Source organism: Heptranchias perlo, chromosome 14, assembly GCF_035084215.1.
Source record: "Heptranchias perlo isolate sHepPer1 chromosome 14, sHepPer1.hap1, whole genome shotgun sequence".
Taxonomy (NCBI): Eukaryota; Metazoa; Chordata; class Chondrichthyes; order Hexanchiformes; family Hexanchidae; genus Heptranchias; species Heptranchias perlo.
This window is the reverse complement of record NC_090338.1, coordinates 43,710,699-43,854,877: the sequence shown is the minus strand read 5'-3', so window position 1 is coordinate 43,854,877 and position 144,179 is coordinate 43,710,699. Positions and strand designations below refer to the sequence as shown.

General features: G+C 43.2%; 3 protein-coding genes across 9 annotated transcripts; 1 reads left to right on the top strand and 2 right to left on the bottom strand.

The window, feature by feature from the left end:
* Positions 1-39,688: 39,688 nt before the first annotated feature.
* On the bottom strand, positions 39,689-46,526 carry LOC137332211 (adipogenesis regulatory factor-like). The gene is made up of 3 exons (XM_067995906.1): positions 46,448-46,526; positions 46,284-46,346; positions 39,689-39,792 (listed from the first exon to the last, which is right to left on the bottom strand). Exons 1-3 carry the CDS (start codon positions 46,524-46,526, stop codon positions 39,689-39,691), a joined length of 246 nt encoding a protein of 81 aa, XP_067852007.1.
* A 10,992-nt stretch (positions 46,527-57,518) lies between these two features.
* sncb (synuclein, beta) lies at positions 57,519-130,617 on the bottom strand. 4 transcript variants are annotated; one of them, XM_067996356.1, is made up of 7 exons: positions 130,320-130,617; positions 130,067-130,225; positions 129,502-129,540; positions 127,156-127,307; positions 101,657-101,752; positions 66,731-66,820; positions 57,519-58,096 (listed from the first exon to the last, which is right to left on the bottom strand). In XM_067996356.1, the coding sequence occupies exons 2-6, from the start codon at positions 130,185-130,187 to the stop codon at positions 66,776-66,778; spliced, it is 453 nt and encodes a 150-aa protein (XP_067852457.1). In that variant the 5' UTR covers positions 130,188-130,225; positions 130,320-130,617; the 3' UTR covers positions 57,519-58,096; positions 66,731-66,775. The 4 variants fall into 4 exon arrangements, with proteins under 4 accessions (XP_067852457.1, XP_067852458.1, XP_067852456.1 ...); XM_067996357.1 differs by having other exon boundaries at positions 130,067-130,210; positions 130,446-130,617; XM_067996355.1 differs by having other exon boundaries at positions 130,067-130,210; positions 130,320-130,615.
* LOC137332475 (eukaryotic translation initiation factor 4E-1A-like) lies at positions 66,751-143,822 on the top strand. Of its 4 annotated transcripts, XM_067996351.1 has the most exons (8): positions 134,528-134,547; positions 135,745-135,842; positions 138,171-138,266; positions 140,271-140,334; positions 141,396-141,509; positions 142,004-142,143; positions 142,475-142,520; positions 143,067-143,821. In XM_067996351.1, the coding sequence occupies exons 1-8, from the start codon at positions 134,530-134,532 to the stop codon at positions 143,160-143,162; spliced, it is 672 nt and encodes a 223-aa protein (XP_067852452.1). In that variant the 5' UTR covers positions 134,528-134,529; the 3' UTR covers positions 143,163-143,821. The 4 variants fall into 4 exon arrangements, with proteins under 4 accessions (XP_067852451.1, XP_067852454.1, XP_067852452.1 ...); XM_067996350.1 differs by lacking the exons at positions 134,528-134,547; positions 135,745-135,842 and adding an exon at positions 66,751-67,168 and having other exon boundaries at positions 143,067-143,822; XM_067996354.1 differs by lacking the exon at positions 142,475-142,520 and having other exon boundaries at positions 143,067-143,818.
* The last annotated feature ends 357 nt before the right edge of the window (positions 143,823-144,179 follow it).

Here is a 144,179-nt window from a genome sequence, read left to right as displayed (position 1 = left end):
GGAGTGAGACTGACTTGGGTAGTTAGTGTCTCACCACTTGGAGTTACACTGGATGGAATATAACTCCACAATGTTGGGAAGCCTCATTTTAAAAGTAACCTTTAAAAGGACCCTTGGGATCTTTAGAAAGTTATTTTCAATATTTTTAATCTTATGATAGAAACACCACTTCTGCCCTCTCTTTACAATAATTAGCTGCCTAAGGTTTGGAGCTGTGTGAATGCTCCTTTGAATCCAGTATGAGGTGCAGTCTGCAGTTTAATTTATGTCTGTGACTGAACATCAGACTCTACTGATACCAGTCTAAGTGGAATCTGTGGTATAATTACACCCTTAAACTCTCAGAAATATATATGTACTTATTCATTCTTAATAGTATTTTGAGTAATAGACTTATGTGCTAATCTTTTCTCTTGATTACTGGCAGCAGTTAATGCCAACAACTTTAGGTGCTAAAATAGAAGGCAGTCTATGTATTAAATGCAGCCGCATTGGATTTCCCACCCTCCCAATGGCCGAGCTGTCTACAGGAAGCACGATTAGTGCTGACAGCTTGTCCTGAATATTAAAACAAGGCTCAGCCATTAAAATGCATCAGGCCTCAAGCCAATGCCGTTGGCTGGGCAGGGGGGAGGGCCTGCCCACGAGGCATCCGTTTGCACCATTGTTGAAAATCACCACCTTTACCTTTACATGTCAGTATATGTTGGTTTCATTAAACTGTAATGTACTTCAGCATCGAATTCCAAGATATTAATTGTAATCAGTTGCCACCTCATTATTGCTAAAATGTTAGGCATTAAAGTGCAATACATTGCTTTCTATTGGTTTCACTATTGGAATGATAAGCAGAATATTAAAGAATGATGAGCCTGAAGGTATTAAGAATTGGAGCAGAGAAAGATTCTACACTTATTGGAGACTTGTAAATGGCTTCAGTGACTCCCTTGAGAATGCAGTCTCGTGGCTTAATATTTGAACTGTCACAAGACTTTAAGCCATAAACTGTAATTATGGGAAAAGCTCCTCATTGCAAAGTCATGGAGAAAAAAGTGAGTTTAAAGAATATCTTGCTGCGAAATGCTGAATATTAATATTATGGGAGGTTAGCCTTAGGTTTTGGGAATAAGCCAGGTTTTTGCAATTAAACAAAATCTGTTTTATCTTTTTTGCCAACACGTATGTTTCAGCTCTGACTTTTGTATGCTGAAGTGAAAGTTCTTGTCCCAATGGTGACATGCAAATGGTGCTGAGTAATTGTTGGACCAGCTCTAATGAGAATCTAAGTTAATCTTCAGAGTACTAATTACATCTTGTGGTGTCATGGCAGTAGTGAACTTGCTAACCCATTAAGGCTTGAGGATGGACAGATGGCTCATTAACATAGACCAAAGATGGGCAGCAATGAAGATAAATAAAGCTACAAGCAGTATAGAAACAAAACTGGCCTTATTTAAAGAAGTTATGCTGCACTTTTTTTCTAGAATACCTTTTTTGGAAATTGTAGCTCTTCTCTTTATATCTTTACAAAGCTTTTATTGTTTCTTCTGTTGTAATTTGTCTGTCTGCTGCACAGTATACAGTCCTGGTCATGACCTTGCTGGACATGATTGTGTCCTTTTCACACTCACTGTATTGTTTCAAAAGAAGCATCAATGCTATGGATGTGCTCCTCTCTGGCTGGCCAAGCTCTGCATTACCTGTTTAAGCACAAAGCTTGGTGAGAGTTGGGTGATTCTACTAAACGGAGTGACTTGCTAAACAGAGTGATGACGGGAATTTGCTGAGAGTAGGGATTAGGTGCAGAGGGGGAAGGAGGTGCTAAGTAATTTAAACTAAGGGGCAACAGTACATAGTAAATAAGTAAACAGTAATTAATTAGATCAAGGGGGATAAAATTAAAATGAACTAAATAAAGGATACCAACATTAAAGGGATCCGAATTGCATTAAATAAAAATCTGGTAAAATAATAAGTAGGAGTTATGGCAATACTAAAATAACGAGGTTAATAAACAAAAAACAAGATTAATTAGTTACAAATTAATCTGAGATCAAGCTAAATGTAATCAAGATCTCAAGTAGTTGTACTATATCTAGAATTAAATTACTACTGATAAATAAATAAATATTTTTTTAAAAACTAGATATAGCAGTGCAGGCTATGTGTTAGGATTGTGATACATGGGGGGAGTTTATGCACTGTGAGATTATCCCGGATTGTCACATCCACAGGAAATGTCTCTGCCTTGAGACACTCCAGCTCAGAGTCCTTGAACTGGTGTGTGAGTTAGAGACACTCCAACACATTAGGGAGGGAGAGGGATTTTAAGGAACTACAGTCACACCTCAGAAGAAAGAACAGGAAGGGGAGAGTGTGACTGTTAGTCAGCAAGGTAAGGGGAACCAAGGGGAGGTAGAGAAGGAGGTCCCATAGACACTGGTCCTATCCAACATACAATGTACTTGCTACCTGTGAGGATAAGGATGTAGGCTGCAGGGTGGACAGCCAGAATGCTAACCATGGCACCGTGGAGCAGGATAAGGAGCAGAACAGAAAGGTTGTAGTCATAGGGAATTCAATAATTAGGGGGATAGATAGCATCCTCTGCAGTCACGACCGAGAGTCCAGAAGGGTGCCTACCTGGTGCAAGGGCAAAGGATTTCTGGAGCAACTAGAGAGGAACTTGGAAAGAGAGGGAGAAGATTCAGTTGGCGTGGTCCATGTTGGGACCAATGACATAGGGAAGAATAGAGAGGAAGTCCTGCTAAGAGAATATCAGAAGTTAGGAACTAAATTAAAAAACCAGGACCTCACAGGTAATAATCATAGAAAGTTACGTCAGAGAAGGAGGCCATTCAGCCCATTGTGTGCGTGCTGACCGATAAAGAGCTATTCCGTTTAATCCCACTTTCCAGCACTTGGTCTGTAGCCCTGTAAGTTATGGCACTTTAAGTGCACATCCAAGTACTTTTTAAATAAGTTGAGGGTTTCTGCCTCTACTACCCTTTCAGGCAGTGAGTTCCAGACCCCCACCATTCTCTGGGTGAAAAAATTTCTCCTCACCTCCCCTCTAACCCTTCTACCAATTACTTTAAATCTATGCCCCCTTGTCACTGACCCCTCTGCTAAGGGAAATAGGTCCTCCCTATCCACTCTATCTAGTCCCATCATAATTTTATACACCTCAATTAAATCTCCCCTCAGCCTCCTTTGTTCCAAAGAAAACAACCTCAGCCTATTCAATCTTTTCTCATAGCTAAAATTCTCTAGCCCTGGCAACATCCTTGTAAATCTCCTTTGTACCCTCTCAAGTGCAATCACATCTTTCCTGTAATATGGTGACAAGAACTGTACGCAGTACTCAAGCTGTGGCCTAACCAATGTTTTATACAGTTCGAGCATAACTTCCCTGCTCTTATATTCTATGCCTCGGCTAATAAAGGAATGTATCCCGTATGCCTTTTTAATCACCTTATCTACCTGTCCTGCTACGTTCAGGGATCTGTTGACGTGCACTCCAAGGTCCCTTTGTTCCTCCACACCTCTCAGTATCCTTCCATTTATTGTGTACTCCCTTGCCTTGTTTGCCCTCCCCAAATGCATTACCTCACACTTCTCTGGAAAAGGAGAAAAGGGAATGGAGTTTTTACAGTGTGTACATGACTACTTTCTTACCCAGTATGTGAGAAGCCCAACAAGAGAGGAATCACTGCTGGATCTAGTAATGGGAAATGAACCAGAGCAGATAAGAAAAGTAAGCGTAGGGGAACATCTAGGCAATAGCGATCATAACATAATAAGGTTTAAAATAATGATTGAGAAAGACATAAGTAAGACAAAGACCAAAGTAATGGAATGGAAAATAGCTAATTTTGAGTGGATGAGAATGGAATTAGGGAAGGTAAACTAGAAAAATAAATTGACAAAGAGATAGAACAATGGCAGGAACTATTTAAAATGTGATCAATAGAGTTCAGAAAAAATATGTTCCTCTAAAAAAAATCAAGAACAAACTAGCTAATAATGAACCACCATAGATGAATAAAGAGATAAGGGTAAAATTGAAACTAAAGAAAAAGGCATACTCTAAGTACATAGACAATAAAAGAAAGGATGACAAAAGGGAATACAAAGAGGTTAAGAAATAAGTCAAAAATACGATTAGGAACTATGAAATTAAATAATCAGGGAATATAAAAAGAAATAGGAAAGTATTCTACAGACACACAAATAACAAAAGAAAAATTAGGATAGGAATGGGGTCACTAATGGGATGTACAAGATAAACCCACAGGTAATGACAACAAAATATCAGAAATATTGAATAGTTACTTTGCCTCAGTATTTACCAGGAAGACTAACAAGGTGGGGATGAAATTAGAAGAGATGAACAAAGATATAAAGACATTTAAGATAGAAAGGGGGGAGGTAATTACTAAACTAATCAAACTTAGAGAGGATAAAACATCTGGTCCGGTTGGATTGTATCCGTGCATATTAAAAGAAGTTAGGGAAGAGATAGCAGAGGCACTATTACATATATATATAATTCATTAGAAAAGGGAATAGTGCCAGAGGACTGGTGGACAGCTAATGCTTGTCCCATATTTAAAAAGGGAGATAGAACAAGTTCAGGGAACTATAGACCAGTTAGCTTAACGCCAGTGATAGGAAAGATAATGGGCCGAAAATTGCTTTGAAAAGAATGGGGTGAGCTCAACCGTGCTCATTGTTGTTAGTGGCCCAATGAAAGAGCTACTTCCGGCGTCTGCACTTGCACAGTCAAACGTGAAAATCTGGAACTTGCTCATGCTGGTTCCCAACGATCGGACAGGTTTTCCTTGAAGGGATATCGCCGACTGCAATCAACAGAATCAACGGACCAGTGCCAACTTGCTCTTCTGCCCAGTTGGAATCTAACTAATATTGTCACAAAACAGATATGCTTAAATATACCAGGTCTAAACTAAGTTTTAACAGTACGGTAAATCTTAATGACTGCCAAACAACTAAAAATTAACTTTTAAAAATGTGGTGTCTCAATATTCCTTATTTTAATAGTTTTTGGTCATTATTTTTTTTTAAATTAAAAAATTAATTTTTAAAAAACTTTCTCCTTTAGTCTCTTATTTAGTTCGATATTTCTTACCCTCTCTTTTATTGCTCTGTTTTTACAAATGATTTTATTGTCGTAGCTTGCACTTCTGGTTTTTACATTGCAAGGTTTTGCCTCTCCGCGGCTTTTCAAGGATGCTACAATCTGATTGGTCGAGGGAAGAGTGATCCTCTTGCTTCTTCCACGGGTCTGAGCTTCGCTGGAGTTAATGCTGGGCTTTTCTCAGCTTCCTACTAGAGGAAGTGCACGCAGTAAAGACCACGGTAAGTTCGTGGGTGAGTATAAATCTATGATCAGCAAGCGCATTCATTTTGGTAGAAAGAATGAGGAGAGGCAACATAAACTGGAGGGCACAACTCTAAAAGGGGTACAGGAACAAAGAGATCTGGGGGTATATGTGCACAAATCAAAGGTGGCAGGGCAGGTTGAGAAAGCGATTAAAAAAGCATACGGGATCCTGGGCTTTATAAATAGAGGCATAGAGTGCAAAAGTATGGAAGTCATGATGAACCTTAATAAAACACTGGTTCGGTCACAACTGGAGTATTGTGTCCAGTTCTGGGCACCATACTTTAGGAAAGATGTGAAGACCTTAGAGAGGGTGCAGAAGAGATTTACGATAATGATTCCAGGGATGAGGGACTTTAGTTACATGGATAGACTGGAGAAGCTGGGGTTGTTCTCTTTGGAACAGAGACGGTTGCGAGGAGATTTGACAGAGGTATTCAAAATGATGAAGGGTCTAGACAGAGTAGATAGAGAGAAACTGTTCCCATTGGCGGAAGGGTCAAGAACCAGAGGACATAGATGTAAGGTGATTGGCAAAAGAACCAAAGGTGACATGAGGAGAAACTTTTTTACATGGCAAGTGGTTAGGTTCTGGAATGCACTGCCTGAGGGGGTGGTGGAGGCAGATTCAATCATGGCCTTCAAAAGGGAACTGGATAAGTACTTGAAAAGAAAACATTTGCAGGGCTGTGGGGCTAGCTGGATTGCTTGACTAACCTTATTGAATTCTTTGAAGAAGTAACAGAAAGAGTAGACAAGGGTAATGTAGTAGATGTAATATATTTGGATTTTCAAAAGGCCTTCGATCAGGTACCACATTGCAGACTCATGACTAAGGTCAGAGCATGTGGAGTCAGGGAACAGGTAGCAGAATGGATAGCAAGCTGGCTACAAAACAGAATTGTAAACAATTTTACAACACCAAGTTATAGTCCAACGATTTTTATTTGAAATCTACAAGCTTTCAAATAAAAATCATTGGACTATAACTTGGTGTTGTAAAATTGTTTACAATTGTCAACCCCAGTCCATCACCGGCATCTCCACATCATACAAAACAGAAAGCAGAGAGTAGGGGTTAAGGATACCTATTCAGACTGGCAAAAGGTGGGAAGTGGTGTTCCACAGGGATCGGTGTTGGGACCACTGTTGTTCTCCATTTACATTAATGATTTGGACTCGGGATATGGAGTACAATTTCAAAATTTGAGGACGACACCAAACTAGGGGGCATAGTGAATACAAAGCAAGAATGCGTCAAAATGTAAGAAGGCATTAATAAACTTGCAGAATGGGCATGTAATTGGAAAATGAATTTCAATATAGACAAGTGTGAGGTGGTGCATTTTGGTAGAAAGAATAGGAGGTCACATACTGCTTGGAGACTAAGAGTCTAAATAGGGTGGAGATATGCAAATCACTGAAGGTAACAACACAGGTTAATAAGGTCATAAACAAACACTGGGGTTCATTTCTAGAGGGATAGAATTGAAAAGCAGAGACGTTATGTTAAACTTATACCTAGTTAGACCACACTTGGAGTACTGTGCACAGTTCTGGTCTCCATGTTATAACAAGGATGTAGAGGCATTGAAGAAGGTGCAGAAAAGATTCACAAGGATGATATCAGAATTTTGAGGATATACTTATCAGGAAAGGCTGAACAGCTGGGGCTCTTTCCTCTAGAAAAGAGAAGGCTGAGGGGTGACCTGATAGAGTCTTTAAGATAATGATAGGACTTGATAGGGTGGATGTAGAGAAAATGTTTCCACTTGTGGGGGAGTCCAAAATTGGAGGTCATAAATATAAGACAGTCACTAATATATCCGAGAGAATTCAGGAGAAACTTCTTTACCCAAAGAGTGGTAAGAATGTGGAACGCGCCACCACAAGGAGTAGTTGACAAATAGCTTAGATGCATTTAAAGAGAAGCTAGATAAGCACATGAGGGAGAAAGGAATAGAAGGGAATCCTGATAGGGTTAGATGAAGTAAGGAGGGAGGAGGCTCGTGTGGAGCATTACCTTCAGCATAGACCAGTTGGGCTGAATGGCCTGTTTCTGTGAGGTAGATGTGATGTAACTCTATGTAACCATGGATGTGCTCCTCTCCGGCTGGCCAAGCTCTGCATTGTCTGTTTATTCTCTCATACACATTAAGGATTCAGTTTTCCCGAACTGGAACTGGCTTTATTTCTTTTATAAGTGTTTAGAGTGCACTTGCACTGATGCAAAGCAATTTCCACTTGGCATCAATACGAAGCTTGCAGGTGTTAACTTGGCCCAGTGGTAGCATTCTTTCCTTTGACTCAGATTTAGGCTGTCCTGAGGATTGAAAGGTGCCACATGAATGCAAGTTCTTTCTTTACAGTTCAAATCTGGAATCAGGATCAGAACTGACTCAACTGAAGTGGAGTGAGAATCTCTGGAGGACAGTCTTCCACCATTTCAATTTGACATTATATGGAGTGTAAATCCAATGTGATGTCAAACCTGGTTTGCAAACTGCTCAAGGGATCCGTTGGGCCCCGAGCACGTCCTAACCAACCTAACCTCTATTTAAAAGTGAGTGTGAATTCCCTCCTCTCTGCATTTTTTTTTATTCGTTCATGGGATGTGGGCGTCGCTGGCGAGGCTGGCATTTATTGCCCATCCCTAATTGCCCTTGAGAAGGTGGCGGTGAGCCGCCTTCTTGAACCGCTGAAGCCCGTGTGGTGCAGGTTCTCCCACAGTACTGTTAGGAAGGGAGTTCCAGGATTTTGATCCAGCAACGATGAAGGAACGGCGATATATTTCCAAGTCAGGATGGTGTATGACTTGGAGGGGAACGTGCAGGTGGTGTTGTTCCCATGTGCCTGCTGCCCTTGTCCTTCTAGGTGGTAGAGGTCGCGGGTTTGGGAGGTGCTGTCGAAGAAGTCTTGGCGAGTTGCTGCAGTGCATCCTGTGGATGCTACACACTGTAGCCACTGTGCGCCGGTGGTGAAGGGAGTGAATGTTTAGGGTGGTGGATGGGGTACCAATCAAGCAGGCTGTTTTGTCCTGGATGGTGTTGAGCTTCTTGAGTGTTGATGGAGCTGCACTCATCCAGGCAAGTGGAGAGTATTCCATCACACTCCTGACTTGTGCCTTGTAGATGCTTGCTAAACGTTAAGGGGGTAATTTTAACCTAAAGGCCCGGTGACAGTGGACCTGAGGCACCAATAAGAGGAGCGGGGAGAGCGGACCTGAGGGGCCAATAAAAGGGGCAGACCTGAGGGATCAATAAAAGGCGCAGTGAGAGCAGACCTGAGGGATCAATAAAAGGCGCAGTGAGAGCAGACCTGAGGGATCAATAAAAGGCGCAGTGAGAGCGGACCTGAGGGATCAATAAAAGGGACAGTGAGAGCAGACCTGAGGGATCAATAAAAGGTGCAGTGAGAGCGGACCTGAGGGATCAATAAGAGGCGCAGTGAGAGCGGACCTGAGGGATCAATAAAAGGTGCAGTGAGAGCAGACATGAGGGATCAATAAAAGGTGCAGTGAGAGCGGACCTGAGGGATCAATAAAAGGTGCAGTGAGAGCGGACATGAGGGATCAATAAAAGGTGCAGTGAGAGCGGACCTGAGGGATCAATAAAAGGTGCAGTGAGAGCGGACCTGAGGGATCAATAAAAGGGGCAGTGAGAGCGGACCTGAGGGATCAATAAAAGGCGCAGTGAGAGCAGACCTGAGGGATCAATAAAAGGTGCAGTGAGAGCAGACCTGAGGGATCAATAAAAGGGGCAGTGAGAGCAGACCTGAGGGATCAATAAAAGGGGCAGTGAGAGCGGACCTGAGGGATCAATAAAAGGGGCAGTGAGAGCAGACCTGAGGGATCAATAAAAGGGGCAGTGAGAATGGACCTGAGGGATCAATAAAAGGTGCAGTGAGAGCAGACCTGAGGGATCAATAAAAGGGGCAGTGAGAGCGGACCTGAGGGATCAATAAAAGGGGCAGTGAGAGCAGACCTGAGGGATCAATAAAAGGGGCAGTGAGAGCGGACCTGAGGGATCAATAAAAGGCGCAGTGAGAGCGGACCTGAGGGATCAATAAAAGGGGCAGTGAGAGCGGACCTGAATGGTGAAATCAAAAAATTGAAGAAAAGACAAAAAGTGACGTCACAGAGGAGCACCGAGAGTAAGTCAGTGTAAGTATTCAGTTTATTTTTTTTTTATTCGTTCACGGGATGTGGGCTTCGCTGGCGAGACCAGCATTTAATGCCCATCCATAATTGCCCTCGAGAAGGTGGTGGTGAGCCGCCTTCTTCAACCGCTGCAGTCCGTGTGGTGACGGTTCTCCCACAGTGCTGTTAGGAAGGGAGTTCCAGGATTTTGACCCAGCGACAATGAAGGAACGGCGATATATTTCCAAGTTGGGATGGTGTGTGACTTAGAGGGGAACGTGCAGGTGGCGTTGTTCCCATGCGCCTGCTGCCCTTGTCCTTCCAGGTGGTAGAGGTCGCGGGTTTGGGAGGTGCTGTCGAAGAAGCCTTGGCGAGTTGCTGCAGTGCATCCTGTGGATGGTACACACTGCAGCCACAGTGCACCGGTGGTGAAGGGAGTGAATGTTTAGGGTGGAGGATGGGGTGCCAATCAAGCGGCTGCTTTATCTTGGATGGTGTCGAGCTTCTTGAGTGTTGTTGGAGCTGCACTCATCCAAGCAAGTGGAGAGTATTCCATCACACTCCTGACTTGTGCCTTGTAGATGGTGGAAAGGCTTTGGGGAGTCAGGAGGTGAGTCACTCGCCGCAGAATACCCAGCCTCTGACCTGCTCTCGTAGCCACAGTATTTATATGGCTGGTCCAGTTAAGTTTCTGTTCAATGGTGACCCCCAGGATGTTGATGGTGGGGGATTCAGCGATGGTAATGCCATTGAATGTCAGGGGGAGGTGGTTAGACTCTCTCTTGTTGGAGATGGTCATTGCCTGGCACTTATCTGGCGTGAATGTTACTTGCCACTTATGAGCCCAAGCCTGGATGTTGTCCAGGTCTTGCTGCATGCGGGCTCGGACTGCTTCATTATTTGAGGGGTTGCGAATGGAACTGAACACTGTGCAGTCATCAGCGAACATCCCCATTTCTGACCTTATGATGGGGGGGAGGTCATTGATGAAGCAGCTGAAGATGGTTGGGCCTGGGACACTGCCCTGAGGAACTCCTGCAGCAATGTCCTGGGGCTGAGATGATTGGCCTCTAACAACCACTACCATCTTCCTTTGTGCAAGGTATGACTCCAGCCACTGGAGAGTTTTCCCCCTGATCCCCATTGACTTCAACTTTACTAGGGCTCCTTGGTGCCATACTCGGTCAAATGCTGCCTTGATGTCAAGGGCAGTCACTCTCACCTCACCTTTGGAATTCAGCTCTTTTGTCCATGTTTGGACCAAGGCTGTAATGAGGTCTGGAGCCGAGTGGTCCTGGCGGAACCCAAACTGAGCATCGGTGAGCAGGTTATTGGTGAGTAAGTGCCGCTTGATAGCACTGTCGACGACACCTTCCATCACTTTGCTGATGATTGAGAGTAGACTGATGGGGCGGTTATTGGATTTGTCCTGTTTTTTGTGGACAGGACATACCTGGGCAATTTTCCACATTGTCGGGTAGATGGCAGTGTTGTAGCTGTACTGGAACAGCTTGGCTAGAGGCGCAGCTAGTTCTGGAGCACAAGTCTTCAACACGACAGCTGGAATGTTGTCAGGGCCCATAGCCTTTGCTGTATCCAGTGCACTCAGCCATTTCTTGATATCACGTGGAGTGAATCGAATTGGCCGAAGACTGGCTTCCGTGAAGGTGGGGATATCGGGAGGAGGCCGAGATGGATCATCCACTCGGCACTTCTGGCTGAAGATGGTTGCAAACGCTTCAGCCTTGTCTTTTGCACTCACGTGCTGGACTCTGCCATCATTGAGGATGGGGATGTTTGCAGAGCCTCCTCCTCCCGTTAGTTGTTTAATTGTCCACCACCATTCACGACTGGATGTGGCAGGACTGCAGAGCTTTGATCTGATCCATTGGTTGTGGAATTGCTTAGCTCTGTCTATAGCATGTTGCTTCAGCTGTTTAGCATGCATGTAGTCCTGAGTTGTAGCTTCACCAGGTTGGCACCTCATTTTTAGGTACGCCTGGTGCTGCTCTTCTACACTCCTCATTGAACCAGGGTTGATCCCCTGGCTTGTTGGTAATGGTAGAGTGAGGAATATGCCGGGCCATGAGGTTACAGATTGTGCTGGAATACAATTCTGCTGCTGCTGATGGCCCACAGCGCCTCATGGATGCCCAGTTTTGAGCTGCTAGATCTGTTCTGAATCTATCCCATTTAGCACAGTGGTAGTGCCACACAACACGTTGGATGGTGTCCTCAGTGCGAAGACGGGACTTCATCTCCACGAGGACTGTACGGTGGTCACTCCTACCAATACTGTCATGGACAGATGCACCTGCCGCAGGCCCAGTCTCGCAGCTATGTCCTTCAGGACTCGGCCAGCTCGGTCAGTAGTGGTGCTACCGAGCCACTCTTGGCGATGGACATTGAAGTCTCCCACCCAGAGTACGTTTTGTGCTACCCTCAGTGTTTCCTCCAAGTGGTGCTCAACATGGAGGAGGACTGATTCATCAGCTGAGGGAGGACGGTAGGTGGTAATCAGCAGGAGGTTTCCTTGCCCATGTTTGACCTGATGCCATGAGATCCAGAGTCAATGTTGAGGACTCCCAGGGCCACTCCCTCCTGACTGTATATCACTGTACCGCCACCTCTGGTGGGTCTGTCCTGCCAGTGGGACAGGACATACCCAGGGATGGTGATGGAAGAGTCTGGGACGTTGGCTGAAAGGTATGATTCTGTGAGTATGGCTATGTCAGGCTGTTGCTTGACTAGTCTGTGGGACAGTTCTCCCAATTTTGGCACAAGTCCCCAGATGTTAGTAAGGAGGACCTTGCAGGGTCGACTGGGCTTGGTGTTTTGCCATTGTCGTGTCTGGTGCCTAGTGGTCCGTCCGGTTTTTTTCTTATTATGACTTTTCGTAGCGAGATTTTACAACTGAGTGGCTTGCTTGGCCATTTCAGAGGGCAATTAAGAATCAACCACATTGCTGTGAGTCTGGAGTCACGTGTCGGCCAGACCGGGTAAGGACGGCAGGTTTCCTTCTCTTAAGGACATTAGTGAACCAGATGGGTTTTTACGATACTAGTATTTTAATTTCAGGTTTTTATTTAATTAATTGAATTTTAATTAAATTTAAATTCACCAGCTACCGTGGCGGGATTTGAACTCATGACGCTGAGATTTTAGTCCAGGTCTGTGGATTACTAGTCCAGTAACATAACCACTATGCTACCATACGTAAGTGGTAAGTGCTTTTAGTGGTTATTGTGTTTAGTGGTTAGTGTCTTTAATGGTGGTTAGTGTTTTTAGTTGTTGGTCTGTTAGTGTTCGTTAAAAAGTTTTCAAACTAAACAGAGCGAGAAACTAGATAAATTAATTATTTTTTTAAAAAACCTAAAAATAAATCAAGTCAATTAATTGCATAAAAACTTTGATTAATTAAATATATAAAACAAGGTTAGATCGGGATGGTAGGGCAGGTGATGTGTCGTAACTGCAGCATGTGAGAGTTGGCGGAGACCAGTGAGATCCCGAGCAACCATATCTGCGGTAAGTGTCTGCGGCTCGAGGAACTTTGGCTCAGAGTTGTTGAGCTGGAGTCCAAGCTGCAGACATTGCGATGCATCAGGGAAGGGGAGAGTTATCTGGACACTTTGATCCAGGAGGCAGTCACACCCTAAGGTTAGGTAGTAGTTTAGATTTGGTCAGTGGTCAGAGACAGGAGGATGTGATTACGAGTCACACAGGTATTGGGACCCAGGATGTAGTGATGGAGGAGCCTCAGCCTTTGCCCTTGTCCAACAGGTACAAGGTACTTGCCACCTGTGTGAATGAGAACAAAGACTGCAGGGAGGATGGGCAATTTGACCACAGCACTGTGGTACAGGAGGCCACTCAAGTGGGGGAAGTGAAAAGGAATGTGGTAGAGTTAAGAAATAGTATAGTCAGGGGGACAGAGACTGTTCCCTGCAGTCACGACCGGGAGTCCCAAAGACTGTGTTGCCTGCCTGGTGCTAGGGTTAAGGATATCTCCTCGTGGTTGGAGAAGAACTTGGAGCATGAGGGGGAGGATCCAGATGTTGTGGTCCACGTAGGAAACAGTGACATAGGTAGAACTAGGAATGAGGTTCTGCTGAGGGAGTTTGAGGAGTTAGGGTCCAAATTAATAAGCAGAACCTCAAAGGTAATAATCTCTGGATTACTACCTGAGCCACGTGCAAATTGACAACGGGACATACAGATCAGAGAGTTAAATGAGTGGCTCAAAGAGTGGTGTGGGAGACAGGGGTTTCAATTCATGGGGCTCTGGAACCAGTACTGGGGAAAGAGGGAGCTGTTCTGTTGGGACGGGCCTCACTTAAACCGGGCTGGGACCAGTATCCTAGTGAATCGAATAATTAGGGTTATAGATAGGGTTTTAAACTAAAAAGGGGAGGGGGGGTTCAAGTAAGGGTAAATTTATAAATCTAAGGAGAAAAGTCAAGGCCATACGGCAGTATTTGGGTAAATATAAACAGACTGTGTCAGGAAGGGACAGAGAGTTTAACGGTAATCATACATCAGTGAACAAGGTCAAATCAGGGAAAAGTCATAAAAAGTTAAAATTAAAGGCGCTTTATCTGAATGCACAAAGCATTCATAACAAGATCGAGGAATTAATGGCACAAATAGAGATAAATGGGTTTGATCTAGTCGTCATTACTGAGACGTGGTTGCAGGGTGATGAAGGTTGGGAACTAAATATTCCAGGGTACTTGACTTTTCGAAAAGACAGACAAAATGGAAAATTGGTGGGGGGGCGGTGGTAACCCTAATAATAAAGGATGACATAAAGGTAATAGTGAGAAAGGATCTTGGCTCAGAAGATCAGGAAGTAGAATCAGTATGGGTGGAGATACAAAACAACAAAGGTCAGAAAACACTGGTGGGAGTAGTTTATAGGCCTCCTAACAGTAGTTATACTGTCGGACAGAGTATTAATCAAGAAATAATAGGAGCTTGTAACAAAGGAAATGCAATAATCGTGGGGGACTTTAAACTTCATATAGATTGGGCAAATGAAATTGGCAAAAGTAGTTTGGAGGACTAGTTCATGGAATGCATTTGAGACAGTTCCTAAAACAATACGCCATGGAACCAACCAGGAAGCAGGCTATTTTGGATCTTGTCTTGTGTAATGAGACAAGGTTAATTAGTAATCTCACAGTAAGGGATCCTCTGGAAGAGTGACCATAATATGACACAATTTCACATTGAGTTTGAGAGTGTCGTACTTAAGTCTGAAACTAGAGTCTCAAACTTAAATAAAGCCAATTACATAGGTATGAGGGGCGAGTTGGCTAAAATTGATTGGGAAATTAGATTAAAAGATATGAAGGTAGATAAGCAATGGCAAACATTTAAAGAAATATTTCATAATTCTCAACGAATATACATTCTCTTGAGGAATGAAAACTCCGCGGGAAAAGTGATCCACCCGTGTCTAACAAAAGAAGTTAAGGATAGTATTAGATTAAAATAAAAGACTTATAATATTGCCAAGAAGAGCAGTAAGCCTGAGGATTGGGAGGGTTTTAGAAATCAGCAAAGGATATCCAAGAAATTGAGAGATGGAGAAAATTGAATATGAGAGGAAACTAGCAAGAAATATAAAAACAGATTCTACAAGTATGTAAAAAGAAAGAGAGTAGCAAAAGTAAACATTGGTCCCTTAGGGGCTGAGACAGGAGAAATTATAATGGTGAATAAGGAAATGGCAGAGACGTTAAACAAATATTTTGTATCTGCCTTCACAGTAGAGGACACAAAAAACATACCAGAAATACTGGGGAACCAAGGTCTAACCAGAGTGAGGAACTTAAAGTAATTAATGTTAGTAAAGAAAAAATACTGGAGAAATTAATGGGACCAAAAGCCAACAAATCTCCTGGACCTGATGGCCTACATCCTAGAGTTTTAAAAGAGGTGGCTGCAGAGATAGTGGATGCATTGGTTGTGATCTTCCAAAATTCCCTAGATTCTAGAATTAGGTAGAAAATATAACATTGCTAGTCAAGAAAGGAGGGAGAGAGAAAACAGGGAACAGGCCAGTTAGCCTAACATCAGTAGTCAGGAAAATGCTGGAATCCATTATTAAGGACATCGTAATGGGGGTTTAGAAAATCATAACGTGATTAGACAGCGTCAACGTGGTTTTATGAAAGGGAAATCGTGCTTGACAAATCGACTGGAGTTTTTTGAGGATGTAACTAGCAGGGTGGATAAAGGGGAACCAGTAAATGTGGTATATGTGGATTTTCAAAAGGCATTCGATTAGGTGCCACATAAAAGGTTGATGCACAAGATAAGGGCTCATGGGGTTGGGGGTAATATATTAGCATGGATAGAGGATTGGTTAATGGACAGAAAACAGAGGGTAGGGATAAACGTGTCATTTTCAGGTTGGCAGACTGTAACTAGTGGGGTGCCACAAGAATCAGTGCTTGGGCCTCAGCTATTTACAATCTATATTAATGACTTAGATGAAGGGACCGAATGTAATGTATCCAAGTTTGCTGACGATGCAAAGATAGGTGGGAAAGTAAGCTGCGAGGAGGATACATAGAGTCTGCCAAGGGATATAGACAGGTTAAATGAGTTGGCAAGAAGGTGGCAGATGGAGTGTAATGTGGGGAAATGTGAGGTTATTCACTTTTGGTAGGAAGAATAGAAAAACAGAATATTTTTTAAATGGTGAGAAACTATTAAATGTTGATGTTCAGAGAAATTTGGGTGTCCTTGTACACGAAGCACAGAAAGTTAACATGCAGGTACAGCAAGCAATTAGGAAGGCAAATGATATGTTGGCCTTTATTGCAAGGGGGTTGGGATACAAGAGTAAGGAAGTCTTGCTGCAATTGTACAGGGCTTCGGTGAGACCATAGTTGGTGTACTGTATACAGTTTTGATCTTCTTACCTAAGGAAGGATATATTTGCCTTAAAGGCGGTGCAACAAATGTTCACTAGATTGATTCCTGGGATGAGAGGGTTGTCCTATGAGGAGAGATTGAGTAGAATGGGCCTATACTCTATGGAGTCTAGAAAAATGAGAGGTGATCTCATTGAAACATATAAGATGCTGAGAGACTGTTTCCCCTTGCTGGAGAGTCTAAAGCTAAGGGGCATAGTCTCAGCATAAGGGGTCGGCCATTTAGGAATGAGTTGAGATCGAAGATCAGCCATGATCTTATTGAATAGTGGAGCAGGCTCGAGGGACCTTATGGCCTACTACTGCTCCTATTTCTTATGTTCTAATGTAACCCCTCCGATGGGAAACGGGCAGGATCAGATTGGCTGTGGGTTTTATACCCCTCCCGCTTTTACTTTTCATTGAAGGTGACCTGCTTGATGCAACTGTGCACTGCAGATTGGGAGATGCAGGTAATGTTCCCTGCAACAGCCTGGAAGGAGCCTGAGCTTGAAGCAAAAATTTTAAGGGTGATGACTTTGACAGCCACTCATAAAGCATGACCACCTGGGCCAGCAGAAAGCTGCATAGATCAGCGACAGCCAACCTGCTGAAGCGCAACCTCTTGATGCAGTGCTCCTCGACCCCATTGTTTTGTCTATTCTGAACCTGAAGTAAGAAAGGGATTTACATCATATATGGTGCTTTCAAGGAACAAGATTAACTTCCTGCATCACCACTTTCCTGAATGCTCCATCTCTATATTCTTTCTTGTAGTCTTTTCCAACTCTTGTGCCATTTGGCTCTATATTTGTCTGGGCAGACAAATTGTAGAGTTATGTGGGACACATTCAGAAGTTCCTGGAGCTGCCACTCATTTCTTGATGCTGTACATTTTAGACAAGTCTCCTCTGACAGTGCCGCAAAGGACGACATTAGCTCTGGCATCGTTCCTGCCATCTGCTGCACAACTTTGGAGAGTCTACAAAGCTAGGTGGGAAAATAAGCTGCGAAGAGGACACAATGGGGGTGATTTTAAACCCCAAGAATGGGTGGGTGGGAGTTGAAAATAGTTGTTTTTTTGGGTCGCAGCTGCAAAATGTTCAGACTTTGCATTCCCAGTGGGAAGCCTGTACTTCTACCCACGACGTTAAACCCGGAAATAAAGCCGGGTTGTGGTCACGAGCCAAAAAACAACTATTTTCAACTCCCGTCTGCCCCCCAACCCACCCGTTCTTGGGGTTTAAAATCACCCCCAAAGAGTCTGCAAAGGGATAGAGACAGGTTAAGTGAGTGGGCAAGAGGTAGCAGATGAAGTATAATGTGGGGAATGTGAGGTTATTCACTTTGGTGGGAAGAATTGAAAAACAGAATACTTTTTAAATCGTGAGAAACTATTAAATGTTGGTGTCCAGAGAGACTTGGGTGTTCTGGTACAAGAAATACAAAAAGTTAGCATGGTACAGCAAGCAATTAGGAAGGCAAATGTTGGCCTTTATTGCAAGAAGGTTGGAGTACAAGAATAAGGAAGTCTTACTACAATTGTACAGGGCTTTGTTGAGATGTCACCTGGAGTACTGTGCACAGTTTTGGTCTCCTTATCTAAGGAAGGATATACTTGCCTTAGAAGTGGTGCAACAACGGTTCACTAGATTAATTCCTGGGATGAAGGGGTTGAGTAGAATGGGCCTATTCTCTCTGGAGTTTAGAAGAATGAGAGGTGATCTCATTCAAATATATAAGATTATGAGGGGAATTGACAGGGTAGATGCTGAGAGGTTGTTTCCCCTGGCTGGAGAATCTAGAACTAGAGGGCTTAGTCACAGGATAAGGGGTCGGCCATTTAAGACTGAGACAAGGAGGCATTTCTTCACGCAGAGGGTTGTGAATCTTTGGAATTCTCTATCCCAGAGGGCTGTGGATGCTGAGTTGTTGAGTATATTCAAAGCTGAGATAGATAAATTTTTGGACTCTAGGGCAATCAAAGGATATGAGGATCGGGCAGGAAAGTGGAGCTGAGGTTGAGGATCAGCCATGATTTGATTGAATGGTGGAGCAGGCTCGAGGGGCTGTATGGCCTACTCCTGCTCCTATTTCTTATGTTCTTATGTTCTAGTCTTTGCAGTACATTCATATGGTTCTGATATCCCTACAAACATTGGTCTTTTCACGACAGGACTCCTGATCTTATTGTCCGATGTCACTATAGATCATTTAGTGCAAAAGGTGGTACTCTTAGATTTGTAAATGAACTTTAGGTCCACTATCTGAAATGCAGCTTGCAGCCATAATACTTACCTTGGCTGACCTTGTGGTGTCATTAAATCTTGTCCTGCATTGGAAATGGGTCCTGGGGGCTTAGGAGTTGCCACTCACTATCTGTGCCACTTCCTTCCACATGGTTCTAGCCGCCATATCAGCAGGTCTCTTGCCCCTCAATTCCACTATTGCAACCCCCCCTCTCCCGTTCTTAATTTCAGTAAGAAGAATATTTATATCACTGCCTGAGAACTTTTCTATTTGCACCTGTTGCAGCCATGTCTTCACGATCATGCAGGATGTTTCTGTTTTAAAAGCAGTCCAGCTTTAAATGCTTTCATTGTACCATCAGAAGTACTCCCTCTGACCGCTCGCACCCAAAACATTTTGGCGGGACACCCACCTTTGTCCCACCCAGCAATATTCTAATGAGCTGACCCTGCGATTTTTGGCAGGGTCAGCATCTGAGCCATTAGACTGGAGGAAGTCCCTTCTGGCAGCAGATTGTGCGATTTGTAATTTTGGGAACTAGACATTTTTCTCCGGTTCACTCCCATTGATCAGTTCTAACTCCATATGACCCAGAGCGTACCCTTACCCACCTGATATCTCGGTCATTTGTTGTGAGCCCTGAGCTTCCTGCTCACAAATCTGGAAGGGAACCTGGTATAGTAGTGGTGGCCGGTATGCCAAGTGAGTGGAAGCATACCAGCCTCCACAAGGGTGTATGCAGGTCAGCTCACTGCAATGCAAATTGGACCAGACATGAAGTTCCTGAATATTAATCATTATAGGGTGTAAAAATTATGCATAAATTATTATTTCACAAACCTGAGGTGTTAGTCAAACAAGCTTGAACTGATTAGGTTCTGCTTACAGGCAATGACACAAACAGAGACGGGTCACCTTCCCTCAAAACGAATTGTTATCTCCAGAGAATATTGTGTGTTGCGTAAACTCATTACTGAGGACAAAGGAGCTTTTTTCAGAGTGCAGCAACAGAGATTCATTCGCAATTCATAATACTTGGCCTGGCTGAAAATTCATATGAAAAGATACAATACAGAAATGTTATAATTTGAAGTAAGACAGAACTTTGCTTCACAATGTCATCACAATGACATCTTTCAACTTGCCAGTACAAAAGCTCTTCTACATTTAAAATACATTTTACCACTTGCAGTAAACCTATAGCACTGCCTTGATAAAATTGCAGGTCAAAATGTTTAATTTCATGTAAATACTCAAAAATGTATTGCAACTTTAATTCAGTTCCCAGGACAGTACAGCATCAGAAGACTACTTTTGCAATTGAATATTGATGTATAAATCAAGAAGGGCCTGAATATACAAGATCAAGCAGGTCAGTGAATAGTTATAATTTTAAGTAGAGTAGCATTGAAGTTAGGAAAATTATAATGACAGGATCAAAAGTTTAGCCAGTGACATGTACGGCATATCTCGTATCTACATGATGTGGCATATCTCGTATCTACATGATGTGGCATATCTCGTATCTACAAACGACTCAGGAACAGTTCCTTTAGATTAGAAAATTGCACATGTCACTCCGCTATTTAAGAAAGATGAGAGAGGAAGAAAGACTAGAGAATTATAGACCAATTAGCCTAGCACCTGTTGTCGGGAAATTATTAGAGTCTATAATTAAGGATAGAGAGACTGGCACCTTGAAAATTTTCAGCTGCTCAGAGAGAGCCGGCATGGATTTGTAAAGGGTAGATCATGCCTGATGAACCTGGTTGAATTTTTTAAGAGGTGACTGAAGTAGTGGACAGGTGAATGTCTATGGATATTGTTTATATGGACTTCCAGAAGGCATTCGATGAAGTCGCTCATTAGAGATCGTTAGCTAAAGTTGAAGCTCATGCAATTGAGGGCAAATTATTGACTTGGTTAGGAAATTGGCTGAGCGGCAGGAGACTAAGGATAGGAGAGTAGGGATAATGGGCAGGTACTCAAATTGGCAGGATGTGACTAGTGGTGTCCCTCAGGGATCTGTGTTGGGGCCTCATCTGTTCTCTGTATTAATTAACGACTTAGATGATGGGATAGAGAGCTACATATCCAAGTTTGCTGATGGCACAAAGATAGGCAGCATTGTAAGCAGTTATTACTGGAAGCATAAAATTATAGAGAGATATTAATAGATAAAGTGAATGAGCAAAACTGGCAAATAGATTTCAATGTAGGCAAGTGTGAGGCTATCCATTTTGGATCAAAAAAGGATAGATCAGAGTAATTTATAAATGGTGAAAAGCTCAAAACAAAGGTCTGAAGAGACTTAGGAGTTTATGTACATAGATCATTAAAATGTCATGGGCATGTACAGAAAATAATCAAAAAGGCTAATGGAATGCTGGCCTTTATATCTAGTGGACTAGAATATAAGGGGGTAGAAGGTATGCTACAGATATACAAAGTCCTGGTTAGACCACACCTGGAGTACTGTGTTCAGTTCTGGGTACTGCACCTTAGGAAGGATATATTGGCCTTGAAGGGAGTGCAGCGTAGATTTACTAGAATGAGACCTAGACTCCAAGGGATTACACAAAGTAGGGTTGTATTCCCTGGAATTTAGAAGATTAAGGGTGATATGTTCGAAGTTTTTAAGATATTAAGGGGAACTGATAGGGTAGATAGAGAGAAACTATTTCCGCTGGTTGGGGAGTCTAGGATTAGGGGACATAGCCTAAAAATTAGAGCCAGGGCTTTCAGAAGTGAAGTTAGGAAGCACTTCTACACACAAAGAGTGGTAGAAGTTTGGAACCCTCTTCCGCAAACGGCAGTTGATGCTAGCTCAATTGTTAATTTTAAATCTGAGATTGATAGATTTTTGTTAATCACAGGTATTAAGGTTAATGGGGCTAAGGCGGGTATATGGAGTTAGGCCACAGATCAGCCATTAAATGGTGGAACAGGCTCAAGGGGCTAAATGACCTACTCCTGTTCCTATGTTCCTAAGTACATATGGCTCTAGTCTTTGGCATTGAACATAGGAGAAATAGCTGAGTAAAGCCTAAAAATGTAATAGTCATTTTATTATGCACTGAAGGGAATGAAAAATATGATTACATTACTTGCACTCTGTTATGTTTCATTGAGTGTGTGGTGAATAATCACACTTGGGGATACTATTCACTTTGTGCAATAGTGTAAAATGGATTTTACCATTTTACATCTCTCCCGATTTTTATTTCCATTGAAGTCCACTCTTTCCCCCCACCCCCACCCAATTTTCTCCTTTATGATCCTCAACGTGGTTCTATGACTGGCAGCCCTCTTGTACCATGTTCAAGTGGCTATTCTTGATGTGTTGACAAGCTATTTCGACAAAGGAAGACATGAAATCCAAGCACAATCCTCTTTTGGAGCAGAAACCCTGACGTACTATTTCTCTTCTTAATCCAGGGATGGTAAAGACAATTGTTGATCTGCCATCACTCCAACTGAGATCAGTACAGCTGAAGGATCAAACCTCTTCCAGGCCTCCATGGCTGAAGCCCACATCAAATGCAATTTTTACCCAATGAGCCATAGGGATCTCTGAGATCGATTCTTTAATACATCAAACATAGAGTTAAGTGTGAAATCCAGGTTGTACACATAAGTCAATCAACTGAGATAGTTTAGCAGGCTTTATGCCCAACCAGGTAATAAGAAATGTTAGGATCAGCTAATTTTGAAAGGCAGACACTAACACCAGATGGAGAGATTGAGGCACATCCAGCATTTCAAACCTCCTTGTCGAAGTAGTTAATAGAAAATATGGAGTACTTCACCATTACCCCAGAATTCGGGGCTGAGAACATTTTGTCTTAAAGATGGTATTGGGCAGATTCAGCATTTGTTCAAGTAAATATCTTAGTGGGAATTATTTTGGAAGCTAAGTTATGAGACAATTTGGAAAATGTCACTGATGGTATTGAGTATTTTAAATAATTTCAAGTAATTGTGTGTCGTAGGGAATGGTGCTATGAGGGGATGGAGAGAATGAATCCAATAATCATCGGTTTAGTGCAGGATTCAGCTTGTGCACCTGTCAACAGGATAACAATTAAATTCGCTGGGGTAGGCCCTTGTATTTAGCACAAGGAATACAGGTTTTTGTATATTCACGTTGAGATTTTCTGAACTTAACCAAAGAAAATGCATATCCTTTGTTCAATTATATATACTGTCTCTGTCTTAGATCCTTTTATGAACTTTTTTAAAATTTTGGGGGCAGAGAGAATACAGCATCTTGTATTCAAAGGTTCCTTCTGCTGCTTCGTTGCACAGATAACGAGCGGCACTAGTCGTAGCAACTCATCACTACCCTGCGGTTTCAGCACTGCCCTATACTGTACTCACTGCAAAAATATAACTTTAATGCTTATATGCAGATTAGGTGTTTTCATATATGAGCTTATTCTTGACCCTGGAATAAGTGTTTATTACCTAGAGCATTTTGATGGAATTTGTTATTACTTCACTGTGTGCTGAAATTAAGTGTTTTTTTACAATGCAATTGTATTGTAATAGGGTATTAATGAATTAAGTTTCATTACTGTTAATTCCTGGAAAGTAACTCTTTAAAATATATTCCTTCTCTTTAGGTTTCCTTGCACCATTATGTGAATGAAAGTAACTTGCTGCAGGTTCTTTGCCAATGCTCCTGTTGATCTGATGTGTGTGAGTGAGTGACTCTTCTCCAATTTTTCATCTCTTCTTGTGGACAGGCTTCTTGCTCAGCAATTCCCACTTGTCAGGATGTTGCTATTTGGGGAGTATAAGGAGCTCACTTGAATCCCTTGACTCTATGGTTGTTGCTGGACGGTTACAAAGTGTCACATTAATCTTGTTCTGAGAATTTGGGGGTGATTTTAAAATAGAGCCGGGAAGGGGGAGTGGGGTCAAATTGAGGTTGGGAAACCGATTAGTACGGGTTTCCCGGACGTCCTTACAATTTTGACATAGGGGTCTTTTATTTTTTTTTGTCGGTTTCCCGTCCGACTGACTGGCTGATTGATAGGCTGGTCTGAGTCGGACGGGAGACCAGCCAGGGAGAGGACGTCTTCAGGTAAGTTTGCAGGTAAGTCTTTGTTTGTATGGGATGGGGGGGCAAGGGGGGCATGGGTGGGCACAGGGAGCATGGGTGGACATGGGAGCATGGGTGGACATGGGAGCATGGGTGGCCAAGGGGCATTGGTGGGCACGGGTGGGCATAGGTTGGCATGGGGTCACGAGTCATAGTGGATGCTATCGGGGGTCAGTCATGGGGAGGGGGTGTCGAGATCAGGGGTCATCACAGGGGTCTGCGATCGTTGAGGGGGAGGTCGGAGTGGGGGGAGGATCAGGGTCGGGGCGGGAGGGTTGGAGTGGGGAGGAGGATGGGGGTCGGAGGGAGGGGATCGGGGCTGGGGGATCGGGGGTTGGGGCGAGGATCGGGGTCGGGGGTCGAGCCTGTTATTCTAGAGTGATAGTTGGAACCCAAGTCGGAATTAATCACTTTGGTAAGACAAGCCTCGCTCATGGCCACAAATGAATGAAGTTTCCTGAGATGTCTGCAGCTATTACTGCTGAGCTAGACCATTTCTGCACATATTTGCTCATATCTTGATAAATTAATGTTCTTGGATTGGTCGTATGGGAGAATTGTAGTTGATCTCCCAAAGCATGCATGGGAAGTCAAGACCAAATGCAGGTCAAGCAGAGTTAGAGGGCAGGTGATAATTAGACCAAGACATGGTAGGGGAGGAGGGTTGAGGAGAGGAGGCAGATGGAAGGAGAGATAAGGGGAGATTTAAATGGTGAAGGGGAATGATGTAGGGGGAGAAGAAGCATGGGGAAAGGGAAGAAGAGAGGGTGAGGGTGTTAGAGGAAAGGGATGGAGAGGGCAGGGGAGTGGAGGTTCTGGGGGAGAAGGGAGAAGAGGGAGTGGGGAGAGAATGGGGGTAAGGGATGAGGAGGAGAGGGAGAGGGGAAGGAGACACAGATAGCAAGAGGGGGATGGGATAGAGGAAGACGGGGGAAGGGCCAGTCTAGAAAACTCTCTCAGTGGGAGAAGGGTGCTGGGCTGGGAAAATGTCTTAAGGAGGGTGACGGCTCAGATGTTTGGGAGACGAGAGTTTGCATCCGAACTCTGGTTTTGCATGAGTGGGCTAGTCTTTGCATGAGTTGGTTAAAATGATAGGTTCAGAAGAAGGATGTAATGGTATTCAAGCTTTTGGTTTCTCAACTGGCTGAGTGGAACGATTACATGTGTCCATTGAAGCATGTGGTACACCTGTTCTGGTGAGAGAGGTGCTGTGCTGAGGAGGCCCCATTTGTAATTCTGGTACATTTTGGGTTCTGGAGCCCAGGACTAAAGTTACCCATTATTAAAAAGATATGGAAGGTTAATAATTTGAATATTGTCAATAAAATAATGAATTTTCACAACTGAATTTTAGTCTCATTTAAATCTATTGATCCTTCCAGGTTAATCTGAGCACTAGCTACGTGGACATTGAAAAGGCAGTGATTCCAACTGGAGTTATGGGGCTCGAATTTAGCAGGCCTGCGGGTTCCCAGCGGGTGGTCCTCCGGGAGCGTGGAAAACGCGGACGGCTAATTGCGGGATAATTGAACAGATTAAGCCCTGTTTCCGGGTTCTCCGCTCACCAGCTGCGTGCCAGCCGGCTGCGCATGCGCACTACCGTCGACGCGATGTAGGACTGCTCCCAAGTCCTTGGCTTTAATTGCCTGCAGGATTCCCACCAGCGGGGCTTGTGCGCGCAGCCCCGCACGTCAGCGCGGTACCCGGAAGTGGCCGGGATTTCGTCGCGATCCGGTCACGTGACCGGATATCGGGATTTTCGGGGCCCCCCCCGCTGGAAACCCGCCGGAAACCCGACGCGAAAATCGAGCCCATGTTAGCAAATTATATTGAAATCATCTATTATGGTGCCACCTATAGATGAACATGCATTGCTAAAAAATATAATGAAAAAAGTCTTTAGTGTCAGTTGACATAAGGATTTCACATGCATTTTGAAATTGAATCTCATAGCCCATCTTCAAATTTTTAATAAATTAGACTGAGCTATTCACATTCTTTCTTTAGCTAATCTTAATTAAGCAAAACATATCCTTACTGAACTAGTCATAAAGAATAGCTAGTACAGAGCTTTTACTTTTGCATGTAGTAAATGCTACAATTTATTTTACATTGTCTGATATTCATTTCACAAATAAAAACTTGCACAATTACGTATAAACCAGCAAGTTTGAAATTTACTTTTTTTCATTAATTTTTCACTCAGTAACTTGCCAACCAGTTAGATAATTTTCTTGACACTAAGAATATCCCAACACTGGACAAACAGGGGACTCTACGGGGGGAGGAGCTAAATACGATTAAAATCACTCAGGAGATGGTACTCAGTAAAATAATGGGACTCAAAGCGGATAAATCCCCTGGACCTGATGGCTTCCATCCTAGGGTCTTGAGGGAAGTGGCAGTAGGGATTGTGGATGCTTTGGTGATAGTTTTCCAAAATTCCCTGGACTCAGGAGAGGTCCCGGCAGATTGGAAAACTGCTAATGTAACACCGTTATTTAAAAAGGGTAGTAGGCAGAAGGCTGGAAATTATAGGCCAGTTAGCCTAACATCTGTGGTGGGTAAAATTTTGGAGTCTATTATTAAGGAGACAGTAACGGAACATTTAGATGAGCATAATTTAATAGGACAAAGTCAGCATGGCTTTATGAAGGGGAAGTCATGTCTGACAAATTTGCTTGAGTTCTTTGAGGATATAACGTTCGGGGTGGATAAAGGGGAACCAGTGGACGTAGTGTATTTAGACTTCCAGAAGGCATTCGACAAGGTGCCACATAAAAGATTATTGCTTAAGATTAAAAATCACGGGATTGGGGGTAATATTCTGGCATGGGTGGAGGATTGGTTATCGAACAGGAAGCAGAGAGTTGGGATAAATGGTCCATTTTCGGACTGGCAACCAGTAACCAGTGGTGTTCCACAGGGGTCGGTGCTGGGTCCCCAACTCTTTACAATCTATATTAATGATTTGGAGGAGGGGACCGAGTGCAACATATCAAAATTTGCAGATGATACAAAGATGGGAGGGAAAGTAGAGAGTGAGGAGGACATAAAAAACCTGCAAGGTGATATAGACAGGCTGGGTGAGTGGGCGGAGATTTGGCAGATGCAATATAATATTGGAAAATGTGAGGTTATGCACTTTGGCAGGAAAAATCAGAGAGCAAGTTATTATCTTAATGGCGAGAGACTGGAAAGTACTGCAGTACAAAGGGATCTGGGGGTCCTAGTGCAAGAAAATCAAAAAGTTGGTATGCAGGTGCAGCAGGTGATCAAGAAAGCCAACAGAATGTTGGCTTTTATTGCTAGAGGGATAGAATATAAAAACAGGGAGGTATTGCTGCAGTTATATAAGGTATTGGTGAGACCGCACCTGGAATACTGCATACAGTTTTGGTGTCCACACTTAAGAAAAGACATACTTGCTCTCGAAGCAGTACAAAGAAGGTTCACTCGGTTAATCCCGGGGATGAGGGGGTGGACATATGAGGAGAGGTTGAGTAGATTGGGACTCTACTCATTGGAGTTCAGAAGAATGAGAGCCGATCTTATTGAAACATATAAGATTGTGAAGGGGCTTGATCGGGTGGATGCGGTAAGGATGTTCCCAAAGATGGGTGAAACTAGAACTAGGGGGCATAATCTTAGAATAAGGGGCTGCTCTTTCAAAACTGAGATGAGGAGAAACTTCTTCACTCAGAGGGTAGTAGGTCTGTGGAATTTGCTGCCCCAGGAAGCTGTGGAAGCTACATCATTAGATAAATTTAAAACAGAAATAGACAGTTTTCTAGAAGTAAAGGGAATTAGGGGTTATGGGGAGCGGGCAGGAAATTGGACATGAAGCTGAGTTCGGATCGGTCAATGCCCTGTGGGTGGTGGAGAGGGCCCAGGGGCTGTGTGGCCGGGTCCTGTTCCTACTTCTTGTGTTCTTTAGATTTGTGGTTGGGATCAGATCAGCCATGATCTTATTGAATGGCGGAGCAGGCTCGAGGGGCCGATTGGCCTACTCCTGCTCCTATTTCTTATGTTCTTACGTTCTTAGTACTAATGATATTAAACATTTAGATAGTAAGTCTGGATTTCTTTACCAGGAAAACACATATTCTTTCATGTAACCAATTCAAATGGGATTCTCTACATTTTCAATGCTAAGTATTAGAATGTATGGGGTCAATTTTCAAAGGGCGGCGGGACGGCAGCAGTGGGGGGTGGGGGTGTGATTCGTTGGCGCCAAATCCAGAAGGCAAGTAGCCGGGTTACGATCCGATCGCAACCCTAATGGGGCCAATTGAAGCCTCTTCTGGGTCTGGATAAGAGCTGCAATGCCAAGGGGGAGGGGGGTGTGAAAAGGAGAGAGAGACACCTCATCGGCTGTTGCAAGAGAGAGTGGGGGGGGAGGAGAAGGAGACAAAGATAGGGGGGCGGGGAGAACTCGGAGAGACATCGGGCGGAGGGAAACATTGGAGAGACATTGGACATCGGAGCAGGGAGGTGCAGGTGATATCGTTTGAAAGGTAGGTTTATTTATTTTTTTACATTGTGAAATGTTATTTTGTTTCATTTATTTACTTTATTTTTGACTGATCCGGCCCTTAACACTTGGTTTCACCAGGCACGAATCGGAAGCCGTGGGAAAGCCACCCAGGTAAGTTGAAAATCATTTTAAGCTGTCAATATGTAAGAAATAAAGTACCTTAAGTACCTCAATGAGATACATTTGCTTGTTTAAATATCGTCCTGCCGGCTTTAATTGCCGGTGGGACTTCCAGGTAACGCGCGGGAATGGCACGCGCATGCAGATGTGTCTGTGTGAAACTCGGAAGTTGGCGGGTTGGAGCCGGGACTCGTCCCCACTCTGGATTTTTGCGATTTTCTTTGTCCCCCCTCCCCGCCCCCAATGCATCCGGACTTGCTTTTGAAAATTTTTTTTTATTCGTTCATGGGATGTGGCCGTCGCTGGCGAGGCCAGCATTTATTGCCCATCCCTAATTTCCCTTGAGAAGGTGGTGGTGAGCCGCCTTCTTGAACCGCTGCAGCCTGTGTGGTGAAGGTTCTCCCACAGTGCTGTTAGGAAGGGAGTTCCAGGAAATTTGACCCAGCGACGATGAAGGAACGGCGATATATTTCCAAGTTGGGATGGTGTGTGACTTGGAGGGGAACGTGCAGGTGGTGTTGTTCCCATGTGCCTACTGCCCTTGTCCTTCTAGGTGGTAGAGGTCGCGGGTTTGGGAGGTGCTGTCAAAGAAGCCTTGGCGAGTTGCTGCAGTGCACCCTGTGTATGATACACACTGCAGCCACAGTGCGCCGGTGGTGAAGGGAGTGAACGTTTAGGGTGGTGGATGGGGTGCCAATCAAGTGGGCTGCTTTGTCCTGGATGGTGTCGAGCTTCTTGAGTGTTGTTGGAACTGCACTCATCCAGGCAAGTGGAGAGTATTCCATCACACTCCTGACTTGTGCCTTGTATACGGTGGAAAGGCTTTGGGGAGTCAGGAGGTGAGTCACTCGCCGCAGAATACCCAGCCTCTGACCTGCAGTATTTATATAGCTGGTCCAGTTAAGTTTCTGGTCAAAGGTGACCCCCAGGATGTTGATGGTGGGGGATTCGGCGATGGTAATGCCGTTGAATGTCAAGGGGAGGTGGTCAGACTCTCTTGCTGGAGATGGTCATTGCCTGGCACTTGTCTGGCGCAAATTTTACTTGCCATTTATCAGCCCAAGCCTGGATGTTGTCCAGGTCTTGCTGCATGTGGGCACGGACAGCTTCATTATCTGAGGGGTTGTGAATGGAACTGAACACTGTGCAATCATCAGCGAACATCCCCATTTCTGACCTTATGATGGAGGGAAGGTCATTGATGAAGCAACTGAAGATGGTTGGACCAAGGATACTGCCCTGAGGAACTCCTGCAACAATGTCCTGGGGCTGAGATGATTGGCCTCCAACAATCACTACCATCTTCCTTTGTGCTAGGTATGACTCCAGCCACTGGAGAGTTTTCCCTCTGGTTCTCATTGACTTCAATTTTTGCAGGACATTGTTGCAGGAGTTCCTCAGGGCAGTGTCCTTGGTCCAACCATCTTCAGTTGCTTGTGAATTTAAAATAAAATTGCTGGACTATAACTTGGTGTTGTAAAATTGTTTACAATTGTCAACCCCAGTCCATCACCGGCATCGCCACATCAATTTTACTAGGGCTCCTTGGTGCCACACTTGGTCAAATGCTGCCTTAATGTCAAGGGCAGTCACTCTCACCTCATCTCTGGAATTCAGCTCTTTTGTCCATGTTTGGACCAAGGCTGTAATGAGGTCTGGAGCCGAGTGGTCCTGATGGAACCCAAACTGAGCATCGGTGAGCAAGTTATTGGTAAGAAAGTGCCGCTTGATAGCACTGTCGACGACACCTTCCATCACTTTGCTGATGATTGAGAGTAGACTGATGGGACGGTAATTGGCCGGATTGGATTTGTCCTGCTTTTTGTGGACAGGACATACCTGGGCAATTTTCCACATTGTCGGGTGGATGCTAGTGTTGTAGCTGTACTGGAACAGTTTGGCACAAGATGCAGCTAGTTCTGGAGCCAAGACTTCAGCACTACAGATGGGATGTTGTCGGGGCCCATAGCCTTTGCTGTATCCAGTGCGCTCAGCCGTTTCTTAATATCACATGGAGTGAATCGAATTGGCTGAAGACTGGCTTCAGTGATGGTGGGGATATTAGGAGGAGGCTGAGATGGATCATCCACTCTGCTCTTCTTGAGCCCTATAAGTCCAGACATGGACTTTAGCAAAATTACATAGCTTTACAAAATTCCATCTGGAATGTATACCCTCCAGTGGTCCTCATTTTTAAAGTGTTACATTGATTATGGAAAGGCAACATAATTTTATCACTATAAACACTTATTTGCTTATTAGTTTGCCACACCAACTGAGTCTCCTGGTGCAGATACGAATGCTCGTGAAAGGGAAACATCCTGGCTGCTGATACACATCAATGCATAAGATGAAATGAGGAAAATATGATGCTTAAATGCAGCTGTCAGGATTTAAAATGGGAAGATCCTGCTTGACCTGTCCTTGAATTCTTTGAGAATATTTATTTATTTTTACTAATTTTCTTCTCTCTCTTTCTCTTGTGAAAATTCTTTGCTGGGCCACAGTTCTAGAGATACCACATGCCCTTCACTGCCTTGATGGAGTGGCCATTCTTTGTATATGAGTCTTGACAGTGAGTGTTGTTTGGCTATTTGACATGCATGGGCATCACAACTGAGCTCAATTATGTCCTCACATGACATACATCCTTCTAACAGGGATCACTGAATAGCAGTCAGAAATAGTTATATTGGCTCAATTTTCTCCTCCCTAGCTAGTGTTGCCAAGGCAAATTGTAATCCCTAACAGTGGCCTGTTTGTGATCCCAGAGTGATAATAGATGCATTATTTTCAACGTCTAGATAATTAGGTGAAGCAATTTAAAGAAAGCAATAAAACGCTAAGCTATGCAGCAAAAAACATGGACACTTGCCCGCCAGGAAAGCATATTGGGAATTTTGCTGTGGAGATCACCAAGACTCATGGAATTTTTCATCTTTTGGAAGCACACTTGTCAAATCTATTCCTTGATGTTATGGAAAGGTTCTTTACTCAGTGATAAATATTTGGAATAATCTTTTCACACATGCTAAAAGAGGCATAAAATTGGAGTTATTCAAGGCACAATTGGATGGAATGATGGTGACTTAATGTACTAGAGGGTTGAGCTTCAATTGGTAAATTGGACTTTTCTTATCTCTGACTTCCCTTATGTTCTTATGGGCCACCATAGACAGAGATATACTGATAAGTCTGCCATTTTTATAAAATAGAGAGCTTATGAGATCAACACCATGACGGGTATTAAAACCTCGTACCCAGTCTTAAAGCACTTTTGGAGCAAAGAACTTAAAAAATGGGAAAATTACAGCTCAATCAACTTAAAAGATTGTCTCAGATCATTGTTTTAATTGGTGATTTTAAGTTAAGGAATGACAGTGACTAACTGTTGTGTTGGTGTAGCATTAATGTCATCATAAATTACAATTGCTGCCAAAATTACCATTTTCACCTTGGTTTAAGCAAGCAATAATATTGCCTCATATCCCAAAACATGAACGATGATGTCTTGGGTAATATAGGAAGTGTACCAATTGTTACATTTCAAAGAAAACAAAGACTTAATTTTTTCAGTCACATAGAATAGTCTTGTATCTTGTCTAAATAAAATGTTGATTGCATGCTTTATCCACTGTTCGAAAAAACTTAGACATACATCTGTCATAGAGTTTATGAAAAGAACTGTATATTTGCAGGATATAGCTCTTCCTATTGCCTAGAAGAAAAGCAGGAGTATCAATTAACATTCTCCTGCCTTTCACAGCCTGTGTTAACATATGGTGAACTGCAGGAGAGATAAAAATTATTTTCCAAGGGACACATTCATTCTGTCTGGAACAATACCAATAGGAAGCTCATTTAAGAGATGCACATTTTGAGGCTTTTGCTCAAAATGTGATCTCGTTTTGTGTCTTGTACGGGTCAAGAAAAAAGATAGAGGTTGGGGATAATTTTCACCTTCTGGTGGAGCAAATTTTCCGCCCTTTTGTAGAACCTGTCCAATTTTCATTCCAAAAGGTCTATACCTGAAACGTTAATTCATCTGATCTTTCCACAGATGCTGCCTGACTTGCTGAATGTTTCCAGCATATTCTGTTTTTCTTTTTGATTTCCAGCATTTGTAGTTTTTTGCCTACTATTTACCATAGTGAATCTATTTGTTATGGAGCTAGTTAAAATCTTTGACTCCATGACTTTTGAATATATGTAGAAACAAAATGAATTCATGTTAAAGACTCTGTACTCATAAATATTGCCAATATAGGTATCACTTACAGCCCTGCTCTGCAAGTCCATTCAACTCATTATGAAAAATGTGTCTGCGTATAAGTTATTTCATTGAACTGGATAAGAATGGTAAACAGTACAATAAGATTACACTCCCATGATCTCTTACATTAGTTGCACTTCTACTATTATTTAGAAGAACAACTGAGCTAGATATTTAAAGTAGCGCATGAAAAATAGATAAATTAAACTAAGACCTTTCACATCTGGGGTCCAGTTCAATTCAAGGCCAGAGTAAAAGTCTCCTCTCTCTACTTGCTGTAAAGCTCTATGTGAAATACATTTTTTCTCAGTCCATACAACTCCATGATGCAGAACTGCCCATAATTCTCCACTGGTCAGTCTTAGAACCACTTTAAGAAAGTTTGGTGTGGACAATGTGAAAGGATAACAATGGTGTAGGAGGGGCATCTAGGGTTGTTCATTGTTATGGTAAAGAGGGGAAAGGTTTATTTTGCATCTGACTTGTCTGAAAGTACTTCACTGAATACCAAAAATGGCAAACTGTTCCACTCTCCAGCATTGATGCCCTTCATCTTAACTGGCAAAACAAAGAGAAAAAAACAATGGGTTATGACTTTTCCTTTGAGAAACAAAACATGGGCAAATTGAAATAAATTATATCATGTAATGAACACTCACCTGTAGTCTTTTGCTCAGCAAAAACAAAATGTATCATTATCCTGTTGGTACACAAAAGATGGTAACCTCAAAAATAGTAGAATAAAATTAATGCAATAAATCTGGTAATTTGTGGGTCAACACCCAAAAAATAACCATGAAAGCTGCCACATTGTTTTAAAAATGCAATTGGTTCATTGATGTCCTTCGTGGAAGGGAATCTGCCACCCCTATCTGTTCTGGCCTATCCATGACTCCAGTCCCATACTACATGGTTGACTCAATGCCCTCAGGGCAACTAACGATGGACCATAAATACTGGTTTTCCAGTGTTGCTCGCATTCCAAGAATAAAAAATATATAAAGCTTCTGTAGAGAATTGATATGCTCTCTGATGTAGGATCGGTTGTCATGGTTTTGAAGCTCTGAATTGAACTCCATAACAAAAGAATTACTGCCACCCTTAAAACTAGTAAGACAACAGTGGCAGTGCTTTATTTTGAAGTCACCACCGTATTATTCCATTGTACAAGATGCAGCACTTTGAGAGAAAATCTACCTATACTTATAATATTAGTGTCTTGTTGAAAATCATTTCAGATGTATTATCAAATCATTTTGTTTCTATAATCTTCTCAGATTTTAAAAAAATTTCATGAACAACCCTGAAACCAATCAACATTAGAATGTGTTATATGAGCAATCCTAACAATATAATTATCCCTAGTGGGGATTAATGATTTGTGCAGACATTGATGTATCCACTACTCAAGCCAGTTAAAGTATAGCAATCTGCTACTCCTGTAATGGACTCATCTTTCCTGCATAAATAATTTTTGTACTATTAACATACTCACTTGTTTTTGAGTTGTTTTTTAAATTGTAAAATAATCTGAACATGCAAATGGATCAATGTTTTGGCGTTTCCAGAGTGATGCACAGAACAGATAGCTCTACACAGCCAAAGGCTGCATTATTGCATTACTTAGAATAAAAGTAGAGCGAGGTCAAGTAGAAAAGGAACAATAATTTCTATTACTTTTTCTGAGTTTTTGAAATAGTCTGTGCTCTAGAAAACATATAGAAGCGAGATATTGTCAGTTTAAAGGTAACTGTAGAACTCTGTTTCTGCTTTAAAAAATGCATTCTGTAGAACCATTATTAGTTATTTTCTATTTTGTTGCAATCTCAGAATTATCATGTAATTGTCTACAATATTGGTTCTAATTGGTATCTAGAGCTTTGGTTGTCTTGGTTTACACTCGACCTGTTACTTGTGTGTGAGTGTAGTCAAAATTTGTGGGTTATTTTGAACACAAATGAAATTGATCAAATGAGATTAAAGATTATAAAATTGACGGATGCAGTAGTTTTGAATTTGCCTTTTATTACGAAATCTTGTTACTGCTTCTAATGATCAATCCCATGAAATTGCACCTCGTACCAATTTTTGTCATTGGCACAGCTGCAAGCTGTGTGAACCCCAATGTGTGTTGATAGGTTAGGGTTTTCTCCTCTTATTTTTCCGCACCTTTATGAACTGTTGCTACCTACACCCGACTGTAGCCGGGGAGGGGGGATGTTGCACATTTCTCCATGACTGTTAGACTACAATAAACCATGATTCAAACAAGGTGCACAGATGATATCAGTTTATTTTGTTCTCCCTTGAGACAGAACACCATTCTGTAATTCAACGAAGAATGAATGAAACCCATTAAACTGAGATAAGCAAGATAAAATGACAGGTGGGACTGGTGTAAAGCACTCAACCAGTTGAGTTAGCAACTATGACTTTTTGGGTTTAAATTCAAACTGCAGCAAAACTATGAAATTATCTCTGACATTTTCTAAATTTAAAATTGACATGACTGACACTCTACTGTCAGGACTGTACAGTACACTGATCAAGAGCTGATTTTTTGACTCCCAGTGAAGGGATACTAAAGCCAATTTTAAACCCACCACACCAACAAAGGACATTGTTTTTACCCAATGAGCCATCAATTGAACCTTTTTATATTTGTGCTTTATTAATCATTACAGAATGGTATTTTTAGAAATTATATTTGAACCTAAAGATGTAATATTTGGAAAGTGGCTGCTTCAGATTTTCAGGCAATGGGTATACTGACTCATATGAACTAACATTTGCACATTTTTCCTGAGTAATAGGAGTGAATAACATTACAGCAATAGATTTCTGCTTGTGGAAAGGGTAAGTGACCTGATATTTAAACTGATTATATTCTACTAGATTGAACTGTGAACTCAGTTAAAATGGCAAAATTAGCAATCTACTTATGACACTTATGAATGGCAAGAGACTGAATTTACAAAACAACAAATTTTTGATGATTGGAGCCAATGATATAAATTATTTGATACTCCTTGCAATGTGACACAGTAATTGGATTGTCCAAAGCAGAATCATGTGATAGAACTATCTTTGAGATGGAGTATGATCTTTTAATTCCTGCAGTAGGAGAAAAAGCAGCAACTAAACTGAATGCTTTGTGGGCAAAGGTATAGCTGAACATTAATGTCATATTTACCCCATAGGACTATCTCAGGAGTTCATCTCAGGATGCTGCATTGTGCATAATGGGAATTTGCTTCATTCACAGTAACTTGATGGTGAAAGATAGTATATTCTAATTGTTAAGGAGGCAATTTAAGTACATTTCATCCATCCCATAGCATACTATTTGCATGATGGCCCAAGCTGCATTATAATGTCAAGGAGCAGTAAAGCATTGACCTCATCAACTAACTAGAATAAAAATTACAGCAACATTTGGGGGGGGGGGGTTGGTGGGAGAATGTCAACACTCTATCCTTTCATCTCTGGAGCCTGTGATTCAATCCAACCCAAACTGCAAGGTTGAAAGGCTCCTCTCTCTGCTGATAATAAGAAAAAAATGTAAAAGATTTTGCTTTCCAGAGGCCAATGTTTCAATATTAAAAATCACCTCAAAGTTTTCAACAGCTGTTGGCTCCATATTTTCAAATGTTGTTTTTCAAATTTTCAATACCTTTACCCCTCTAATACTTACAAACTTAATTCTACTGGTGCTCTTCTTCCAAGCAGATGGTCACAAACTTGTACGTGGTATGTTTCAACAGATTACTTTCCACTACCAGCATTTATAACATTGTGTGGCAGTCCTGGAAAGCCATCCACAATCAGCTGCTGTCAACGTGGGTAAAATGTGCTTTCAAACGATTCAATGTGATGTATTATAAAGGTTTAATATCATCTCAGCAGCAGTCTTCAACTAAAAATTGATACAAGGAAATTACATTTCAAATGATATAGTTTTCAAGTGCACAGAAATCAAATATATCCTGAATTATAGTGGTTGCTTTCAGTATAATAGTGATCACATGATTTTATAATTAAAAGTCTTATGTCAGCCTTGAACCTAAGAAAATTAGTCATTTTCTACCTGCAGCACTTATACAAGACTCTAATCCAAAACATAACAGTAAGTTCACCCTTTTATTAAGATCCACCTCTGGAAACAAAACAAAACCCAAATCTTCCTTATCATAGAACCAAAATATATTGTACAGTACTGAAAATCATTACACACTACCAGATTTAACATTTTTGTAAATTCAGTGCTTTTTTGCATTCCACTTCAGGTTTTCATGTTGTTTTCCAGTTTGTCTTGAACAGATGGATGTTCTGAAGAAGGTGTTTCCATGATTGATTGTTGGCACCATTAGTAACAGTATGTTAATGTGCACCCCGGGCTCAGTAACCTCTCCCCCACCCATCAAATCCACAAAAAGTATTATCAGCACTCAATGTTTATACAGAAATATATTTAAAAAAACAAGAAAAATACACAGAAAAGGCAAAATGATGCTAAAGTTAATCCTAAATCTTAACAGTTTTAAATGTAGCATTAAGGATGAGATGCCCTCCAATAAATATCCATTAGGATTCTTAAACTGTTTAGAAGCACACTCAGTGAAATGTTTTTGATTGAAAATCTATTACAAATAGTGGAATATATGGATCAGTAATTTACAAATAGATTTATTTAATGTCAGTGTTGAATTGTATTATGAGAAATAGACAAAAATATGAACTATCAATGATAAATTTGAAGTTACTATTTTAACAATTATTGATCAGAAGGAGGAAACTGTTCATCAAAGTACCCGAGGAAATAGCTGTTGGAAAATGAAGGATAAACATCAATGAAACACTATGATAAAATCCCAACTATATAAACTGGTGAACTTTGAGTAATGATTTCAGCAAGGAGTTCATCTGCAGACCTCCTTTTATTTTTCAGGTTTTAATTGTGAAAGTTTTAACTTTAGTGTTGGGGGTTCTCCCACAGGTACTAGCTTGTGCAATTATGGTTATAATGATAAACTAATGGTCAAATTAGCATCTCTTAATGTGGTTACTTTATGCATGGATGCTAGGATGGTGGATTAGTGGCAATGGTATTATGCAATTTCAGGGTACTCCTGTCCACATGTACATTTTTTAAAAATGGACTGGAATATCTTAGCCTGACGGAATCTAATTTGGGTCACCATCAAGTGTAGAATTCAATACTCCACTCAATGTACTGATATTTCAATCTATAACGTAGTGAGTGATATTGTATATAACATCCAGTTAGCACTTATTTATAAACAAAAAGTAGTTTGTTCAGGCTCAGTGGGTAGAAATCCACAGCACAAAACTGGCCTCAAAATTTAGTACAGTTAACTCTAATTGGGAAATTTCTCTGAGTGTCACTTTAAAAACAGAATCAAGGGATTGTACTCTGAAATTGGTCTTTAGCCAACTAGTCCATTCTATTCCCATTGTGTCAGCAGAAATATTTTTACCCTCATAGAATAATGGCTATGTGGAACAGATTCCTAGATAAAACTGATAATACTGGGGCAATTGACTCTGTCCAAAGGGAGTTGATAGATATTTGATTAGGAATAGTTTGAAGGGTATAAGGATATGTATAAACAGATAATCAAGTACTCCACGGAACATGGGGATTCCAAGGGAAGATCATCTGTTGGAACCAACCTTTTCAGGGTTAAACAATGGATATGTGAGGATTGATCAATATTTGGGAGTTTTGTTGATTATCCTTGCAGAATTGAGACATAATGCAAAACTTTCTTGTAGAAGATTAAATAAGTGAGATAAGTCCATGATAGGGTGGATTGTACACGGCCGTGGAAGGGGCGAGTTTCATGGATTGAATAGCCTTTTCTCATTCCATGTTTCCTTATATTACTATTATGAGATTAATTGATGTTCTGAGTGAAAGCATTGTTAAAAATGTTCCATTTCCCAACGCATTTACTCCTTATTTTGATCAGCAAAAGTACATTATTCAAAATGAGATAAAAGATTACCTTTCATATATGTGGAAAGGGCTAAAACCCATTTGAAGGCTGCAAGTCTTTTAGTTTCAAAGGAAGTAGTATTTTTCAGCACATATTTTTCTAAAATTCTATTTTGCCAAATCAGAACAAAAGGAAGTTATATGCAGAAATGATGAAATGTCTCTCTTTCTACTGTAAATGCTGATGATCTTACAAAATTTTGGTCTAGTGTTTTTGGACATAACTGAACACCTTTTGTGACCTTCAATACCTTAGCATGAAAGATTTTTTTGTATTTGATTACATTCTTTTATGACCATTTTTCTCTGACACTTTGGATAATTATACATGCAGCTAGGGTCAAGGGATGACTGTTCATGTAATTAAGAAAGTTTTCTGTTTGTCTAGAAGTTGGATTCATCTTTTAAATTCTGAAGTTCTACTGTTGTTTTTCATGCTCATGCTGTTTTGAAATTACTGCTTCTTTCAGACATTAGCTTTTTTATGGTTTACCTTAGTTTCATAAGTAAAGTGCTGCCTTTAAACTTAGGAATTTCTTTTGTTCTGCTGAATGGCAAATACTGTGAAGCTCCAAAAGTACTGCATTATTTTAGTACATAAAATCACTTGTGCCAGTAATGATCCAGAATAAGATGGAAGGCAAAGCTGTATTCACATTTTAACTGCCAATTGGCAAGGGAGGGGGATGAGTCCTGAATTCATTAGAAATTGTACTATATTTTATATTCATTTTTGTAGTTCTAAGTATTATATTTAATATAATTCATCACCACTGTGAATTTAGGAACCACAGCTATCAGCAGGCCCAAAAACTGTCACTGTACAATTGGTGCAGTGGTGGAGGTCCTTGTGCAGAATTGCATGGTAATAAGTATGAAAATTCTCAGATTTGCGTAAGGCAAGCAAAAGTTCATTTCTGCACAAGCTTCTGCCCAAGACCTTTGATGCTGTCCTGTGCTTTGGAAGCAACAGAGTTGATAGCAGTTTGTGTTTGTTTTGATGCTTCTTCAGCAGCTATGGACAGACATGAAAACAAAAAAATAGGTGAGTAGCATTCGGTACCTCTACACAGTTACTATAAGCCCCTGTCCTCCTATAATCAGCTTACACTTTAGAAACAGCTGTCAGGGCTTCCATAATGGCTCGGTAGGTTTATCCAGTGAGCAGCTGAGCCAAAAAGACTAAGCAAGATTCCCAGGTTTGATCCCTGGTATGTGCGAAGTTAGCTGATCTCAGCCAGAGTGGCAGCAGTGGTGCTACATTTGGCCTAAGAGCTCCTGGATTATGCAGAGGAAAATTGACCAGGCTTCCCACTGCTGATTACTATCCAGTGATCGCTGATGGAAGTCCATGTGATGTTGGGTGAGGACAGGATCGACCTTGGCTGTGATACCAGTCTACCATATCACTTGATCCAGGATCGGGAAATTGATAGACCATTTACATTGGAAAAATCTAATTTTATCTTTTATTTCCTTCTCTCAATACCCATACATTTGTCAGATGTAGCCAATAGTCCAAAAGATAGCAAAACTAGGGATTAACATGGGTTCAGAGAAAGTCTAATGACATTCTCAAAGGTATATAGAACAAGGATCTTTGCAAAAGCACAGAGGTTGGCAAAGACAGAGAGTGAATTGTTAACAGAGTGAGGGCTTTCAGCTAGGAATTTGGTGAGTGTGGGAATTGGTTGCAGAGGGAGAAGAAGGTATCAAGTGATTTCAACCAAGGAACTATAAGCTAATTTATTAACTTTTAAAACGTAAATTTAAAAAAAAATAACATTTTTTAAAGAACGGTAAGACTAAACGAAGCATAAAGAGAGCTGTGCGAGGAATCAAAAATCAAGCAAAAGTCAAAATGTGATGTTACAAGACAAGGAGGAACGCCGAGGGTAAGTCAGTAAGTATTTAGTTCATTAGTTAGTGTTATTAGTGGCTATTGTTCTTAGTGATTAGTGTCTTTAGTGTTGGTTAGTGTTTTTTAGTTGTTAGTGTTTTAGTGTTAGATAAATGGTAAATTGCCTTAAAGCTAAACAAACCGTTTAAATAAATAGTTAACATGGCAGGACAGTTGGGGCCTGTTGCATGCACATCCTGTGCCATGTGGGAACTCCAGAACACTTTGTGTGTCCTTGAAAACCACATGTGCAGGAAATGCCGCCAACTGTTCGAGCTCGAGCTCAGAGTTTCTGAGCTTGAGGGGCGGCTGGCGTCACTACAGTGCATACAGGAAGCTGAGAATTTTGTGGATAGCACGTTTCAGGAGGTGCTCACCTTTCAGCTACAGAGGGTTCAGGCAGAGAGGGAGTGGGTAACCACCAGACACACTAGGAAGAACAGGCAGGTAGTGCAGGAAGCCCCAGGGAGTGTTACACCGGTATCAGTGAGGGTGTTGACATCTCGGGGGAGTGCAGTCAGGAGCAAATCCACAGCACCTTGGGAGACTCGGATGCAAAGGGGGGCAAAAGAAATGCAGTTGTTATAGGGGATTCGATAGTAGGGGGATAGACAGGCATTTCTGCAATCACCGACGTGAGTCCCACATGGTGTATTGCCTCCCTGGTGCCAGGGTAAAGGACATCACTGAGAGGGTGCAGAACATTTTGAGGGGGGAAGGGGAACAGCCAGAAGCCGTGGTCCATGTGGGAACCAATGACATAGGAAGGAAAAGGGACAAGGTCCTGCAGTCAGAGATTCAGGAGCTAGGGAGGAAGTTAAAAAACAGAATCTCAAAGGTAGTAATCTCTGGATTACTCCTAGTGCTATATGCTAGTGAGTATAGGAATAGTAGGATAAGACATGTTAATGCATGGCTGAAGCAATGGTGTAGGAGGGAGGGGTTCATATTCCTGGGGCATTGGGACCAGTTCTGGGGCAGGAGGGATCTGTTCAAGATGGACGGGTTGCACCTCAACAGAGCTGGGACCAATGTCCTCGCAGGGAGGTTAACCAATGCTGTGAGGGAAGGTTCAAACTAATTTGGCAGAGGGATGGGCACCAGGATGAAACATTAGAGAGGGGAAACAAAGTGCACAGAGGACTGGGAGGGACAAGTAGCACTAGGGTAAAGAATAGTTCAGAAATAGGAGGGATCAGACAGGGGGAAAAGGCAAAGCAATCTAAGAGGAGTTTAGAGTGCATGTGTGTAAACGCATATAGCGTGGCAAATAAAGTTGGTGAGCTGCAGGCTCAAGTCGTCACATGGGACGATGATATTCTGGTACATAGGAACATAGGAACAGGAGTAGGCCATTCAGCCCCTCGTGCCTGCTCCGCCATTTGATAAGATCATGGCTGATCTGTGATCTAACTCCATATACCTGCCTTTGGCCCATATCTCTTAATACCTTTGGTTGCCAAAAAGCTATCCATCTCAGATTTAAATTTAGCAATTGAGCTAGTATCAGTTGCTGTTTGCGGAAGAGAGTTCCAAACTTCTACCACCCTTTGTGTGTAGAAATGTTTTCTAATCTCGCTCCTGAAAGGTCTGGCTCTAATTTTTAGACTGTGCCCCCTACTCCTACTTTTGCTTGATTTTTGATTCAAAAGTCAAAATGTGATGTTGCAAGACATGGGATTAAAGGGACAGTGGCAGCATGGATACAAAATTGGGTAAGGGACAAAAAGCAGAGAGTAGTGGTGAATGGTTGTTTTTCAGACTGGAGGGATGTATACAGTGGTGTTCCCCAGGGATTAGTATTAGGATCACAGCTCTTTTATTTGTGTATATATATGTATTAATGACCTGGACTTGGGTATAGAGGGTATAATTTCAAAGTTTGCAGATGACACAAAACTCGGAAATGTAGTAAACAATGTGGAGGATAGTAACAGACTTCAGGAGGTCATAGACAGACTGGTGAAATGGGAAGACACATGGCAGATGAAATGTAATGCAGAGAAGTGATGCATTTTGGTAGGAAGAATGAGGAGAGGCAATATAAACTAAATGGGGTGCAGGAACAGAGAGACCTGGGGGTGTATGTACAGAAATCTTTGAAGGTGGCAGGACAAGTTGAGAAGGCTGTTAAAAAGCAAATGGGATCCTGGGCTTTATTAATGGAGGCATAGGGCAGCATTTTAGCACCCGCTACCAGGTGCGTTCCTGGCGGGGGGGGCCCCGAAAATCGTGAAATCCCGGAGCGGGACCGGAGCCTGCCTCGAACCCGCGCACTTCCGGGTTCCCCGCTGACGCGCCAGCGTGCGCGCGCAGCCCCCGCTGGTGGGAATCCCGCAGGCAATTAAAGCCAGCGGGATGCCACTTGAAAGTATTTATTTGGCTTGTTCAGGTCATTAACTGACCTGATTAAGGGATTATGTGAGGAGGGGTGGGATTTTAGAGCAACCTGGGACTGTTTCCCACACTGGGGGAAACACTTCCAGTTCAAATGGACCTGTTGCAGCCATCAGCCTGTGGCAGCTGCAAAGGTCCATTTGACAGGTGGCGGGGGGAGACCCTCACTCATTGCAGGAGGCCGCTCTGTCACTTGGGACAAAGTTTGGCCTCCACCACCCTCCTCCTGACAATCAAAGTCACCAACTTGCACACTTACCCCGGTGTCCAGACACATGTACCTACCTTGCGGACCCCCTCAGATGTACATCTTCCGGATGGGGGCTGCCGTAGCTGCAGTCATGACCTCCTCGGAGGGCGAACAGCATCACCAGCCTCGCCATCCACGCCGTCCACCTCTGACACGTGGAGCTCCACAACACAGTGCTGTGACACATCCACCTGCACAGCAGGAGGGAGGGCTACCGCAGAGAGAGATGTGTCGCAGAGGGCACTACCCTCGCCACAGGGTCCACAGACCGAGGCTCAGCTTCCTGGACCTCTCTGAGCAGCAGTGCACACGGAGGCTCAAAGTCACTCGACATGTAGTCGTGGACATCTGCAGCCTCCTTCATGCCAAGCTGCTCCCGGCTGGCCCAAGCACCATCTTCTTACCTGTCGCTGTCAAAGTTACCACTGCCCTCAACAACTTCTCCTCCGCATCCTTCCAGGGTGCAACCGGGGACATCGCCGACGTCTCTCAGCCGTCTGCACAAAAGAGCCCTGCAAATACACCTACACCCACTCTGCAGTGACACAATGGGTGGCATCAGTTGTGGGTCTTCATTGTGATCCTCAGGAAAGGGCATTATTGCACAGACCAGACAAGATTCGCGAAGACATGGCAGTAGTGGTGCCAATATAATATGTGATGTGAGTTGGTCAGAAATTCAATATAAGTAACAACCATGACAAACCCTCAAACACCCTTGTGCATCCCCTTCATGCTCACGACACGTTTGCCTTACACCGCCTACTGCACATATATGATGCATGCCCTGTGGCTGCAGCACAGATAGTGGCAGGTTGAGTGCGGCTGGCCGTGAAAGAGATGCATGAGAGGGTGAGTACGAGATAGAGCCATGAGATTGTATGAGGATTGGGTTGAGTGGTAGTGGCGGGATGAGTACTGGCGAGGTGAGTAGGTGCAGGTACGCTGAGGATGAGGTTTGAGTGGGTATGAGGGGTGATGTGACAGAGTAGTGTTGGCAGTGCAGAAGGAGATGTGGGTTGGGGGCGGTGATGTGGCAGACGGAGTGTAGGGGAAAGAGTAAGTGTACTCACATTGGCTGACCTGCTGAGGTCATTGGAGCGCCTCCTGCACTGTATGCAGGTGGGCAATATGTTGGTGGTGCAGGTGACCTCCTCTGCCACCTCGAGCCAGGCCTTCCTGGTGGCAGAGGCAGGCCACTTCCTCCCGCCCGACGGGAGGAAAATCTCTGTCCTCCCCCTCCTCCTCACCCCATGTATTGATACCTGGAGTGAGGCATCATTAAACTGGGAGCAGCCTTCCCCCTGGGCTGCTCCATGCTGTGATTTTTTCTATTTGTTGCAGCATCTGTCAGTGGAGGACTGCCCCTTTAAATAGAGCTCCTCCAGCTGACAGATCTTACTGCGCATGTGCAGTCCGCCCGACGCGCACATCAGCAGTGGGGAACACGGAAGACCAGGTAAGTGGGTCCAATTAGTGGACTGTATGCTACAATTGCGCGGGGAGCTGACTAATTTCACCGGGCGCGTTACCCACGCGCCCGATAGCCCCCCCGCCGAGAACCCGCAGCCCTGCTAACATCGGGCCCATAGTGTTCAAAAGGAAGGAAGTTATCTAAACCTTTATAAAACTCTGGTTAGGCCTCAGCTGGAATATTGTGTCCAATTCTGAGCACCGCACTTTAGGAAGGATGTTAAAGCCCTCAGAGAGGGTGCAGAAGAAATTTACTAGAATGGTACCAGGGATGAGGGACTTCAGTTATGTGGAGAGATTAGAGAAGGATTGTTCTCCTTAAAGCAGCGAAGGTTAAGGGGTGATTTAATAGAAGTGTTCAAAATTATGAGGGGTTTTGATAGAGTACATAGGGAGAAACTGTTTCCACTGGCAGGAGGGTCGGTAACGAGAGGACACAGATTTAAGATAATTGGCAAAAAAGCCAGGGGGAGATGACAAGACATTTTTTTACACAGCGATTTGTTATGATCTGGAATCCCTGCCAATAGTAAGTTTCAAAAGGAATTAGAGCTATACTTGAAAAGGAAAAAAATTGCAGGGCTATGGGGAAAGAGCAGGGGAGTGGAACTAATTGGATAGCTCTTTCAAAGAGCTGGCACAGGCACAAAGGGCTGAATGGCACCCTCCTGTACATCATTTAAACTTGAAGATATATGGGAGAAGACAATATAAAAAGTATGGTCAGAAAAAGGCATTAAAAAATGAATGATTTGGGGGCTTGTATTTATATCGACCTTTCTCTTTCAGATGCTAATTGATCTGCCGTACATTTCTAGCACTTTCTATTTTTGTTCAAGTGACTAACATCATTCAAGAATATTACATCAAAAGTTGAGACATATTTCATGATCCAAAACATAACATAGGTCATTCAAGGAAATAATGGTGCCATGATTTCAATGACGAGGTTCAGGCTGATTTTAGGAGCACCTCCTCTCCCCATTCCACCTCCCATTTAAAATGATAACATTTCAGTTCTATATATAGAATTAAAAATTGTTCATATCGCTGAATTAGAAGCCAAAAAAACGAATATTAGGATTCTGTGAGGCAACTGGATTGTTATAGTTAACAGACCAGACAGAAAATTTAAAGCTAAATTGTTAGCAAAACATTCATTAGTAAGTTAAGCTATTCCATTATACTAAGTAATTCTACTATGAACTGGATTTAACATTTAAATAATACTTGAATGCAATAAAATATTTGTGTACTTTATGTTATAACAGAATGCTATGCTTCAAAAGCAGATGTATATTGCATAATTTTACTGTATTAAAATAGTGTTTCTGACCAATTTTCTGCCATTTAATTCCTTTCATATCTTATTACTTTTAATGGAGAAGTAGAATATTTCAAAGAACATTTCACCCTGCGATACTACTTTCAACGTTTGTGAAAGATTGACTTGTCATGCAGTGGAGAGCTCAGTTCACTTAGATACCTGTTTTAGTAGTGTCCTTGGATGATTCGGCCACCTGTTGAACTACTTCTTGGGCTGCCTCCACTAAAAGGTGAGGAAAAAGTTTAACTTTAAAAAGAAGTAACTTGACCATACCCTTCTGATGTTCCATATGAACCCCCCATCCCATTTGTCCAGTTACTAACCTGTCTTGTCTGCCATTCCCTTTGCAGCTGTGTTTGTTGTGCTCTTCAGCTCTTCGAATGATTTTTTCATCGATGCCATATTATTCTGCTCTTTCCTGCTCTATTGCAGTGAGTGAACTCGCTGCAACTTCACATGGGGGATCCGCTATGGTGAAAGCGGTTTAATAGTTTTGCTGTGAATGCCCCAAGGCACAAATTTGACACGGCTACACAAACCATGATTAGTGGTGCATTTTATTTTGAAAAGGATGAGATTAATAGAGTGTTCAGTAAAGGCAGCTTAGGCGTGTGTTTTGTTTATCTCCATTTGCAAACGGATGCATTTTTAAATGAAGTTGATGATTTAGCATTTTACGGCACAGTTTGAGCTCATGCAGTATAGCTCGGTGCCAATGAAAGTGGTATCATCTGATTCCTCAATGGCTCAGTTGGAAAACGATAGCTGCTGCAATTGCTGGATCTAGTTGAGCTCTACACTAGCTCGGTAACAGTGAGTACCATATGGGTTGGGCTAGTTGAGAACTGCACTAATTGGTAAGCCTGTTTGGAAAAGCAACTCAGGTTAATGGTTTGGCCTTTTTAAAAGGAATTTGGTTGTTTTTCTCAGAGCTGGTCTTTGATATCTCTATGCAATATTGGAAGCTAGCTATTAATATAAACTTTTATTCCAGAATAGTTGTACTATTGGGTGATCTGGTAGCATAGCAGCAAAATTGTTTACTTTTCAATGTTTTTTTTTCATTGATTCATGTTTCATCACTGGCTGGTGCTCAGTTTTTGCAGTCTGGATATCTAATGTGTTTTGTCAGGCTCTGATTGGGTTGCAAGCTGACTATTCCACCACAGAGAAAAAAAACTGACCCTGCTACCTTAGGCTGAGCTCCAAGGTGCAGAACCCTAGCCTATTGTTTAACCCTGAGCTCAGCTTCCTCCCCCATATTTGTCCCTGTTACCAAAACCAGTTTCTTCCACCTCTGCAATATTGCTTACCCCCATCCCTCCTTATCCTCTTCTGCTGACAAAATCTGAGGCCGTGCCTTCATCGCCTCAAGATTCGACTTTGTTAACACTTTCCCAGCTTCCCTGCCTCATTCCTCCTCAAGCTTCAGCTTATCCAAAATGTTGCAGCCCACATCCTCACCTGCACTGAGTCCTGCACTTCTATCACCTTATCCTCCCCAAGCTTCACTGGCTCCCAGTACCCGAAGGAATTGACTTCAAATTATGTCCTGGCTTTCAGACCTCTCCATCATTACAGCCCACTCTACCTTGAAGAATTGCTTTGCCTTAAATGCTTATACATGCCCTGTTTTCCTGTAACACCATGCTTCTCCTTGTTGGCTGCATCACCAGTGGTAATTGCTTATTCAGCCACTGTACCCCTACCCTGGTCACCTCTACCTTGTCATCTCCCTCCATGCTTTCAAAAATCTTTTCAAAATCCCTCTGTTTGACCATGCCTTTAGTTCCCCTTTATTAGCTGCCTTCATTTTTCCCTCCCCCCCCCCCCCCCCCCGCCCCTGCTCAGCATCCATTGTTTTGTCTCCTTAATGTAAAACCCTTTGTGACATCTTCCTGCACGTGATGAGTACTATAGGAATGCAGTTTGTTTTTGATTTTTGGGAACGCTGAGAAGAACCTGGAAAGTGGTGCTAGAGCACAAATGGGGAAATCGGATTCTTGCTGGATGCTTCAACAACCCTAGTTCTAAAGTGTTAGTTAGCTATGCATTTCAGCTTCTACGCAGAATGGAAAGGGTCCCAGGTGATGACACTGTGTGGGAGATACTTTCATAGGCAGGAGCAACACTTTACCTCTGGTATTCTTTGTATTTTTTGTATTGATACAAAATGTTGAGGTGCAGCTGGAGCAGCTCTTGTATTCCTGGCATAAACATGGAAGACTAGCTTAAGGACTAGCAACTTTTGTGGAGCTAATCTTGTCATGATATAATGGAGGACTGATGGGCCGGTAACAGCTCTCTGACATTGTAGAGTGTAGACTCCAGTCATGGAGTAATCCCCCTCAAATCAACTGGACTATGTGGTATTGGGCTTGTTGATAACCCAGTATGATTTTTCTAAGTCCCTTGTGCTCTTTCTCCAGTTCCATAGGTTCAATGACAGACATGTGTGCACACACACATTTACACATGCATGAGGTGGGCAGCATCACAGTCAGCCTTTCTTGATTGAGCTGGTTTTCTCACAGCTGAAGATATCATATCATTTGCCTACTGGATTTGGTTTGCTATTTTAGAAACCCAATGAATGGGTATTTAAAGTTAAAGGGTGCTGAATTGGGCCGTGTAGCGCCCGTTGTTTTGGCGCTATGTGGCCTCTTATGGTGCCAAGATGGTATCTTGGCTGCACACGCACGTTTCCACCATGACGTGCGCCTGACGCCATCTTGGTATAGGAGTTAGCGCATGCGCAAATACCGTACACCAGAAGCATGTAAAGTTGGGAGAAAATGCATGCAATCAGTGTGCAACGCTGATTTAAAAGTGAACGCTGAACTCAAGTCTTAACCACGCACACCTGAACGTGTCTTAGAGTGCCTGGAGGACACCCTACCAGTGCTATTTAAAGGGACCATGCAGGATTTACAGGTTATTTGCTGGATTATTGCTTCTGGCTGGTGGTGGAATAGGAAGTGTTATTTGAAGCTCCCTATACTTACTGAGAGTTCCTAGAATACATTTGAGAGTGGTTTGGCAGGTACTGCCTTATGGGTTGGAAAGGTAAAACTGTGGTTGAACAAGATTCCTGGCAACCATGGGTGGTCCGCTAGGGCTCCCGCTGGGCATTGAGCATGACTGGGAGCATGCGGAGAGGCCACACACAGCAGGTCAAACTGTGAGGAGAGGGAGGAGGAGGAGGCATAGGGCACTGAGCAGGAGGCCATATCCAATGAGGGTCTTCCGGGATCAATTCTCTTACCTCAACATGACCGAGGAGGATTGCATCCGATGCCTGAGGTTCACCAAGGAAGCCGTGACCGAGATCTGTCAACTGGTGCAGCCACAACTGCAGCCTCAGAGCAGGGCAAGGACAGCATTGCCTGCGGCTGTGAAAGTCACTGTGGTGCTGAATTTCTAAGGCTCAGGATCATTTCAGGTCTCTGCTGGCGACAATTGCAACATCTCGCAGTATCCAGGGCACTGCTGCATAAGGGAGGTCACAGACGCACTGTACCAGATGAGGAACGGGTTCATCACCTTCCCCCTTTACAGAGACAAGCAGAACGAGCAAGCACTGGGGTTCGCTTGCATTGTTGGCCTCTCCATGGTGCAGGGTGCCATTGACTTCACGCAAATCGCCCTGCGTGCCCTGCATATCAACTTGGCCGTCTCCGTCAACCGAAAGGGCTTCCACTCTCTGAATGTGCAGCTGAAGTGCGACCACACGCATTGAATCATGAAGGTCGATGCCCGCTACCTTGGGAGCAGTCACAACACCTTCGTCATGCGGCAGTCCAATGTGCCAGCTATCTTTAACCCACCTTGGCAAGTTAAAGGCTGGCTACTGGGTGACAAGGGCTATCCCCTCATGCCATGGCTCATGACTCTGATCAGGAACCCACGCAGAGCAGGCCTATAATGAGAGCCATGTGGACACATGCAACATCGTAAAGAATAACATAGGCCTCCTCAAACAACGCCTCCGCTGGAGGAGCCCTGCAGTACTCCACTGAGCGAGTGGGCAGATTCGTGATGGTGTGCTGCAAGCTGTACAACCTCGCCATGGCGAGGGACCAGCCTTTGCCTCCAATGGTTGGAGAAGACCCTGAGCCAGAGGTGGAGGAGGGGAAGGAGCCGGAAGAGGAAGTGGAGGAAGATGCAAGGGTGCAACAGGGACCACGCGCCTTGTCTGCAAGGGCTCTGCGTGCTCGCCTGATTCGTGCCCGCTGTCAATAATGTCAACTATATTCCCCAACTCACCAACAGTCCTTCACTCCCCACCTTTCTGCTCCCTCAAGACAATCAAATCGCCCTCCATCTGATTACACATTGGTTTCCCCCTCAGCTCATCGCACAAATAAAAAAGCCATCACCAAATGCAAATTCAAAGTCACATTTATCAATGAATAAATTAAATTATGGAAACAGAACTATTCACCCTTGTGCATTGCCTTAGTGCCTTTTGTTCATGTACCTTTACCTATTCTAGTGCTGCTACGAGGTGCTTCCCCAGTGGCTGGAGCATGGGTGGTGGGAGGCTGCTGGCCTTCAATGGAGGAACTTGCAGATGGCCCTGGAGGACGACCTCAAGCAACTGTGGGCTGGGAGGGCCCGGCTTCATACTGCACCATCTCAGCATGGGCTGCAGCAGTTTGGCCTGGCTGGCCGTTAGCCAACAACAAGGGCACTGGCGGAGTAGCAGGGGTGGGAGCAGGAATGCTGTCATCCTGAGAGAGGACAGCAGGTCCGATTGCCATGGTGCCACTGCCACTCTCCCAGGGCGGTGCCTCAGCAATCCTGGTGATCAGCTGGAGAACGGATTGCTGGAGTGCTGTGATGCCCTGGAAGCCCCGTTCCACAGTGGTCCCCAGAGCCACGACAGCAGCAGTCTGAGCTTCCATTGCAGCAGTCTGAGCAGCAACCGTAGCTTGCAGACCTTTGATGAAGTCGGCTTGTGCTGCAGTGGAAGCCCCGACATCAGCCACCAGATACTGCATTGTGGTGGGTTCCACAGGTGTGCCGATGGAGGTGACCACACGTTCCATGTTGGAAAGGATGGGCTCCAAGCTCTGCGCAAAGCCCTGTGCCACGTTCGAGGTGGACTCCTTCATGCCCCTTCTCATTGTGTGCAGGCTTTCTGGCAGGCTTTCCAGTGCCCCAAGCATTTGGCGGTGTACACCTATCACCTGTCTTCTGTGGACTGACCCAACAAAGTCCTCACCTGACTTCTCTGCTGCAGAACTAGTGAGCGACCTCGCCCTCCGGTGAGCTGGCACCTGTGGTATCCATCCCCGCCCGCCCCCCCCCACCCCCGCCCCAGCTCCTGTGCACTTGTGCTCGGTGTCTCACCACACGCAGATCCCTCCTCTAACCTAGCCTCTAAAAGACTCGCAGTTTCAGTCTCTGAGCTAGTGGAAGCAAGTGTCAGATTGAGTGACAGCGTGGCTTCAGTGTCTCCCCCTCCTTCTCCTCCTTGGACAATGCCGCCACATGTTCTAGGGTATCTGCAATGACGAAGGGAAACAGGTGAGTGTGGAGCAGGGAGAGGAGCAAGTAAGACGTGTGTGCTGACAGCATCTGCAGCACGAGTCAGAAAAGATTATGGGAGGAGGGAGATGTGGGATAGGAGAAGGAGCATTAGATATGCAGAGACCCCCTTCATCAGGACCTCCAGCGCAACATGTTGTCATGGCTGCAGCGACGGCCCGCCCAATGATCCGAAGCACTGACTCCTCTGGGGGGGGTGAGGACGTGTAAGGGTCCCCGTCCACCCTCAGGTCCCTCCTGCTGCTGGCTGTTATGCGCCACCTTCTCCTGCAAGGCAGGGGACAATGTGTCAGTGAGTATCCTGCAAGGTGTGTGGGTGATGTGCCTGTCTTAGTCGAATAGCTGCCAGCATGTGTGACCTGTGAGTGGTGGTTATGTGGTCTGCAAGTGTGGTACTATGTGTGGGTGAGATCCAGCATGCCAAGTGCAGCATTGTGTATGGATGGGCAGTGTTTGTTGGTGGGTGGGTGACAGGGGGCGTGATGCGTGGAGCAGTGGTGCAGTTAGTTGGATGTGCCACTTGACACTTGCATTCAATCACCTTGACCACTCGTGTCAAATCATTGAACTTCTTTCGGCACTGCACCCACGTACATGGCGCCATGCCCTGGCGTTCACTTCCTGCGCCACAGCCTGCCAATGCCTGCAGAGCTGCAGTCTGGAGGGTCTCCTGCCACCTTGTGGCTACATGTTGGCTCTCCTTTCATCCACCCCTTTCACCAGGGCCTCCGGTGTATCATCCGAGAAGCGTGGGGCCCTCTCTCGCACTGGTCCCGCCATCCTTGCTGCCATTTTCCCTTCTCCTAGTGGACTGCGCATGTCCCATTTAAAATGTGCACCTGCACCTTTAAGAGGTGCAGGTTGCCAATGGCATGCGCTGAGCACACCCTATTTCCAGCTTCCTCATTCTCCGTGCAGCTTCTCAGCAGTGCGGGTAACGCTGGCTGCAGGGAGATATCATGGTAAGTAGCAGGCAGCTCAAAATTCATGTGCTGCCTGCGTAAGGCCATTGGGCGCGGGGTAATTGCAGATCACGCTACCCGCACCCGAAAATGGGCCATATCGAATTTTCCCCCCAAAGAAATTAGTCTTTAATAACTCATTAAGCAACTAGTTTGTGTTAAGATTCTTGTCTTATTGACACTAATGTTCAACAAAAATATAAATGCAATTAATTGTTACCAGATTATAGTTTTGACTGCCAATAACAGAAACATTTAACCCCAAGGATGGGTGGGTTGGGGGGCGGGTGGGAAGGTAAAAATTGTAAAAAATTAAAACCCGATCCCAACCCACCTCCATACCTGCCCCTCCGGTTTTAATGGAGGCGGGCCTAGGGGTGGATGACCAACCTGCTCTCAGGAGGTGGGTTAGTCAGTAAAATTGCTTAAGGAGGCTGCATGCCTCCATTTTAATAGCATTTTTAACTCTTGGGGGCCGGGATTCCTGGGCCTTCTGCTTCACACCACGTAAGAGCAGGCGAGAAGGCCCAGATCAACAAGTGCCTTTATTGCACTGCTTATGGGTCAGGTGGAGCAGGAGTGTTTCCTCCAGGCCCAACAAGCCTACTTGCCCCTCCCCCGTTTGCGACCCCCCCCCCCCGATCTCCGTCCCTCCCCCCCGATCTCCGTCCCTCCCCCCCGATCTCCCCCCCTCCCCCCCCGATCTTCGTCCCTCCCCCCCCGATCTCCGGCCCTCCCCCCGATCTCTGACCCTCCCCCATTTGCAACCCCCACTATCTCTGTCCCTCCCCACGATCTCTATCCCTCCCCACGATCTCCATCCCTCCCCACGATCTCCGACCCGCCCCACGATCTCCGACCCGCCCCACGATCTCCGACCCGCCCCACGATCTCCGGCCCTCCCCACGATCTCCGGCCCTGCCCCCGATCTCCGGCCCTCCCCCATTTGCGACCCCCACGATCTCCGTCCCTCCCCACGATCTCCGTCACTCCCCCCGATCTCCGTCCCTCCCCCCCGATCTCCGTCCCTCCCCAACGATCTCCGTCCCTCCCCAACGATCTCCGACCCCTCCCCAACGATCTCCGACCCCTCCCCAACGATCTCCGACCCCTCCCCAACGATCTCCGACCCATCCTCAACGATCTATGACCCCCCCCCCCGTGAACTCCGATCCCCCCTCCACCACCTCCGAGACCAATCTCCGACCCCCCCCCGTGAACTCCGATCCCCCCTCCACCACCTCCGAGACCCCACGATCTCTGACACCCTGAGCTCCGACCCCCTCCTCCCACAAGCTCTGAACCCCCCATGAGTTCCAATCCGCCCACCTCGAGCTCCAATGCCCCCACCATGAGTTCCGACCTCCCCTCCCCCGCACGATTTTTGGCCCCCTGACAAGCTCCGACCCCTCCTGATGTCCGACCCCACCATGACTGAGCCCGATGACCAATTCTCCCCGATGAGTGCCGACCCCGTGTTCCCCCCCGCCCCACCCCCCCGATCTAAGACTTACCTGCTGGTATCCACTCTCTGGCTGCTCTCCTACCCGACTGACAGCCAGCCTGTCAATCTGGCTGGCTGTTGGGCAGGAAACCTACTGAAAAAAACTGAAAAATGTTCTTGCGTCAAAATCGGAAGGATGTCCGGGAAACCCATATTTCTGGGTTTCCCTTCCGGAAATCCTCCTCCTCCCCCGCTCTCATCCGGCCTCGATGTTAAAATTTACCCCATGGTGTCCACTTCAGTTGCTTTTCAGGCTGCTAGTTTTAAAGTATTGTTAAATTTGTAATGCCAGTGAGTGACAGAATTTTACACTTGAACTGTGATTACTGTGGCTCTGTATTGTCGAGCCATATATAGCGTATCGCCACTTCCCCACGTCCTCAAGTATTCTTCATTTTATCCATTTTTATAGCTATTTTATTTAAAGGATACAACCTTATAATATCCATATAATTATCAGCCAATTGTAAAATGGCTGGTTTTAAAGCATTTTATTCGTGTCATGCAGTTCCCTTCCAACTGTTTGTAATTAATTTTCTAAAGTTCAACCAGCCATGAAGTTTTTTCCAGGAATTTTCTAATAAACCTGTTTCCACACTGAACTTTGTAGTTTTAAAAAAAATTCTGAACATAGCTTTCTTTGACAATTTCTCACCCACAATATATTTTATATTTTACGTTTCACACAACTTAAATTTATTCAAAATTCTGAATAACAGAGCAGGAGTTAGCAAGTAGCTGTAGCAGATTTTAGATGTCTTGGGAATAAACAGTAACAAATGTATCAGTGATGTGATAAATTAGTACCGGCCAAGTGACACACTGGGTTAGTGTGCTCGTTGTGCCATTGAGCGGTACCACTTCTGTCTCATTCTCCAGCATAGTGAAAGTCTGGTCTCAACTGAAACCATCTGGAGTGTTCTGTACATTCTGAAACTTAAGCCCCGACATTTACGTGGAGGGAGCGGCGGGGGGTCGTAGCGGCCAGGGGGTCCTGCCAAATTTAACGGCAGGTCTCATTTGAATTTTTTTTTTCTCAGTCTCCTGGCTGGCAGCCCCGGCCAGATTGAAAGGCAGGCTAGCTGGCTGTCGGGCGGGAAGGCCTGCACTGGTAGGTAGCAGCCAGGGAGCAGAGCGGAGAGGAGGGAGGGAGGTCACTGGGGGGAGTGGGGGAAGAGATCATGGGTCGGGGAGAATTTCGGAGGGGGGTGATTGCAGGGAGATTGAAGTGGTTGCAGGTTGGTGGGGAGATTTTGGTTGGGGTGGGGGTTGAAGAGACTGCAGGTTGGGAGATCATCGTGGGGGAGCTGACGAAATTATGGTGAGGGTTGAAGAGATTGCGGGTTGGGAGGAGATGGTGAGGGGGGTTTGAAGAGATCATGGGGGGGGGTTGAAGAGATTGTGGGTGGGGGGGGGGGTTGAAGAGATCGCAGGTCAGGAAGAGATTGTGGGTCGGGGGAGATCTGGTGGGGGGGGGGTCATCGAATCGTGGGAGGGAAGCAGATTTGCTTGAGGGACGGAGGAAACAGTCCTGCTCCTCCTGGCCCACAAGCAGTACTGGAAAGACACTTACCTGCTGGATCCAGCCGTTGTTGCCTCCGATCAGCTGCCATGTTTCCCGAGCACTGGGAAACCCAGCCTGTCGCTACTAAATGTAAAAGTTTGTTAAAATTTGAGGCACGCAGCCTCATTAACATATTTAAATAACTAACCCACCTCTCGAGAGTAGGTTAGTCACCTGCCCCCCAATCCACCTGCGTTAAAACCGGAAGTGGCCGTGTTGGAGGCGGGTTGGTGTTGGGTTTCAGATCTTTGAAATTTTAACCTTACCCCCACTGCCCCTCGCCCGCCTGTCATGGGGGGTTAGAATTCCCCCTTGTTCTTAGAACATTAAAAAAGGAAATGAAAACTGAAAAGTATTAACTAAGTATAAACGTGATTGAGAAGCAACATGTGCACTAGAATATATGAATGTAACTGCGTGTAGTATTATTGCAGTGACGTTACGCTAATTATTGTACCACAGTAAGTTATTTCCTTCCGCAACCCTTGGTTATGCAGCATACTAAGGCTCCAGAATGGTGGGCCAGAAGTGCTCCAAACACCATATTAGGTAAGGACAAACACGAATCATCCTTTACCCATGCCTGAAGCAGGCGTTCAGCACTTTGCACATGTAACTAAGGGGCCTAACGCTTGCTTGAGGTCCCCGCTCCAACATTGGTTTGCTTTGAGGCAGCCATCGCGGACTGCATTCAGGGAAACCAGCCATACAGAACACCTGCCAACCAAGAAGGTAAGCAACTTACCTGATTGTGAAGCCGGGAGGAGCAGAAGCCATTTACAATTAATGTTAAAACAAGCAAAATATTTGTGGTGGAGACAGGAAAATAAAACAGATAGCCAACAATCAGTCTTTAAGACCAATTCCATTGAGACGTCCTAACTTCAAGGGGGTAGAATTTCTGCAGGGGTACCCTGATCTTCCTCCATCTACACTGTTTCTCTGGGGTTTGCGTCAATCTCCTGCTGAGGTTACAGTGGGGGATTGGGAGAAGCACCACAGAAATTACTGGTGAAGGAGTTTGCAAATCTGAATATTTGCTTATAAGTCTGAATATTTACACACAAACTTACCCCATTTTCCGTTTCAGTTCTTTTTGTCTCGTAGGAAGTGACACTTAGAAAGAAGAAAGACTTGCATTTATATAGTGCCTTTCACGACCTCAGGATGTCCCAAAATACTTTACAACCAATGAAGCACTTTTGAAGTGTAGTCATTGTTGTAATGTAGGAAACGTGACAACCAATTTGCACACAGCAAGGTCTCACAAACAGCAATGTGATAATGACTAAATAATCTTATTTTAGTGGTGTTGGTTGAGGGATAAATGTTGGCCAGGACAATGAAACAAACACCCTTTGCCAAAAATGATATTTTATGTTCCATATCAGTCAACAATAACACTAGTAAATTTCACAACTTGGTATATGTTAAGAATACAAGAAACGTGTGGGTTGAGAAAAGTCCATTCAGTCCTTTGAAGTTTCTCCCTCTGTACATTGATTCTCCTTTTGTAGCATCTAATTGTGTGAATGTTCCTTTTGCCAAAATCTTATTAGTGATTGGTGAGTAATTACTTTTGATGAACATTTTGTACAAGAAAATTACTATTAGCATAAAATTTGATTTGAGGGATCAATCAATGCTCACTGTTACTATGAAGAAGTTAAGCAAATGTTAAGCAATTTTTTAGACTCAGAATTGCAAAGTACAAAGGGACTTGAAAAGTATTTGACAAGCAGCTTCCTCATTTCTTTCCACTTCTATCCCGTACTTGTAATAGTCTAGAGAAATTACAGAAACTAAACACATTGTGGTTCTATCACTTTATTTACAGTTAGGCATTCTTATCAGCACAAAAACACATCCCTGTTCAAATTTCTTGACTTGGGACTCACCTGGACACTTTTATGCCACAATTCAGTATAATAAACATTTTACTCAGTTCCCATTTGGTAGTTACAACAAACAACATTGAAGTAAAACAATGTATAAAAAAATTAGTCAATATGAAACACCTAGTCACATACAAGCAATGTACAGCTAGATAGCTATCCAATTTGAAGATCAAACTTGAAGTTAGCAGTAACATTGGTCCTTTTTCAATACACAAAATCACACATAGAAACAGCCCACAAACAATGCCATCTCTACAAAGTCAAGGTCTCATTTCAGTGGGAGGGATTCAGTGAAATGAACCATGGCAGTTAAAATTGTATAACAACAGTATGGCTAACAAAGGGTCCTTTTACACTGTATAATAAAATAACAAAAGTTAAGGAATCATTGGATCAATAGAAGACAGTTACATTTTATACCAAAGAGTGTTTTTTAATCTTGGTGGTCACATTGTGCCTCATGCCTCTGGCTCGTATTCCTGATACTCCCCCTGGGATATAAAGAAACAAAAATTATCCATTGTTCCCAAAAGTTGATGAACTATTAGTAAGCAGTTTTTTATCTACACAAACAACACAAAATAGAAATCATCACAATTGGAGCTCTCTTGTTATCATATACTGTATATATGTGCATACACTGATTTAGTTCATATCTTTCAATGTTGCACGTGTTCTACATTATGTGCTATGGTTTCTCAAAAGTTGAAATTGCCACTATTAATTGTTTGGATTTGTTCAGCAGCTGACCCACACTTCCCTTGTCCATAATCCAAGCCAATTAGACACAGATACACGTTGGCCTAGAATTTGCTGAAAAAATAATGACGTGTGACGCCGTTATTAATGTGCAAATTGCCCAGCAACTTGTGGTGAAGAGACACCCCGTGAATTGCAAATCACCACATGTTGCTGACCGATTTGTGCCACTCCGCCAGTAGCTTCGTGCAAATGGCATCTCGCCCTTAACCTTCCTGTGATTTTCATGAAGTTGCTGCATTTGCATATTAATTGCCCATTAACCTCATCACAGAAAGTTAAGTCTAGCAATTAACAGTGTAAGTACCCTTTTAACAATGTTATCATTGTTAATGACTGCCAATCAACCTCTCTTGCCCAGAAGTGAACAATTAAAAGTGTGGAGTCTCATTCCTTCATGTTGTGAATTGCTGTTGGAGATTTATTTATTTTTTTACTTTTCCTTTCTGTCTCTTATTTCTCTCTTTCTTAATCCAATTTTTCTTTCCCTCTCTTTATTTCTCTTTCTCTACCTGATTTGACATTGAATTCACCCACTCTAATTCACCCTCCTTCTCAGTCCTTCCTCTGTTTATTTCTCAATCCTTTAATATCATCAGTTTTCAGTTGTTCACCAAGGTCCCAGATGCCCTGTTGCTCTCGCAATTCCAGCAACTTTGTGGGCAAAATATTTTTGAGCTGAAGGGTGCAGGAACAATTCTAACTAACAGGATATGCTGTGCAAAGCCCTGCTCCAGCAAATTCTGGGCTGATGTACATTTAATACACCGTGAAGACCTCCAAACAAAAAGTTCACTTTAAAATGAACTATGATCTGAAATGTATACCAAAAGTTTTTTTTATTAAAGCAACATAATCTAAGTACAATAAACTGAGTTGTTTTTTATTAAGGTTGGAGATATTTTTAGATCATTGGTCTAAAAGGTGCTTTTCTTAAAAGGCAATTAATTTAACAATGGTACTGAGTAACACAGCGGTTTGGGAAACATCTCACTGCTTGGATCTCGTATTGGTTCAAGACTAATAGGATGAAAGTCTTCCCTCTTTGTTGACTAAAGTCCTACACTAACTATCTGGGCTGTCTCAACCCTGGTTTAAAGTAGACACAAGTTCAAAGCTTAAAACTGTCCAAAGTTCTGCACCAATTGCAGTCACACTAGCAGATCACAAAGATGGCTGGTGCGAGAAATTTGAATCAAGATGCTTGTACCATAAGGAGCTCTCTGGTGAATTTGTGGTTGAGGAACATTGTAGGGGAATAACAGAGGGAGTTTTACTTCACATCAACCCATGCTTGATGTTGACACCATGTATAAAAATATTCCATCGATTATAATAATTTAGTTTAAATAGGGCCATTTTTCAGTAGAAAATCAATTACAGAATAAATACAACAAAATACACAAATGACATCTCAACTTTAATCTTATGTCTTTTGCTTTAAATAGCATAAAATTTGTATAAGTTCTGCCCACTTTTATAGTTGCTATTTTATGGCATGCCTTTAATGTTTGACGGCTAGAATACAGCTGCCTGGTTCAAATGCATGAAGTCTTTCAGAAGGATTGACTTGTTTCTTGTTTTGGGGCTGGCAAAATAAATCATTGTGAATATGCGTGCTTTTAATGGGACATTTAAATTATTGCTATTATTGGCCTTGTAGTAGATGCAGAATGGTTGCTTTCTTTGTCTTTTAGTAATACTATTTCCATATGGACAGGAGTGACTGAGAAAACACGCACTAGACATGCCATCAACCAACAAATCTCCGGTTGCATTGCTCATGGTAAACTAGATGATACGCTGTTTTACAATGATCTGAGTATTATATATATTATGGCAGTGCAGCAGCAGAAAGTCCAAGGAAATTCAGAGTCTTTGTTTTATATCAATGAAGGTGTTTTCAATTAACTGGGCACATTGTACATTCCAAATAACAGTTTTTTGTTTCTTTATTCTTTTTAAGTCTGGTGCTGAAATTTGCAGTGTGACATTGAAGTGTGATGGATAGGAAATGTATGCTCGACATACAGGGGTACAAATTCCACTTATATGCTCACGAAAGATGTGATTGCACTAGAGAGGGTACAGAGGAGATTTACAAGGATGTTGCCAGGACTGGAGAATTTTAGCTGTGGAGGAAAGATTGGGTAGGGTGGGGTTGTTTTCTTCGGAATAGAGGAGGCTGAGGGGAGATTTAATTGAGGTGTACAAAATTATGAGGGGCCTAGATAGAGTGGATAGGAAGGACCTATTTCCCTTCGCAGACAGGTCAATAACCAGGGGGCATAGATTTAAAGTAATTGGTAGAAGGATTAGAAGGGAGTTGAGGAGAAATTTTTTCACCCAGAGGGTGATGGGGGTCTGGAACTCACTGCCTGAAAGAATGGTAGAGGCAGAGACCCTCATTGCATTTAAAAAGTACTTGGATATGCACTTGCACCGAGAGGTGAGCATTGTGTAAAAGGAGAGTCCGAGAGCGGAAGGAGAGTCCGAGAGGTGAGCGCAGTGTAAAAGGAGAGGTCGAGAATGGGAGGAGAGTCCGAGAGGTGAGCGCGGTGTAAAAGGAGAGTTGGAGAACAGGAGGAGAATCCGAGAGCAGAAGGAGAGTCCAAGAGGTGAGCACAATGTAAAAGGAGAGTCCGAGAGCGGGAGGAGAACCAAGAGCAGGAGGAGAGTCCAAGAGGTGAGCGCAGTGTAAAAGGAGAGTCCGAGAACGAGAGGAGAGTCCAAGAGGTGAGCGCAGTGTAAAAGGAGAGTCCGAGAGTGGGAGGAGAGTCCGAGAGGTGAGCATAGTGTAAAAGGAGAGTCCGAGAATGGGAGGAGAGTCCGAGAGATAAGCGCAGTGTAAAAGTAGAGTCCGAGAGCGGGAGGAGAGTTCGAGAGGTGAGCACAGTGTAAAAGGAGAGTCCGAGAATGGGAGGAGAGTCCGAGAGGTGAGCGCAGTGTAAAAGGAGAGTCCGAGAGCGGGAGGAGAGTTCGAGAGGTGAGCACAGTGTAAAAGGAGAGTCCGAGAATGGAAGGAGAGTCCGAGAGGTGAGCGCAGTGTAAAAGGAGAGTCCGAGAGCGGGAGGAGAGTTCGAGAGGTGAGCACAGTGTAAAAGGAGAGTCCGAGAATGGGAGGAGAGTCCGAGAGGTGAGCGCGGTGTAAAAGGAGAGTCCGAGAGCAGGAGGAGAGTTCGAGAGGTGAGCACAGTGTAAAAGGAGAGTCCGAGGGGTGAGCGCAGTGTAAAAGGAGAGTCCGAGAGCGGGCGGAGAGTCCGAGTGCGGAAGGAGAGTCCGAGAGGTGAACACAGTGTGGAAGGAGAGTCCGAGAGCAGGAGGAGAGTCCGAGAGGTGAGCACAGTGTGGAAGGAGAGTCCGAGAGCAGGAGGAGAGTCAGAGAGGTGAGCACAGTGTGGAAGGAGAGTCCGAGTGTGGAAGGAGAGCGGGAGGAGCTCGAGGGTTAGGGTGAGAGGTGACAAAACACTGAAAGTGATGTCAGCACAAGGAAAAGAGCTGATTGGTGAGTAGCTGGTGAGTGATTTTTTTTTAAGACTTTAAGTTTATTTTTGTTAAATTTAGTTAATAACATAATAAATTGAGGCATGGCAGGGCACCTCAGTCCCGTCGAATGCACATCCTGTGCCATGTGGGAACTCCAGGACGCTTCCTGTGTCCTGGACAACCACTGGCGCAAGAAGTGTCGTCAGCTGGAGGAGCTCGAGCTCCTGGTATTGGAGCTTAAGCAACAGCTGGAGTCACTACAGTGCATCCACGAGGCTGAGAGCTACGTTGACAGCACGCTTCTGGAGGTGGTCACCCCACAGCTTAAGAGAGTGCAGGCAGAGAGGGACTGGGTGACCGTCAGATAGACAAGGAGGACCAGGCAGGTAGTACAGGAGTAACCTTGAGGGCATCTCGCTCTCTAACCAATATTCAGTTCTGAATACTGGTGAGAGAGAGGGTTCCTCTGGGGAGTGCAGCCACAACCAAGCCCACAGCACCATGGTGGCTCAGCTGTACGGGGGGAGGAGAAAGGTCAGGAGAGCAATAGTGATAGGGGATTCTATAGTTAGGGGAACAGACAGGCTTTTCTGCAGCTGCAGACGTGATTCCAGGATGGTATGTTGCCTTCCTGGTGCAAGGGTCAAGGGTGTCACTGAGCAGCTGCAGAAAATTCTAGAGGGGGAGGGTGAACAGCCAGAGGTCATGGTCCATTTCTGTAACAACGACATAGATAGAAAGAGGGATGAGGCCCTGCAGGCAGATTTTAAGAAGTTAGGAAAGAGATTAAGAAGCAGGACCTCTAAGGTAGTAATCTCTAGATTACTCCTGGTGCCACGTGCTAGAGAGTATAGAAATAGGAGGATAGAGCAGATGAATGCATGGCTGGAGAGATGGTGCAGGATTGGAGGGATTTAGGTTCCTGGGGCATTGGGACCAATTCTGGGGGAGGTGGGACCTTTACAGGCCGGATGGGTTGCACCTCAACAGGGCTGGGACCAATGTCCTCGCGGGGAGGTTCGCTAGTGCTGTGGGGGAGGGTTTAAACTAATTTGGCAGGGGGATGGGCACCTGAATGTAGCATTGGAAAGGAGAAACAAGGTGCACAAAGAATTGGGAGAGACAGAGAGCACTAGAGCAAGAAATAGTATGGCAGTAGATGGGAACAGACTAAGAGAGAGTACAAGAAAGTCTAAAATAGGTTTGCAGTGCCTGTGTGTAAATGCACAAAGTGTAGTAAATAAGGTTGGTGAGCTGCAGGCGCAATTAGCCACATGGGAATATGATGTGGTGATAACGGAGACCTGGCTCAAAAAAGGCAGGATTGGGTACTAAATATTCCTGGATACAAGGTGTTCAGGAAAGATAGAGAAGGGAAGAAAGGAGAGGCGGTGGCAGTATTGATTAAGGAGAATATTGCAATGCTGGAGAGAGAGGATGTCCTGGAGGGGTCAAGGACAGAATCTATTTGATTAGAGTTAAGAAATAATAGAGAGATAGGATAAACTGTCACTTGGAAAGGCATGGTTTAATCAGGATAGTCAGCATGGATTTGTTCAGGGAAGGTCATGCCTTACAAATCTGATTGAATTCTTTGAGGAAGTGACAAGGAGGATTGATGAGGGTAGTGCAATGGATGTTGTCTATATGGATTTTATGCAAGGAATCTTACAACACCAGGTTATAGTCCAACTGTTTTATTTGAAAATCACAAGCTTTCGGAGGCTTTCGCCTTCGTCAGGTGAGATCCCACACTCACCTGACGAAGGAGAAAGCCTCCGAAAGCTTGTGATTTTCAAATAAAACAGTTGGACTATAACCTGGTGTTGTAAGATTCCTTGCATTTGTCAACCCCAGTCCATCACCGGCATCTCCACTATATGGATTTTAGTAAGGCATTTGATAAGGTCCCACATGGCAGACTGGTCAGAAAGGTAAAAGCCCATGGGATACAGGGAAATGTGGCGAATTGGATCCAAAATTGGCTCAGTAACAGGAAACAAAGGGTAAAAGTCGATGGATGTTTTTGCAAATGGAAATCCGTTTCCAGTGGTGTGCCACAGGGCTCAGTGTTGGGTCCCTTGCTGTTTGTGGTATATACTAATGATTTGGACTTGAATGTTCTCTGTTATTAGCCGAGGTATACAATACAAAAGCAGGGATGTAATGATGGAACTGTATAAAATGCTGGTAAGGCCACAGCTGGAGTATTGTGCGCAGTTCTGGTCACCACATTACAGGAAGGACGTAATTGCTCTGGAGAGAGTGCAGAGAAGATTTAGAAGAATGTTGCTAGGGCTTGAAAATTGCAGCTATGAGGAGAGATTGGATAGGCTGGGGTTGTTTTCCTTGGAGCAGAGGAGGCTGACGGGAGACTTGGTTGAGGTGTACAAAATTATGAGTGGCCTAGATAGAGCAGACAGGAAGTACCTGTTTCCTGTAGTGGAGAGTTCAAGAACTAGAGGACATAGATTTAAGCTGATTGGCGGAAGGATTAGAGGGGACATGAGGAAAAACTTTTTTACCCAGAAGGTTGTGGGTATATGGAATTCGCTGTCCGAATTGGTGGTAGAGGCAGGGACCCTCAACTCTTTTAAAAAGTACCTGGACCTGCACCTAAAGTGCTGTAAGCTGCAGGGCTATGGACCGGGTGCTGGAAGGTGGGATTAGAATGGGCACCTGGTTGTTCATCGAGCCGACCTGGACACGATGGGCCGAATGGCCCCCTTCTGTGCTGTATCTTTTCTTTGGTTCTACGGTTCTAATAGAGGTGCCATTACACCAGTGGGTGTATCCTATAGGCCACCAACTAGTGGGCAGGGGATGGAGGAACAAATTTGCAGGGAATTACAGAGAGGTGCAAAGGCCATAGATTTGTGATAACGGGGAACATCAACTATCCTACTATAGACTGGGCAGTAATAATATAAAGGGCAAAGAGGGGGAGGAATTTTTGAAGTGCATTCAGGAGAACTCTCTTGACCAATACGTTTCCGGCCCAACGAGGAAGGAAGTATTGCTGGACTTGGTTCTCTGGAATGAGGTGGCGCCAAGTGGAGCAAGTGTCATTGGGGGAGCATTTAGGGAACAGCTATCATCGTATCATAAGGTTTAGAATAGCTATGGAAAAGGACATGGACCACTCTAAGGTAAAAATACTCAATTGGAGGAGGGCCAATTTCAGTGGGATGAGAACAGATCTGGCCCTGGTAAATTGGAATCAAAGATTGGCAGGCAAAACTGTAATTGAACAATAGGTGGCCTTTAAGGAGGAGATGGTTCAGGTACAGTCTAGGTACATTCCCACGTGAGAGAAAGGTAGGGTAGAGCTCCCTGGATGACAAAAGAGATAGTAAGATGAAGCATAAAAAAGGGGTGTATGACAGATGTCAGGTTGATAACACAAGTGAAAACCAGGCTGAATATAGAAAGTTCAGAGGGGAAGTGAAAAAGGAATTAAGAGGGGCAAAGAGAGGATAGACTGGCAGCAAACATAAAAGAGAATCCAAAAGTCTTCTATAGGCATGTAAACAGTAAACGGGTAGTAAGAGGAGGGGTGAGGCCGATCAGGGACCAAAAAGGAGATCTACTCATGGAGGCAGAGGGCATGGCCGAGGTTCTAAATGAGTACTTTACATCTGTCTTTACCCAGGAAGAAGATGTTGTCAGAGTCTCAGTAAAGGAAGATGTAGTTGAGCTACTGGATGGGCTTAAAATTGATAAAGAGGAAATACTGGAAAGGCTAGCTGTACTTGAAGGAGATAAGTCACCCAGTCCGGATGGGATGCATCCTAGGTTGCTGAGGGAAGTAAGGGTGGAAATTGTGGAGGTACTGGACATAATCTTCCAAACATCCCTAGATACGGGGGTGGTGCCTGAGGACTGGAGAATTGCAAATGTTACACCCTTGTTCAAAAAAGGGTGTAAGGATAAACCCAGCGATCACAGACCAGCCAGTTTAACCTCGGTGGTGGGGAAACTTTCAGAAACAATAATCTGGGACAGAAGTAGCAGTCACTTGGACAACTGTGGATTGATTAGGGAAAGCCAATATGGACTTGTTAAAGGAAAATGGTGTTTAACTAACTTGATAGAGTTTTTTAATGAGCTAACAGAGAGGGTAGATGAGGGCAATGTGGTTGATGTGGTGTATATGGACTTTCAAAAGGCGTTTGATAAAGTGCTACATAATAGGCTTATCATCAAGATTGAAGCCCATGGAATAAAAGGGGCAGTAACAGCATGGATATGAAATTGGCTAAGAAACAGGAAATAGAGAGTAGTGGTGTTTTCTGGACTGGAGGGAGGTGTACAGTGGTGTTCCCTAGGGATCGGTACTAGGACCACTGCTTTTCTTGATACATATTAATGACTTGGACTTGGGTGTACATGGCACAATTTCCAAATTTGCAGATGACTCAAAATTTGGAAGGGTAGTAAACAGTGACGAGGACAGTGATAGACTTCAAGAGGATATAGACAGGCTGGTGAAATGCGCAGACACGTGGCAGATGAAATTTAACGCAGAAAAATGCCAAGTGATACATTTCGGTAGGAAGAACGAGGAAAGGCAATATAAACTAGAAGACACAATTTTAAAAGGGGTACAGAAACAGAGAGATCTGGGGATATATGTGCCCAAATCTTTGAAGGTGGCAGGGCAGGTTGAGAAAGCAGTTAAGAAAGCATACGGGATCCTGGGCTTTGCAAATAGAGGCATAGAGTACAAAAGCAAGGAAGTCGTGATGAACTTTATAAAACACTGGTTCAACCACAACTGGAGTATTGTATCCAGTTCTAGGCACCGCACTTTAGGAATGTTGGCCAGGGGCTGCAGAAAACTACTGAGTTTATTTCGAATTGCTAACAAAGACACTGACCTTTGAACTGAAGTGATGTTGGCCAGGAGTGATGTTGAAGTTCAGTCACTGGTCTGAGCTGGCCGGAACCGGTTTGAATTCGTTCCGCTTCTAAGGGACAAAGGAGCTCTGATGAGACACCAGTCCTTATTTAGAAATGGAGTAATGAGGTGATGCTACCTAATCCCTTGGAACAGAGCCAATCAGGGGATGACACCGACCACTCGAGGAACTTTAAGCCAACCGGAGAAAGACAGCATCATTTGAAAAGACAGACTTGGAGTTAAAACTGAAGAATTGCAGGCTTGGTGCCAGGTGTATGTGCGCGAGACTCCGGAGACTAACCATCGCAGAAGTAGGGACCCTACGTCAGGGACGTAGAGACTACATCAGGGACGTAGAGACGACGTCAAGAGAGAGAGAACGGAATGCCTGGCCAGTGTCGGCTCTCCTTTCCAGGTAATATAATATCCTTTCTATTCTGTGACCACTCAGGGAATGTTAGTCAGAGAAACCTAGTGGGTGTGCATTTAAATCCGAGTTTGGGTATAAAACTGTATAACCTGCTGTAAACTGCATGCCGATATCTAACCAGACGTATAAGCGGTATGTACATTATCCAATAATGTTAATAAAGCGAATTGAGAATTAAGAGAGAATTGACCGTCTCCTCTGTGTACTAAGCCAATAATCGTAACCGGTGATCTCCGGTCAACAGGAAAGATGTGAAGGCCTTAGAGAGGGTACAGAAAAGGTTTACTAGAATGATTCCAGGGATGAGAGACTTTAGTTACGTGGACAGACTGGAGAAGCTGGGGTTGGTCTCCTTGGAATAGAGAAGATTGAGAGGAGATTTGATAGAGGTATTTAAAATCATGAAGGGTCTCGACAGAATAGATGGAGAGAAGCTGTTCCCATTGGCGAAAGGGTCAAGAACCAGAGGTCATAGATTTAAGGTGATTGGCAAAAGAATCAAAGCTGGCATGAGGAAAAACATTTTTACACAGCGAATGGTTAGGATCTGGAATGCACTGCCCAAGGTGGTGGTTGAGGCAGATTCAATCATGGCCTTCAAAAGGGAACTGGATGAGTACTTGAAAGGAAAAAATTTGCAGGGCTATGGGGGTAGGGCAGGGGAGTGTGACTAGCTGGATTGCTCTTGCATTGAGCCGACTGGGACTCAATGGGCCAAATGGCCTTATTCCGTGCTGCAACCTTTCTATGATTCTATGATTTCCAAGTGCTGTAACCTTCAAGGCGACAGACCACGAGCTGGAAAGTGGGATTAGGCTGGATAGTTCTGTTTTGGTCGGCACAGACACGATGGGCCGAATGGCCTCCGTGTGCACCGTAAGTTTCTATGATTCTAAAGATTTCCCCATTTGGCATTACAAAACATTGGCCTAGCTGCTCAACTTTAGTTCAGGTTGCTTATGTACTTAAATTCCATGAGGTTGACTTAGAAATCACATCACTCCTGTATGACATTGAATTAGGAATTCTCATGCCAGCTGTGGCTCAGTGGCAGCACTATTACCTCTGACTCAGAAGGTTAAAGGTTCAAGCCTCACTCGAGAGACATGAGCACATAATCTAGGCTGACACTTCAGTGCAGTACTAAGAGAGTGTTGCACTGTTGGACGTGCAGCCTTTTGGATGAGACATTAAACCGTAGCCCCGTGTGCCCTCTTGGGTGGATGTAAAAGATCCCATGACGTTATTCGACGAACAGCAAAAACAAAATTTGAAATGTGCATCATTTATAAACATTCCCCAAAAATGTGCTACAATGCAAGACCTGAAATGTCTGTGTCAAGAATGAAGCAGTCCGAGCCCGCATGCAGCAAGACCTGGACAACATCCAGGCTTGGGCTGATAAGTGGCAAGTAACATTTGCGCCAGACAAGTGCCAGGCAATGACCATCTCCAACAAGAGAGAGTCCAACCACCTCCCCTTGACATTCAACATTATTACCATCGCTGAATCCCCCACCATCAACATCTTGGGGGTCACCATTGACCAGAAACTTAACTGGACCAGCCATATAAATAATGTGGCTGCAAGAGCAGGTCAGAGGCTGGGCATTCTGTGGCGAGTGACTCACCTCCTGATTCCCCAAAGTCTTTCCACCATCCACAAGGCACAAGTCAGGAGTGTGATGGAATACTCTCCACTTGTCTGGATGAGTGCAGCTCCAACAACACTCAAGAAGCTCGACACCATCCAGAACAAAGCAGCCCGCTTGATTGGCACCCCATCCACCACCCTAAACATTCACTCCCTTCACCACCGGCGCACTGTGGCTGCAGTGTGTACCATCCACAGGATGCACTGCAGCAACTCGCCAAGGCTTCTTCGACAGCACCTCCCAAACCCGCGACCTCTACCACCTAGAAGGACAAGAGCAGCAGGCACATGGGAACAACACCACCTGCACGTTCCCCTCCAAGTCACACACCATCCCGACTTGGAAATATATCGCTGTTCCTTCATCGTCGCTGGGTCAAAATCCTGGAACTCCCTTCCTAACAGCACTGTGGGAGAACCGTCACCACACGGACTGCAGCGGTTCAAGAAGGCGGCTCACCACCACCTTCTCAAGGGCAATTCGGGATGGACAATAAATCCCGGCCTCACCAGCGATGCCCACATCCCATGAACGAATTTTAAAAAAAGAAAATGATTCCCTTTTCGTAACTGCTGCTGAGTGAACACTGTAGAATGCATGAAAATTAATTGGTATTTGAGCAAATATTTGCTTTAAATTAATAATCCTTCAGCTGTAAACTAGAACTGCAGTGAGCCAAAAAATATTAATTTTAATGGATGACTTTGCATATAGCGGATTAAAAACCGCATCAACTGAAAGTATGTGAAAGTCCAAAGCTCAAAAACATGAAGTAATCACCAAAGCACTGAATTTAACTTTTCAGAAGTGTGTTGATGTCCCTGCCACAGCAATCTCCCTTACTTTTGCCTTGAAGTTCTGATTTATCAATTTTTATAGATAGAATGAAATGTCACTTTATGACTTAGTAAAGATTTCAGGTTATTTTAATTTATTTTGGGCATTTCTTAATGCTGTGTGCAAAGTAACAATGAGGCATCATGGTCGAATTGGCCTTGCATCACATACAAAACACTACCTTCACTATGGAACACTTTGGGGTCGATATTAACCCCCTCACAACGGGTGGGAGATGGTGGCGGGGGCGGGGTTTAAACATTAAAAATTGCAAAAAGTGACCCCAACTGACTGTGCAAGTGCCTGCCGCCATTTTTACAGTGGCGGGTTGTGAGGCGTCTGTGTGTCCTGCAGTGGAGAGGCTCTGAAAGCCCCTCTCCACCAAGCCCCGATCTTTCATAAGAACATAAGAAATAGGAGCAGCAGCAGGCCATACGGCCCCACGAGCTTGCTCCACCATTTAATAAGATCATGGCTGATCTTCTACCTCAGCTCCACTTTCCTGCTCTTTCCCCATATCCCTTGATTCCCTTTGTGTCCAAAAATCTATTGATCTCAACGACGGAGCATCTACATCCCTCTGGGGTAGAATTTCAAAGATTCACAACTGTCTGAGTGAAGAAATTTTTCTTCATATTGGCCTGAAATGGCCGACTCCTTATCTAGTCCTAGACTGTCCAGCCGGGGAAACAGCCTCTTCGCATTTATTTCCCTCCCTCCTTCCCTCCCGATTGCCGGGCTCCGACCGCCCTCCCCCACCCCCCGCTACCCCCCACCCCGACCGCCCCACCAAGCCCTGATCTTTCCTGAATGCTGGGGAAAGTTCCCAACGGTCCTTGGCTGCGGCCTTCTGCCGTTGGCTTTCCCGCCTGGCAGCTGGCCGGCCTGACAATCTGGCTGGCAGGTGGGCAACGGAATAAAAAAATGATAATGTGGTCTTGCCGTTAGATTCAGCAGGACCTCCCTGTTCTCGGGATTTCTGGGTTTCCCCCATGCAACAGTGTTCCCCTGCGCCCTCCCCACCTCTCCTTAAATATCAGGGCCTTTATTTCACAGTGACTGTGATAAATAGATCTCTAAAATTAAATGTCATTCCAGTCACTACTTTCTCTCCTTCATGTAAAATAAATGTGGCAACGCAAAAGATTCTACAAACCACAGAAAAATGCATCTCCACTTGAAAAAAATGAAAAAATGCATTTTTTTGCTTTGATGCAAATGTGCTCATTTCACAAATTTTATGCCACATAATTTTAATAATTTTTTAGTACCTTTGTTTGTGATTGAAGGGTAAAAGGTGCTAAATCAAAGCAAATACAATGCTAATATACGATAGAGTACAACTTAGAGGAAGTCTTGTTCAAACTGTATACTCCTCTGGTCAGGCCACAACTTGAGTACTGTGTCCAGTTCTGGTCACCGAGACACAGGGGAAGGGAGACATTTAAGCCCTGAAAGGAGTTCAGCAAAGGACATGAGGCTGTCTCCGACTGATGGAGGTCTGAGAGAACTGTAGAAAATTGGACTTTTTAGTCTTGAAAGAGGTGATCTTTTGGAGATGCATAAGATAATAAATGGTAGGGCAGAATTACTTCAAATCAAATTGAGAATAGTACAAGGGAATATAGGTTCAAACTAGTAAAAGGCAAATTTAGGACTGATGTCACTAATTTTTGCTCGCACAGGGTGAACAATGTAGCGAATGGACTTCTGTGTAGAGAAATGAAGGTGAAAGCCCTGAAATCATTTAAGAAACAGCAACAACTTGTACTTATATAACATTTTTATTGATAATGAAGCAGTCCGAGCCCGCATGCAGCAAGATCTGGACAACATCCAGGCTTGGGCTGATAAGTGGCAAGTAACATTCGTGCCAGACAAGTGCCAGGCAATGACCATCTCCAACAAGAGAGAGTCTAACCACCTCCTCTTGACATTCAACGGCATTAACATCACTGAATCCCCCACCATCAACATCTTAGGGGTCACCATTGACCAGAAACTTAACTGGACCAGCCAAATTAATACTGTGGCTACAAGAGCAGATCAGAGGCTGGGTATTCTGCGGCGAATGACTCACCTCCTGACTCCCCAAAGCCTTTCCATCATCTACAAGGCACAAGTCACAAGTGTGATGGAATACTCTCCACTTGCCTGGATGAGTGCAGCTCCAACAACACTCAAGAAGCTCGACACCATCCAGGACAAAGCAGCCCACTTGATTGGCACCCCATCCACCACCCTAAACATTCATTCCCTTCACCACCGGTGAACAGCGGCTGCAGTGTGTACCATCCACAGGATGCACTGCAGCAACTCACCAAGGCTTCTTAGACAGCACCTCCCAAACCCGCAACCTTTACCACCTAGAAGGACAAGGGCAGCAGGCACATGGGAACAACACCACCTGCACATTCCCCTCCAAGTCATGCACCATCCCGACTTGGAAATATATCGCTGTTCCTTCATCGTCGCTGGGTCAAAATCCTGGAACTCACTTCCAACAACGCTGTGGGAGAACCTTCACCACACGGACTGCAGGTGTTCAAGAAGGCGGCTCACCACCACCTTCTCAAGGACAATTAGGGATGGGCAATAAATGCTGGCCTCGCCAGCGATGCCCACATCCCATGAACGAATAAAAAAAAATCTTTATTGTGGAAAGCAGCCTAAGGAGCTTCACAGAGTGTAATCAGACAAAAATGGATGCCAAGCCAAAGAAGGAGAGATTAGGAGGGTGACCAATAGTTTAGTCAAAGAGGTGGTTATAAGTAGGGTCTTAAAAGAGAGAGAAGTAGAGAAGTGGAGGGTTTAATGGAGGGAATTGCAGAGCATGGGGACTGGGGAGCGGGACTTAGTGCAGGATGGGATAAGGGAAGGGAAATTTTGGATGAGCTAAAATTTACAGAGCATGGAAGATGGGAGGCCGGCCAGAGAGAATTAGTATAGTCAAGTCTGAGGTGACAAAGGCATGGATGAGGGTTTTAGTGGCAGATGATCTGAGGCAGGGGTGTGGGCGGGCGATGTCACAAATATGGAAATAGGTGGTCTTTGTGATGAAGAGTACATTGGATTGGCAGCTCAGCTTAGGGCCCAATAGAATGCTGAGTATTTAAAACAGTCTGGTTCAGCCTGAGACAATGGAAGAGTTGAGGGAGGACGAGTTATGACGGAAGCTGGCCCTGTGTCAGCGAATGATGTAGATGAAGATGAGGGGGACAAAGATAGATCCTTGGGTGGGGTGGGGGGATGATAGAAGTAACGATGCAGGTCAGGGAAGAGAAGACATTACTGGAAATGTTTTCGCAACAATCAGATAGGTAAGAGCAGAACCTAGTTAGGGCAATCCCACTGATCTGGATAACAGCAGAAAGACATTGGAGGAGGAGGAGGATGGTATGATTGACCATGTAAAAGGCAGCAGAGAGGAGGGATAATGCACCACTGTCACAGTCAGAGAGGATGTCTTTTGTGACTTTAGTTATGGTCGTAACAATTTGATGTTTCAGAGGGAGGATTTTAGGGTTTTTCTGGTTGGATGAGCTAAGATGAGATTAGCCCTCCTCATCTGTATTTTTCCAGCCTTACAGTAAAGGCCATTTGTCTAGTTCCTTGTGTGATTTTAATGTTTTCCCCCATGTCAATATTTGAAATTTAAGAGGTTGTAGGAAAGTTAAGCAATCTCATTTGGCCCCCATTAAAATTGGGATTTTGGGGTCTTGCAGCGCTTGAGAATTTTATGATTTGGGGACCCATACATAATATAGCAGCAGTAGGGTTAAAACCACAACACTGCCAGGTGAAGCATTGCAGGATATTATGAATTGTTTATACCTGGGTTCTTAAAATTTAATCTAACAGCCTACAGATTGAGCATTTCACTTCAAATATTATTTCATCAAAAAATCGTAAAGAGTAACAGTTAAGGAAAAACTGTCAATGCTTGAAATTGGAATGAAAAATATTTTATTTCCTCAGCCAATGCCTACTGATCTGTGCTGTAGCTTTCTAACCCAACATTCAGGGATTTTACTCCCATTACAGATCAATTAACAATCTTTCTCTGTTGATTTCACATAATCTTCTTAATCCTCATTTTTTGTTTTTGTTTCCTTTTCATTTTGTTCTTTAGAATCAGTCAACCTTTCAGTTGTGTCAGTGTTTTTTTTAACCCCGTGACAGGATATATCAAGGACTGTCACATGCATCCATTCAAAGTACTAAATCGTGCTTCAAGGTGATATCTTAGGGGGAGGGGGGAGGGGGAGGTGGAGGGAGAGGGAGAAGAGAGGGTTCGCGATCACTGGAAGAGGGGAGCCCAAGGCGGCAGCAGCGGGCCAGATTATTTTTGTGGGGCTTGAAGAAGCATTCCTGTTCTTCCTGGCCCCACAAAAATAATATAAAACTTACATTTCTGGGGTTTCTTCGGCTGTATCGCCAATGAGACTTGTTGGAGAATGCATGGCGCACGCTCTAACCAGTTCTGTCCTATAATGGCAAGCGGGTCCCATGTATGTCATTGAACCCCGATTTGCATAATAAAAGAGGCCTCCCACCTGAAAAGGGCAGATACATCGTCCCCTCTCAAAATGACAGTGGGCAGAGCATCGGCATTAATGGGGCGGTAAGTATACCAACCCCATTTTGAGGCGGTTACCACCACGTTAACACTGATTTCGGCAAGTTAAAATTGCCCCCTTAATCTTTGTTGATGAAATGCACAACAATGCAGCAGTTTGACTCCCTCTCTGACTACTTTTGTCTTTCCTAAACTCTCAACTTGCTACTACAAAGTGTAGCATAATAAAATACCAACCTGCTGAGCCACTAAGCTGCTTAAAATGTTTTATTTCATTAGGCAATCATGTCATCTCCTGAATCGTTCATCAAATTGCCTTTGTTAAGTTGTCTTTATGTCATCCTCACTTTTCCAACATACTTTTATTGGAAACTCTATTAGAAGTAGAATTTTTGAAGAATGTAACACTAGCATGCTAGTTTGTTGGCAAATTTATGCACAGCAAGGTCCCATAAAATGACCAGATAAACTGTTTTTGGCTCAGACACCAGGAGAACTCTATTACTCTTCTTTGAATAATGCTTGTAAACAATTTTACAACACCAAGTTATAGTCCAGCAATTTTATTTTAAATTCACAAGCTTTCGGAGACTTCCTCCTTCCTCAGGCAAATGTTTTCGGAGACTTCCTCCTTCCTCAGGCAAATGTTTTCGGAGACTTCCTCCTTCCTCAGGAAGGAGGAAGTCTCCGAAAGCTTGTGAATTTAAAATAAAATTGCTGGACTATAACTTGGTGTTGTAAAATTGTTTACAATTGTCAACCCCAGTCCATCACCGGCATCTCCACATCTTGAATAATGCTATCAGATCTACCTAAACAGGGAGGCAAGCTCTTGGTTTAACATTTCATCTGAAAGACAGCACCTCCAACAGTGCAGCACACTCCTGAAATGACAGCCTCAATTATGTATTCAAGTCCTGGAGTGGGGCTTGAACCTATAACCTTCTGATTTAGTAGGCAAGAGGACTACCACTGAGCCAAATTGGTTAAGAAGGGAAGGGAGTAGTAGGGTGGGGGAGACGTCATTGAGGTATAGAAAATATTACATGGTATAGATAAGGTTAAACCTAGGAAAAGAATATTAGGAAGAAATTATTTACTAAAAGTCTTTAGAATGGGAGGGTTTAGAATGTGCGAGGGGGAGTAGTAGAGACAGAAATATTAGGGAGGTTCAGAATACAGCTGGATTCTATAATAGGAGAGTTTGGATACCAGAGGGATAAGCAACAATGGATGAATTGCTTTTTCTCATCATGGATTTTCCTTATGTTCTTATGATTGTATTTTGATGTACACTTGCTGTGACATGGGTATGTGTGCAAATGCTTGTTCTTTTGGTTTCTTATCAACTTATATCATTCACTGCTCCGTTGAGTTGAGAGAAAATTCTGATTGGCTTTGGTGATATAACCTTCAGAGAATTAATTTACAGAAACAGATTTAAATGCCAGCAATAAAGCGGCAGTTATATAGGAGCACTGAATTAAGTATTTGTGGAGAGAGGAAGGTAGGGACATCGTTTCAGGTTGATGGCATTTCATCGGGGTTCTGCTTTGTGCTAGGTTTGAGTAATAAGCATAGATCTTCAATTGATACAGTTATGGGGGTTCACCTGAAAATGAGACAAAGCCACATTTGGTTGTGTTCTTTGTTACCTATTGGTGATTGTTATGTTCAGAACATATTGTGGCATCTTTACATTCCCAATTTATTGTTACAACATAATCATCTCTTAACAAGCAGGTAGCGTACCTAAAAAAAAAACAGCAGCTTTATCTCGAACTGTGTCTTTGCCCCATTTTTCACAACAAACACTGAATAGGATTTTATGATCAAACTATATGCACACAATTCAGTTTTTCTGAAAGTAGGTTAGCTAAAATTGAGCAGGGGAAGGGCTGCACTTCTCACAGTGCTCATTTTTTTTTGCCAGTGTCTTTAATCGAAATACTGTTAATCTCCACTGTACTGAAAAGCATGGAGTGCACAACTGTAATTTTAAGATCTTGCACACCATCATTATCGATACTAGAAAATATGTTTGGCAATACGAAGGGGATGACATCCAGAAAGAAGATTATTGGCTGTCAGCACTTGTTGAATAGCCATGGCATTTAATGATGGTGTATGTAATTGTGCTGCTGTGAGGAATAGAAAGAACTGATGCAGATGTTTGTTTTATTGCACATTTATCCAGTTCCAACTAAGATCATAGTATTCGACTCAGCATTCTCTCCGTATTTAAAATGACAATGCCTATTTTAGGGCAAATTTGTGGCCGAGTTCCATTTCCACCAGTTTCAAACTATGGATTAGTATTTCAATTAGAAATAGCATATTAATTTATTTTCATGTGTGTATTATGGTGACAATGGCAATTCTACAGAACAGAACATTTTTCCTACTCCATCCAGCAACAGTTTAAAGCAATCGGATGTCATACAAATTAATTCTTAGGTCTATCCTCAGAAAATCACTCCTACTTCATCAGCCTGTTATGTCCTTCCTCTGCATAACCTGTGATGTATTATCCTCAGAATAAGACTACTGAGATATTAGGAAATACCAGATGTGCATAGTGGCAATAGTAACATGAAGCATGCTTCCCCAACCATGTTATCCAGTAAGAAAAAGAAATGTTGACTGTGAATGGTAGACCTCTCAAGATAATTAGGAACTAATGTACTATTTTTTGTGAAATCTGTTTCTTTTTGTCATGATACTGTTGTGGTGCTGAAAGAATGTAATCTCAAGAGACATTGGGCTTGATTTTAAACCGGAACTGCGGGTGCGTTGGGGGCGGGGGGGCGATGAAAATCGGGATTTCCAGAAGCGGACAGAAATCCCAGCTCCAACACGCCTAAGAACACGCACAACCCATAGTCATTTGGGTGCGTGCACCGTTCCCGAACCCGGAAATCCTGCCGGCAATTAAAGCCGTTGGTACGATATTTAAACAAGGAATTCAAGTACTTGAAATGTACATTATTCTAATTAAGAGTGAAGTCAAGCAATTTCAACGCTGCCTCAGTGTGTTTCCAGTGCTGTGTGAAACATGCCATGATGAATGAGTCGTGTTTCAGTCGGCAGCCATTTGAACATTTAAATGCCTGTTTGACAGGTGGGGATAAAAGGTGAGTTATTGCAGCAGGGCACTCAGTTCTCTCAGACAAACTTTTGGCTGGGAGATCTTTGTGTTAGACTGAGAATTCTTGGTTTCCACTAAGAATTGTTCTGTTTACACATATTTACCAACTTTTTGGACCCCCTCAAACTGATACCATCAGGATGGGGAGCGCGATGGCTGCATTCACCAGTACATCCGAGGAGGAACAACATCACCATCCTCGCCAGGCACGGCGTGCACTTCCGCCACTTGAAGCTCCACAACACAGTGCTGCACCAGAGCACAGAGGGGAACAGAGAGAGTGACGTCGCAGGAGGCACTACCCTCGTCAGAAGGTCCATAGACCGAGGCTGAGCTTCCTGGACCTCTCTGAGGAGCAGTGCATACTGATGCAGGCTGAGAGTGAGTTGCCAGGTGGTCGCAGACATCTGAAGCCTCCATCATGCCGAGCTGCTCGCAGCTGGGCCTGGCGGCATCTCATTACCCGTCGCTGTTAAAGCCTCAACTTCTTCACCTCCAGATCATTCCAGGCTGCCACCGGTGACATCGCCAGGGTCTCTCCATCATCTGCACACAAGTGCATAAGGCAGGTCACCGACGGCTTGTTTCGCAAAACCTCGCAATACGTCAATTTCCCCATGGACAACCTCAGCCAGACGGAGAGGGCAGAGGGATTCCACTCTGTGGCTGGCTTCCCATGGGTGCAGGGTGCAATCGATTCCACGCATTAGCAATCCGAGCACCTCCACATGAGTCAGGACTGTTCATCAACAGAAAGGGTTATCACTCCGTCAACGCTCGGCTCGTTTGTGACCACTGCAAAATATTTCTTCATGTGTGCGCCAGATTCCCTGCCAGCTGCCACGATTCATTCATTCTGAGGGAATCCAACATCCCGGGCCTCTTCCATGCACCGAACGCCCTTAAGGGCTGGCTCCTCGGGGACAAGGGATATCCCCTGCACACGTGGCTCATGACACCTCTGAGGAACTCCATCAGCGAGCAACAGTGTCGATACAACGACAGCCACACACCACCAGGTCTTTTTTTTTTATTCGTTCATGGGATGTGGGCATCACTGGCGAGGCCAGCATTTATTGCCCATCCCTAATTGCCCTTGAGAAGGTGGTGGTGAGCTGCCTTCTTGAACCGCTGCAGTCCATGTGGTGACGGTTCTCCCACAGTGCTGTTAGGAAGGGAGTTCCAGGATTTTGACCCAACGACGATGTATTTCCAAGTCGGGATGGTGTGTGACTTGGAGGGGAACGTGCAGGTGGTGTTGTTCCCATGTGCCTGCTGCCCTTGTCCTTCTAGGTGGTAGAGGTCGCGGGTTTGGGAAGTGCTGTCGAAGAAGCCTTGGCGAGTTGCTGCAGTGCATCCTGTGGATGGTGCACACTGTAGCCACTGTGCACCGGTGGTGAAGCGAATAAATGTTTAGGGTGGTGGATGGGGTGCCAATCAAGCGGGCTGCTTTGTCCTGGATGGTGTCGAGCTTCTTGAGTGTTGTTGGAGCTGCACTCATCCAGGCAAGGGGAGAGTATTCCATCACACTCCTGACTTGTGCCTTGTAGATGGTGGAAAGACTTTGGGGGAGTCAGGAGGTGAGTCACTCGCCACAGAATACCCAGCCTCTGACCTGCTCTCGTAGCCACAGTATTAATATGGCTGGTCCAGTTAAGTTTCTGATCAATTGTGACCCCCAGGATGTTGATGGTGGGGGATTCAGCGATGTTAATGCCGTTGAATGTCAAGGGGAGGTGGTTAGACTCTCTCTTGTTGGAGATGGTCATTGCCTGGCACTTGTCTGGCGCGAATGTTACTTGCCACTTATCAGCCCAAGCCTGGATGTTGTCCAGGCCTTGCTGCATGCGGGCTCGGACTCCTTCATTATTTGAGGGGTTGCGAATGGAATATAATTGAACATGCGATAGGATTGCTGAAGACGCAATTTCAGTGCCTCGATCAACCTGGGGAACGCTTCAATCCGCACCAGCGAGAGTAGGTCGCATTATAGTAGTGTGTTGTGTCCTGTACAACATGGCGCAATAGAGAGGGGTACCGGTTGATGAGGCCCCATGCCCTCATCTACCATCTACATCTGCCATTCACCTTGAGGAGGAGCAGGATGAACCCATGGGCAGAGCAATGGCTCACCTGGCTGTTCGTGAGGCCAGGGAGTCACTCATATGTGAACAATTCTCGTAAGATCAGAAAGTGAGAAAAGTCCAGTCCTCACACCACCTGGAAAGACCAGCGCCAACACCATCCCCCCACACCCCTGCGCAAAACAGTCCTGCAACTACACAAACACCGACTGTAAAGTGACCCACTGGATGGCATCAAATGTCACCGTTCATGGTGAAGCACATGAAAGGGCCAAGAGTGGGCAAGACGTGGCAGTAGTGGTGAGAATGATAACATTTAATGGGACTTTAACAAAAACCAAATATAAATGAAAAACATGACAGTCTGTCAGACACCCTTGTGCATACCCTTCATGATCAAACTCCTTAGCCTTTTTCTTCCTACCGCTTCTACGTGGTGCATCCCCTATGTCTGCAGCAGAGGTAATGGCAGGTTGCTCATGTCCCTGCCTGGACTGTTTGGATGCTTTTGGCCTACGCCTCTTGGGTTTTGGAGCCCGTGAGGGCCCCTCCAAAGACTGCTCCACCTGCACGTGTGCAGGGGCTGACTCAGTCACCTGGAGGGGAGGCAGTATTGCGGGTACTGGTTGAGAGGGGGGCAATGGGTGAGACATGGGAGCGCTTTGAGTGGCATCCCCACTTCCATGTCCCCTTTCGCCATCATCCCCCTCCTAGGCCAGGCCCACATTACTCCTACCACCCTGCTGGAGAACAGTTTGGAGGACATGTCTGATGCCTTGGAAGCCCAGTTGTAAAGTTTCTGACTGCCTGTTTAAGGCGGCAGAATGTTGTTCACCGTGAGCCTGAACGGCCGTTGTCAGGGCCTGAATGGACTCATTTGTGAGCTGTGCTGGAAGTTCAATGAAGGCTAGCATTCTCTCCATCGCAGACATTCCCGCACTTACCTGTGACACTATCTCAGACATTTCCGCAGTTACCAGCGACAATATCTCAGACATTTTAGCAGTTACGTGTGACACTGTCTCAGACAGTTGCTCACAACCCTTTGACACTATCTCAGAGATTCCCTCCCGTACCATTTCATTAATGCAGGAGTTGGACTCCTCCATCCTCTGCGCTATTGTGGAGAGTGTGCGTGGCACCTGTTCCAGTACCTTGCAAATGTGCTGCTGTGCCTTGATCATTCTCCTTTTAAACGATGGCCCCTGGGGTTCAGCATCTGCGTCCAGCTGAGCAGAGCCTGGAGAGGAGTGCGTCCACCGATGCGGACTCTCCACAGCTGCCCCTGCCACCAGTGTCTGCTCGTGCTCATATGTGTGTGGTGACTCAACAGGTGCCAACCCAACTAACTGACTACTAGGATCCACCGAGGTGTGCGTATCTGCGCTGGTGGATGACTCGCTAAGATTTGACGGTGCACCCTCAGAGGCCGGCAGGTCCTCTGAGGAATCGCCCTCTCCCGTCACTGCAGTCAATGAAGGGCCTAAAAGAGAACAGAAGGCAATATTAAGCATCATCACAGATGTGTCATGTTGCGATGAGCATACTGAGGTGTTCAACATGCCAATCATTGCTAACATCAATTTATATTGTGTGTGGTGAATGTTAAAGTTGTGTCACCAGACGTTTGTGGAGTACCAGTCTCAGCGTCCCCAATGGACAGGCACTCAAGGGTGCAGCTGATCCCCAGGGCCTCCTGCTCCGCGTCTGTGAGGACCACTATTTGTTGTGGGCCCCCTCCAGTCCTCGCCCTCTCGCATGCATTTTGAGCTCTCTTCTAGAAGGGGAGAAAGTACAGACGTGTGAGTGAGTGATGGTGAAGTGGCCATACGATGAATGCATTGCTTTGGGTGAGGCTGACCATGAAAGAGGTGCATCATAAGGTGAGTATAAGACAGAGACATCACATTGGATGAACATTGGGGAGTGGTAGTGGTGGGTCACAAATGGGGAGGTGAAGAAGTGCTCAGGAAGTGCAGATAAGTTGAGGATGAGCCTTAAGAGGGTGTGAGGAGTGATGTGATGGAGTAGTCTTGGCAGTGCAGAATGAGTTGGGAGGGGGGCGGAACATGGAATGTAGGAGAATCAGCAAGTGTACTCACTTTTGCTGACCTAGTTAGGTCATTGAAACACTTCCTGCACTGGACCCAGGTGCGGGATATGTTGCTCCTGCTGGTGACCTTCTCTGCCACCTTGAGCCAGGCCTTCTTGGTGGCAGAGACAGGGCCGGTGTAAAATAGTTCCCTCGTCCTCCTCACCCTGGCCAGTAGCAGCTGAAGTGAGGCATCACTGAATCTTGGAGCAGCCTTGCCCCTGTGTTGCTCCATTGGGTCTTCTTGCTCTTTGCTCCAGCAAAATCCATTGGAGCATTGGCCCTTTAAATCTAGACACTCCAGCTGACAGCCTGTCATGCGGGTGTGCAGTCCGCCCACTGCACAGCTTTCCGATGGCAAACCCCGAAACAAGGTTAAGGGGCACTAATTAAGTTACGATCGCGTGGGGAACGGTAAGTTTTTATTATTCGGGTTTGCTGCGCGCCCATTGACCTCCCCGCTGCCGTCCCGCCGCCCTTTTAAAATCAAGCCCATTATAACAGACTTAATGAAAATATTACTAGCTGGATGATGAGATACCTGACAAAAAACTTCACACACTAGAGGAAGGCTTTGTACATCTGTAAAATATTTTTGAGAAATCAAAAAATTTCTTTTATTTAGCTGTGAATATTAAATATGTGGTTAGATGGCTCATAGCCCAACAATTGAAGCTGTTCAGCAGAGTTACATTTATGAAGGAATGTATAAAGTACCATAAATCATACTTTGTGGTATGACACAGTTTTATGAATGATACCATTCACATATTGTAGTGCAAGTATTTGGTTCCATTTTAATTTTAAAAATTCTTTTCTGTGTGATCTCGAGTGTTGTGGCAGAGTCGGTGTAGACTTCTACTTGAAATAAGATTGATAATCACAAAATATAACTACAAAGAGAAAAAGTAGAGGCTGACATAAAGAATGACACAGGTAGAAACAAAAAGCTGTGAAGTAAAGGAAATAGCAACAAGAGAAAGAAAAATGCCAGAAAAACAGCAAAATAAATAACTGTGAAGCTAAAGAAATATAGAGGAACAGATAAAGAGCTACACAGAGAAAGAGGCACAACAACAGAAGAAGATAAAAATGGGAAAAACAGACCCACAGAATGAAAGTAGAAACAAAGATGAAAAGAATTTTAAAACAAAACTGAAGAAAGGAGGTATATCATAAAATTGTAAAATGTGAATTTGGGCTTGTAATTTCCTGCAGAGTGAGTATGCATGATCTCAGCAATGTGATCAGGCAAGGTAGGGAATCACCCTTGGCAGCAGGCACTCATTCCCATAGAATAATCTATATTGGATACATCTGAAAGTGCCATGTTGGTGAACCTGTACTGTCTTATTCTTTTGCTCTCCCTTTTTGCAGCCTAATTTCAAAATAGGGATTTAGTTGTTGTGAGCATGCTTATATCCTGCTTGTGAAGTCTGTCAATGTTATGCTATAAAGTTATGCTTTCTGCAACTATTTAATAATAGCACAGTGAACAACAAATAAGGAAGAATGAACCATCAGTAGCACTTTATAAATATAGTACTATTTGTCTATCAAACTGATTTGAGAGCATGATAAGGTCATGTGGAAGGTTTTTTTGCTGTCTTGAAGACAATACTGTTAGGTTGTATACATATGCCATCTATTAATTTCCTGCAGAGTGAGTATGCATATCCATTAATGTACTTTCATTGTGAGTTTAAAAAGTGCTAATGGGATGCTAGTTGGAAGTGAACTATCCCACCTCAACCTTGGCTTAGTGGTAGCATTTTTACTTCTAAGTCAGAAGGTTGTGGGTTCAAGGCCCACTCCAGAGACATGAGTACATAATCTTGGCTGACGCTCCAGTGCAGTACTGAGGGAGTGCTGCACTGTCAGAGGTGCTCTCTTTTGGATAAATCATTTACCTGCAGCCCCATCTTCCCTCTCAGATGGATGTAAAAGATCCCATGACAATATTCAAAGAAGAGCAGGGAAATTCTCCCAATGTCCTGGCCAACATTTATCCCTCAACCAACATCACTTAAAGAACAGATTATCTGGTCATTTATTTCATTGCTGTTTGTGGGAGCTTGCTATGCAGAAATTGGCTGCCACATTTCCTACATTACAACAGTGACCACATTTCAAAAGTACTTAATTGGTTGTAAAGCGCTTTGGGACATCCTGAGGTTGTGAAAGGCGCTATATAAATGCAAGTCTTTCTATCTTTTTTCATGATAAAACTGCTTCCTATATAAAGGAATTCAAATCAGACTGGTTTAAAGAGTTTGACTTGAACTCTTCCTTTCTCCGGCTCCCTGTTAGTCTATAGAGGTAGAAGCTTGCTTAGCTGTTAAGGAACAATCCCAGAATGCCTGAGTGCATTTGAACAATCTATAGGCAATTTAAATTTAATCTATGAAAATTATTTCTATTGAAAGCTTCAGGATTATTGCAACTATCAGCTCAACCAAATAGTGATTTTCTGACAAACAAAGAGCTATAAAAATAAAAAACAAGTATAAATATATTGGGTCAAATTTCAATTTGTGCATTTTACACAATATCTGTTTGAAAATGGATGTTGTGGTTTTAATTTGAAAAGTAACAACATGTGAGAACCATTGTATTCTTATCAGTTTCAGCATACCAACATTTCCTTGAAAGGAATGTTCAAACCCTAGAGCATCAATGTGTGCTTTGCATATCAGAGCAAATGTGAGTAATTTGTTACATTAATCTTACTGTCATGATGTAAAATCCCACACAGCTGTTAATACAGTATTATATTGTCGTTCAGAAAATCCTGAGGAGCTTTGCTCTTGCTTCCTTGAACAGAATATTAATTATTTCCTGGGGAAGCTTCTAGATTTTTTTTAACAGAAGTCATAGTGACTTTTCAGTACTTCTTCCTTAACTGTTTATTACAGCATCAATGAACAGATAATCTCCTTTCTGGAATTCTAATTGTTTGACTGCCTTAAAAGATACTGGGAAATTGAAACAAAGTTCTGAGTTTTTATTAGTTAACTTAGATATAGATGCTCTCTCCACTTGAATACCTCCATTTCTCTTGAAGAAACTAATTGCACTATTCACCAATGGATTGAACTCCATCGAGATGTAGGAGCTGACGATACCTCCTTTGCCTAGAGAGCAGTCATAGTCCTTTTAGTGAACTGAAGATGCTCTTTGTTGCTCCCTTTCTAGACATTTTAAAGAAAGACTTTTAAGCATCCTTCAAAACTAAGTCCAACGTAGTTATATAGAGTCATAGAGTCATAGAGTTATACAGCACGGATAGAGGCCCTTCGGCCCATCGTGTCCGCGCCGGCCATCAGCCCTGTCTACTCTAATCCCATATTCCAGCATTTGGTCCGTAGCCTTGTATGCTATGGCATTTCAAGTGCTCATCCAAATGCTTCTTGAATGTTGTGAGGGTTCCTGCCTCCACAACCCTTTCAGGCAGTGAGTTCCAGACTCCAACCACCCTCTGGGTGAAAAAGTTCTTTCTCAAATCCCCTCTAAACCTCCCGCCTTTTAGCTTGAATCTATGTCCCCTTGTTATAGAACCCTCAACGAAGGGAAAAAGCTCCTTAGTATCCATCCTATCTGTGCCCCTCATAATTTTGTACACCTCAATCATGTCCCCCCTCAGCCTCCTCTGCTCCAAGGAAAACAAACCCAATCTTCCCAGTCTCTCTTCATAGCTGAAGCGCTCCAGCCCTCGTAACATCCTGGTGAATCTCCTCTGCACCCTCTCCAAAGCGATCACATCCTTCCTGTAGTGTGGTGACCAGAACTGCACACAGTACTCCAGCTGTGGCCTAACCAGTGTTTTATACAGCTCCATCATAACCTCCTTGCTCTTATATTCTATGCCTCGGCTAATAAAGGCAAGTATCCCATATGCCTTCTTTACCACCTTATCTACCTGTTCCGCCGCCTTCAGGGATCTGTGAACTTGCACACCAAGATCCCTCTGACCCTCTGTCTTGCCTAGGGTCCTCCCATTCATTGTGTATTCCCTTGCCTTGTTAGTCCCTCCAAAGTGTATCACCTCGCACTTTTCCGGGTTAAATTCCATTTGCCACTGTTCCGCCCATCTGACCAACCCATCTATATCGTCCTGCAGACTGAGGCTATCCTCCTCGCTATTTACCACCCTACCAATTTTTGTATCATCAGCGAACTTACTGATCATACCTTTTACATTCATATCCAAGTCATTAATGTAGACCACAAACAGCAAGGGACCCAGCACCGATCCCTGTGGTACCCCACTGGCCACAGGCTTCCAGTCACAAAAACAACCTTCGACCATCACCCTCTGCCTTCTGCCACTAAGCCAGTTTTGTATCCAAAGTGCCAAGGCACCCTGGATTCCATGGGCTCGTACCTTCTTGACCAGTCTCCTGTGGGGGACTTTATCGAAGGCCTTACTGAAATCCATGTATACCACATCCACTGCGTTACCCTCATCCACATGCCTGGTCACCCCCTCAAAAAATTCAATCAAATTAGTCAGACATGATCTTCCCTTGACAAAGCCATGTTGACTATCCCTGATTAATCCTTGCTTCTCCAAGTGGAGACTAATTTTGTCCTTCAGAATTTTTTCCAATAATTTTCCTACCACTGATGTTAGGCTCACTGGCCTGTAGTTCCCCGGTTTTTCCCTACTCCCCTTCTTGAATAATGGTATTACATTAGCGGTTCTCCAGTCCTCTGAATATATGTGTCAGAGCCCCCGCAATCTCCTCCTTTGCCTCACACAGTAGCCTGGGATACATTTCGTCCGGGCCTGGGGATTTATCCATTTTTAGGCCTGCTAAAACCGCCAATACCTCCTCCCGCTCGATGTTAATATGTTCGAGTATATCACAGTCCCCCTGCCGTATTTCTATGTCTACATCGTCCTTCTCCATAGTGAAAACAGATGCAAAAAATTCATTTAGAACCCCTCCTACATCTGCCGGCTCCACACACAGATTGCCATTTTTGTCCCTAATGGGCCCTATTTTTTCCCTAGTCATCCTCTTACCCTTAATATACTTATAAAACATCTTAGGATTTTCCTTTATTTTGCTCGCCAGTGTTATTTCATGGCCCCTCCTTGATCTCCTAATTTCTTTTTTAAGTATCCCCCTGCACTTTTTGTACTCCTCTAGGGCTTCCTCCGTCTTTAGCCTTTTGTATCTGCCAAAAGCCCTCCTTTTTTTCCTAATCCATTCTCGTATATCCCCTGACATCCAAGGTTCCCTGGAGTTCTTGGAACCACCCTTGACCTTTACGGGAACATGTTGCCATTGTATGGTCTCAATCTCCCTTCTGAAAGACTCCCATTGCTCCGATGCGAATTTTCCTACAAGCAGCTGATCCCAGTCCATTTTGGCCAGATCCTGCCTTATCCTATTAAAATCGGCCTTCCCCCAATTTAGAACCTTTATTTCCGGCCCCTCCCTGTCCTTTTCCATGACCACCTTAAATCTCACCGAATTATGGTCACTCTCACCAAAGTGCTCACCTACTAGCACTTCTTCCACTTGGCCGGCCACATTCCCTAGAATTAGGTCCAGTACCGCCCCCTCTCTTGTAGGACTTTCTACATGCTGGCTCAAAAAGCTCTCCTGGATGCACGTTAAGAATTTTGTACCCTCTAAGCCTTTTACACTCTGAGTATCCCAGTTAATATTGGGGAAGTTGAAATCCCCCACTATTATTACCCTATTATTTGCACAATTTACTGAGATTTGCCTACATATCTGTTCCTCTATCTCCCCCTGACTGTTTGGGGGCCTATAGTACACTCCCATCAAAGTGCTTGCCCCCTTTTTGTTCTTAAGCTCCACCCATATGGCCTCATTAGAGGAACCTGCTAATATATCATCCCTCCTTATGGCAGTAATTGATTCTTTAATTAATATTGCGACCCCCCCTCCTCTTATACCTCCCCCTCTGTCTCGCCTGAAGATTCTGTACCCCGGAATATTGAGCTGCCAGTCTTGCCCCTCCCTCAACCATGTCTCTGTGACAGCAACAATATCATACTCCCATGTGTTTATCAACACCTTCAGTTCATCCACCTTATTCGCAAGACTCCTTGCATTAAAATAGATGCCATCCAGCCTTGCCCTCACATATTTGCCCTGTCTTCCAAGCTGACTTGTTTTTTTCTCTATATTTGGCTGCACATCACCCCCTATTGTAGCTCCACTCTGTATCCCATCCCCCTGCCAAGTTAGTTTAAACCCCCCCCAACAGTGCTAGCAAACCTCCCCGCAAGGATATTTGTCCCGCTCTGGTTCAGGTGCAACCCGTCCGACTTGTACAAGTCCCACCTTCCCCAGAAGCAGACCCAGTGATCCAGGAAACTGAAACCCTCCCTCATGCACCAACTCTTTAGCCACGCATTCATCTGTTCTATCCTCCTATTTCTATACTCACTAGCCCGTGGCACTGGGAGTAATCCAGAGATTACAACCTTTGAGGTCCTGCTCTTTAATCTGCTACCTAGCTCCCTAAATTCTTGATGCAGGACCTCATCTCCCTTCCTACCTATGTCATTGGTCCCAATGTGGACCACGACCTCTGCCTGCTCACCCTCCCCCTTGAGAATGCCCTGTAGCCGCTCAGTGACATCCATGACCCTGGTACCAGGGAGGCAACAAACCATCCTGGAGTCACGTTTACGGCCACAGAAACGCCTGTCTGTTCCCCTTACGATAGAATCCCCTACCACTATAGCTCTTCCACTCTTTTTCCTCCCAGCCTGTGCAGCAGAGCTACCCCTGGTGCCAGGAAGTTGGCTGCTGCTGCCTTCCCCTGATAAGTCATCCCCCTCAACAATATCCAAAGTGGTATATTTGTTTGAGAGGGGGATGGCCACAGGGGACCCCTGCACTGCCTGCCTGCTCTTCTTACTCTGCCTGGTGGTCACCCAATTACTTCCTGCCTGTACAACCTTTACCTGCGGTGTGACCATCTCACTAAACGTGCTATCCACGACGTTCTCAGCATCGCGAATGCTCCTTAATGAATCCATCCGCAGCTCCAGTGCCGCAATGCGGTTTGTCAGTAGCTGCAGCTGGATGCATTTCCCGCACACATGGTCGTCAGGGACACCGGAAGGGTCCCTGATTTCCCACATAGAGCAGGAAGAGCATAACACGGGGCTGGGCTGTCCTGAAATGACTTACCCTTTAACTAATTAATTCAAATTAAATGAATCCCACCAATTTCACTTCAATTAAAAAGGTATACTCAAGGGCCCTTGCTGAACAGCAGTCCCCCACTACACAATAGAGACCAGAGAATCCACAAACTCTAACCTTAGACAAATTCAGCAGGAAAATACTCACCAGCCAATCACTTACCTCTTCCTTGGTGACGTCCCACTTGGATTACTTATATGGGTGATGTGTGACCCTACAGCAAGACCAGTTCATGCAATGTCTTGATTTTTGTTGACAATATTCTTCCTAGCATAAAATTCACCATGGAACTGGCATAATAAGCTTCAGGGGCTGACTGCCCTACTTCTGTTCCTATGTTATATTATTTCTATGTTCCAGATGATAAACTTTGCTTTTAACATGTAGTCAAATGCAGACTCAATTAATCCCACTATCTCACCAACAGTAAATTCATTTGAGGTTCATAACCTTCTGCATTCACAATGCTTTTGATTTAAAATTTTTTAATTGGTGTGATATAGTAATTAGCTGATGGATCATGGAATGTTATAAAACAGTTTTGCACCCTTTTCTTAGCCTGCTGGTTGTAGATCTTAGCTTGCAATTTATGTATTGTTTCAGCAGTTGAGGGACAGGTGTTACATAGTTTCACACGTGGAGAGAGGGAAGATTGACAGCCAGATAACCAAGGTTGCTCTCGTACAGTATTCAATGAGCAATTACAGGTAGGGGATTAAGAACAGGTCACCTGTCAGATCTTAGTCTGGAAAATATATAGAATAACCTAAAAAGGGAGCAAGTAAATTACAATCACTAGACTATGGGAATAATATAAAACAGGTGCTTCTGTCACACTGACTTCATTGCATATTGAAATTTTCCAACCATTTCATCATTCAGCCCCACAAAACAGGAAACTAGAATTTACATTAATGTACACCTGCAGTACATTGGGCAATCTAAGAGACCCCTAAAGCCAGATCCTCCCTCTTCTATGATAAATGTGGGCCTGTGTCAAATCTGTCAAGATTTATATTCAGATTTTGTTATGTAAATAACAGTTTAGATTGTTACTATTTCAAAATTTGCGGACAACACCAAATTGGGGGTGTAGTTAATACAAAGAAAGAATAAACTTGCAAAATGGGCGTGTAATTGGCAAATGAATTTCAATATAGATAAGTGTGAGATGGTGTATTTTGGTCGGAAAAATAGAAAGGACATACTGCTCAAATAATAAGGGCTCGATTTTCCAGTGAAGTAGCGGGTGCTTTGGGGGTGGGGGGAGCTCCGAAAATCGCAGAAATCCTGAGCGGGTTTGGAACCTTGCTCCAAACAGCAGACTTCCGGGTTCCCCACTGACGCGTCTGGGTGCGTGCGCGCCTCCCGAATGCGGAAGTCCCACCGGCAATTAAAGCCAGCAGGATCATAGTTAAGAGACTTATTTAGATACTTGAAGTACTTGAAGTACTTAATTTTGTCCACATTAAGGCAGGGGTCTGATTTTTAAACATCCTCAGTGTGTTTCCTGTGCTGTGGGAAACACTCCATGTTCTACCAGATGTGTTTCAGCCAGCAGCCAGTTGGACATTCAAATGCTTGTTTGACAGATGGGGAGAAAAGGTGAGTTCTTGCTGCAGGGCACTCAGTTCTTTCACACAAACTTTTGGCTGCGAGATCTTTATGTTTTCACTGAAAATTCTTAGTTTCCACTCACAATTCTTCTGTTCACACATTTGTAACAACTTTTCGGGCCCCCTCAACTCACACTATCAGGATGGGGGACACCGTGGCTGCATTCACCACTACATCCGAGGACGAGCAACATCACCAGCCTCACCAGGCATGGCGTGCAATTCCTCCACTTGCAGCTCCACAACACAGTGCTGCACCACAGATACCTGCACAAGAGCACAGAGGGGAACAACAGAGAGAGCAACGTCGCAGGAGGCTCTACCCTCGCCACAGGATCTACAGACCAAGGCTCAGCTTCCTGGACCTCTCTGAGGAGCAGTGCATATGGAGGCTGAGAGTGAGTCTCCAGGTAGTCGCAGACATCTGCAGCATCCTTCATGCCAAGCTGCTCCCGGCTGGGCCGAGCGGCATCTCATTACCCGTCGCTGTCAAAGTGACCACTGCCCTCAACTTCTTAGCCTCCGGATCATTCCAGGCTGCCACCGGTGACATCGCCAGGGTCTCTCCATCATCTGCACACAAGTGCATAAGGCAGGTCACCGACGGCTTGTTTTGCAGAGCCTCGCAATACGTCAACTTCCCCATGGACAACCTCAGCCAGACGGAGAGGGCAGTGGGATTCCACTCTGTGGCTGGCTTCCCAAGGGTGCAGGGTGCAATGGATTGCATGCATATAGCCATTCGAGCACCTCCACATGAGCCAGGACTGTTCATCAACAGACAGGGGTATCACTCCATCAACACTCAGCTCATTTGTGACCACCGCAAAAGATTCCTTCACGTGTGCGCCAGATTCCCTGGCAGCTGCCACGATTCCTTCATCCTCCGGGAATCCAACATCCCGCCCCTCTTCCACGCACCGGACACCCTTAAGGGCTGGCTCCTCGGGGACAAGGGATACTCCCTGCACACGTGGCTGATGACAACTCTGAGGAACCCCATCACCGAGCAACAGTGTCGATATAACGACAGCCACATCGCTACCAGGTCTACAATTCAGCATGCTATAGGACTGCTCATGATGCGATTTAGGTGTCTTGATCATTCTGGGGGAGCGCTTCAATTGGCACCAGATAGAGTGGGATGCATTATAGTCGTGTGTTGTGCCCTGCACAACAGGGCACAACAGAGAGGGGTGCCGCTTGAGGAGGCCCCATCCACATCTGCCACCCACAATGAGGAGGAGGAGGAGGAGGAGGAGGAACCCATGGGTAGAGCAGCAGCTCACCTGGCTGCTCGTGAGGCCAGGGAGTCACTGATATGTGAACAGTTCTCCTAACATTAGAAAGTGTGAAGAGTCCAGTTGTCACACCACCTGGAAAGAACAGCACCCACCTGGAAAGAACAGCACCCACACCAGCCCTTCCTGCACAAAACAGTCCTACAACTACACATGCACCCACTGTAAAGTGACCCAATGGGTGACATCAAGTGCCGCTGTTCATGGTGAACCTCATGAAAGGGCGCTATCACAAAAGCCAGTCAAGAATGGGCAAGACATGGCAATAGTGGTGACAATCATAACATTTAATGTGACTTTAACAAAAAGCAAATATAAATGAAAAACCTGACAGTCTGTCAAACACCCTTGTACATACCCTTCGTGCTCACAAAACCTTCGCCTTTCTCTTACGACTACTTCTACATGGCGCATCCCCTGTGACTGCAACAGAGGCAGTGGCAGGTTGCTCAGATTGATGCCCTGACTGCTTAGATGCTTTGGGCCTACGCTCTCTGGGTTTTGGTGCCCGTGAGGGCCCCTCCAAAGACTGTTCCACCTGCACCTGTGCAGGGGCAGACTCGGCCAGCTGGAGAGGAGGCAGCATTGTGGGTACTGGTTGAGAGGGGGGCAACGGGTGAGACATAGGAGAGCTTTGAGTGGTGTCCATGCTTCCATGTCCCCTTTCGCCAAAGTCCCTCCCCTGGGCCAGGGTTCACATCACTCCTACCATCCTGCTAGAGAACAATGTGGCGGTCATGTGTGATGCATTGGAAGGCCACTTCTAAAGTATCTATCAACCTGTTTAAGGTGACATAATTTTGTTCACTCTGAGTCCGAACGGCCATTGTCAGGGCCTAAATGGACTCATTTGTGAGCCGTGCTTGAAGCTCAATGGAGGCTAGCCTTCTCTCATCGCAGACATTCCTGCACTTGCCTATTTCACTATCTCAGAGAGTTGCTCACGTCCCTGTGACAGTGTCTTAGAGATTCCCTCCCGTATGTGTGCCACCATTCCACTAATGCAGGAGATGGACTCCTCCATCCTCTGCGCTATTGTGGAGAGTGCGCGTGACATCTGTTCCAGTACCTCGCAAATGTGCTGCTGTCCCTTGATCATTTTCCTTTTAAAGGATGCGTCCAGCTGAGCAGAACCTAGAGAGGCCTGCTCCCACCGACGCAGACTTTCCATAGCTGCCCCTGCCACCAGTGTCTGGTCGTGCTCACTTGTGTGTGGTGACTCACCAGGTGCCAACTCAACTCACTCACTACCAGGACCCACCGAGGTGTGAGTAACTGCGCTGGTGGATGGCTCACTAAGATGTCACGGTGCACCCTCAGAGGCCAAGAGCTCCTCTGAGGAATCGTTCTCTGCCATCACTGCGGCCACTGAAGGGCCTGTAAGAGAACAGAAGGCAATATTAAGCATCATCACAGGTGTGTGTCATGTTGCGATGAGCGTACTGAGGTGTGGAAGATGGCAAGCATTGTTAACATCAATTCATATTGTGTGTGATGAATGTTAAAGTTGTGTCACCAGACGGACAGGCACTCGAGGGTGCAGCTGAGCTCCAGCGCCTCCTGCTCCATAGCTGTGAGGACCACTACTTTTTGTGGCCCCCCTCCAGTCCTCGACCTCTCGCGTGCATTTCACACTCTCTTCTAGAAGGGTAGAAAGAACAGATGTCTGAGTGAGTGATGGTGAATGGGCCAACTGATGAATGATGGGTATAGAGGGATATGGGCCAAGTGCAGGAAATTGGGACTAGCTTAGTGGAATAAACTGGGCGACATGGACATGTTGGGCCGAAGGGCCTGTTTCCATGTTGTAACTTCTATGATTCTATGATTCTATGATTCTATGATTCTATGAATGCATTGCTTTGGTGAGGCTGACCGTGAAAGAGATGCATCAGAGGTTGACAATGAGACAGAGCCATCATATTGGATGAGGATTCAGGTGAGTGTAGTGGTGGGGTGACTAATCGGGAGATGAGGAAATGCGGGAAAGTTGAGGATGAGCCTTAAGTGGGTGTGAGGAGTGATGTGATGGAGTAGTCTTGGCAGTGCAGAATGAGTTGGGGTGGGGTGGGGTGATGTGCAACATGGAATGCAGGAGAATCAGTACGTGTACTCACTTTTGCTGACCTAGTTAGGTCATTGAACCACTTCCTGCACTGGATCCAGGTGCGGGAGATGTTGCTGCTGCTGGTGAACTCCTCTGCCGCCTTGAGCCAGGCCTTCTTGGTGGCAGAGGCGGGGCACTTCCTACCATCTGCGGGGTAAAACACTTCTCTCCTCCTCCTCACCCCGTCCAGTAGCACCTGGAGTGAGACATCATTGAACCTTGGAGCAGCCTTGCCCCTGTGCTGCTCCAATGTGGTTTGTGGATCTTTGCTCCAGCAAAAGCCTTTGGAGCAATGGCCCTTTAAATAGAGCTCCTCCAGCTTGACAGCCTGTGATGCGGGTGCGCAGTTGGCCCGCTGCACAGCTTTCCGACGGCAAACCTGGAAGCCACGTTAAGTGGCACCAATTGAATCTCGACCGCGTGGGAAATGGACATTTTTTATTGGTCGGGTTACCCACGCGCCCATTTCGGCACCTCCCCCCATCCCGCCTCCATTCTATTATCGGCGCCTAAGAGTCTAAATAGGGTAGAGAAGCAAAGGGATCTCTGGTTACAGATACACAAACCACTAAAAGTAGCGATGCAGGTTAATAAGGCCATAAAAAAGGTAAACCAAGCACTGGGGTTCATTTCTAGAGGGATAGAAATGAAAAGCAGGGAAATTATGTTAAACTTGTACAGAATCTTGATTAGACCACACTTGTAGTTCTGTGCACAGCTCTGGTCTCCATATTATAGAAAGGATATAGAGGCATTGGAGAAGGTGCAAAAAAGATTCACAAGGATGATACCAGAACTGAGACGATAATACTTATCAGGAAAGGCCGTGCAGGGTGAGGCTGTTTTCTCCAGAAAAGAGAAGTCCAAGGGGTGACCTGATAGAGGTCTTTAAGGTAATGAAAGGGTTTGATAGGGTAGACATAGAGAAAATGTTTCCACTTGAGGGGGAGTCCAAAACTTGAGGTTATAAACATAAGATAGTCACTAATAAATCCAATTGGGAATTCAGGAGAAACTTCTTTACCCAAAGAGTGGTAAGAATGTGAAACGCGCTACCACACGGAGTAGTTGAGGCAAATAGCATAGACGCATTTAAAGGGAAGCTCGATGAGCACATGAGAGAGAAAGGAATAGAAGGACATGCTGATAGGGTTAGATGAAGTAGGGAGAGTGGAGGCTCGCGTGGAGCATAAACACTGGTATAGACCAGTCAGATCAAATAGCTTGTTTCTGTGCTGTAGACTCGATATAAATCCTACTTAATCCTTAATGTTGGAGTCAGGTTCATCTTCATTTGTAATCTATAATCCTTTTGCTATTAAATGTATTATTCTACCCCAGAGGACCATTTTTTATACCTCCCGGAAAACACCTGAGTATTCCATAGATCCGTTATTGTCACTAAAATCAAATCCTGCCTCCTTCCTGTAAAGTTTAAGTTAATTCTGGTTCTTGCTAAATTTTTATTTTATGGATTTCAAAGGTTGTTATTGTTGCTCTAATTCAATTCACAGCTTAACATGTGAAATATAACAACATATTATGTGGATCCTTCATATTTGCTGTTAGCACTTTGGATGTGAGGAGATTGTAATTCTGGAGTAGATGTGTACTCAGTAATCGAAGAGGTATGCCTTCTCATTGGGATGCAAAACCTCCTGGTTGCTTGCAGGTACAGATCTCCTTTCAGCTGCTCAAATGTAACCTGCATTATAATTTCCTTCACAATCTTGACATTATCTATCCGACAGATACTAGATTGAAGTCTCCCTCCCCCAGCAGGTGCTGGTCTCCTCTGAACTATGAAAGGTTTCCATTTAACTGTTATGACTGGTTCTATATATTCGATCTCAAACCTTCCCTTCCCTACTTACCAAGAGGGCATATTTACACATCTTCTTAAAGTGCAAATCTCGCCTGATAAAATAATATTTCCTTAATTATTACTACTGAATTCTTTCTGAAGACCTAATCAACCCATCCTTTCCGATGTGTAATGTCTCCATCTCCCTCCTGTACGTCTCCTTAATTAGTGTCATAATGTAATTTTTAGAAGTTCTTTGTATGCAACGTCACTCATTTGGAGGTGGTCCAGGAGACCACATTAAAGGAGAACTTTGCCCACTTGCTTTCCTGCATTTGGGGGTTAGGTTAACCAGTTCTCATGCCATGTTTAAGAATAAATCTTTGTTCCCAGAAATATTAATGGGTTTAAAGCCCCATTTGCTATCTATTTACATGTTTGCAAGCAAGAAAACAGATGGTAGTGTGATGTGATGATGTCACTGAGCACTGATCTGTAACATTACTGATGTTAGTGCTCAATATTTCGCATTACAGGTCTATTTGAACAGTATTATAAAATGCTCATAGGGCAATATAGAGCTGTTATTGGACTGTGGCTTTGTATCCTAAGCACAGCTCTCTCTGTCTGTGTCTGTCTGTCTGTCTGTCTCTGTTTAAACTGGGAAATCTTTGAAAAATGTTTATAGGTCGGACAAGGATCAGTATAAATTTGGAAACATACTTAACATATATTAATAATATACATCTTTGATATGAACCACACAGATTTAGCCAGAAGATAATATGGCTAAGATATATATTGAGATTCTGCAAAAGGTTGTGAATAGAACCTTAGAAGTGTACACCACAGAAGGATGCCATTCAGCCCATCATGTCTGTGCTGGCTCTTTGCGAGAACAATCCAAATCTAATGCCACTGCCCCACTCTCCCTTCATAGTCCTGTATCTTCTGCTTCAAATATTTATTACATTTTTTCTCCTTAAAAGATGCAACAGTCTCTGCCTCAATCATTTCCTTTGGCAAAGCATTCCAGGCTCCAACAATCCTCTGCATAAAGATATTTCTCCTAAGCTCTTTCCTCTCTCTCTGACAATTTTAAATTGATGACCCCTTGTCACTGACTCCCCAACCAGAGGATTATAGTCTTTTCACGTTCACTCTGTCAAAACTCTTCATAACTTTAAAAACCTCCACTAAATCGCCTCTTGGCTTTCTCTGTGTCTCAAGTCTCTCCTCATTACTATAGTTTCCCATTCCTGACATGATTCCGGTGAATCTACACTGTACATGCCTTGTAACTTTAATATTCTTTCTATAATGGGGCACCTAAAACTGCCTACAAAGCTCTAGCTGTGGCCTAAGCAATGTTTGGTGCAAATGTATCGGTTACAAATTGGGGTGTGCAGTAGATAGTTTCTCTGCTTCAGTAACATTAGTCGTTCCCATTTGTAGTCTGAGCATCTCACTTTTACAGGAGTTGACTCACACTCTCCTATATCTACTTGTACAATACTCTAACCCAGGAATGTAACAATAACATTCTCTTGTGATCAGAATCAGATATTTGTATCTTTCGTATGTCTGCTTCTTCAATCTGTCAGCAGACTGAGTTAACACTTTGTGATGCGAGGCTTGATATGAATCATTAAGTTGCTTTATTTCACAGTGAGTGAATATACAAGAGCATTTGTTATGATCAGATTCACTTAGTTCAATCAATACAACTTATCTTTGCATTATGATACAAAATGAAGACCGTGCCAAGCTTCCTCACATCAGTAGGTTATCTTGCTTGACTTAAAGAAGATATCTTCTATCCGTTGCTCCAGTATTTCTGACCTGCTGAACAGGCCTAAAGCTTTCACAGCTCTCTTTTTAAAAGCCAATCTCCAGTGTCAGCTTTTGGTCAAAATGACAACCCCCCGCTCCCCAAGAGCAAAATCCACCAGCTTAAAATGGCAATGACTTCTGCTGAGTTCAAATAAATAGCAAAAAGTGTGAACAATCACTAGAATGTTAAACCATCTTGTCTCTGGCCACCTGGTTAAGAAATTCTGTCTGAATCAAAATCTACATTTGCCAGCCATGCTGTCCTGGCAAACTAAGTTTAGCTCAATAGTAGCATTTTTAACACATATTACATATCCTCCCAGTTGCATAGTCAAAAATCCCAAATGTGACAGTATCATTACTTCTTTATTCATCTACTATATGCTCTTATTTAGAAAATCCAAAATGCTATTTGCATTTTTGTGGCTTATTCTATCTGCCCTCGCAGTTTCAGGCAGTTCTATAATTGAGTAGCTAGGTCTCTCTGTTCATTCACATCCTTCAACGTCTTTGTCAAGTATATACGCTAATTTCTTGTTTCTCCTCCCAAAATGTATTACCTCAACCTTGTATCCATATTAAATTGCACCTGCTCCCTGACTGCCCATTCCACTAACCTGTCTGCCTACAGAAGCATTTTACCATCCTTTATGCCGTTTTGTGTTGTCAGCAAATTTCAAGAACGTGCTCCACATGGCTAAGTTCAAATCATCTATATATACTGAGAACAAAAGTGGGCCCAGCACTGACCCTGGGGTCGTCATTTCCAACTCTTCTCTAATCCAGGCAACACCCATTGACCCTAAATCTTTATTTCTTGTCAATCAATCAACTTTCTGTCCAAGCTGCTACATTTCTTTTTATAACTTTTGCCTGAATTTTGTAACTAACCTCACGTGAGGCCTCTTATTGAATGCCTTCATAAAATCCCTACTACACTGAAATCCTTTTATCTATCTAATCAGTCGCTTATTCAAAAAATTCTATTAAGTTTGTCAAATACAACTTGCCTTTCATAGATCCATGCTGGATATGCTTGATTATTTTATGCATTTCTAAATGCTCACTAATTTTATCTGGAGTTATGAATTCCAAGAGTTTGCCCACAACTGATGCTAGGCTAATTGGTCTATAGTTGTCCAGTTTATTATTTTCTCCGTCCTTGAATAAAGGTATTACATTGACTCCTCGCCAGTCCCACGGCATAATTGCATATTTATGAGGATTGAAAAATTGTCGCCAGAGCCTCTTTTATCTCTTTTCTGATTTCTTCGAACAGCTTCTGGGGCATGGCATCAAAGCCCGCTGACCTACCCACCTTGAGATTTACATAGAAACGTAGAAAACAGGAGCAGGAGTAGGCCATTCAGCCCTTCGAGCTGCTCCACCATTCAATATGATCATGGCTGATCCTCTATCTCAATATCATATTCCTGCTCTCTCCCCATACCCCTTGATGCCTTTTGTGTCTAGAAATCTATCTATCTGCTTCTTAAATATATTCAGTGACTTGGCCTCCACAGCTTTCTGTGGTAGAGAATTCTACAAGGTCACCACCCTCTGAGTAAAGAAATTTCTCCTCATCTCAGTCCTAAATGTCCTACCCCATATCCTGAGACTGTGACCCCTCATTCTAGACTCCCCAACCAGGGGAAACATCCTCCCTACATCCAGTCTGTCTAGCCCTGTCAGAATTTTATACGTTTCAATGAGATTCCCTCTCATTCTTCTAAACTCTAGTGAATACAGGCCGAGTCGACCCAATCTCTCCTCATGTGACAGTTCTGCCATCCCAGGAATCAGTCTGGCGAATCTTCGCTGCACTCCCTCTATGACAAGTATATCCTTTCTTAGGTAAGGAGACCAAAACTGCACCCAGTACTCCAGGTGTGGTCTCACCACGGCCCTGTATAACTGCAGTAAGACATCCTTGCTCCTGTACTCAAATTTGGTAATTATTTCAGAACCAATTCCTTTTCTACAGTTATATTTAACAATTGTTCTACATTCTCCTCTAGTACACCTACATTCTCACTTCCACCACCCATTTATAAAATCTATTGCAAAATTATTTATTTACTATCTCCATAATCCACAATTAGATTGTCCCTTCATCCTTGAACAATCCTACCCACTCTTTAACTATTCTTTTACTTTTTATATGCTTATAATAGCCCTTACTATTTCCTTTTATATTATCTACTTGCCTTTTTCTCATGTTACCTTTTAGCCCTTCTAATCTCCCTTACCATCTCCACTTTTTATATTACTCATGATTATCTTTGATATTGTTAGCCTTAACTTTATCACGTGCCTCTCTTTTAAGTTGTTGTTTAGTTTTAATTTCTCGATTTATCCACAGATTTAAGGTTCACTTCAGCACAACATCTGAACTGACACTTCAGTGCAGTACTATGGGATTGCAGCATTGTCGGAGATGCTGGCCTTTGGACCAAGGCCCTATCAAGTGAACATTCGAGATTCTATGGTGCTACCCTGCTGTGTACAAAATGTCTGCCGTGTTTGCCTATATAAAACAGTAACAGTAATTCAAAGTAATTGTTTGTGAAGCACTGTGATATGGACTGACAGGTGTGTTTAGACATTATATAATTGCAACTTCTTTCTTTTTTCCATCTATTTGATGAGTGCAGAATTACTGAAAGAACTCTAGGGAGATGGAAAATAAGTGTGACTCGCGCATTGAATGTGGATATACAACTAGTCACAAATTATTCATTGTATTCTACATTTGTGCAGGGCAATACTAAAATGAGTATTATTTTACAGTTCGAAATGACAATGATGCATTTGACTTAAGATAACATCCAGATTTTGCTGGAGCTGGCCATCGCATGGCGTGCCCTGTTAAGTTAAATTTGTTTGTGCACATTTAAGTTTTAAAAATTTTTGCCCACAAAGCTGCTGGAAATGCGAGCTGATATTAGCACAGGGAGGGCAAGAGGGCATCTGGGACCTTGGTGAACATCGGGACAAACAGTGTATCTCCTTCACCAATGAGATTAAAGGATTGAGAAATAAACAGACGAAGGACTGACAAGGAGCCTGAATTAGAGTGGGTGAATTCAATGTCAAATCAGGTGCAGAAAGAGAAATAAAGAGAGGGAAAGAAAGATTGGATTAAAAGAAAGAGAAAAAAGAGACAGAAAGAAAAAGTAAGGAAAAAAAATACAGTTTGACATTTTTAAAATCTCCTAAAACAATTCACAACCTGAAGGAATGAGACTCCACACTTATAATTGTTTACTTTCTGGGCAAGATAGGTTGATTGGCAGTTATGAACAATTATCACATCGTTAAAAGGGTACTTACGCTATTAATTACTAGACTTAACGTTCCATGGTGAGCTTAATGAGCAATTAATGTGAAAATGCAGCAACTTCATGAACATCATGGGGAGGTTAAGCACGAGATGCCATTCTCACGAAGCTAACGGCAGAGCGCCGCAAATCGGCCAGTAACTTGTGGCGGTTCGCATTTCATGGGGTATCTCTTCCTCACCACAAGTTGTTGGTCGATTTGTGCATTAAAAACGGCATGCGTCGTTCAGACGCTGTTATTTTTTCAGCAAAATCTGGCCCCATATGTTACCACTAATACTGCTTCTAGTGTTAATGATGTTTGACTACAAATAATCGATTGTATGTCTCACCATACACACGGTACAATCCTTCAGTGTTTTCGGATATCTGTTGCTTTATAATATCATTATAACTGGTCTTATACTCTAGTTTCATTGTATAATCATAAAACTGTTTAAATGCCTTCAGTGTTTCACATTTTCATTCATTAAAGTAACAATACATTTATTACTCATTGTAATTATATTTTTGTGCGTAGAATATAGAATTACTTTGTGGGGAAATTTTCCATTATTTCCCTTATGAAACAGATTTTCTAAATCACTTGTGACTTTGTCTCTTCTTGTCAATCATTAGTTATTAGAGCTACAAACAGCGTTTCATAAAATCTCCACTAATTACCTTCTGTCCGATCAGTCAGATCCTATGGACTGTTACCTGAAGGTACTCATCAAAGCAGTATTATGTGCTGTAGATTCTATTTTTCAAGTTATACCCTGTTTACCCTCAAAGAGTGAAAAACTGCCCTAAGGTTTCAATGCTGGTTGTTCCAATAGAGCAAATTCACAAACATGTTTAGATCAGTCATCTACAGTTAAATATGTGGCTACTTTACCTGTGGAGCCTCTTCATAAGCTTCAGGTTCACCTTCTGGTTCCACTGTACTTTCCCCAATGGTTTGTTCAACAGCTTCTTCCCCAACCTCTTCAGGCTGTCAATAAGAGGAGAAAATAAATATATACTTATAAATTTACACACAAAATAACATCACTTGAAGACACAATTATAGTCATAAGGGGCAATTTTAATCCTGCCCACTCCGCGAAACTGGGCGGGCAAGCATTTGCAATCGCTCGTGAGACTCACCCACCGACATCCCACACTGATCTCACAGGTTCTGATTTTAACCTGCTCTTGTGAGCAGTCGAGTGGGACACCTACTGGAAACTACTGGGGTCCTTCTTTAAATATGCAGATTGGGCTCCGCTAACAACATTATTATTTTACCAGAGGCCAGCGGGGAAGCCAGTTGTGGCTTTTCCCCCAAGTCAACGTAGCGGGAAGAGGAATCGGCCAGAAGAGGCCCAAACAGGTAATTTTAAAAAAACTTTCCTTGTGTATGAACACAACTCCTCCGGGCCCCACCAGGAAAGTTTAGACCTCCCCTGCCCTGGCTTGCCTTCCTCCCCATGACATACCGGAGTGCTGAGACCGTTGGTTTGGTCCCCGGCAATGGACTCCCGGCCACTAGCCAGCTACTGCTTCTCTTCCATTTCCGGCGGGAAAGTGACAGAGGCTATGCAGATAACGCCCAGGAATTTAAATCTCCTGAGCCTCACACTGCTGAGTTCAAGATAGTTTGCTGCCCAGCTTGCCTCCCACTCCGAGTTAAAATCAGAGCTACAATGTCCTCTTAATTTTTATCAAGAGAACTAATTTTGCAATCTATTGTAATATGTTTGTGTGTATATATGTGTCCGTATCCCACAATATTTCTCCTGGGCTGAGGGTGAAGTGGGCAAATTTCCCTCTGCACGTGTTGCTCTGGTTGTGGAGACCAGGCTTAATGCAGGGTGGGGAGTACTTACATCTTAATTTTCATTTTCTAATAAGTTTAAAGAGGTATCCTTGAGCAGAGAGGCTGATGCTAAGATGGAGCAGTGTTCAATTTGGCTTGTCACTATAAGATCACAAAATGCATTCCCTCTGCAAAAGGGGATAGGCACATGCAGAAGTCAATTAAAGGACACCTGCTGTGCAGAAGGAAATTTGTTTTTAGATTGGCAGCTCTGTGTTTATTTGGTTCTTCCCTTTGGGGAGAGAGAGAGAGCGAGCAGGTTATTGAGATCAGACTAGGAAATGATTGGTTTTCTATCTCCTATTTTAAAATGTTTACAATATTATTTTTATAATTAAGACAAGATATTTGCAGTAGTCTTGGCTGTTACTTTAAAAATTCAGTTTGCTTGTGTTCCGCTTTAATAAATTATTTTTGTCTTCATCCATGGGATTTCCAGAGCTGAAAATCAGAGAAAGCAAAGATTTTTTTAAAAGTCTTTTTTATTAATAAGTCATTCTGACAACTAAATTTCCTTTGCAACTTTTGAAAGCTACATATACTTTCCATTAAAAGACAAATTGTAAAAGACATTTCATTTTGAATACTGTAATAAAGATTTAGGGAAATTTGAGTCTAGGCTTGAAAGTCTACTATATATAATACTATCAGTACTATCTAAGGAGCAAAGAGTCCATTGTGAATGGCCAGTGTAGATTTAGAAGCAATAAGGGATGTAATAGGTCACTGGTCTGCTAGCATTCATTCAGGAGCTCACTGAACTAGTTGATGAGGATTATCCAGAGGACAACATATACTTGGATTTTCAAAAGGCACTTCATAAAGGTCCACATGCAAGACTTTTAAAGAGGGTAAATATTGATGGGATTAATTACAATTAACTAGATGAATTAAAAACTGGTTTAACAATTGGAAGCAAAAGGCACTGATAAATGGTTAAAACCTCTTTCTGGGGAACAGTGATGAATGAGATTCTACTTGGATCTGTTGTGGTATCTCATTAAGATAGCAAGCAGATTATCAGTTTTGTTTTAAATCTTTGGATGCTTTTAGTTTTGTACTCCTAATCATAGAACGATAGATCACATTTAATTAATGATTATTCTCAATGAGAAAAATTGCCTTTATTCTTTTAGTTTTTATATTGCTTAGTTGATAATACATCTTGAAGATAGAAGCTTGTAAAGTTGAGTCCCAATGCAGTTTAATGTTAAAGTAAATGGTGTGCTCTCATGATTAACCTTAATAAATGTATCAATTTTTTTCAGAGCTCCTGTTAAATATATGAATCATGATGCTTCTCTATTCTTGCTCTAAACTGTGCCCTGGGATTATGGTTCTAAACACAGAAATAACTGTGTTAAAATAAAATCTGTTTATGCTAATTTGTACACATAGATTCCATCCTGACAGTCTTTATAGCACAATAAAAAGAAATGGTGGACATAATATCCTGCAAACTGATAATGCTTCACTGTGATATATGATTTAGAAACCAAATTTAACATATGCAAATGTGCTTTTATTTAAACCACTGAAAAAAACCTCTCACTTTCTCTTCCTGTCACATCATGTTGTCTCACTGAGCACTTGCATTTTCATTGCCGATGCTAGCTGGGAGTGATATCTAAAATCTTCCATTTACTAACAATGGGAAAAATGAATATGTGAGTTTAAAGCAGGAAACACTATCTTACACTAGTATCTACTGAAACACACTGCACCATTTTGCATATCCTGATGTAACGGACCAGTTATACTAACAGTTAATTTTAATGCCAAGTGGTTTTAAATGGGCATCAATGCAAAACTAGTATTATAACTCAAGGTAGAACTCAGTGATCTGTGAATTGCATTATGAGATGAGAAGGGTGACAACCTTTGTTCTGCTCCAAATCTGGATGGGGTGGGGAACTAGGGCAAATTAAAAACCTATTAGAAGAGGCTGCCTAGGGAGATGGTGGAAGGAGATAATATTGATTCATTCAAATGCAAATGAGGTAGATTTCTTATGGAACATTATATTTTGGGATACAGTATATGAGTAATTTGAGATATGACGTGTTAAGTGAGATATTTGGGAGTAAGAGGTGACTTTAGACCTTTGGTTCCAAAACAATTCCACAACTGTGGTTTTCCTTGCCTCATGTCTGGGTCTGTTGTAGGCTGATTGATTGCTATTATTAGTCAACAGTTCCATTATCATTACATCATGTGACTACCAGGATAGTAGAAGGTGATCCAGATGCACCTTGGTCTTTTTTTGTCTAATAATTCCAATGTTCCTATTGTGCACATATGCTTTTCGAGCGTACACGCAGTCCTTTTTTTTTGAACTGGCAGCAAACATAAGCCAGCCTATTCCCACCTGCTGCTCCCAAATCCAAACTGTCCAGTTCAAAACTGAATAGGTGGTCACTCTAGGCAAGAGGTACAAAGCCAATTCTGGTAGATAAGATTTCACACCACTTGGGTTTCACAGTAGTAGGAGTCTAACTGCAGTCCAGTGTGTAACAAAGTATAAAAAGTCCTCAGAATTGGGCCACTCACTAAACTTAATTTTAAATCTTTTAATGTGAACAGAGCTCTGTTGTCCCTGGTCAGAGAGGAATGCAAGAGCTGTAACTTGAGTGTGTTAGCCCTGCTATTTCTATAGATATCTATTGTTCTACAGTGCCACAATAATAGGTGCCAATTAAATTACTAAATATTTGAGTGTAACCCCTGCAAAAGTAGGAGTTCTTGTTTAAAGTCTTTCTGTGTTATCAGCAGGTATGAGGGTTGATTTTTGTATGACATCTCTTTGTTTCAGTTGCCTCTGGCAGCACACTAGATATTTTATTTAATACACAAAAGAGAGTTCTGAATTAGACAACAGGGTAACATTATATGCTTACATTTGATTTATTTCTTATTGGACTATTTCTTTAGAAACCTTAAAAATCACAATGATAGCTAAACTTCACAGTATTCTGGTAGTGTTTTGCACTTTAATAAAATATTAATGTAATGCAATGATAAATACTTTTAAAGTTCAGTGCTTTATTCTTATTTCACTTTCTGAATACTTATTGAAGGTACTTGACAGAAAAATGTTTATGTTGGAAAGATTACAAGAAAGCTCAATACTCAAAGGGTTAATATGGGTTTGTTTCCATGGAGTTGAGGTTGACATGACATGGAAACAATTTGAAGTGATTAGTGGGAGCAGATGGTGTTAATTATCTGAGACACTTATTAAAGTCATCCTTTTTTTCCTCCGATTGTTGGATTCAAATCCAGTCCTGGCAGCAAAACCACTCAGTGAATAATATTAAGGATGCAAAGGGAAATTTTCTTTTGGCAGTCTCTATCTAGTTAAAAACAAATATTAGTCCAAAGCAAGAACTACTGGTTGAACAGTTAGTAGTCCTTATTTTCTGAGGCACATCCTCTACTAACCTGAGGAAAATACTCTCGAGGGCACCAAGGGTGTTGAAGGCCAGAATAACACATCTGCTTTCAATACCACTCAGTAGCAGTGGTTATATTTTTACTTCACAGCACAGCAGTTGTTGATTGGCTAGAGAATAGACTACAGAGAATATAACTTCTGAAGCCTAAACAAGCAGCATTGAAACCTTTGGGTTTCACTCTGAGGGTAAACAGGGTGTAGAATATACATCACATAATACTGCTTTGATGAGCATCTTCAGGCAACAATCTGTAGAAAATGACTATAAGATACTTTGTGGAGATTCATGAAACACTATTTATAGCTGTATTAACTGAAGATTGACAAGAAGTGACAAAGTCACAAGTGATTTAAAAAATCTGCTTCATAAGGAACAAAATGGAAAAATTCCCGACAAAGTAGTTCTGTATTCCAGCTAACTTTCTTCACTGGTCTTATAGTTCAATCTGAGGTGTCATGTAACTAGTTAGAGACTTGTTTTGCTTTCAGACTGATTTACTTGCAAACTTAACTGTACACCATTTTGATTTCTGCTTTAAAAGTTCTTATGCCAATTCCTAGACATTAATTTTTCTGTCACCTGATTCTTAAGGAGATTGGTTAGTTTTATAATTGACATATTTTGCCTTGCCCTTCTTGCTGATGAAACATTCATACCCTAACTGGATGCAAGGGCAGGTTGCCCTTCATCTGACAACACTTTCATAAGTGCCAATCATCAGCTTTTGAAGCTGACAGTTTTTTTTTATTCGTTCATGGGATGTGGGCACGCTGGCAAGGCCAGCGTTTATTGCCCATCCCTAATTGCCCTCGAGAAGGTGGTGGCGAGCTGCCTTCTTGAACCGCTGCAGTCCGTACGGTGAAGGTTCTCCCACAGTGCTGTTAGGTAGGGAGTTCCAGGATTTTGACCCAGCGACGATGAAGGAACAGCGATATATTTCCAAGTCAGGATAGTGTGTGACTTGGAGGAGAACGTGCAGGTGGTGTTGTTCCCATGTACCTGCTGCCCTTGTCCTTCTAGGTGGTAGAGGTCGCAGGTTTGTGAGGTGCTGTCGAAGAAGCCTTGGCGAGTAGCTGCAGTGCATCCTGTGGATGGTACACACTGCAGCAACGGTGCGCCATTGGTGAAGGGAGTGAATGTTTAGGGTGGTGAATGGGGTGCCAAACAAGCGGGCTGCTTTGTCCCAGATGGTGTCGAGCTTCTTGAGTGTTGTTGGAGCTGCACTCATCCAGGCAAGTGGAGAGTATTCCATCACACTCATGACCTGTGCCTTGTACATGGTGGAAAGGCTTTGGGGAGTGAGGAAGTGAGTCACTCGCCGCAGAATACCAAGCCTCCGACCTGCTCTTGTAGCCACAGTATTTTCTGGCTGGTCCAGTTAAGTTTCTGGTCAATGGTGACCCCCAGGATGTTGATGGTGAGGGATTCGGCGATGGTAATGCCGTTGAATGTCAAGGGGAGGTGGTTAGACTCTCTCTTGTTGGAGATGGTCATTGCCTGGCACTTGTCTGACGCGAATGTTACTTGCCACTTATCAGCCCATGCCTGGATGTTGTCCAGGTCTTGCTGCATGTGGGCACGGACTGCTTCATTACCTGAGGGGTTGCGAATGGAACTGGACACTGTGCAATCATCAGCGAACATCCCCATTTCTGACCTGATGATGGAAGGAAGGTCATTGATGAAGCAGCTGAAGATGGTTGGGCCTAGGACACTGCCCTGAGGAACTCCTGCAGCAATGCCCTGGGGCTGAGATGATTGGCCTCTAACAACCACAATCTTCCTTTGTTCTAGGTATGACTCCAGCCACTGGAGAGATTTCCCCCTGATTCCCATTGACTTCAATTTTACAAGGGCTCCTTGGTGCCACATTCGGTCAAATGCTGCCTTGATGTCAAGGGCAGTCACTCTCACCTCACCTCTGGAATTGAGCTCTTTTGTCCATGTTTGGACCAAGGCTGTAATGAGGTCTGGAGCCGAGTGGTCCTGGCAGAACCCAAACTGAGCACCGGCGAGCAGGTTATTGGTGAGTAAGTGCCGCTTGATAGCACTGTCGACGACACCTTCCATCACTTTGCTGATGATTGAGAGTAGACTGATGGGGCGGTAATTGGCCGGATTGGATTTGTCCTGCTTTTTGTGGACAGGACAATTTTCTACATTGTCAGGTAGATGCCGGTGTTATAGCTGTACTGGAACAGTTTGGCTAGAGGCGCGGCTAGTTCTGGAGCACAAGTCTTCAGCACTACAGCCAGGATGTTTTTGGGGCCCATAGCCTTTGCTGTATCCAGTGCACTCAGCCATTTCTTGATATCACGTGGAGTGAATCAAATTGGCTGAAGACTGGCTTCTATGATGGTGGGGATATCGGGAGGAGGCCGAGATGGATCATCCACTCGGCACTTCTGGCTGAAGATGGTTGCAAACGCTTCAGCATTATCTTTTGCACTCACGTGCTGGACTCCGCCATCATTGAGGATGGGGATGTTTACAGAGCCTCCTGCTCCCATTAGTTGTTTAATTGTCCACCACCATTCACAACTGGATGTGGCAGGACTGCAGAGCTTTGATCTAATCCGTTGGTTGTGGAATTGCTTAGCTCTATCTATAGCATGTTGCTTCCGCTGTTTAGCATCCATGTAGTCCTGTGTTGTAGCTTCACCAGTTTGGGACCTCATTTTTAGGTATGCCTGATGCTGCTCCTGGCATGCTCTTCTACACTCCTCATTGAACCAGGGTTGATCCCCTGGCTTGTTGGTAATAGTAGAGTGAGGAATATGCCAGGCCATGAGGTTACAGATTGTGCTGGAATACAATTCTGCTGCTGCTGGCCCACAGTGCCTCATGGATGCCCAGTTTTGAGCTGCTAGATCTGTTCTGAATCTATCCCATTTAGCATGGTGATAGTGCCACTCAACACATTGGATGGTATCCTCAGTGCGAAGACGGGACTTCATCTCCACGAGGACAGTGCGGTGGTCACTCCTCCCAATACTGTCATGGACAGATGCATCTGTGACAGATAGATTGGTGAGGACGAGGTCAAGTAGGTTTTTCCCTTGTGTTGGTTCGCTCACCACCTGCCGCAGGCCCAGTCTGGCAGCTATGTCCTTCAGGACTCGGCCAGTAGTGGTGCTACTGAACCACGCTTGGTGATGGGCATTGAAGTCCCCCAACCAGAGTACATTCTGTGCCCTTGCTACCCTCAGTGCTTCCGCCAAGTGGTGCTCAACATGGAGGAGGACTGATTCATCAGCTGAGGGAGGGTGGTAGGTGATAATTAGCAGGAGGTTTCCTTGCCCATGTTTGACCTGATGCCATGAGATTTCATGGGGTCCAGAGTCAATGTTGAGGACTCCCAGGGCCACTCCCTCCTGACTGTATATCACTGTACCGCCACCTCTGGTGGGTCTGTCCTGCTAGTGGGACAGGACATACCCAGGGTTAGTGATGGAAGAGTCTGAGATGTTGGCTGAAAGGTATGATTCTGTGAGTATGGCTATGTCAGGCTGTTGCTTGACTACTCTGTGGAACAGCTCTCCCAATTTTGGCACAAGTCCCCAGATGTTCGTGAGGATGACTTTGCAGGGTTGACTGGGCTTGGTTTGCCTTTGTCGTGTCCAGAGCCTAGTGGTCCATCCGGTTTTATTCCTATTGTGACTTTCTGTAGTGAGATTGTGCAACTGAGTGGTTTGCTAGGCCATTTCAGAGGCCGATTAAGAATCAACCACATTGCTATGGGTCTGGAGTCACATATAGGCCAGACCGGGTAAGGATGGCAGGATTTCCTTCCCTGAAGGACATTAGTGAACCAGATGGGTTTTTAACTACAGTTTCATGGCCACCATTACTGATACTATTTTTTTAGTCCAGATGTATTTAATTAATTGAATTTAAATTCCCCAGCTGCCATGCTGGGATTTGAACTCATGATTCTGGATTATTAGTCCAGTAACATAACCACTATTTGACCGTACCCGCCGTTAAAAAGCTGACAGCTTTTTAATCCAGGTGTCAGGTTATCAGCATTGGGGTTGGAGGTTGGCAATATGAACTAATCAGATCAGTTGGCAGGGCAGAAATGGAAGCTGTTAGAACCATTTGTCCTCCACCATTGGCTGTTCATGAACGAGAGAAAGCCAAAAAATTAAGTTGAGCTGATAGTTTCTTAGAATTACAGTTGCCTCCACTATTTGTCCCCGAAGAAATTCCACTGCACTGGTTGAATTCCCAGGGTTTGGAAATAAAGATTGGGGTAGAAGTGTTGATGAGCTTTACTTAATTTAATCAAAGTAGACCAAGATTCCCATAAGGATTTTATTACAGTATATTGCAGTGATATGTGATGTAGACCATTGGTTTGTTGGGGTTTCAGTTGTTTGCCTGGTTAGCTTTTGTAATTTAGCTGTTTTAAATTTGTTTATGGACACATGGTTGGTGTCCCTTTGTTACCACAGAATAAACAGGGAGAGACTCTGATGGTAAACCTTCATGGATTCTGACAAGATTCATGTTCCTTAATGTGTTGGGGAACACTATCCCAGTACAGTAACATATTATTCATTACTGAGAGTTCTCCTCCTACAGTGTAATATTTTCCCAATTAATCAGAGATACCTTGAATATACTTAGGCCACCCTTCACTAATATGCCTGATTTGCGGTTTTCTGTTTCCCAATGTTGCCTCTGTTATAAGTGTTTCTCTGTGCCCAAACATCGATTTGTTAGTCTTTAACTACCTCAACATAGATTTATAGCTCTGAATACAGCATATTAATTTTAATTCTGACAAATGGATATTGATCCCTAGAGCAAACATTCATTTTTGCTTTGTTGCAACATCATCTTTAAGTGAATGATGAGGCATTGTGAAAAAGAGAAACTCCCATTAAGCTAGTCCAGTAGATTTTGGATTTCTCAGTCTGGGTGGTAATCTGGCGGTACAGGTTGCCCGTTCATTGTAGATTTTTATTCCATTAAATTCAATGGAATGGAAATCGGATGGGTTCCATAATGGGTTGATGATCGCTCCGCCACATTACCGCTTGGACAGTGAAGGCGAAAATCTACCCTACAGAGCATGCAGAAGGAGAGTACCAAGTGATTTCAGATCTTGTAACCCACAGGCACCGGAGATTTTAGATTATGATTCTTGCTTGGTGATTTTTAGTACTACAGTCTAGATTTCCCTTTGTGCCAGTGTTTCTGGTAGAAGATCATCAGTGCAGGATTTCTGCCTATAGGTCCGTTTTCCTGGTTTGGGGTCATTACAGTATTCAGGGCAAGCTCCCAGTTCAGTGAAGGATGTCAATTAATTGGAATGAACTAATCCCTACTCTGAAAGATACATAGTATTCCTCCATTCAAGCATTACATAATTGCCTATTGAAATTTCAGAGTTAACACTTTCCATTTCAAAAGAAAACTGTGTTTTATCTCTTGCCAACATTTTTACAGCGAACTGCATTCTTTATAATGTTTGTAGTAACTTTGTCATTGTCCCATATTAGCAAAGCATTAGCATTGTTTGCTGTCTTTCTAAATCATAATGCCTGCAAAAAGGTGAGAAACAAAGAAAATAAATTAAAATCTGGGTCCTGGAGTTCAGACCAATTACAGAAAGTGGAGAAAGCAACATGCTAAACCTATTACTGGGCCAGTCATGATGCAATACAATATTGGAAAATGTGAGGTTATGCACTTTGGCAGGAAAAATCAGAGAGCAAGTTATTATCTTAATGGCGAGAAACTGGAAAGTACTGCAGTACAAAGGGATCTGGGGGTCCTAGTGCAAGAAAATCAAAAAGTTCGTATGCAGGTGCAGCAGGTGATCAAGAAGGCCAACGGAATGTTGGCTTTTATTGCTCGGGGGATAGAATATAAAAACAGGGAGGTATTGCTGCAGTTATAGAAGGTATTGGTGAGACCGCACCTGGAACACTGCATACAGTTTTGGTGTCCATACTTAAGAAAAGACATACTTGCTCTCGAGGCAGTACAAAGAAGGTTCACTCGGTTAATCCCGGGGATGAGGGGGCGGACATATGAGGAGAGGTTGAGTAGATTGGGACTCTACTCATTGGAGTTCAGAAGAATGAGAGGCGATCTTATTGAAACATATAAGATTGTGAAGGGGCTTGATCGGGTGGATGCGGTAAGGATGTTCCCAAGGATGGGTGAAACTAGAACTAGGGGGCATAATCTTAGAATAAGGGGCTGCTCTTTCAAAACTGAGATGAGGAGAAACTTCTTCACTCAGAGGGTAGTAGGTCTGTGGAATTTGCTGCCCCAGGAAGCTGTGGAAGCTACATCATTAAATAAATTTAAAACAGAAATAGACAGTTTCCTAGAAGTAAAGGGATTAGGGGTTACGGGGAGCGGGCAGGAAATTGGACATGAATTTAGATTTGAGGTTAGGATCAGATCAGCCATGATCTTATTGAATGGCGGAGCAGGCTCGAGGGGCCGATTGGCCTACTCCTGCTCCTATTTCTTATGTTCTTATGTTCTTATGATCCTGAAGCCAGTCATGGAGCTGATGCCCATCCATTTAACATCTAGGCCACCTTTTGTGCCATTTCCAGGCCCAACCCATACCGGGAGCGGTGGACTCCAAACATCCAACCCATTACATTCCAGTGCACATGACCCTCAAAACCACCACTTCAACATAATAATCAACATTTATCCTTTTCAAATGTTTCCTTTTGGAAGTATTTCTCACACTTTTTGCTGCTGCCACTCTTGTCATTCACTTTCAAACATTAATAAGGGGGATGCAGCTGCACCTGACCCTGTTACAGTGGGGGTGATTTTAAACCCCACGAACGGGTGGGTTGGGGACGGGTGGGAGTTGAAAATAGTTGTTTTTTGGGTTGTGACCACAACCCGGCCATATTTCCGGGTTTAACGTTGGCATGTAAAAGTACAGGCTTCCCACTGGGAATGCAAAGTCTGAAAATTTACGGTTGCGACCCAAAAAAACAACTATTTTCAACTCCCAACCGCCCCCAACCCGCCCGTTCTTGGGGGTTAAAATCACCTCCAGTGTCTCTGGCTGGTCACAATTGTTATGCCATCTTGTATACAAATAACACCATTTTATTTCATAAACATAGCTGATAACTGGATAAGTTAATAGGAAGGCTCCATGATGCAAAGTGTTGGCTCAGTTAATCTTAGAAGTGAGGAAGTTCTTAATGTTGATGTTGCCTAGCCAATAAAATTGACTATCCCATTCTCTCTCATAAACTTGATATATGTGATGAATTATTTTTGTACTACCAGAAACTGTATTAAACATATAGGCCTGAAATTCCCCATGGGGGCATAATCGGCAAATGATGTCCACTTATGCGCCCATTCGTGTGCCCGTTTTGCCGATGTCAATTTCCTGTGAACTTAATTTGACTATGGTGGAACGTATGAATCAGCGTAAATAACCAGCTTGATTTAAGCGAAACCAATGGGGTCCAAGGGAAAATCGGGCGGAGCCCTATAAAAGAGGAGGGGGCAAGAAGGTGGGTGCAAGGTAAGTGGCAGACAGCTGCCTCTCCTTAAATTCTTCTTGAGTTAATTTAAATTTCTCCAGTAGAGTCTCCATTGTCTCAAGTTTTTCCCTTCTCACAGATGAGTGCTGAAAGTGTTGAATCTCGGGCGAAGGCTGCCAGGAAGAGGGCCTGCTACTTTATGGAGGGCAATCTGCAAGCCCTCCTGGACAAAACTGAGGGAAGACGGGACTGACCCCTCAGCTCCTCCACATCCCAGCTCTCGTGTGGTCAAGAGGCAGGCATGAGGGAGGTGACGGAGGTAATGGATGCCACCTCCATTGTCCCCAGAATGGCAGAGCATTGCCACAAGAAATTCAATGATCTGACCAGAGAAGGGATGGTTAGACATTCACCATGGTCTCACTTTCTTCCTTGCCCACCATTAGCACCACCAAACTCAAGTCTTTGAGATGGAACTAACACACCCTAATCAGTGACCTAGTAGCAAAACCCCTCCCGGAAAGCTGCACACTACTTAGGCCCCATTGCACCTTCGCACACACCACTCCTGCAATGGGCTGGTCTGCAAGCCTAATTTTTCTTCCCGTCTTTGCAGGACAAGAAGGCACACAACACCATGGGGAGAGCAAAGACGGGTGGCGGGGGGGGGGAAATTGACCCGAAGCCTCAAGGCTGTAACAACCCTTCACAAGAAGTAATGCATCTGCTCGGCTGCCGCATCACTGTGGCTATGGTGGAGGCCAAGGTGGGGGGACAGTTCACTGGAACAGCTGCCTGTGTGCTTAAAATTCTGAACTTAAATTTATACCTGCCCTGAACCAACGTAATTGCAGGAAATTTGTGTATACCACTCTTTGTCAGAGCCATTATACTGAGCCGCGATGCGTCCGGGTGCAGGACTCGATAAACATGGTTAAAAGATAGAGAAAATCCGGTCATATCGTAAGTACGTGTGTAACACAAGCCCAAAATTCCTCGATCTTTTATGCCAGGAATTGGCTTTTGTAACCCAATTGCCTGTGTCTTTGGGCGCAAATTCACAGGAAATTCTGACCCTTCCCTCCAACAGAAGGGCAGAAGTGGGGATGTTCGCTGATGATTGCACAGTGTTCAGTTTCATTCGCAACCCCTTAGATAATGAAGCAATCCATGCCCACATGCAGCAAGACCTGGACAACATCCAGGCTTGGGCTGATAAGTGGCAAGTAATATTTGAGCCAGACAAGTGCCAGGCAATGACCATCTCCAACAAGAGAGAGTCTAACCACCTCATCTTGACATTCAACGGCATTACCATCGCCGAATCCCCCATCATCAACATCTTGGGGGTCACCATTGACCAGAAGCTTAACTGGACCAGCCACATAAATACTGTGGCTACAAGAGCAGGTCAGAGGCTGGGTATTCTGCGGCGAGCAACTCATCTCCTGACTCTCCAAAGCCTTTCCACCATCTACAAGGCACAAGTCAGGAGTGTGATGGCATACTCTCCACTTGGCTGGATGAGTGCAGCTCCAATAACACTTGAAGCTCAACACCATCCAGGACAAAGCAGCCCACTTGATTGGCACCACCTTAAACATTCACTCCCTCCACAACCGGCGCACAGTGGCTGCAGTGTGTACCATCTACAGGATGCACTGCAGCAACTCGCCAAGGCTTCTTCGACAGCACCTCCCAAACCCACGACCTCTACCACCTAGAAGGACTAGGGCAGCAGGCACATGGCAATAACACCACTTGGATGTTCCCCTCCAAGTCACACACCATCCTGACTTGGAAATATATTGTAAACAATTTTACAACACCAAGTTATAGTCCAGCAATTTTATTTTAAATTCACAAGCTTTCGGAGGCTACCTCCTTCCTCAGGTGAACGATGTGGAAATGAAACCCTCGAGGGTTTCATTTCCACATCGTTCACCTGAGGAAGGAGGTAGCCTCCGAAAGCTTGTGAATTTAAAATAAAATTGCTGGACTATAACTTGGTGTTGTAAAATTGTTTACAATTGTCAACCCCAGTCCATCACCGGCATCGCCACATCATGGAAATATATTGCCATTCCTTCATCGTCGCTGGGTCAAAATCCTGGAACTCCCTACCTAACAGCACTGTGGGAGAACCTTCACCACACGGACTGCAGTGGTTCAAAAAGGCGGCTCATCACCACCTTCTCAAGGGTCATTAGGGATGGGCAATAAATGCTGGTCTTGCTGGAGACGTCCACATCCCATAATGAATTAAAAAAAAACTGTTTTGGTAATAGATTGTAGCCTGTTTATATTTCTAGTTTGTACGTGATATATTTTCTTTTAGTGAGCAGTGTGCAGATTCGAGTCCCCACTGCAACTAGCAAGAACCATTTCTGCAATAGTTGTGCTTCTTTGGATTTCATAGCAATTTAATAAGTTCCTAATGCTTTCTCTGAGACCTACCATCATCACACTTCATTTCTTCCTGCGTATTAATCTTATTTTACATTATGTTAATTAAGTATATTTTAAGTAACACATCTAAACTGGAATGCATCGAGTCTTAAATTATCCACCTGAGAATATAATGCTTGTTAAATGCTAGTATATTGCTTCTGAAAAAGATTATTTTCAGTCACCGTTTAACCATTATATGGAGATTTGTTTTGTCACATTGCAGATGCTCTTATCTAAGTTTTTTCTTACATATATACAATATACTAATTATTTCAGTGAGGAAATCTCAATTATTACTTTAAGATTATGGGTAACACCTATGAATACTGAAACTTGTAACATTTATTTTTGTACTCACTTAAATCACTGCAGTTTTTACATCAATAATAATCCAGCAACAATCTCTGGTATCAACACTTGTAAACAATTTTACAACACCAAGTTATAGTCCAACAAATTTATTTTAAATTCCACAAGCTTTCGGAGGCTTCCTCCTTCGTCAGGTGAACGGTAATGTGTTGATACCACATCATGGTATCAACACATTAGCATTGCAAAAGAACCACCATGTATTACAATTTTAAGGTTCGCTTCTGTAATTTGATAGAATGTTACCATTCTTACATTGTTTTTTTCCAGTGTCCTAATGTAAACCTAGTAAACTAATTCACAATGTCACTTAAATGTGTTGTAGATATGGTTATTTTTGGTATGCTATGTGGCACAAGAGGATGTGGCTGGAGGCAGGCACCTCACAAATGTAGCCCTAGTGGTACTGAGAGCACAGAAAGACTTGGAAAATTATGCTGGAATACCAAATATATTCAAATGGTAGAAGAGCCAGGGGACTTCATTAAGCAGGATTGAACCAAATAGTAACTGCATAGACCAGTATATACTCTCAGTTAATCTGGCAGTGACCATCACTATCAGTTGATTGGAACATATTTCTTTGTTCTATTATTTCCTCCAAGTTCTCTGCCTTTTCGAGCACTGGTTTACATTATATAGGTGACTTTTACCTGGGCTACCCTGTCATTTAACCTGCAACTCTAAATCTTTTTCATACACAACAGAATCAATTAAAAGCTGCTTACAATTTTTTCCCCCACAGCTTCTGGAGTTTTAACAATTTCTTTTTAACACTGGGCCAAAAGCAGCCACCATTACTATCTCAATGATCGCTTTCTATGCCTGGACTATAAAAATGTAACAAATTATATACCTCACACTATCCATTATCCAAATCTTTCAAAAATTCTGCCAGTAACTACAGCCATATTTAAAATGGAGGTCAGTCCAGCCTGCACCAGTGATGCTGTTGTTTGTTTCAAAATAGTTGGTCATTGTGTAGGTCACTCTTACAATAGCTCTTGACCAACATTCCTGCTGCTTCCTGCAACATTCCTGCTGTTTCCAAATTGTAAGTAGGTATGTTTGCTTAAGGTCCAATCTGTTTGGCAATAGGTCACTATGCAAACAGATATTTTCATCACTGCTTTAATCTTTATTTTTCCATGTATCCAAAAAGTTCAATGGCACAAAGGAAATAGGCCTCAGAATTGTTCATATATTAAAATTACAAAAAGATGCTGCCTCGTGAATGTTTAAATGGCCTTCTTGTTGCTTCATACAACTGAAAATCACTGTGACCGCCCAGACAAGTCACAGTCAGACAGGGAAATAGGCATTACAAACAGAACTTTATTCTACTGCCTTTTTATAATGTAATCAATTTTCTTTCCATTCTCTTTAGCTCTTTCAACGCCATCCAATCTTCTGACAGGTTCCCTGATCATAGGCCTTAACCAGTGCCACATTTGAGCTGACCTTGGGAAGTGTGTAAGGGCAGTCCATGGTGATTTTCCCTTCTGTTATCACTCCTTCTCTATTTTGATATTGGTGCTTGTTTTGGTTGGATTTCAGAAGACCAGCACCCGAGAGCTAGCTCCTTGTTTTTACACTAAATCCAGTTTCCTTATCCTGGCAGAAGAGTAGTAGATTTAGGTCTTCCAAAATCTGACCTAAACAAGTATCCATATAAAAGCAGCTCCTGTGCTTGGTATCACTTTGTTGCTTCCTTGTTGAAGGCACACTAAGACCAGGAAGTTGGTGTGTAGAGAGCACAGATGAGAACATCGCTTTACAGCACAGTGCATCGAAATAACAATATTTGTACCTTCTCAGTCTCACCTATTCAGAATTTAAAAAGAAATCGCTGTTTTATCAGTCTAATTAAAATGCTTGAATTGGTATAGTCCTAGAATTGCTCAATGAAACAGTGTTCTACTTAAAGTACATGGGCTAGAAATTGGGCTGTGTAGTGTGTGTTGTTTCATCACTATGTGGCCTCTCGAAGTGCCAAGATGGCACCTTGGCTGCATATGCACATTTCTAGCATGATATGCGCCAGACGCCATCTTGGTATAGGTAATAGCTCCTGCACAGATAGTGAACGCCAGCAGCGTGTAAAGTAGGGAGAAAATGCATACAATCAGTGTGCAAAGCTGATTTAAAGTGATAGACACCATTTTGGAACTTAATCCTCAACTCAGTGCAGAGTCTCAACCACAAACACCTGAACATGTCTTAGAGTGCCTGGAGGACCCCCCACCAGCACTATTTAAAGGGACCATGCAGGTTTTGCAGGTTAGTTGCTGGATTATTGCTTCTGACTGCTGGTGGAATAGGAAGCTTGTTTTTGAAGCTCCCTATACTTACTGAGAGTTCCTAGAGTACATTTGAGAATGGTTTGGCAGGTACTGCCTTATGGGTCGGAAAGTTACAACCGTGGTTGAACAAAATTCCTGGCAACCATGGGTGGTCTGCTAGGGCTCCCGCTGGGCATTGAGCATGTCTGGGAGCATGCAGAGAGGCCACACACAGCAGGTCAAACTGCGAGGAGAGGGAGAAGGAGGAGGCATAGGGCACTGAGCAGGAGGCCATATCCAATGAGGGCCTTTCGGGATCAATTCTCTTACGTCAACATGACCGAGGAGGATTGCATCCAACTCCTGAGGTTCACCAAGGAAGCCGTGACCGAGATCTGTCAACTGGTGTGGCCACAACTGCAGCCACAGAGCAGGGCAAGGACAGCATTGCCTGTGGCTGTGAAGGTCACCGTGGCGCTGAACTTCTACGGCTCAGGAGCATTTCACGCATCTGCTGGCGACATGTGCAACATCTTGCAGTATGCAGTGCACTGCTGCATAAGGGAGGTCACAGACACACTGTACGAGATGAGGAACAGGTTCATCACCTTCCCCCTTGACAGAGGCAAGCAGAACAAGCGGGCACGGGGGTTTGTTCGCATTGCTGGCTTCCCCATGACGCAGGGTGCCATTGACTGCACGCATGTTGCCCTGCGTGCCCCGCATATCAACTCGGCCGTCTCCGTCAACTGAAAGGGCTTCCACTCCCTCAACGTACAGCTGGTGTGCGACCATACGCATCGAATCACGGAGGTCGATGCCCGCTACCCTGGGAGCAGTCACGATGCCTTCGTCATGTGGCAGTCCAACGTGCTAGCTATCTTGCACCCAACTCGGCAAGTCAAAGGCTGGCTACTGGGCGACAAGGGCTATCCCCTCACATGGTAGCTCATGACTCCGGTCAGAACCCACGCACACGTGCAGAGCAGGCCTACAATGAGAGCCATGCTGCCACATGCAACATCGTGGAGCTAACTATGGGTCTCCTGAAAGAACACTTCCGCTGCCTGGACCAGTCTGGAGGAGCCCTCCAGTACTCTGCTGAATGGGTGGAAAGATTCGTGGTGGTATGCTGTATGCTGCACAACCTTGCCATCATGAGGGATCAGCCCTTGCCACCGATGATCAGTGAAGACCCTGAGCCAGAGGTGGAGGTTGAGGAGGAAGAGACTGAGGAGAGGAAAGGAGCTGGAGGAGGAAGTGGACGAAGATGCAAGGGTGCAACAGGGAACACATGCCTTGTCTGCAAGGGCTCTGTGTGCTCGCCTGATCCGTGCCCACCATCAATAATGTGAACTACATCCCCCAACTCACCAACAATCCTACACTCACCACCTGTCCGCTCCTACATGACCATCAAATCGTCCTCCATCTGATTACACATTGCTTTCCCCCTCAGCTCATCGCACAAATAAAAACCACCACAGACAGGCTGGTGGCATAGGGGGATACGTGGCAGATGAAATTTAACGCGAGCTGGCATCTGTGGTATCTGTTCTTCCGCTCCGGCTCCTGTGCACTTGTGCTCGGTGTCTCACCACGTGCAGATCCCTCCTCTAACCTAGCCTCTAAAGGATGCGCAGTGTCAGTCTCTGAGCTGGTGGATGCGAGTGTCAGATTGATTGACGGTGTGGCTTCAGTGTCCCCCTCCTTCTCCTCCTTGGACAATGCCGCCACGTATTCTTGGGTATCTGCAATGACAACGGGAAAGGGGCTGAGTTGTGGAGTGGGGAGAGGAGCAAGTAAGACGTGCGTGCTGACAGCATCTGCAGCACATGAGTCAGAAAAGATTATGGGAGGAGGGAGATGTGGGAAAGGAGAAGGAGTATTAGATATGCAGAGACCCCCTTCATTGGAACCTCCAGCGCGGCATGTTGTCATGGCTGCAGTGATGGCCCGCCCAATGATCCAAAGCACAGTCTCCTCCAAGGAGGTGAGGACGTGTAAGCGTCCCCGTCCACCCTCAGGTCCCTCCTGCTGCCGGCTGTTATGCGCCATCTTCTCCTGCAGTTTGTCATTGAGTATCTTGCAAGGTGTCTGGGTGATGTGTCTGTCATGGTTGAATAGCTGCCAGTGTGTATGACCTGTGAGTGGTGGTTGTGTGGCCTGCAAATGTGGTACTTTGTGCGGGTGAGATGTAGCATGCTGAGTGCAGCATTGCGTATGGATAGGCAGTGTTTGTTGGTGGGTGGGTGACAGGGGTTGTGATGCATGGAGCAGTGGTGCAGTTGGTAGGATGTGACACTTGACACTTGCTTTCACTCACCTTGTGTCAAATCACTGAACTTCTTTCGGCACTGCACCTACGTGCATGGTGCCATGCTCCTGACGTTCACTTCCTGAGCCACAGCCTCCCAATGCCGGCGTAGCTAAAGTCTGGAGAGTCTCCTGCCATTCTGCAGGCACATGTTGGCCCTTCTTTCTTTCACCCCCTCCATCAGGGCCTCCAGTGCCTCCTCGGAGAAGTGTGGGGCCTGCTCGCGCACTGGTCCCACCATCCTTCAGCCATCTTTCCCTCCTCCCAGTGGACTGTGCGTGTACACCTGCACCTTTAAGAGGTGACGTGTGCTGACCACACCCCATTTTGGGCTTCCTGATTAGCTATCATGCTAATTAACAGGCAGCACGAGGTTCACGTGCTGCCTGCGCAGGGGCCACTGGGCGTAGGTTAGTAGTGGATCACGCTACCCCCGTCCGATTTTTGGCCTTATCCAATTTAACTTCCCATGTGTCTTAAAACAGTCTCACAGATTAGCCATCCAAACCACCTGTAAAGAAGATACAGCTATTTGAAATGAGGATGGATAAGATAGATATTCTCAGATTCATCCAAACTCCTAAAGCTGCAAGGTTATAATATTGATCAATAAATAGCTGCAAGTTAAAATAGTAGAAGCAGTTATAAAATATGAAATATGACTTCTACCAATGGGTATACCTGATTCAGAGCTCCTATAACTATTTAAATGCCCACATTTATTAGAAAAATTAGGTCTCACGCTTTTTCAGGCAGGAAAATGGCAAACTCGACGGCAAAGGTTTACTGATTGTGACATTGATGGTAACCCATCCAAATGGGTCTCTGTTGGTGTTATAATCAGAAAACCTATGCACCCCAAATCTGCTAGGTTTTGATGCTGTTCTTCTTGCTGGTTTTAAAAATGGCTGTTGAAGAACTTTAAAGGAAGTATTGAATTTATAAAATGGTTGCTGATGGTTTCCATTCCCGGGGTTTAAAAGAAACAAGTGAGGAAATTGCAGGTGTGTTCATCAAATGACCTGGAAGCACCATGGTTTACATTACTGATTTTAATCAGATCTGATTCTTCAGATTAGTTCAAATTCAGCAATATCCCTTTTATTATTGAAAGAATCTGGAACAATGTTGCAGCTCAATATTTGGATTCCCCATAATTTCCCAAGGGAGGGATACATGATTGCATTTCATGATATGTTGTTAAAACTAGGTCTAATAAGGTTTCTCCCTCCCTCCCTCCCTAAATAATGGAGTGACATTTGCAATTTTGCAATTCAAAAGCACAATTTCTGAATCTAGGGAGTTTTGGAAAATTGTGACTAATACTCCTGCAATTTCCTCACCTATTTCTTTTAATCCCTGGGGTGGAAACCTTCAGGTCTTGCAGGTTTTTCTTAAGTCCCATTATTTTCTCCATTACCATTTTTTTGAAAATGTTAAATCCACTAAGTTCCTCTCCTTTACTTATTTTTAGGTTCCCTTGTACCACGGATACAAAGTATTCATTTAACAAGTCTACCATTTGCTTATTTTTCATCACAATCTCGCCTGCATCTGTCTTTAATTAACCCATATTTTCCTTTACACTCTCAATATATTTATAAAAACATTTGCTGTTAGATTTGATATACCTTGCAAGATTTTGTTTTGCCTATTCTCTTTTTTGCACCTCATTACTTTCTTTCTATGCCTTTGTTGCTATTTATAGTTCTCCTTGTCTGCTGGATTTCCACTTTTCTTTGCATTTGTGTACACCTTTTCTTTCAGCTTGACAATACCAGACAATGATACAAGCAATTAGGAGACAATGGTTGATTTATTGTGGAATTGCAGACAAACACCAAATGACCACGTCACATTACACTGCCACAATTCACATTATGGTGGCAGTGCTGTAAAGCATAAGAGATGGTACTGCAACTATTGGGGGAGCAGCAAGTTAACTCATTAGATAGTTTTCCTGGGCTCTTCTGAAAGCAGTCGTGCTGCTATTTCTTCTTCAGCTATTGGGGAAGGCCCATGGCCAGAACTGTAAGTTGGAATTTGCAATTGCAACAATTCGAACAACTGCACATACACAGTTCCTTGTCCATTACTATTGGTGCTGTGAAATTCTTTCCCATACCCTTGTAAAAAGGGTAGACTCGACAACACCAAAGGCTCCAACATAGAACTGCTTCTACTTGAGGCATTCAGCTTCTAGACCACCAATTCTTTCCATAGCCTCAAAGATAATATGGTAGTCATGATGCAGCCTACTCTATAGGTCATTATGTCTGGTTCTTGTGATTCATGAGCAACAAAAGCAAACTTCCGAGGCTTTTTGTAACAGTCATGATTTTCCTAAGGCCTTCTGTACAGTAGATTGTAAAATATTATCAGAGTCTGTTGCTGATTCATCCTGACTCTTGTCATGAATCATTTGTTCTGCCTCAACCTTTCCCCTATATGAGGTTTGAAACTGACTCAAGTTGTAAGGTTGGCTGGTGGATGATTGTATTTTTGGCCTGGAATCGTGATTGTTAGACTCCACCCCTAAATCCAAAAATCCAGTATAATCAGACATGTCATTCTGCTCATTAAATAACTGTGCTATAGTGAAGGTGCACTTCAGATGCCCGCTATTGTATTGTTTTCAGAAGGTGTGCCAGAATTTTTAACAAAGCATGTACTCAAAAGTTTTGCCAGTTACTGTGGGATTTTGATACTCATTCCAAAGTATAGATTTGGTGCTTATAGACAACAAACAGCTAACTTCCACATTGTTGCTCTAATAGATGTGGGAACAGATAGAACCAGTATTTTAATTAAAAATAGGCATCAGAAGCCTATTTTATGTGCTTTGTATTTAACATATTTGCCTCTGGACTACTAAAGAAAGAAAGCCGTGCATTTATATAGTGTCTTTCACAACCTCAGGACATCCCAAAGCACTTTACAGCCAATGAAGTACTTTTTTGAAGTGTAGTCACTGTTGTAATGTAGGAAATACGGCAGCTAATTTGCGCACAGCAAGGTCCCATAAACAGCAATACAGAAACATAGAAACATAGAAAATAGGAGCAAGAGTAGGCCATTCGGCCCTTCGGGCCTGCTCCGCCATTCAAAATGATCATGGCTGATTGTCTAACTCAGTACCCTGTTCCTGCTTTTTCCCCATATCCCTTGATCCCTTTAGCATTAAGAAATCGATCTATCTCCTTCTTGAATACATCCAATGACTTGGCCTCCACTGCCTTCTGTGGTAGCGAATTCCACAGGTTCACTACCCTCTGAATGAAGAAATTTCTCCTCATCTCGGTTCTAAATGACATACCCCATATCCTGAGACTGTGACACCTGGTTCTGGACTCCCCAGCCATCGGGAACATCCTCCCTGCATCTCGTCTGTCTAGTCCTGTTAGAATTTTATATGTTTCGATGAGATCACCTCTCATTCTTCTAAACTCAAGTGAATATAGGCCTAGTCGACCCAATCTCTCCTCATACGTCAGTCCTGCCATCCCAGGAATCAGTCTGGTAAACCTTCGTTGCACTCCCTCCATGGCAAGGACATCCTTCCTCAGATAAGGAGACCAAAACTGCACACAATACTCCAGATGTGGTCTCACCAAGGCCCTGTATAACTGCAGTAAGACATCCCTGCTCCTGTACTCAAATCCTCTTGCAATGAAGGCCAACATACCATTCTCCTTCCTAACTACTTGCCGCACCTGAACGCTCGCTTTCAGCGACTGGTGTACAAGGACACCCAGGTCTCGTTGCACCTCCCCTTTTCCCAATCTATCACCATTCTGATAATCTGCCTTTCTGTTTTTACAACCAAAGTGGATAACCTCACATTTATCCACGTTATACTGCATCTGCCATGTTCTTGCCCACTCACCCAACTTGTCTAAATCACATTGGAGCCTCTTTGCATCCTCCTCACAGCTCACATTCCATCCCAGCTTTGTGTCATCGGCAATCTTGGAAATTATACATTTAGTTCCCTCATCCAAATTATTGATATATATTATGAATAGCTGGGGCCCAAGCACTGATCCTTGTGGTACCCCACTAGTCACTGCCTGCCACCCAGAAAAAGATCCACTTATTCCTACTCTCTGTTTCCTGTCTGTCAACCAATTCTCAATCCACACCAGTATATTCCCCCCAATCCAATGTGCTTTAATTTTGCACACTAACTCTCTTGTGTGGGACCTTATCAAAAGCCTTCTGAAAATCCTAGTACACCACATCCGCTGGTTCTCCCCTATCTATTCTACTAGTTACATCCTCAAAAAACTCCAGTAGATTTGTTAAGCATGATTTCCCTTTCATAAACCCATGCTGACTTTGTCCAATCCCGTTAATGTCCTCCAAGTGTTCTGTTATCACATCTTTTATAATAGATTCCAGCATTTTCCCCACTACTGATGTTCGGCTAACTGGTCTGTAATTCCCTGTTTTTTCTCTCCCTCCTTTTTTAAATAGTGGGGTTACATTTGCCACCCTCCAATCTGTAGGAACTGTTCCAGAGTCTATAGAATTTTGGAAGATGATCACCAATGCATCCACTATTTCCAGGGCTACTTCCTTTAGTACTCTGGGATGTAGATTATCAGGCCCTGGGGATTTGTCAGCCTTTAGCCCCATTAATTTCCCGAGCACTATTTTTTTTACTAATACTGGTTTCCTTCAGTTCCTCCCTCTCACTAGACCCTTAGTTGTATGATAATGATCAGATAATCTGTTTTTTAGTGGTGTTGGTTGACGGATAAATGTTGGCCAGGACACAGGGGAGATTTCCCCTGCTCTTCTTCGAAATAGTGCCATGGGATCTTTTATGTCTACCTGAGAGGACAGACCAGGCCTCGGTTTAATGTCATATCCGAAAGATGGCAACTCCAACACTGCAGCACTCCCTCAGTAATCAGAAGCTTCTGACTCAGAGGCGAGAGTGCTACTGAGCCACAGCTGACACTGTATTAATATAAATAAATTTTCCTTATCTGTGCGCAGGGCAGACCCACTCACTTAATTGGGATGTGTGAAAATTTCCCTAACTGCCATGAAGCAAGAGGAATGAAATATCACTTATTTACATGATCTAAAATGGCAAGCGATCGGAAGGTCGTGTCTCACTTGCGGACTTAATTCTCCGTCCCACTCCCACTCTAGCCTCTTTGTCCTCGGCCTCCTACATTGTTCCAATGAAGCTAAACGGAAGCTCGAGGAACAGCACTCATCTTTCATTTAGGCACTTTACAACTTACATTGATTTCAATAACTTCAGATCATAACCACTGCTCCCAATTTTTCCGGATAGCAGGTGCTAGTAATGATTCATTCTGTTGTTGCCATTTATAGCTGCTCTAGACCCATCTTTTGTTTCTTTACTTGTCCCATTACCACCCTCCTTGCCTTGCACCATCATCCCTCATCTTATTTAATCACTCCTGCCCTCACCCTATCACAGACCTTCCCTTTTGTTCTTTCCTCCCTTCCCCTTCCTCCCCTCTTTGCCTGGCTCTGTAATTGCTTAAAAACTGTTAAATCTTTAACTTCTTCCAGTTCCAACGAAAGGTCATCGACCAGAAACGTTAACTCTGTTTCTTTCTCTACAGATGCTGCCGACTTGCTGAGTATTTCCAGCATTTTCTATTTTTATTTCAGATTTCGCAATCTCCAGACAGCCTAGCCAAGACTGAGAACTCCCAATGTAAATAATCAGGCCCACAACCTTGCATTACTCTGTGGTGCATCATGCTGACTATCACTCTGATGTGCAGCAGACTGCCCTGAGAGTTCACACTTTGAACAAGATTAAATATTTTTTCCATAAATTTAAAACTCACCAAGACCTAGTCTCAGGCACAAAATAAGATTTTGCAAATAAAATTTTCAGGGAGGAATTAATAAATATAATTCAATTTCTACATTAATTTCTGCCCATAATGGAAATCATTGGTAAAAATATATTTCAAACCCTGATATATTTAAAACAGCTGGTAGATATTAGCATCCAAATAAAATTAAGATTTTCAGTTCCTCTATTGTGTATGTATTGTATGCTGGTTGTACCTCATCTATTTTTTAAGCATATAATGTAGCATTAGTTCAATTTGAATGGTTTGATGTACGATTACAGCAGCAGAGGGTAGGGTGTGCATGCTTGATGAAGGCTGACCTTTACTTCAGATGGGAAATCTTCCTTTTTCACCAGACCAGTGGCTGCTGCAATATTCCCAGCTCCATCCACTGTCTTTTGAGCCACAGCTGAGACCCCAGTGATAACAGCACCGCCTACCAAAGAGGCCTGCTCCTTTGTCTTCTCAGCCACTAAAAAGCAAGCATCAATATACTTTGATTCTTATTCAGAGATCTTTTCTTATTTCTATTCCTTTTTAATGCCGCTTTTCTGATCAATTCAAAATGAATAGCTTTAACTGAACCTATATCTTTTTTGGACTTTTTAATAAGCATCCATGTCTTCAATGGAAGCCTAGATTCACTGAACAGTGTTTCATTTCAATGTTAATTTTGGTGTGGAGAAAAATTAATTCATTAATTTATGAATATGAAACATTTTAAACAGATTATCTGGCCTTCCACACTTATGTGCTATCATTTTTAGCTGGCAAGACAGAAAGTTCTGTCCTTAAACATCAATTAATGTGGGTGAACAAAAGATAGGATTGTGAACACGCACATCTGTATCAATCTTAGAATAACGTGTCTGAAGAATTTTAACAATTCAAAACCTTGAACAGTCCAAGGTGGTCAAATATGGCATCTTTCAAATTTTTCAAAAATACTGTGGTTTTAAATATTACTATAGCAAGATGGTCATCATCCTAATATTTCTGATGTGGCAATTTTGCAATCTAGAAATTCAGAAAACAATGCTTCTTTAAGTAGGTAAAGCTTAGCAGTTCCTCAGTACACTGAGTATGATTGTTGTCCCTCAAATTATTTGAAAATATAATCCTGTTCTCTTCCTCCTTAAAAAAAATATTTTTTAAAACACACAACTTTGTTTTCTCTTTCCCTTTTTTGGCCACTCTGACCAGAGCAACTGCTGGCCAAAATGACAAGCACAAGGTGCGGAGTAGATTTTGTGTTATGTTGTGATTTTTAAAAACAAATATATGAGAGTGTTCTTTAAAGAAAACTCGTGCCTTTAAAGACAGTGTTTGGTACATCATTCAAGGTGTTTGGATAAATTGTGATGTCAATAGATTGATCATTTAGGAATTTTTGCTACATTAAAGGCACTATATAAATGAAGTTTCTTTATAGTCTTTTTCGGCTGCAGTTATACTGTCACTTTTATGTCTCTGTGGCAGCAAAACTACAGAGTCAGATCTAAGGCTGTGGTGCATTAAAGTAGGAGAAATAAAACTCCCGGCAGCTATAAGGCTCAAATCCATTTTCCAATTTGCATGAGGCATTATAACTCTGGTCTCCAGGAGCTTGGATGTACAGCCATCAATGAGATGTGGAACAGATTTTGTGTTGATGAACTGTAGCTCATCAATAAAATATTCTAAATATATTCTCATTTTTTGTATTAATAACCTGTATGATCAGCAAAATTTCTTCCTCAATTTTACATTTTCACTTGTTGTTAGTATGATTGGTGGATCATCACACTTATATCCATGATGTGCACACATCCTGGGCCCTGAACTGGCTATGGAAACACTGAAATATTTAGTGTATGGTCTTTACAACCAATTGAACACAGACTGCTCGCAGATCAGTATGTGCAGTATAACGGCAGCCTTAAATTATTAACAGTCCTCTTGGTAACCTTATATTAACCAAATGTATGTTGTTCCTGGAAATGACAGCCTAGAAATTACTGTATGCAATATTAACAAACGTGCAGTTAAGGTATAGTATGACATTACTTTATCCACTTTTTAAAATGGATACTTCAATCTGTTTATTTTAAATGGGTAACACTTCCAGTAAAATAGTGGACAAAGTAATGTTATATTAATATATTAAGTATTCATACACTAATATCGCACATGGTAAATCTAAACTTCTACATGTGATTTATAACTTCACATTGTAAAAGCCAGATTAACTCAATAAATCCATCAATATAAGGCAACCTTTCTAAGAAACGTTTTACCTTACTGCAGTGAAACTAATTGGTGCGTTTAACGTCGACATTGGCAACATACTTAGCAGTTACAGTTAAAGGATGTACAGGATGGCAAGTTATTTATTCAGCTACAAATACACTGTAAATGTAACCTACACTCCTGGCAGATCCGCTCATTTTTCATGTCACGCTCTGTTGACCTAGAATCATTACTGGTATACTTCGCACTATGTTAATGGATTGATCACTTTCTGAAATTAACATTAACAATCTGATCAATGCAGAACCAACATCTTACAACAGCCCCTTGATATGGACGATAGAAAGCATTTGATTTCGGCACATTGATTAAAGCACGTACAAAAATATTACTTTTGTATCGCTACACATTTTAATTCTTCAATCGTGTGAATTTACCTGAAACGACACTTGAAACACCTTCTTTGGTTTTAGACCCTAAGAAAAGGTTAAACATAAAGATCATTATGCCAGGGCAATTGCCTGAATCTATAATTTTGCAAAAGATTTCCCGATCCCCTACTTGTTTAACATTTCTTGCTATATACCACCATTATTTTTGTTATTTTTAAAGGCAGTCATGCCGGTGTGAATGTGCTAGATGCTACATCCTTAGAAAGAGGACATTTCTCGCAGGGCTGGAAGAGAGTGCCATATGGCTGGTCCATCTGCTTAGCGGAAACAAGACCTTTGAGACTGAATTAGACCCTAGTGAACAACGAAAGCAGCTCTAGAATACGTCGATCTCCCGAGATAAAATGTTTCCAGTTTATTTTTAGCAAGTGAGACCGTTAATTTATATTTGGAATATTCACAAAAAGGGCCGCTTTAGCGTGTTATATTGTCACTACAGTAAAAGTCATCCATCCATTGACTGTCGAAAGGAACGTTTCATTGTATAACTGGCAGGAACGACACTAGACATTCATTGGCTTTAAATTCACGATGCCCAATTTGTACATACCAACGTATAGCACTCCCTCTTTAGTCTTCTCTGCCGCGCCTGCTACACCCTGCTTGGTTTTCTCAGCGGCAGCAGCCACTCCTTCCTTCGCTTTGGACAATCCTTTCATGAAAACATCCATTTTGGTCCTCGATCAATGGAACACTATAGAATAAACATCTACTAAATCTGATTTATTCACTCCCAAACAACCAAACATCTGTAAAGAAGGTAACAGTCACCGACAGATAATTATACAAGCATCAATACTGACCTTTGTCAAACTGGATAATAATGGATTGAACAGATTTGATCAAAACATCATGTGGGGGGAGCTTTCAGATTAAGCTAGAATGGAGATCATCCAGTTCGGCAGTGATGATGGCACCGATTAACTGACCTGTCAGCCTGAAGCTGCTGTGGTGCTGTCTGCTGTGTGCTCCCTCCAAGGCTCTTTCCCTCCTCTTCTGTACTTACTGCTTTTCAGAAAGAGCGTGTGATTTCATCAAAGTGCCGTGCAATCACACACGGACACTAGCACATCCTCCCTCCCCTCTTGGAGTGCAGTTCCCCATAGGCAAGTTTCCCCAGTGATCATTTGTCCTTCGTGCTAGCCCGACTTCTAACCTTTCAGTATATCAGAAATGTTTTCGGTTTAATGGTGCGAGGAAGAAATCTCCAGCTTTTTTCAAACATATTTAAGCGGGTGTTTCCCCCCCGCCACACACATAAACTGTGTTTTGAACATACGAAAACGACGGGGGGGACAATTGGTCCACGGAGCCGGTTCTATAAACTTTGCGTTAAAGATTACAATATTGTGGATAATATTAAGAAAATAGTGCCTGCATAGCTAAAAAGATGCCCCTGGGATGTGTTTAATTTAGGGGCACTTTAATCTCGTTATATTTATTTTCCAAAGTCAAGTTTACAACACATTATAAATTCATTATAACAGCAGGTTGTTAGTGATTAGGGAAACTTACAGAATTCTTCTTATCCAAAATAAAAGTTTTGCAATTGTGCTCACTTCCTGTTGTCATACCTATGTCGTGATTTTTATGTCATTTTCTCACGACCAGGAATAACGTTTTGTAATGCTTTGGTAAAGTTTTAAATTAATGTTTCTCCTTACTATAACTCGAATTAATGGTTCATGCCGTGAGACCTCTCATCCACCCATCTCTGTTTTTGCATCTAACAACTCGCTTGTCCCTTTGAGGCCATTTTCATTTTCTCTTGAGCCATCAGACAACCTGAGAGGCTCATGGTCAGCGACCACTATGACCTCAGGCCTGAGACAGCCTGGAGCTCAGGCCCAAGAGAGCCCGGTTGCAGACTTCAGCATCTCATCTGTTGCTGGGCAGTATGGCCAAGCTGATTTTATAGTACCATGGTGCACATTGGTTGAAGGGAAGAGAAGACAACATGTGCCATTCTCGTTGCACCACTGCCAATGTCATGGGGCTGTGGCTCATCAATCTCATTGATTTGTGGGAGAGAGGACTGTAGGAGATCTGTGATGTGATTGCAGCCCTTATCAACGTGGTCCCGAAGACTTTCAAAGGTGATGGGGATGGTGGAGTCCAGAGCCTGAATTGCACTAGTTTGAGCTTCGATCAAAGCATCAAGAACTGATGACACAGACTCCTGGTGTGAGGGGATGGCTGCAGCCTGCATAGAGGTGGTCCACAATTGCAGAGTGCTGCTGCCTTGTGACAATACACCACACAAGCTGAAAGTGGACTCCTTTATACTCTTAGACATGGTGCAGCAGATCCTGGGTAGGCATTTCAGCATCTCGTACAATTACAGGTGCACAGAAAGGTTTCTTTTTTTTATTCGTTCATGGGATGTGGGCATCGCTGGCAAGGCCAGCATTTAGTGCCCATCCCAAATTGCCTTTGAGAAGGTGGTGGTGAGCCGCCTTCTTGTACTGCTGTAGTCTGTGTGGTGAAGGTTCTCCTACAGTGCTGTTAGGTAGGGAGTTCCAGGATTTTGACCCAGCGACGATGAAGGAACGGCACTATATTTCCAAGTCGGGATGGTATGTGACTTGGAGGGGAACGTGCAGGTGGTGTTGTTTCCATTTGCCCGCTGCCTTTGTCCTTCTAGGTGGCAGAGGTCACAGGTTTGGGAGGTGCTGTCGAAGAAGCCTTGGCGAGTTGCTGCAGTGCATCCTGTAGATGGTACACACTGCAGCCATGGTGCGCCGGTGGTGAAGGGAGTGAATGTTTAGGGTGGTGGATGGGGTGCCAATCAAGTGGGCTACCTTGTCCTGGATGGTGTCGAGCTTCTTGAGTGTTGTTGGAGCTGCACTCATCCAGGCAAGTGGAGAGCAATCCATAACACTCCTGACTTGTGCCTTGTAGATGGTGGAAAGGCTTTGGGAAGTTAGGAGGTGAGTCACTCGCTGCAGAATACCCAGCCTCTGACCCCTAGCTACAGTATTTATGTGGCTGGTCCAGTTAAGTTTCTGGTCAACGGTGACCCCACATCCCATGAACGAATAAAAAAAAGTGGCTATTTCTGAACTTTTTTTTGTTTGTATCTTATTGATAAGAAGTCTTTGTGCCAGGTGCTCAAGATATTGATACAGTGAGTTTTTAATTGGAATTGCCATTACCTATGGTTTTTGGAGGAGGAAGAGGAGGAGCAATGGAGGGATGCAGGCAGCACCAGAGGCAGACTGTTCCTATCTGTTGGTGTCCTCCTACCTGACAATGATGATAAAAATATATCTACATGGGCTTGGTGTCAATAGACAGTCAAATGCAAAGCAGTGCAATCTGCCGCAAGGACACCTGCAGCTATCATGCACTAAAAGGGTCAGTAGTGCCAGTGGCAGTAACATTCAGTTCCATTCTCAAGTCCTCTTCTTCCTTCTCCTTCAAGCTATGCTCCAAAACTGTTCTATGGGGAGCATGCCCTGGAGTGGCAGCAGCCCTCCTTGCTACAATCTCATTCTGAACCATCTCCACTTTGTCAGCCATCTAATGGGGATTGGAAAACTGCACTGCTCCAGCAATTAGCCAAAGACTCGGTTTCTTGACTGCACATTTATTATGCCAATTGTTGGATTTTGCTAGGAATTTTTGTTACCCAAACAATCTGAAAAGACTAAAATATACATTAAAAATATTAGCAGCCTATGTGACAGCTACTAATATTTCTGTTCATACATTTACCTTTAAGTGACTTTATCCCTTTAAATTTACCTATCATCCTTTATAAGCAGCTGTTTACTTGCAGTTTCTTATCCCCTTTGACAAACTCACAAAATCAGGCCCACTTTGTAGATTTCCACACTATGTAAATGAGGTTAATCATGCAAAATCAGGTGAAGCCAGCACATTAACGATTGGGTGAGTGCTAATAACACTTGGCCTGATTAAGGACCGATTAGAGGTCCGATCAAATAACCTACCCGATTATGTACTTAAAACAAACCTAATTTATTTCACTATTTAATGGATATTACAACAGTACAGTTAGAAATGTGATCAACTGTATCATAAATGCCAAATGGAGAAGGTATGCACAGATATACAAATTAATGCAGAAAAAGAATATTGTGAACCTATGTCACAATTTTGTATTTTAGAAATGTTCTTCCTTCCCCATCTCTACTGAAAGCTTTGAGTCTCTTCTGCAATTAATTCCAAGGGCACTGATGTCACTCTAGTATGGTACCAAATGGCCATTATTCATGTGTGAGCCCTGACAGTGAGTATTAGCAGGCTATTTGACTTTGGGGGCATTATAGCTGAATTTGATCCTGTCCTTGCCTGATAACCACATGTACACTTCCAGATTGCTAGGTAGTGGTCAGAAGTGCAACCTGGCCTTATTTAAGGATACTGAAATTAACTGTATCACCAACTCCTACATTGACTGAGACCAGCTAACTCAAGATAATTTCTTTTTAAAGGAAAGGCCATCCAAATTCAATATGGTCTGAAATTGATAAAATACTATCCTTATTTTTATGCATGCACATTCAATTGTTCCAAAATTTTGTTTACAGCTTGGGTACTGGCTGGAGATGTGCAATATTTAAATTGTTCTATGTGACACCATGATTTAACCTAATGTATCTATTGGGGTTCAATATATTTCAGGTCTTACTCCTCGTCTAAAGCTGGACTGCAGTCTATACTTGATATACAGTATGCTTGATCATTGCTTCTAATTCTATGGCATGCCCACAATTATTTCTCAGAAAATTTCATGCTTGGCAGTTACACATCAGATTACTCAGATTCCATTTTGTGATTTTCACGGGTATACAAAAACCTCTCATTTCCAAGAAAAACTTGGAAGCATAATAGTATTTACGATAATACAATTGGAGCTAATCTTGAGGATTCTATTATCCTTCCCAAATCAGCAAACCCAGTTGGATCGGAATCCCTTTAACACGTGATCATTTAACCCCATAAATGTGGGATAGATCGCATGATTTTGAGACTTCACACTTCAGTATGGCGGTAGCACGGCCGGTGAGTTTGAGCTGGTTGTTATGGGGTAAAATAAGCGAGGTGAATGTGTTCGGTAGAGCTTGGTTAGTGAGTGGCTGTTGTATGGTGGTGGGGTGGGAGGTTGTAGTGAATGAGCACCATACCCTACCTAGAAAAACACCCGAGCATATGGCAGTGTATCCTCCTTATTTAATTTGTTGGAGGATTTTGTTCAACGCTACATTTTAATTACATCAAACTTTCGCTGCCGAAGGAATGCACAAATGAGTACTGGACAAATAAATATATTACAGTTTGCGTTAGGAGAGTGTAATTTTACACCAGTGGTTTTTTTTATGATGCTTCTCCAAATCGCCCTTTTTTTTCTCTTAAACTCCCTGAACGCAAGCTTTGGATGGAGTCGAGCAGGAACGACTTAGAGAACAGAGGCCCAATTTTACATGGGCGTAAACGAGGCTTTTTGTTATTTATCGTATGTGGTTGACCAATACAAGACATTTAGTGTTGTATCAGGATGTAAACTCGTTACAAGTGCAACTATATTAATTCACTTGGGAGCAAATTTGTAGTTCGGCTTTTAATGTGAAATCAACCTAATTTAAAACGCTGGGGGAATGCTGAGATCGGAAAGCAAGAAAGGTGGGTTTGTTCAATCATTGCCTAGAGAGCAGTGATGCTATTACCTGGATCTGAAAGGAGTGCAGTACCAGAACAGCAGAAAAATAACTAGTCTTAATTCCTGACCCAAGAATGTGAAAAAACTGTTTATAAGGCTTTTGTTTGGTATCTTAAATACCACCTTGTCTGAATTCTTCAATTGATTTGTGGTCTAAAATAGTTCAAGATCATAAGTTAAATATGGATAAGAGGCCATTTAATGCATTTATCCATAAACAACCTACATTCGTTCCAAGTATCCATTTGTTAGATGATTCTCCTTTGCCTTTGTTAGCCTACTCTGAAGTACATGCCATATTATCATTCAATCTGAAGAACAGTCTTTTGATATGTCCCAAATTTGACAAAGCAACATTTTTATTGCCAATTTCTAGTTGTTCTGAGAATATGGTGGTGGGCCTTCTCCTTGAACTTCAGCAGTCCTTGGGCTGAAGGTGCTCCCACAATTGTGGCATTCCAGGGTAATACATGAATTGAAGCATACAGTTCATATTCTAACAAAATGGTAGCTTACTAATTTTTATGTATTGGCATCTTAAGGTTTACCTGACAATTCAAGAGTCTGAAGAAACTAAAAAGTTTGCTAGGAAAGAGAATCTAACTGTTCAACCATATATGAAGCATCCTTTGCAGAACAGGTATAATCTTTCTCGTTGTGTAGTGTTAACTTTGTTTCCTGTTAAATATTTAAATGAGATAATCAGGGATTGATATTTGCTGCTTTAGCAGTTGTGAATATTTCTGTGTTCCTCACATAAAAACATGGACTTTTACTGGGCATAGTTCCATGGATGCAAGCCACCCAAACGGTGTCTTCAAATGTAAACCTAGACAATGAGTACTAATACACTGTTCTTTGTGCAGGGTGTCATAGCTCAGATGTATCTTATACATCACATGTACATTTTCCAGCATAGATCACTGAATAATAATCAGGAGCACTTGCATTTCTGCCTGCCTACCTACCAGTAGCTTGCGGTGCCAAAGCTAACTGCTGTCTTGATATGGAACCTGTGTCCTTCTGGACTGTATTGCTTTGACGTGTACCACATAGATGAGCTTTTTTCTGACTAAACTCTATTATGTGACTGAATTTGCCACCATTTAAACCAGTGCTATCCACATATGGCCTAGGGGCCAACTATGATCCATGTCCAACAACATCTTGCATTTATATAGTGCCTTTTAACATAGTAAAATGTCCCAAATCTCTTCGCAGGAGCTATATCAAACAAAATTTGACAGAGCCACAGGAGATGTTAGGATAGGTGACCAAAAGCTTGGTCAAAGAGAAGTTTTGAGGAGTGAGGAGAGGTGTAGAGTTTTAGGGAGGAATTTAGGGCCTAGGCAGCTAAAGGCATGGCTGCTAATGGTGGGGTAATGGCACATCCATGATTTCCAGAGGCCAGAATTGGAGGAGTGCAGAGATCTGAGGGATCTATTTATCCAATCAAAGATCAAAGCTGACTTGGTATTTTGTCTTTGGCCCTCAGGAGGTAGGCTGCTCCGTCTATCTTTGGACCTTGGTGTTGCCATTGTAATTTTAAAACTGGCTAACTGAGATTGTGGCACTCAACAAATGTTGAGTAATTCTGAAGGAAACTTTGTATGCAGTTTCAGTTGGAGAGAAAGTAGGGAACTAAAAAGGTATATGTTTACTATGTGGATTATTGAGCATGCCAAATACCAGCCAGCTGGAATTGGATGTTGCAATGTATTTCTCTTTGGAAAATATAGAAACTGTCAATTTCTTTATGTATTAAGTTAAAGAAAGGACCTATATTTACAAATGTATGAAATGGAAAGGAAAAGACTGATTGATCCATCAAGCCTGTCTTGTCCCATTCCATCCCAACATGGTGCCACCTACCAGCACTGTTACCAGCATCTTCCACTCCATACAATCTTCTGGGAAATTCACCTCTTACCTCCTGAAGACAATCGAGTAAACTCCAAGTGAGCAGCGTGACTGTCATTCCCTACCAAGCCTGCCTATCTTCTATAACTGTCTTCAACTTACAGGAACTGGTTCAGCTCTCCCACCCCTCCAGGTCTGCAGTGAATATACACGCTCACATACTGGCAACTTATTCCAGAGATCAATGACTCTCCTGCAAAAAAACCAAGTACTACCTGGCCTCCAACCTAACTCTGTGCTTTTGTAACTTATGCTGATGCTCCATTGGTGTCTCCTTCCTATTCTGTCCACATAGGCAGAATCTAGTGCTCCCATTTATTTTAAAGAAAGATCTTAATTATTTCCCATTGAAGTCTATACTTTCCAGAGTAAAAACCTCCAGTTCCCTAAACCTGCTGTGAGATAACTAAGAATTAAATGAATGGCCCTCCTCTGGATGTTTTTCAGAGCCCCTCTCCCCTGTGTGAGGGGATCAAAACTGGACACTGTATTCTAGATGCAACCAAAGTCCTTCTGCAAAGTAAGAACTGTACTTCTAGTATTGTATTTAATTGTCCTAGAAATGTGACTCTTAGATGGTGAGTATTTTATCTTTTCTGGGCCATTGGGGAGTCTGTTTTTGAATTTTGGGGAAGAGAATTTCTAAATAATGGGATTTGATTCTGTTGGTTGTCAAATAGCTCATTATCTAGGTCACCAAATATGGTGACTGACTAGGTCAAGTTTCGTTTTTATTACCTGGGATGCAGGATTTTTACTGTTGATCATACCTTGTGATTCTGCCCATTTTGTTTGTGAAATCTAAACTAACAGTCTTCTCTATTTAGAAGAGGGTGCAATGTAACTTAATTTTTTTCAGTAGCACTTAATCTTCCTACATTTATAGGAATGGAGATTGCATTGGTATTACTCGAGCAGCATTTTTTTTAAATGAACTGAAAAGTGGTTTGGTTGACTAATCATGAATTTGGAACAGTAAAATGGTTCCCAATTGTCTAGAATTTCATTTTTTTTTTCTGTGTATATTTTATTCTTGCTTCAAATACAGGTGGACCCTCTGGTTTTTCAAAAATGATAAAAGCAAACCCTGGCAGGCAAATCTTCGTCTTGTTACTAAATTTGACACAGTGGAGGATTTCTGGGCGTAAGTACTAATAATATTTTAAACAGAACATAGATAAGTTTCCAGAAACTTAAAGATTTCTACTGAGATTCAATTTTGAACTTCAGTTGAAATCTTTCAAAATTCTGAAAAATAGACTTGCTGCTTCTCCTCTTGTAGGCAGGAATCAGCTGTGTGATTGAAATATCATGAGTAGTGAGCTGAGTGGCAGATCAGTTGTTGCAGCACCAGCTGATCTTGTTAGCTAGTGTTACAGCACCTGATCCATCAACTGATCTAATAGACAAATGAGACCCAAACAGTGGTAACTCTCAATCTTTCTAAAACTTTCATGAAAACAAATGCATTTGGTACTTGCCTGAGGATTGCTGCAATATGGATGTGGTCCTTCAGTTGACCACTTGCAAAGTCCCCATAGGTGCTCAGTGTAAGTGAAATTCCACTCTCTACCTTTTTACATTGTATAACTTTGTATTGTAATGCTGCTGATATACTAACATTTTGAGTGGATTAAAATTTGGAGTTTTGTTATTACTTGGGGGTGGGGGGAGAAACACACACAGCCCTGGTCTTGTGGACTGCAGTAGCATTTGGTGTTCTATACCTAACCTGTGGTGCTCTTGTTCCTTCTCCAAAGTAAGAAAATGTCAAGCTTTTGATCTGTGCAAGAGGTGAACATAAGCAGCTTGTTAATGTTCTCTACCCAAGATTTGTTGCTGCCTTGAAGTACACTTGGGTACAGAGTTATGTGCAAAAAAAATCACCAGGGTTCTACAAATAACACACTTTTCCTGCTTGCTTGTGGGGTGATTATGTCTGGAAGCACTGGATTAATAACATTTAAGGAGCAGAGATTGAGATTTTATTATGGGAGCATAATTTTTGTGAAATAAAATCTTAACTCAATGTTCTCTTTTCCAAAAAGAATTTGTGGAGAAAATTATGCTACTTTTTAATATTGGCTTATATATGCAAAACAAAGGAACTTGGACTGGTTGTATTCTTTTAGAATTGCTGGCAGATCTCCCATGCAGTTGCTCAAGGGTATTCTGGAGCACAATTGTGATGTCCAGCTGTTAACCTGGCCTGTCCCTTTTTTTTAAGGCTATTGCCATGTGGAACTGCAAATTATTTGTAACTGTAGCTATCAATTAGATCAGTAAATTGTAAGATTTAGTATTCATGTCAATGCCCAGATTTAAATTGTATAACTTGTTCAGATTATGGTAGTCCACTTAGCTGCCCAATCCCTGCTGGCTGTTCTTGGCTACCTACTAGTTAAGAATCACTTGATGGTAATATTAATCAAAATTGGCTTTTAAAGACATTGTGAAAGTGGGACTTGATACCTTGCCTAATTATCAATATAGGCGGAGCTCTCTCTCTACAGTGCAATTTACTTCAACAGCAGGTACCTAGATATCTATTTTAGTCCCAGACCTGGATTAACCCACTGGTGCATGGCCGATTGACTGACTTGAGTGTCTTAGTCTTTGTCTCCTTCCAACATGCTTGGATCGCTCTTGCTCTTTGCTGTTTTTTTCCTTTTCTCTTTCCTCTCTTCCACCACCATGATGCTAAGTGGATCTCCCATTCCAATTTGTACCTCATACTCAACTCTTAATCATTGGTCCTCTGCTTTATTTCCTGCACTATCTTGTTATCTGCTGTTTTAATCCTCTTCCCTTGCCACTGCTCCTTTTTATAGTTTTTCTTCTGGTTCTGTGTGGTTCAGTTTACTGAACCAAAGTGACTGAGTCTGTCAGCCATGTCTTTTGTTTGGGGCTGATGGACCACTCAGGCAGGATAGGGTAGGTTACTGCAGCCCTCAACAGTTCTTTTGACTACTTTGATCTGTTTTTGTTTGGGTGCTGTTGCTTTCTTCTTTGTTTACTTTGCCGTCAAACTCCATGTTCAGTTCTGAGTCCAAGGTTGAAATGGGGCTGCTGTTGCAGTTATCAATTTGTATCCAAGGGTCAATGTTTTTCTCTAACTGAAATTTGCTTCTCTCCTATTTTTCCACAGACTATACAATTACATTCAACTTGCCAGTAGGCTGATGTCAGGTTGTGATTACTCTCTCTTTAAGGTTTGTAGATTTGATATTTTTAAGCAAAGTTAGAGATTGTTACAAAGGAAAACATGTGGGTTTTACATGTAAATCAAACATTGAATTCTGTAGTACATTACCACAATCTTTAAGACCTTGCTGAATGAATGTTGAATACGATTCATCTTGTTTACAGTGCACCCATGGGGCAATGTGAAGGTGAACAAGTGTGGAAAAACTTATGAATTGAAATACTCACAAAAGTAATGACTGTTTTCAGTCTATTGGATACTTGGGAGCAAAGTGCCTGAAGCTCTGTCTGCACAAATAAAGTGCCTGTGCCTAACATTTCATTGAACTAGAATGTCACACTATCTCAAACCCTCTGATCAGCAGCAAATCCTAACCAGTAAACTAAATGCAACTTTTATCCCTGTTCTACTGCAGAGTCTTTGCAAAATAAAAACAAAACCAAACACTTGTTTTCCAAATTAGCAGCAGAAATTTCCAAATGAAAAGTTTTCACCCCAGCTATCGCTCTTGCTTTAAGCTGATGTACTGACTGGAAGAGGAACAAGTCAGTCGCAGAGCAAACTGTGGGAATCCCAGAAGGATAGAGATGCCCTCAATGGGATTAAACTTTTTTTGTTTGAAAATTCCCCTGATTGGGTGACTTGAAGTTCCTTTGCTGCATCTCCCTTACCAAATGCCATCTTACTGTTTGGTACTTGCTACATGTTAGCTGATCTAATTGTTGAAATTAATGACCTTTTTAAATTATATCCATTTTTGGACAACAAAGTCAACAGTTGTATAGAGTCAAGATAGTACAAAAGGATTAAACTTGGACTTCACTCACTTGGTGGTCTGAATGTGACCTAAATGGGGAGCAGGTTTGTTACCAATTTTTTAATATAGTAAAGGTAAGTAGATTTTATATTCAGCTTAAAATCCCCATATTTCCCTTTATTTAGGAAAGGGGTTTAAGATAGTTATGCTACCTGAAGCCTTTACAGAATTCTAGAGATTTAAGATTTGAAATGCCTTAAACTGGATCTGTTGTAACTTTTTTAGTAATTTTGATTTGTACTGTTGCATAGGATGGTATTGAACCTATGTGGGAGGACAACAGAAACAAGTGTGGTGGAAGATGGTTAATCACACTGTCCAAATACCAGAGGATGTTTGAACTAGATCAATTCTGGCTAGAAACAGTGAGTTTATAATAAAAGTATAAACAATTGTGTATGTGACTTTTGGCAGTGCATCCAAGTGATGAGTCTACAGGTAATTTCAAAATACATGTTAATTTTCATCTAACAGTTACAAACTGCAGCAGCTCTCCTGGACAAATGCCATTTAATTTTCTATTACATAGTAGCATGAGTTGTTGCACCTGCAGTTATATTTGAAATGTTTGTGGTTAAAATATGCTTCACTTGAAAGTTGAGTTGCTTGAGTTTAAATCTTTGACAATTTACAACACTTATGATTGTATGGAGTCCCTCTTGCCATCTGGATGTTGTTAGAATGAACTACTTAAGTCTTTAAACTTTGAGTCTTAAGTTCTATCCTGTAAAGATGTATGCACTTGTTGCCAGTGGAGCAATTAAGCACTCAATCTGTTACTTTCTCTTCCCACCATTTTTAAAAGTGCAGGTGACTTCTTAAAATGACTATTAATATCTGCATTTAATATCTTTGCAAGTTGCTGTGCCTTATTGGAGAAGCTTTTGATGACTATAGTGATGATGTATGCGGTGCAGTAATTAATGTCCGATCAAAAGGAGATAAAATAGCAATATGGACTACTGACACTGAAAATGAAGAAGCAGTTTTATATATAGGGTAAGTTCATGCTTTTGAACGATTTGCTCTGTTAAAATTGTGCATCCATTTCTTGTCTGTGTTTTTGGACCATTCCCTAGAAAGTTGAACTGTGACAGATTTGTATGTCTGACTTTTTCCAGTCCATTGCCTGAAATTTGTGTGGTCCTTTTAGCTATCTTTCCCATTGTCAACTTTATCTTGTCACTTTTTTGCTGACTTGCAGATTTTTTTTTTAAACAGTTAACACCTTGCTTGAAGATTTGGTGTACCCCTTCCATTTCTCTTCCCTGTTTTGAGGTGGTATCACTTTGTACCCTTAAGTTCTAATTTCCTTTTTGCATTTTTTTAGAATGCTTGATCTTGAGACTAGCTCGGATAACAATGTCAAATTGAGGGTGAGAGCTGAATTAACCTTCAGTGCATGATCCATAATCTAAGATAAATTCAGTGATTTGACATTTCAACTGTAGATCAGTTCAATGAACAGTAGCTTTTCTTTTCACCCTCCATTCTTTGTAATGGTACTTTAAATAATTGGAACTCATGCAATAAATAAGTAGTAATGCTTAACTTAACCAAATTGTTATAGAAAAATGATTCAGAAGTAATTGCAAAACTAGTTGCCTTTTTAGAAGCATTGAGGTGTTTTATTACAATCATGTTGAACACAGCTTGCCTAGTAGAATATGGCATTTAAAATAAGCCATTTTATATAGCAAACATTTTCTGAATCAAATACTTTTGAGACTTTCAGAATTGTTACTTTAAATATTTAGCCAATTGGACATGTAACTTTTTAATCATATCAATGGATTGTACAAGTACTGTCCCCATGATGCAGCATTGTTTGAAACATGATCTCCAAAAAGGAGGAATATTGAATGCACTTTAAATTTGGGCTGAAGTGCTTTTTACAAATTAATTTTTTCCTTTTGCATTAGAAAAACCTACAAGGAAAGGCTTGGACTTCCTGTAAAGATTGTGATTGGTTATCAAGCACATGCAGACACAGCTACAAAGAGTGGACTAGGAGTTAAAAACAAATTTGTTATTTGAGAAGACTTCAGTATGTTTCTTGAATTGGCCCAAACTTTAAAGCTGTACAAACTGAACTTGCGCAGCACTAGAATCAGTATCGCACTTGACTTTTTGCAATTAATTTAGGAAGATGTGCATTTTTGAAATGTAGCTGTTGTAATCTTCTGCTTTTGTTAAATATTTATTTGTTTTGAGTGACTGCTATTTGCCACTTAAAAATAAATTGTGCAAAATATGTTTACACCATGGGATTTCAAAATTTTCAATAAATGAATTGATTATACCTGCTTCTACTGAATATTCAATTTCAGACAAATTGACATCAATCAATTCATATACCAGATGTACAATTTTGCTTGGTTAAGATGAGTATGATCTATAAATGAAATCCTGTTTTAGCTCCTGTCTATAAAATTAAATTTGGTCACAGGAGTTCCTGCTATTCCTCATTACAACAGACACTGTATCATGGAAGCTTAATCTTTCCTCTTAAATTCCATGGTAATCCTAATGCAAAATTGCCAGTGGTGTTTCTTCAATTTAGAATGCATTTTTTTGTTTGCTGTAACTGAATGTAATGTATGGGTTAATGTAACTTAAATCATTGAAAATGTATAGTATTTAAATGTTGCATTCTATTCTAAAAGATGTAAATAAACTTTGTCGAATTAAAGCATTACTTCTGATTTTTGTCTCTCTTAAATCTTTTGCATAAGTTTGTAACGAACTGGGCTGGTGAAATATAGTCCAAGTAACACAACCTGATGATTTCAGCACAAAGGATAAGCTAATTTTACCTTTTTCCCCTCTGACTGTGTGTGTAACTATACACAGTTAAATTTGATTTATAAACTGGAACTACAATGGTGCAGTTTGATGTGAGATATTGTGCTTCTTGGCTGATTGAATTGGAAATATTATTCAAAACAAATAAGAGATGGCTCAGAACAGAAGTGATCAGCAATTAAGTTAGAAATGGAGTGGAGACTGGGATCAAAATCGGACAAGTTCTATAC

Coding starts and splice junctions, on each gene's coding strand:
- LOC137332211 (XM_067995906.1), bottom strand. CDS start 46,526: ATGGCATCGATGAAAAAATCATTCGAAGAGCTGAAGAGCACAACAAAC. Junction 46,347..46,447: donor GGGAATGGCAGACAAGACAG/GTTAGTAACTGG, acceptor CTCACCTTTTAG/TGGAGGCAGCCCAAGAAGTA. Junction 39,793..46,283: donor CAAGGACACTACTAAAACAG/GTATCTAAGTGA, acceptor GTCTGTCCATAG/CTGCTGAAGAAGCATCAAAA.
- LOC137332475 (XM_067996350.1), top strand. CDS start 67,029: ATGTGCGCGAGACTCCGGAGACTAACCATCGCAGAAGTAGGGACCCTA. Junction 67,169..138,170: donor GTGTCGGCTCTCCTTTCCAG/GTAATATAATAT, acceptor CTTCAAATACAG/GTGGACCCTCTGGTTTTTCA. Junction 141,510..142,003: donor ATCAATTCTGGCTAGAAACA/GTGAGTTTATAA, acceptor TATCTTTGCAAG/TTGCTGTGCCTTATTGGAGA.
- sncb (XM_067996356.1), bottom strand. CDS start 130,187: ATGGATGTTTTCATGAAAGGATTGTCCAAAGCGAAGGAAGGAGTGGCT. Junction 129,541..130,066: donor AGAGGGAGTGCTATACGTTG/GTATGTACAAAT, acceptor ACCTTTTCTTAG/GGTCTAAAACCAAAGAAGGT. Junction 66,821..101,656: donor CTTATGAAGAGGCTCCACAG/GTAAAGTAGCCA, acceptor TTTGTCCCTTAG/AAGCGGAACGAATTCAAACC.